Below are 121896 nucleotides of genomic sequence, written 5' to 3'. Positions count from 1 at the left end.
TTTAATTATGACCATTCATATAATAAATGGATGTCATGTGTCCATGCAACCAAACAAACTGCATATGATGATAGATACGAATAGTCATTGACTGTATAATGTATTACCTGTGTAGTGGAAATCTCTTCCGCTTTCCTGCATCTTACATTGTGGCTTTCTTTCCTTGGCCATGAAATTCTCACTAGAATTGACTACTGTACATTGCTCCTCTTTCTGCCCTACCACGGTGTGTGTATGTATGTACAGTGTGTATGTGTGTGTGTGTGTGTGTGTGTGTATGTATATGTATGTGTATATATATATATATATATATTACTGTACAAACATGGTGTGCTACAGGGGTAAATTTTATACTGTGTACCTCTTTAATCTAACAAAACAGCCATCGGATTGGGACAAATTTTATTGTATCATCAGTGGGGTGTACAGACATCATTTATCTGACAATGCTATGGTATTCACATATTTCACTAATGCAAATTTAAAAAAAATAATTACTATATACTTGTAATCGTTCTGAAAAAAAAAGTGTTGACTTTTTCAAGACTGAGCCAATGGCAGAAAATGATATAAAATAGCCAAAGAAGAAATACTCCTGTACCCAATCCCACCATCCCAGTGCCACCAATGTGGAAGATCTCTTCAACTGGAAAGAACAATAAACTATAACTTTGTCTGGGCGTCTATTCATGTAGATCTGGAATTTTGACATGAACGACTTTTTAACTACTGTAACCAAAAAACATTTCCGCCTTCAGTCACGCTCTTATGTGTCACAAATAGTAAGCCGAAAATGGTCTAACTCTGCCCTAGTTGGAATTTTACCCAATAAATCCGTGTACTTTAGTCCATTTTTGTATCTGAGGTTTAGATGCCCAAACTGCCACTTCAGAAGAACAAGGCTGATCCAACTCCTCTATTGATGGATTTTGTTCAAAAGTCCATATTCTTTTAACAGAAAACCATTGTCTCAAGCCAGGCCTAATTGGTGCCATTAGACACCGGCTTAAATACCATACATCACAGTATTGGATCTCTAAACTGTACTTTTTTTTTTTTTTTGTGTGTTTTTTTTGTTATTTTAAGGCAAAGCTGAAAATAAGAAACGGTTTTAGAAAAGGGAACAGAACAAAGTAGAACTTCCCTGAGCGAAGCGTTGATGTTGTCTTTAGGACAACTCACATCCAAGTACAGTAGTTATCATTGAGACCAAGCGTCAGGAAAGGAGGCACTGTGCAGACTCCGCTCTGTGAATACAATATTGCCATGTACATGAGAAATTATAATATCCACCTTTTAATTATCTTGTAGTTTTAGGTCCAAAATCCTTATGTGGTTTATTATATATCCTTATAGCAGCTGGATCTCCTTTTTCTGATACTGAGCTCAAAATCCATTTCATAGACAGATCTGAAATATGACAATGCTGCTGCCTGCATACTGTTCCTAAAGGGGTATTCCCATCTCCAAGATCCCATCACCATATGTAGTAGGTGTAATAATAGCAAATGCCTCCAATTAGAAATGTATAGTTTTTCTGATACGTTGTGTCTTTCCTCATGTGCAGGGCATTGCAGTAGCTTAGGTATCCATGGTTATGACCACTGACATAGTGATAGGTAGCTAGTTGCTAGTGGTCGTAACCATGGATACCTAAGGTCCTGCAATGTTTGCACATGAGATAAACGACATAGCGAATCAGAAAAACTATACTACATTTCTAATTGGATGTATTTGCTAATATTATTATTATTACACCTACTACATATTGGGATAGGATTTTGGAGATGGGACTACCCCTTTAAGGATCCAGGACAGAAGCTCAAGTGGTCCTCCCAGTCTTTGTGTACCTGTGGCTGATATGTGACCAATGAAACCAATTAGTGGCCTCTGATGTCCTATGCCAAACTACTGGCATGACCATAATGCCACTGATAATACATGTGACTGCTAAGGCCATCAAATTGCCGCCCTGGTTAGGTGGTGGTCACTTTCAAACAAAGAGCGGTAGTACTGCCTGACTTTTCTGCATTTGATCTCGGGGAAATAAGACATTATAATTTCTTTTATTATATTATCACATCTGTGTTTTGGTTTTTTTTTTCTTTCAAATGTTAGATAACGCCTATAATAACAGTATGTGGTGTCTAGTGGTGTCAGCAGCATGTTTCTTTAATATTATGTCTGCAGTGCCCTTGGAGCACAGAAAAAGGAGCTTTAATCACTATAAAGTGTATATGTAATCAGTGCAGAATTTGGGATTTTTTTTTTTCCAATTATGGTATTTTCGTGTGGACATTCGCTTTGCACACTTTAGCAGCTGTTGCTCCATGGCATCTTGATATCACAGAATTTATTCATCTCCCATAGGGAGTTGATCAATTTTGGACACATGAGGTTGTTATAGGGCAATAATTGATGGACTAGAACTCATTTCAGAAGAGCTCACAAATTAATAATAGATATCCAGAACCTATTATTCTATAAACTATTATTCTCTAGCCAGGTTTTAACTATGTCAAAGTTTTTCTCCATCCATCTAATATTTTCCTCCATAGTTTCTTTTGCTTGTTGGACACAGCGGAGCTGGGAGCCGGTTTCTTTCAATGATTCAAAAAAATCTGTTGCCTAAAAAGAAATTAGGAAGAAATTACATAATTTGCCTTCACATTGTCGGTATTTATACTGTATTATAAAATCTAGGCACAAGGCTGTACACTGTATGCTCAAGACTGCACGTGAGAGGAGTTTATCCTCAGTAGCAACATAAAAACGAGATATTTTTTCTTACTGGGATAATGTGCATGTTGTTCACCGCTGTTTAATATCCCACCATAGTGGAGCCTTATTGGAGGTGTGGTAGGGAATAGGAAACAAAAAATAATTTCTGGTGTGGAAGCCCCCCAAGTACCACACAAGTACTCTAAATACAAAAATGTTATTTTTTGTGCATTTCTTTTAAATGTCCGGTCGCTTATATTATGTACTGAAATACCACATGAAAATCAGTCTGCTTTGAAGCTCTCCATATAGCTGAGCTATACGAAGACAGCAGAGTTAAGAGCCTATAGCAGTCCCCCGGCTGTCGTAGCCTGTCAGCGCCCCGCAATCGCATCACGGGGATCTGATGGGAACCAGTGCATGTGCACGGTCTGTGATGTCATTTACATACCACTGTCAGTGGCAAATGTGTCACCAGGTTTTTGCCACCTAAACTGAGAGAAACATAATGTAGAGGCAGAGACCCTGATTGCTGCAATATGTCGCTTACTGTGGATTTGATACATCAGTGATTTTATCACTAGAGGATTAGCAGGTAGTCAAGCATATTCATGAGCTCTCTATAACCCCGCCCCCACCACTGATTGGCAGATTTCTGTGTACACTACATGGACAGAGACCTGCCAATCAGTAGTGTGGGCGGGGTTATACAGAGCTCAGCATTCAGAGAATTGGTGGATATGTAGAAAATAACGGTGATTTTATCAAAATGACAACAAGAAGCCCTGTAAGTGACACATTGCTGGAATCAGGTTCTTTGCCCCTACATCATGCTGCTCTCAGATGAGGTAGCGAAACCCTGGTGACAGATTCCCTTTAACAGCCTCGGTCAGAATACAGTTCTGGCCACAACTGTTAGAGACAGATGTCGGTATCTGACTTGTGACTAGAGCTCAGCACCTAAGCCCCCTACACACCCGGCCCCCCAGAGCATATGCACCAAGGGCCGGAGCACTTCAGTGAAACGCATACCTAGCTGCACTCATGCAGAGGATTCATACTTACCATAGTTTGGGCAGCATGAATTGAATGACAGGTTCCCCTTTAAACACCAGGTTTAAGAACACCAACTTTCTCAAGCCTTCAAGGTTATTTATACTTAAGTTATTTTCTTTGACAAAATCATGAGGGAGGCTATTCCACAGATTAATAGTTTTTATGGTAAAGAAGCCTTGTCTACTCTGGATATTGAATCTTTTTTTCTCCAGGCGGAGTGAATACCCTGTTGTCTTTTGAAGGGGGGTTTACAGTAGTGTTCAAAATAATAGCAGTGTGTTCAAAAAAAGTTAAGCACAAAATCTTTATACTAGTGTTTATTTCCATGCATTGGGAACATTGCACACTGTTTTCTAATTCAAAACCTGAAGAGAAATGTATATAATTTTATAATTTTTAATTCTTTACAGAAAATAAAAAATGAACATTGGGCTGTTCTAAAAAATAGCAGTGTCTGCAGTTGTCTTTACAAACTTACAATATCTACTTTTTTTTTTTTTTTTTTTTTGAGGATTTAGCATTCCTGTGAATCACTAACCTAATATTTAGTTGTATACCCAGAGATTTTTAGAACTGCTTCACATCTATGTTGCATAGAGTCAACCAACTTCTGGCACCTGTCAACTGTTATTCCAGACCAGGATGTTTTGACTACATACCACAATTTTTTTCTGGCATTTGTTGGCTTTGCCTCAGAAACGGCATTTTTGATGTCGCCCCACAAGTGCTCTATTGGATTAAGGTCCAGGTATTGGGCTGGCCACTCCATAACCTCAATTTTGTTGGACTGGTACCATTATTTTGCTTTTTTTACTGGTATGTTTAGGGTCGTTGTCTTGTTGAAACACCCATTTCCAATGCATATCCTCTTTAGCGTAAGGCAACATGACCTCTAGTATTTTTATATATGCAAACTGGTCCATGATCCCTGGTATGCGGAAAATTGGTCCGACACCATAGTAAGATAAACATGCTGTTATGCACACGCCCGGACTGACTGGCGTGTGCGGGAGAAGTGGTTCCACTGGACCATGAACCGGAGAGTGCCTGGAGGGGCGTGACTAAGTATCTGGCCGATCCGACCAAGATGGCACGACGGCATACGACGCCAGTGCACCAGGGAGAAACCGGGCAGAGGGACCAGGTGCTACTCCAGGTCAAACTCCGGACACGGGGGTTGACCCACACAGGGATTACTGGAACAGGCAGGTTAGGCTGGCACAGACTGGTGGATATAAGCGAACACGGCAGGTATGCAGACGGGTGGATACAGGCGAATATGCAGGCAGGGAGGTACTGGCCGAAAGGACGGGCTGGAGCACAGAGAGGACAAGACCCAGTACAGACTGGGTCACAGAAACAGAACCGCAGATGCGGTAGCCAAACACAGCAGAGAGGGAACGCCCGAAGCGGTGGGCAAGAGCAGAGCAGGACGGGACTGCCGGAGCAGCGAGCACAAGCAGAGCAGGACAGGACTGCCGGAGCAGCGAGCAGATGCAGAGCAGGACAGGGCTGCCGGAGCAGCGAGCAGAAGCAGAGCAGGACAGGACTGCCGGAGCAGCGAGCAGATGCAGAGCAGAAACCGCAGGAGCGGCAAGCAAGGCAAGAGCAGAGTGGAAACCGCAAGAGCGGTAAACAAGGCAGGAGCAGAGCGGAAACCGCAGAGCGGCTAAGAAGGCCGCAGCAGAGCGTAAACCGCAGAGCAGCAAACAAGGCAGGAGCAGAGCGGAAACCGCAGAGCGGTAAACAAGGCAGGAGCAGAGCGGAAACCGCAGAGCGGCTAAGAAGGCCGCAGCAGAGCGGAAACCGCAGAGCGGCAAACAAGGCAGGAGCAGAGCGGTAAACAAGGCAGGAGCAGAGCGGAAACCGCAGAGCGGTAAACAAGGCAGGAGCAGAGCGGAAACCGCAGAGCGGTAAACAAGGCAGGAGCAGAGCGGAAACCGCAGGAGCGGCAAGCAAGGCAAGAGCAGAGCAGAAACCGCAAGAGTGGCAAGCTAAGCAGGAGCAGAGCGGAAACCGCAGAGCGGCTAAGAAGGCAGGAGCAGAGCGGAAACCGCAGAGCGGCAAACAAGGCAGGAGCAGAGCGGCGAACAAGGCAGGAGCAGAACGGAAACCGCAGAGCAGCAGACAAGGCAGGAGCAGAGCGGAAACCGCAGAGCGGCAGACAAGGCAGGGGGATAGGACTCTGTTCACAAAGAACAGACGGAGAAGGAAAGGCAGAACCAGAAGCACACACAGTACTTACAAAGAAGTAGCGAGCGTACACTAAATTCACAACAGAGGTACAGAGACGACGAGAAGGAATTTAGGAGCAAGTTCAGACTCTGCAGAAAGACGCAGAAAACAGACAAAGAGGGAAAAGGGAGAAAAGGCAAAAGTAGAAACGAGGCACAGACAACTAGGAACCGAGGAACGGGAACAAATACAGCAAGGCTGGGACACAAACAGGACTCTGTTCAGACGGGAACAGATACCGCAAGGCACAGACAACTGGAAACAGAGAAACGGGAACAAATACAGCAAGGCTGGGACACAAACAGGACTCTGTTCAGACGGGAACAGATACCGCAAGGCACAGACAGGCAGATCTAGGAATACAGCCCCTAGAAGGCGAAAGAACAGGCTAGAAGCGTGTTCACAAGAACAGACCACAGTTCAGACACAGAACTGGAGAACAGGCAGGAAAACAGGATAGGACCTGGCACGTCAGAGACAAAAAGCCAACTGACAGGACACAATGCTCAGGCGCCATCTTGAGGAAGAAGGTGGTATAAATACCCAAAGATGGACAGTAATAGGCTGAAGGTGCAACAGGGGCGTGTCCGCAGCAGGTACAAGAAACAGGAAGTTCAGCGGGCGTCGCCCTATGCAGCCAAAACAGACAAACAGACAGCAAGGAGGGAAGCCAGAGAGACATTCTGGACTGGAGATCAAGTGCGCGCTCTTGCACAGTGGGAGATGGACCACCATGCAAGGACGCCGCCAGGTATGTTACACATGATCATATCATAATGCTTGCACCACCATGCTCCACTGTATTCAGAGTGTACTGTGGCTTGAATGCAGAGTTTTGGAGTCGTCTGACCAATTGTCTGCGGCCCTTGGATCCAAAAAGAACAATTTTACTTTCATCAGGCCACAGAATGTTTCTCCATTTCTCTTTAGGCCAGTTGATGTGTTCTTTGGTAAATTGTATCCGCTTCAGTACATGTTTTTGTTTTTTTTTAACAGTGGGACTTTGCGGGGACTTCTTGCTAATAGTGAGGAGCGAGTATGCCTCATTAACCCTTTCGGCGAGTACACTCGGGTGCTCGCCAAGTATTTTGGCATGCTTGGCGTTTCAAGTGTCACGGCTGTTAGACAGCTGTGACACATGTAGAGATAGCCTGGTCGCCAGGCTATCTCTGCATGTATACACCCGAGCGTGCTCGCCGAAAGGATTAATGAGGCATACTCGCTGTCACGCAAGGTGTGGGAAAGACTTAGTTCAACACAATGGGAAGGGGGGAAGTGGAGACCTCCTAGGTTGATCTATCGTCACCCTGTCTCCCCTAACGTCCCTGTATTGGCTCTTCATCAAACGCCGCACACGCGTACCTCGCCCTGTCTTTCTCTCGCGTTTGGCTCAGGCTAGGGAAGGGAGGAGATAAGCACTAGTCGATCTCCACTAAACACTATAGACAACAAGGAAGGACAAAAGGGAGGTATAGCTCAGCTTTAGATGACTCCAGACAAATGCGCACATGGCCTCAAGCTTCAGAGAGGACAAAGTACTGCTCTTGCTAAAGCCTTCACAGGTAGTAATGAATATCGCTGGCACCTCCGCCTAGAACACACCAGGTATTTATACACCCAGGCCAGGGAGTTAATTAGCCAGAGGGAGGTAGCCGCTGGGTCCTTAAGAAAGCCTCTAAGAAGATGCCTGTAATGCCAAACGTAGAGATCTCCTCCAACCAACTGCAGGGCGACTTTCTGTCACTTCTGACACACCCGTGACACTCGCTCATCACTACTTGCTAAGAGATTAGCTTCACACAGGCATCTTCTAATTGTCACAGTACTCACAAGTAACTTGAGACTGTCTTTGATCATCCTGGAACTGATCATTGGCTGAGCCTTTGCCATTCTGGCTATGCTTCGATCCATTCAAATGGTAGTCTTCTGTTTTCTTCCACGTTTCTCTGGTTTTGCTTTCCATTTTAAAGCACTGGAGATAATTTTAGCTGAACAGCCTATCATTGTTTGCACTTCTTTATAATTTTTACCCTCTCCAATCAACTTTTTAATCAAAGTACGCTGTTCTGAAAAATGTCTCGAATGACCCATATTTCTCAGGCTTTCAAGGAGAAATGCATGTATAACATGTGCTGGCTTCACCCTTAAATAGGGGCCACCTGATTCACACCTGTTTCTTCACAGAATGATTGACCTCACTAATTGAACTCCACACTGCTATTATTTTGAACACACCCCCTTTCAATTAATTATTCAAATACACAGACTCAAAAACATGCAGATCATGAATGCGGAGTCTGTTGGTTTTCTTAGAATCTACTGCAACAACTGGTAAATTGTTTGACATGTGGTAATATAATTTATACCAAATACAGTGATTAATCTGGTTAGTCATATTGGACTGCTATTATTTTGAACACTACTATACATGAAACAACTTTTCACCATCTTTCTTTGTATGGACCATTGTGTACTTTTTACAAGATCATCATGTCCTCCCTTGGACATCTCTTCTCTAAACTAAATAAATGTAATTATTCTAATCTTTCATCATAACTGACATCCTCCATGCCTCTGACCAGTTTTGTGGCTCATCTTTGTACCTTTTCTAACTCCAGGGCATCCTTTCAATGAAATGGTGCACAGAACTGATCTGCAAATTCCAGAATGAGGTCGCACTAACACTTTGTAAAGTGGAAATATTATATCCCTATCCTGAGAGTCCATGACCCTTGGAATATATGTCAATATCTTGCTGGCCTTAAAACAAAACTGTACTTTCAACAAACTTTGCATAGATCAATAGTACAGATGTTTAGAGGAAAGGTTGTAATGTATCTGATTAGAGAAATCAGCTTCCTTCCCCACTTTATTAGACACTTCTTCCTCTCCCCGTCTCCTAAACTCACCATTCATTGTGAAAAAGCAGCTCAAGTCCGTCTTGCTCAGAGGATGTGACACAATCCATTATCCTCTATGGGGAAGGGGAGGAGGGGACAACAGCAGGGAAGGGGACAGACTGAAAACCATTGTGCAGAGCTCTATAACAAGTGTTTTACCTCAAATCAGAGGTTGATTCAGATCAACACCACTGAGCTTTGCAGTAAAATGGCCTCCAAGATGCTGCAGCTTGTCCCAGTGAGCTAAAAAAGTGAATGAAGAGCAGGTATTTCCCTCTCTGTGCTGTGTTGTATATGGAAGAAATCTCTGCAGCTCATCTCCTCCCCTAGCTATCAGTGGATTGCAAGGTTACAGAAAAAGCATGAAGGGTATAAGTCACATAATGGCCAGAAATGGTATATATTCCTCATGTACACACACAGGGCACCTTATTCTGAAAAGTTACTTAAAAGCACAGTTACCCTTTAACAGCATGCAATGTCTATCAGCTGCTTCTATGTAGTCTGTAATCTACAAGCAAGTACACCCAGAACCTTCGCTACAGGTGACTCTGGTTTCTCTCCCTCTAGAACATATGATGCCTGCAGACTATTAGTACTCATAAGAACAATAAAAAAACGTATTTAACAGTAAAAATGTAATCAAATAAAGTTTAATTTATAAAAAAATATCTATATTTTTTTTACCTCTTCCAGCCACTCTCTTGTAGAAAACAGTTTTGTTACACCGACAACCATGTCACCAATTGTACGAGATCCCAACTCAAACCTAGAACATACGTAAATCTCAGTTAGGAGAACACACCGGGTATATGAATGACAAACGAACATGAAGAACTTGCATACTTTTGAGTGAGTTGACGCCAGTTAGTCTTTAGAAACTTCCACGCCAACATGTGACCAACTTGGTTTCTGCTCACAGACACAACAATATGCGGAAGTTCTTGAGTTTTTACAAGATCTCCTTTCAAAGCCTCCTCCATGAGCCTAGGCAAGATGGATAATCATTCATGTTTACAAAATACAGAACAGGCAACACTAATCCCATTATAATCCAAGCCAAAAGGGATTTCCCAAAAAGCCTTTTATGTCATGTTGGTGGGACAGGTTATAGAACAGTTTTATGCCATGATTTACTGATATCCCTGAAGTGAAAATATAATTATGCAATACATAAATATTTGAAGGGGTATTAACGAATACATATATTTATACTAATTTGGCCTATCAGTAATGTTCTGCTGGTGGTCTGATCGCTGATTGTTCGCTGATCAGGAAACTAGATACAATATTCATGGGAAATACCATTTACAAGTAAATGTAAAATATAAACTGATGTATCATTATCTAACAATACAAAATGTATTATTACCACTGCAGCTTGTCGCGATCCTGAGTCATAGTCAGCGCATATTCAATCAGATGCATTTCACCAGTTGCAGCCGTTTTATATTTTTCAAACAAATAGTCCCAACCTTCCGATGTCTGAGCGCCCACAGCGTACACAGCCAAGACGACGTCACGCGGCAAACTGGGAAAATATAAAATGGGACAGGTTACCTGCGCAAGTATCACTGTAAGGTCACGGCCCCACTATCAGTATTTGGTCAGTATTCAGTCAGTATTTTTTCTCAGGAGTGGGAGCCAAAACCGGGTGAGGAACAATCAGAGAAAAGGTAGAATAGAAACTAGTCACCAATTCTGCATTTATCACCCACTCCTGAGAAAAAATACTGACTGAATACTGATAGTGGGACCATGGCCTAATACAAGTATTTGTAGACTGGTCTATATCCCTATTATACTGGCAGCATCTAATGCAATACAGCCCGTAAGAGAATTAATATAATGAATGCTCAATTTTCATATGTCTCAGCATACTATAATGTGGATTATTCCCTTAAACACCACGTGTCATGTCCACCATGTAAAAGCAATTTTTAAAACCTTAATTTTAAACTTGTTTGTCAATTTTTTAATAAGCACAAGGTTCTGTGACAGAAAGATTTCACTTTTTACTGACTGACTGTCACCTCTGCAGTGGGGCATCACTTAAAGGGGTTTTCCCACAAACCAAAGTTGACTTTAATCAATACATCTTGGAATAATAATAAGTTCCACAATTGGATGTGAATCACGTGAAGTCATTATCGCACTTTACTCCTCTTTGGTCAGACCTCATCTGGAATACTGCATCCAGTTTTGGGCACCACATTTTAACCCCTTCAGGACCCAGCCTATTTTGACCCTAAAGACCTTGGCATTTTTGTCAATTCTGACCAGTGTCCCTTTACGAAGTAAAAACTCTGGAACACTTCAACGGATCCTAGCGATTCTGAGATTGTCATTTCGTGACATATTGGGCTTCATGTTAGTATTAAATTTAGGTCGATAATATTTGCGTTTATTTGTGAAAAAATCAATAATATGGGAAAAATTTTGAAAATTTCAAATTTTCAAATTTTGAATTTTTATTCAGCTAAACCAGAGAGTGATGTGACACAAAATAGTTAATAAATAACATTTCCCACATGTCTACTTTACATCAGCACAATTTTGGAAAAAAAAAATTTTTTGGTAGGAAGTTTGAAGGGTTCAAAGTTCATCAGCAATTTATCTTTTTTCCAGCAAAAATTTTTTTTAGTGACCACATCACATTTGAAGTCCCTTTGAGGGGTGTACATGACAGAAAACACCCAAAAGTGACACCATTCCAAAAACTGCACCCCTCAAGCTACTCAAAACTACATTCAAGAAGATTATTAACCCTTCAGGTGCATCACAGGAACTAAAGCAACATGGAAGAAAAAAATGAACATTTTAATTTTTCTAACAAAAATTTTCTTTTAGCCTAAATTTTTTAATTTTCACATGGGTAACAGGATAAAATGCATCCTAAAATTTGTTGGGCAATTTCTCCTGAGTACACTCATACCTCATATGTGGTCATAAACCACTGTTTGGGCGCACGGCAGGGCTCAGAAGGGAAGGAGCGACATTTCACTTTTTGAATGGAAAATTAGCTCCAAAAGTCAAATTGCGCTCCTTCCGTTCTGAGCCCTGCCATGCGCCCAAACAGTGGTTTATGACCACATATGAGGTATCGGTGTACTCAGGAGAAATTGCCCAACAAATTTTAGGATGCATTTTATCCTGTTACCCATGTGAAAATTAAAAAATTTAGGCTAAAAGAAAATTTTTGTGAAAAAAAAAGTACTTTTTTGTTTTCACAGATCAATTTGTGAAGCACCTGGGGGTTTAAAGTGCTGACTATGCATCTAGATAAGTTCCCTAGGGGGTCTAGTTTCCAAAATGGGGTCACTTGTGGGGGAGCTCCAATGTTTAGGCACATCAGGGGCTCTCCAAACGCAACATGGTGTCCGCTAACAATTTGAGCCGATTTTCCATTCAATTTGTTAGCGGACACCATGTCGCGTTTGGAGAGCCCCTGATGTGCCTAAACAGTGGAGCTCCCTCACAAGTGACCCCATTTTGGAAACTAGACCCCCCAAGGCACCTATCTAGATGCATAGTGAGCAGTTGGAACCCCCAGGTGCTTCACAAATTAATCCGTAAAAATAAAAAAGTGTGTTTTTTTTCCACTTTTTCATTTTTACGAATCAATTTGTGAAGCACCTGGGGGTTCCAAGTGCTCACTATGCATCTAGATAGGTGCCTTGGGGGGTCTAGTTTCCAAAATGGGGTCACTTGTGGGGGAGCTCCACTGTTTAGGCACATCAGGGGCTCTCCAAACGCAACATGGCTCCAATTTGTTAGTGGACACCATGTCGTGTTTGGAGAGCCCGTGTGCCTAAACATTGGAGCTCCCCCACAAGTGACCCCATTTTGGAAACTAGACCCCCCAGGGAACTTATCTAGATGCATAGTGAGCACCCCCAGGTGCTTCACAAATTGTGTAGTGTATGTCAGGTTGGTGTGCGGTGTGGTATAGTGTAGTGTATACACCACACACACACAACCTCACATACACTACAACACACACACCAACCTGACAGCCTCCTCAGCTGAGTATGCCCTAGACTGGGATGAGCGGGACGGGCGGGACATTTTGTGTGCTGTGTGTGTGTGTAAAAAAAATAAATCGAAACTTTATTATAGTGTGAGTGTACGTGTGTGAGAGTGCTTGGTGTAACCTTCTGCAGTCACGTGTGGGGACTGTCAGGCGTAGGGGGCGCACTCAGGCACACGGGGTGCAGGAGGGGGCGCACTCAGGCACACGGGGCGCAGGAGGGGGCGCACTCAGGCACACGGGGCGCACTCAGGCACACGGGGCGCACTCAGGCACACGGGGCGCAGGAGGGGGCGCGCTGAGGCGCAGGAGGGGGTGGGCTGAGGCGTAGGAGGGGGCAGAAAGGGGGGGCAGGAAGTCGGCAGTAGCAGCAGCAGGGGGGGTGATCACTGGGGCAGAAGGGGGCAGGAGCCGACAGCAGCAAAGGGGGTAGGAGGCCGGCAGCAGCAGGGGGGGTGATCACTGGGGACGGTAGGGGTGATCACTGGGGACGGGGGGGTGATCACTGGGGACGGGGGGGGTGATCACTGGGGACTGGGGGGGTGATTACTGGGGACTGGGGGGTGATCACTGAGGACGGGGGGGTGATCACTGGGACAGGGGGATGATCACTGGGACAGGGGGGATGATCGGTGATCACAGGCGCAGGGGATTTACACTGAGCCTGCTGCTGCCTGTGATCACCGTACACCGGCTGTCAGAAGGAGAGCAGCAGCCGGTGAAGATGTGGGAGAGGGAGCGGAGGGAGCGGTAGGAAATTGGACTGGGGTGGAGGGGGGGGTGGTAGGGGATGGAGGGGAGGTGGTAGGGGAAGGAGGGGGGGTCGGGGGCTAAGTGGGGGCTGAAATCGGACAAGGGGGGAAATAATTACCGGCGGTGACAGCGGCGGCGGGGGTCGCTGGTGGCGGTGGATCGCTGGCGGGTCTGGGATCGACGTTGGATGTGGGTAATCAAACTCCTCAGCTTCCACGGAGGGGAAAGCTGGGCAGTTTGATTAGCCATAGTGAACATCCTCCTCCACATTTGATTGGAGGGCTAGCGTCACATGGACACTAGCCCTAATCAGATCTGGGGGGGGACAGAGGTGACACTCCCCCCAGCCAATGGCTGATGCTATAAGCATCAGGCCATGCCCAGATTTAAATATTTCACCAATTTTCATTGGTGAAATATTTAATTCATTCCGATTGGCAGTTTCACTAAAAGTGAAAATGAAACTGCCAATCGGAGGGGTCCCAGGCACGGGGGGGGGGTTAATCCACCCCCCCTGGGGTCAACTACAGGATGTCCAGTTGCAGTAGCAACTGTGACACCTGAGCGACCCCGCTCGCAGGCGCTGCAGGGGCGCGATCCCTCCATGTCACAGACGCTGTGACATGGGTGGGGAACGCACCGATTTCCATGTCACAGACGCTGTGACACGGGTCGGGAAGGGCATTTTAAAAAAGACATCGACAAACTGAAGCAAGTTCAGAGAAGAGCGACCAGAATGGTGACCGGTCTGCAAACCATGTCCTATGAAGAACGGTTACAGGATTTGGGAATGTTTAGCTTGCAAAAAAGAAGACTGAGAGGAGACTTATATCTGTCTACAAATATCTCAAGGGCTGTCACATTGTAGAAGGATCATCTTTATTCTCATTTGCACAAGGAAAGACTAGAAGCAATGGGATGAAACTGAATGGGAGGAGACAGATTAGATATTAGAAAAAACTTTTTGACAGTGAGGGTGATCAATGAGTGGAACAGGCTGCCACGAGAGGTGGTGAGTTCCCCTTCAATGGATGTCTTCAAACAGAGGCTGGACAAGGGGTTGGACCAGATGACTCAGGAGGTCCCTTCCAACTCTACCATTCTATGATTCTATGTGTTTAAATAAAATATCCTGGGCATTTCCCTGCCTCTTTTTATAACAATGTTTTACTTCAAAGAAAGAATCATTTGTGATCCCATGCTGTAATCTCTGTATACTTTTTCTCTCCCCTGCCCAGGAGATGTGGTATGATCAGACCATGTCCCTGTACGGTCAGACACAGCCATTACACAGGACACAGCAGGGGCACATTTATAAGATTATCTCAGCACAGGAACATTTTAAACACATCTAATTGCGGAACTTATGATTTCAAAATCTATTGATTAAAATGAACTTTTGTTTGTGGGAAAATCCCTTTCAGCCCTCTATGTGTAGTGCGGGATCTGTCACTCTCTACCTGTCCTCCATGTGTAGTGCGGGATCTGTCACTCTCTACCTGTCCTCCATGTGTAGTGTGGGGTCTATCTCTCTCTACCTGTCCTCCATGTGTAGTGCGGGGTCTGTCACACGCTACCTGTCCTCCATGTGTAGTGTGGGATCTGTCACTCTCTAGCTGCCCTCCATGTTTAGTGCGGGGTCTGTCACTATCTACCTGTTCTCCATGTGTAGTGTGGGGTCTATCTCTCTCTACCTGTCCTCCATGTGTAGTGGGGGGGTCTGTCACTCTCTACCTGTCCTCCATGTGTAGTGCGGGGTCTGTCACTATCTATTTGCTCTCCATCTGTAATGTAGGGATCTGTCACTCTCTACCTGCCCTCCATGTGTAGTGCGGGGTCTGTCACCATCTACCTGCCCTCCATGTGTAGTGTGGGGTCTGTTACTCTCTACCTGCCCTCCATGTGTAGTGTGGGGTCTGTCACACTCTACCTGCCCTCCATGTGTAGTGTGGGGTCTATCTCTCTCTACCTGTCCTCCATGTGTAGTGGGGGGGTGTAGCATCGGCGTCTCTGCCCCGTTCTAGGCAGAGACGCCGTCCCTCTCTCCTCCCCGCTCCTGGCGCGGCGTCCTCCAGCGCTGCTCTCCCCGCTGCTTCCGGCACGCACTCCTTCCCCGGCAGTGTGCTTAGGGCGCGCGCGCGCGTGCTCCCCCTCTCTTAAAGGGACCGCGCGCGCCGTCCTAAGGAGTCCCCGGCCAATTGCCGGAGGACCTCCCATATAAAAGGCACCTCCTCCAAAATGGAGGTGCCCGAGCAATGTTGTAGCACTGTTCACTACTCTGCTTCAGCCCTCAGGTCCCGTTGCCAGTTACCTGCCAGATACCTGCCAGATTCCTGACAGTCTGCTGTCTAATTCCTGCCTGATATCCTGCTACCTGCCTGCTAGCCTGAGGTCCGACGGTCTGCCTTCCAACTTCTGTCAGTCTGTCTAAGGACCAGCTTGCCCGCTCACCTGGGAGCGCACATCTTCTACCTGCCTGCTTGCCTGAGGTCCGACGGTCTGCCTTCCAACTCCTGTCAGTCTGTCTAAGGACCAGCTTGCCGGCTCACCTGGGAGCGCTCATCTGCTGCCTGTCTGCTAGCCTACCAGGAGGCTCTGCCGTCACGTGCTGTGACCACCCGCCTGTCCAGAGACTCCTGCCCGCTCACCTGGGAGCGCTCATCTGCTACCTGTCTGTTGGTCTTCCTGGAGGCTCCACCGTCACATGCTGTGACCACCCGATTATCCAGAGACTCTCGCCTGCTCACCTGGGAGCTCCCGTCTATCATCTGCCGCCACAGGTCGTACCAATCCTTTACCCAGAGACTGCCCCGGTCACTTGCCGTGACCTCCTGCCCGTTCATCCAGAGACTGCCCCGGTCACTTGCTGTGACTGCCTGCCCGTCTACCCTGGTCGCCACCCGCTCCCTTACAAGGACCGCCCCCTTGTATAGTAGCTCAGAGGTTCCGCCTCCCAGACCCGTTACAGTTTGCTCGGGCCATGGAACCCGGTGGCACCCAAGCTCCCTCGCTCTCGGACCTGTGTCATGAACTGTCCCGTCAGAGGTCCCAACAGGAGTCCATCCTGGGTCACCTGCGGAATGTCAATTCTCGCCTGGACACTCTGACTGCTCTGCCTGCAACCACCGCCAGTGCCATGACTCGCAATCCGGCAGCTCCACTGCCCACTAATAACATGGTATCCTACCCCGGACCCCGGCTTTCTGCACCTCCTCGTTTCGGAGGCGACTCCGCCCAGGCTCGGGGCTTCATAAATCAGTGCACCCTGCACTTTGAACTCCTGTCTCACCAGTTTAACTCCGACCGGGCCAAAATTGCCTTCATCATGTCCCATCTCACCGGAGAGGCCCTGGCCTGGCTAAATCCTCTATGGGAGAGAGGAGACCCCCTGGTGTCCGACTTGCCTGCCTTTCTCACGGCTTTCCGGAAAGTCTTCGACGAACCCGGACGGAAGACCTCATCCGCATCATCTCTGCTACGCCTCCGTCAGGGAAGTCTCACCGTGGGCCAATATGCCATACGGTTCCGTACCCTTGCCTCGGAGCTGGCCTGGGATAATGACGCTCTGGTTTCCGTCTTCTGGGAGGGTCTGTCCGGCCGTATTAAAGATGAACTTGCCGGTCGGGACATTCCTACCACTCTCGATGACCTAATAACTCTTGCCACCCGGATTGACCTGCGGTTCCAGGAGCGTGCCAAAGAGGTCACCCGTGAGAGGAGGTTTCCACGTCTAGCTCCTACTTTTCAGAAACCCGTCACTCCCTCCGTCTCTCCTCAGCTACACTCTCCTGAGCCTATGCAGGTCGACCAGACCAAGATGGTCGGTTCTCGCCAAGAATCTCGCCGAGCCGAGGGAAGCTGTTTCTATTGTGGCAGTATGAAGCACTTCATCCGTGCCTGCCCGGAAAAGCCGGGAAACGCCAGTGTCTAGGACCACTCGGAGAGGTCGTCCTAGACAAAAGTAAGCCCTCTCCGTCTCTGACCTTACCGGTCTCTATTGCTTGGGGAGAAAACCGTCTCTTTGAACTCGCCCATCTGGATTCTGGAGCTGCTGGAAACCTCATCTCCCAGTCTCTGGTAGAGAGATACCATATTCCCACCAAGTCCCTGGCTGAACCATTGTCAGTCGCCTCCGTGGATGGAAGACTTCTCTCGGAGACCATCCTGCTCGTCACTGAACCGATAACCCTGCAGGTGGGAATGCTGCACTCTGAGGAGATCTCATTCCATGTGCTGTCCGGACTTTCTCACTCCCTGTTGCTAGGTCTACCTTGGCTCCAGACACATGAACCCGTATTGAACTGGCGGTCCGGTGAAGTACTCCGATGGGGTCCTGACTGCCATAGGACCTGCCTGGTCCCGGTCCGTCCACTTCGCCCTCTGCCTACTCCAGCTAACTTACCTGGTCTCCCGGCTCCCTACTGGCCCTATGCGGACGTCTTCGGTAAGAAGGAAGCTGAGACGTTGCCACCCCATAGGCCATACGATTGCCCGATCGACCTGGTACCTGGCACCACTCCTCCCCGTGGGCGTATCTACCCGTTGTCTGCAGCCGAGACCCGAGCCATGTCTGAGTACATTGAAGAGAATCTGGCTAGGGGATTTATCCGAAAATCTACCTCCCCGGCTGGAGCCGGATTCTTCTTTGTCAAAAAGAAAGACGGCTCGCTACGTCCCTGTATTGACTACAGAGGACTCAATCTCATCACAGTAAAAAACAAATATCCCCTGCCACTCATCTCCGAATTGTTTGACCGTCTCAAGGGCGCCAGGATCTTCTCCAAGCTGGATCTACGAGGAGCGTATAATCTGGTCCGTATCCGTCAAGGAGACGAGTGGAAGACGGCATTCAATACCCGGGACGGTCACTACGAGTACCTTGTGATGCCCTTCGGTCTCTGTAATGCTCCCGCAGTCTTTCAGGAACTAGTCAACGACATCTTCCGTGACCTCCTGTACTCCTGCGTAGTGGTATACCTGGACGATATCTTGGTCTTCTCTCCGGATCTCCCCACACACCGGAGGGATGTTCGTCAGGTCCTGCTTAGGCTTCGGCAGAACCACCTTTACGCCAAATACGAGAAGTGCCTCTTCGATCAGACCTCCCTTCCGTTCTTGGGCTATGTCATCTCCCAAACAGGTCTGCAAATGGATCCCGAGAAGCTCTCTTCCGTTCTAAAATGGCCTCGTCTTGAAGGTTTGAAGGCGATACAGCGATTCCTGGGCTTCGCTAATTATTATCGTCTTTTCATCCCACACTTCTCGTCTCGGACTGCTCCCATATCTGCACTTACCCGTAAGGGGGCTAACCCCAGGACATGGTCGCCTGAAGCCGAGGAGGCCTTCCTTTCCCTAAAGAAAGCCTTCGCCTCTGCTCCCGTCCTGCACCGTCCGGACTGTAATAAACAATTCTACCTGGAGGTTGATGCCTCCTCCTCCGGAGCCGGAGCGGTGCTCACCCAGAAGTCTTCTTCCGGGAGAATGGTAACGTGCGGCTTCTTCTCCAAAATCTTCTCCTCGTCGGAGCGCAACTACTCCATTGGAGACCGGGAATTGCTAGCCATCAAATTGGCACTGGGAGAGTGGCGCTATCCGCTTGAAGGGGCTCTCTACCCGGTAATTATCTACACGGATCACAAAAACCTGGCATATCTCCAAAATGCCCAGAGACTCAATCCTCGCCAGGCCCGGTGGTTGTTGTTTTTTGCCCGCTTCGACTTCATTCTTCATTTCCGTCCGGCGGACAAGAACGTCAAAGCTAATGCCTTGTCCCGGTCCTTCCTGTCCTCCGATCAAGAGGAGGAACCTACGCACATCATCGACTCCTCCAAGGTGATGAATGTGGCCCCCTTGGATCTGACTCGTCTTCCACCCGGTAAGACGTTCGTAGCTGTGCCAGATCGGGAGAGGGTTCTTCGCTGGGGACATTCTTCTAAACTAGCTGGCCATGCTGGCCAAAAGAAGACCTTCCAACTTATTACCCGGCATTACTGGTGGCCTACCCTGCGTAAGGACGTGGTAGACTTCGTCGCGGCATGTTCATCCTGTGCCCGTAACAAAGTTCCCCGACATCTACCTGCCGGCCATCTCCTGCCCCTTCCCGTACCTGCTGCTCCTTGGCAACACATCGCTATGGACTTTATCACCGACCTTCCAGTTTCTGCCGGTTGTACTGTCATTTGGGTTGTCGCTGACCGTTTTTCTAAGATGGCCCACTTCATTCCCCTGCCTGGTCTTCCGTCTGCACCCGAGCTGGCTAAAGACTTTATCCGCCACATCTTCCGTCTCCATGGTCTGCCCCTCCACATTGTGTCGGATCGTGGGGTTCAGTTCACCTCTCGCTTCTGGAGAGCCACATGTAAGCTGCTGGATATTATCCTGGATTTCTCCTCCGCTTACCACCCTCAGTCCAATGGTCAAGTGGAGCGGATCAATCAGATCTTGTCCAGCTACCTCCGGCACTTCGTTGATGCTCACCACTCTGACTGGGTGGATCTCCTACCATGGGCCGAGTTCTCTTATAACAACCATGAGAGCGAGTCCTCTTCTAAATCCCCGTTTTTTATAGTCGGTGGCCAACATCCCCAGATTCCACTTCCTGTCTCCGTTTCTGTGGACAACCCTGCTGCGGAGTCTCTTGTCAGCGAATTTTCTACTATTTGGGAGAGCACCAGGTCCGCTCTTCTTCTCTCCTCTGAGCGGATGAAGAGATATGCTGATAAGAGACGTCTGGATCCGCCCCAATTCCGTCCGGGAGACAAGGTTTGGCTCTCATCCAAACATGTGCGGCTCAAAGTACCCTCCTACAAGTTGGGTCCTCGATTCATCGGCCCCTTCGAAGTCCTCAGGCAAATTAACCCTGTGGCCTACAAATTAAAACTCCCGGCCACCCTACGGATCCCCAACTCCTTCCACGTATCTCTCCTCAAACCCGTTGTCTTTAACTTTTTTTCCAAAAATCCAGGTGCCCCTCCTGCTCCGGTTTCCGCTGATGACATCTTTGAGGTAGAGAGTATTCTGGCCTCCAAGAGGGTAAGAGGAAAAACCTTTTTTCTGGTAGATTGGAAGGGGTTTGGTCCTGAGGAGAGAACTTGGGAACCCAGGGAGAACATCAACGCCCCGCTTCTCCTTGAGAAATTTCTTTCTGGACAAAAAAAGAGGGGGCCTAAAGGGGGGGGTACTGTAGCATCGGCGTCTCTGCCCCGTTCTAGGCAGAGACGCCGTCCCTCTCTCCTCCCCGCTCCTGGCGCGGCGTCCTCCAGCGCTGCTCTCCCCGCTGCTTCCGGCACGCGCTCCTTACCCGGCAGTGTGCTTAGGGCGCGCGCGCGCGCGCGCTCCCCCTCTCTTAAAGGGACCGCGCGCGCCGTCCTAAGGAGTCCCCGGCCAATTGCCGGAGGACCTCCCATATAAAAGGCACCTCCTCCAAAATGGAGGTGCCCGAGCAATGTTGTAGCACTGTTCACTACTCTGCTTCAGCCCTCAGGTCCCGTTGCCAGTTACCTGCCAGATACCTGCCAGATTCCTGCCAGTCTGCTGTCTAATTCCTGCCTGATATCCTGCTACCTGCCTGCTAGCCTGAGGTCCGACGGTCTGCCTTCCAACTTCTGTCAGTCTGTCTAAGGACCAGCTTGCCCGCTCACCTGGGAGCGCACATCTTCTACCTGCCTGCTTGCCTGAGGTTCGACGGTCTGCCTTCCAACTTCTGTCAGTCTGTCTAAGGACCAGCTTGCCCGCTCACCTGGGAGCGCTCATCTGCTGCCTGTCTGCTAGCCTACCAGGAGGCTCTGCCGTCACGTGCTGTGACCACCCGCCTGTCCAGAGACTCCTGCCCGCTCACCTGGGAGCGCTCATCTGCTACCTGTCTGTTGGTCTTCCTGGAGGCTCCACCGTCACATGCTGTGACCACCCGATTATCCAGAGACTCTCGCCTGCTCACCTGGGAGCTCCCGTCTATCATCTGCCGCCACAGGTCGTACCAATCCTTTACCCAGAGACTGCCCCGGTCACTTGCCGTGACCTCCTGCCCGTTCATCCAGAGACTGCCCCGGTCACTTGCCGTGACCTCCTGCCCGTTCATCCAGAGACTGCCCCGGTCACTTGCTGTGACTGCCTGCCCGTCTACCCTGGTCGCCACCCGCTCCCTTACAAGGACCGCCCCCTTGTATAGTAGCTCAGAGGTTCCGCCTCCCAGACCCGTTACAGGGGGTCTGTCACTCTCTACCTGTCCTCCATGTGTAGTGTGGGGTCTGTGACTCTCTACCTGCTCTCCATGTGTAGTGTGGGGTCTATCTCTCTCTACCTGCTCTCCATGTGTAGTTTGGGGTCTGTCACTCTCTACCTGCCCTCCATGTGTAGTGTGGGGTCTCTCATTATCTACCTGTCCTCCATGTGTAGTGTGGGGTCTGTCACTCTCTACCTGCCCTCCATGTGTAGTGTGGGGTCTGACACTCTCTACCTGCTCTCCATGTGTATTGTGGGGTCTGTCACTCTCTACCTGCTCTCCATGTGTAGTTTGGGGTCTGTCACTCTCTACCTGCCCTCCATGTGTAGTGTGGGGTCTCTCATTATCTACCTGTCCTCCATGTGTAGTGCGGGGTCTGTCACTATCTACCTGTCCTCCATGTGTAGTGTGGGGTCTATCTCTCTCTACCTGTCCTCCATGTGTAGTGGGGGGTCTGTCACACTCTACCTGTCCTCCATGTTTAGTGTGGGATCTGTCACTCTCTAGCTGCCCTCCATGTGTAGTGCGGGGTCTGTCACTATCTACCTGTCCTCTATGTGTAGTGCGGGATCTGTCACACTCTACCTGTCCTCCATGTGTAGTGCAGGGTTTGTCACTCTCTACCTGTCCTCCATGTGTAGTGTGGCGTCTATCTCACTCTACCTGTCCTCCATGTGTAGTGCGGGGTCTGTCACACTCTACCTGTCCTCCATGTGTAGTGTGGCGTCTATCTCACTCTACCTGTCCTCCATGTGTAGTGCGGGGTCTGTCACACTCTACCTGTCCTCCATGTGTAGTATGGGGTCTGTCACACTCTACCTGTCCTCCATGTGTAGTGTGGCGTCTATCTCACTCTACCTGTCCTCCATGTGTAGTGCGGGGTCTGTCACACTCTACCTGTCCTCCATGTGTAGTGTGGGGTCTGTCACACTCTACCTGTCCTCCATGTGTAGTGCGGGGTCTGTCACTATCTACCTGTCCTCAATGTGTAGTGTGGGGTCTGTCACGCTCTACCTGCTCTCCATGTGTAGTGTGGGGTCTGTCACACTCTACCTGTCCTCCAAGTGTAGTGCGGGGTCTGTCACTATCTACCTGCCCTCCATGTGTAGTTGAGGAGCTGAGCTCTGTGATCAGTTGCAGCCAGTATACAGATCCCAGTGCAGATACAGAGAACCTGCTCTGGACCTTGGAAAAGTAAATACCATGTAATTGTAATATTTGAACGCACTGCTGGCTGTGGTCTGGCGGCATCAGAGAAGTTCCGGCTGCTGCAGTTTAATGCTGATCAGGGGGGTGCTGGGTGTCCTTAGGATAGCCCATCAATAAAAAAAAATAAAGCCCAGTCCCTTTAATATATGATGTGTTTATATACCATTAGTAAAAACTTCTGTATTCCGTATTTGAGGCCATTTTTAGTACTCAAATCTTTGGCCCTGGAGAGTTGCTGCAAAGGCGATGTAGGGGCAATGAGTGACCTTTGCAAATCACTTGCATGTTAAATGTCATCTAAGTGATTAAATGACTGGTATTGGCCTTTTCTTAGATTCTGGCAGTCAGAGCAGAGCGGCAGCTGTATAATACAGATGGCACCAAGGTGATGGTACCAGCAGGTGATGGCACTAGCACAGCTCCTATGCTTGTGCCATCTGCGCAGATGATTTGGAACTCAAAATCCAGAGCCCTGACTGATAAATACTGCTGATATGAGGTGAGGATTCACTTTAAGTACATTACTTTGAGCTTGCGAGTACTTATTATCCATTTCCTAAAGTAAGGAATAGAGTAATAAATACATACTATGTCCAGACATGGTAATACAAAGGTTACTTAGTCTTTTACTCTGTTCCTTACAGCTATAATCTAAGGATCACAACGTCTAGAAACCCATCTGTATAAAGTGGTTTAAATGATCTTAAACACTGCAGAAACCTCAGGGATCCATTAGACTCCTTCCAGTTGTTAAAGTACTCCTGGGCCTTCTGAACACATGGCTGGTATTTACGGAAACAAGCAAACACAAGAAGAGAACTGCGGAGCATCCGCTCAGACACCGTGCCGTCATCCGTCCATGACTGGGCATCTATAAGATTGCGGAGAAGATTTACAATATAAGCCTGTGGACAAGAAAGGGTACAATGTAGCAAGGTACAGCAGACATGTCACTGCTCAATGTAAATGATTTATCTAGAATTACTTTCATCTTGTCTTCAATCTCTTTCATATCTCTCTTTTCCATTAATTTGTATATAGGGACCAGTTCATCCATTCCTTGGAAAACTGGCATGATGCGATCTTCCTTTGTCAGGTACATTGTTAAGCTAAGAGCTTTGTCAATGGGCAGACGACCAATGCTGAGAAGAAGAAAAAGAAATCATGTAATCATATTTATATATATATATATATATATATATATATATATATATACACTGCTCAAAAAAATAAAGGGAACACTCAAATAACACATTCTAGATCTGAATGAATGAAATATTCTCATTGAATACTTTGTTCTGTACAAAGTTGAATGTGCTGACAACAAAATCACACAAAAATCATCAATGGAAATCAAATTTATTAACCAATGGAGGCCTGGATTTGAAGTCACCAACAAAGTTAAAGTGGAAAAACACACTACAGGCTGAACCAACTTTGATGTAATGTCAATATATATATACACACACACACACACACATTATACATATAATTTATATACACTGGCACTATACAGCGTATATTACTATTATATGATACATTTTATCATTGTGTTGTGTAACTTGTAAAACTCAATTTATGTGTAACCCGATAATACATCATTATTCTTCTGAACACCAAGATGGTCAAAGTGGTATATTAGGTTTATTATTCACTGCACTGAATATATATCACAGAATCATAGAATGTTAGAGTTGGAAGGTACCTCTCGGACTGATGTCTGTCCAGCCTCTGTTTGAAGACTTCCATTGAAGGAGAACTCACCACCTCTCGTGGCCGCCTGTTACACTAGTTAATATCACTCTCACTGTCAAAAAGTTTTTTAGAATACCTAATCTGTATCTTCTCCCTTTCAGTTTCATTCCATTGCTTCTCATGTTTCCATGTGTAAATGAGAATAAGGGTGATCCCTCTACAGTATGACATCCCTTCAGATATTTGTAGACAGCTATAAAGTCTCCTCTTAGCCTTCTTTTTTGCAAGCTAAACATTCCCAGATCCTATAACCATTCCTTGTAGGACATAGTTTGCAGTCTGCTCACTATCTTGGTAGCTCTTCTCTGAACTTGCTCCAGTTTTTGCTCCAATTAGCTAAATGTTCCCTCACCGTCTCTCTGTTTATACATAGTGTGGATTCTTTTATTCCTTCGATAGCACAGTACAGATCAGTTGATGTTACATTTGCTTTCTTAGAGAACACAGATACAAAATAGGAATTTAAAAGTTTGGCCTTCTCAACATCATTTTTGACCACTTCATCCTTTTCATCCTATAAAAATCCTATAGCATCTTTGACTTTTCATTTGCTTTTGACATACCCCCAAAGTACTTTTTTATTGCTTTTTTAATGCAAGCTTCACTTCATTACTGGCTTTTTATATATATACCGTAACTTAAAGTATAGTAATATTGTTTTTCACAATGGTTCTTGTTTTAAGAAGACACCTCCTGCATGGAGATGGTGAAATATCCTGCCCATCTGCAGTAGACGCCAGAGCCGCTGCTATAGGGATCAGTAATTTGGTAGAAAGTTCAGAGGAGGTCCTGTTTTCTCTCAGAGACCTGCTTACCTCACAAGTAGGAAGGCATTGTTAATGAGACTGGCCCGGTCATTGCTGCTAATTGCAGTGTGATTCTCCTTCAAAAGTTTTATCAGCGGATCCCAGCCGCCATCTTCATAGTGAACGATGTAGTAACCATTCATTCCCACATTGAACTTGATCCACTTCACTTCTTCTGGCAGGACCAGCATATCTAGAAGCAAACAGTCTAATTATCAGGATAAACCTTTGTATCCTTTATGTGTGCTATCAAAGGGCTATATATACAGTACAGACCAAAAGTTTGGACACACCTTCTCATTTTAAAGATTTTTCTGTATTTTCATGACTATGAAAATTGTACATTCACACTGAAGGCATCAAAACTATGAATTAACACATGTGGAATTATATACTTAACAAAAAAGTGTGAAACACTGAAAATATGTCTTATATTCTAGGTTCTTCAAAGTAGCCACCTTTTGCTTTGATGACTGCTTTGCACACTCTTGGCATTCTCTTGATGAGCTTCAAGAGGTAGTCACCGGAAATGGTTTTCACTTCACAGGTGTGCCCTGTCAGGTTTAATAAGTGGGATTTCTTGCCTTATAAATGGGGTTGGGACCATCAGTTGAGTTGTGCAGAAGTCTGATGGATACACAGCTGATAGTCCCACTGAATAGACTGTTAGAATTTGTATTATGGCAAGAAAAAAGCAGCTAAGTAAAGTAAAACGAGTGGCCATCATTACTTTAAGAAATGAAGGTCCGTCAGTCCGAAAAACTGGGAAAACTTTGAAAGTGTCCCCAAGTGCAGTTGCAAAAACCATCAAGCGCTACAAAGAAACTGTCTTACATGAGGACCGCCCCAGGAAAGGAACACCAAGAGTCACCTCTGCTTCTGAGGATAAGTTTATCCGAGTCACCAGCCTCAGAAATCGCAGGTTAACAGCAGCTCAGATTAGAGACCGGGTCAATGCCACACAGAGTTCTAGCAGCAGACACATCTCTACAACAACTGTTAAGAGGAGACTTTGTGCAGCAAGCCTTCATGGTAAAATAGCTGCTAGGAAACCACTGCTAAGGACAGGCAACAAGCAGAAGAGACTTGTTTGGGCTAAAGAACACAAGGAATGGACATTAGACCAGTGGAAATCTGTGCTTTGGTCTGATGAGTCCAAATTTGAGATCTTTGGTTCCAACCACCGTGTTTTTGTGAGACGCAGAAAAGGTGAACGGATGGACTCTACATGCCTGGTTCCCACCGTGAAGCATGGAGGAGGAGGTGTGATGGTGTGGGGGTGCTTTGCTGGTGACACTGTTGGGGATTTATTCAAAATCGAAGGCATACTGAACCAGCATGGCTACCACAGCATCTTGCAGCGGCATGCTATTCCATCCGGTTTGCGTTTAGTTGGACCATCATTTATTTTTCAACAGGACAATGACCCCAAACACACCTCCAGGCTGTGTAAGGGCTATTTGACCAAGGAGGAGAGTGTTGGGGTGCTACGCCAGATGACCTGGCCTCCACAGTCACCAGACATGAACCCAATCGAGATGGTTTGGGGTGAGCTGGACCGCAGAGTGAAGGCAAAAGGGCCAACAAGTGGTAAACATCTCTGGGAACTCCTTCAAGATTGTTGGAAGACCATTTCCGGTGACTACCTCTTGAAGTTCATCAAGAGAATGGCAAGAGTGTGCAAAGCAGTCATCAAAGCAAAAGGTGGCTACTTTGAAGAACCTAGAATATAAGACATATTTTCAGTTGTTTCACACTTTTTTGTTACGTATATAATTCCACATGTGTTAATTCATAGTTTTGATGCCTTCAGTGTGAATGTACAATTTTCATAGTCATGAAAATACAGAAAAATCTTTAAATGAGGTGTGTCCAAACTTTTGGTCTGTACTGTATATATATATTTTTTTTGCTGTATTATGCTTCATAAATCTCTACAATTGACTGTATATTCCAATCTGTTACTGTACATACCTTTCTTAGTTTTTAGCAAAAATCTTTGGACTGAATTAGATTTACTGGTGATGTAGGTCAAAGGGATATGCCATAACAACCTATAATAATATAGAAATAATATTCAGTAAGGATGAAAAAGTATATTAAAAACTGAAATAGCCTAATTATATATGGTAACTTTGTAACAATGGACGTCAGGAAGGTGTAAACATGGCTCAAAAATTGTCAGTGATCGGACAAACTTAGTGCAGCAGATGAAAGATACATCTTGATTACTTCCCTTCATAATTGGAAGATGTCCAGCAGTGCCATCAGCTCAGAAGGGACCGACCTACACCAATCTACTGTTTTGAGAAGTCTGGCCAGAGGTGGTCTACATGAAACAAAAATGCATCCAAAAAGCTATAACTTTGACATGGAAACAAGGCCAAGGGACTCAACTATGCACACAAAAATAGGAAATAGGGTGCAGAAAAATGACAGCAGGTGATCTGGACTGTCAAGTCAAAATGTGAAAAATGTGTCAGTTTGTCTGCTGAAGGGCTAGAGAGCGGTACAATAATGAGTGTCTGCAGGAAATAGTGAAGCTTGGTGGAGGTTCTTTGCAAGTTTGCACTTCAGCCAATAAAGTTGGGAATTTGTTCAGGATTAATGGTGTCACCAATGCTGAGAAATACAGACAGCTACTACAATTATTCTGAGGGAGACTGGCCCCAAATATACAGCCAATGTCATTAAGAACTATCTTTAGGCTATGTGCCCATGATGCAGAAATGCTCAGGATGTTTTCCTGAGCGTTTCTGCATCTCCCTGGCAGAAAAAAATGCATGCGGATTGTACATGCAGATTGTACATGCGTTTTCCTGCCAGGGACATGCGGAAATGGAGCGTTATTCACTGACATTTCCGCATGCTGATTGACAAGCGCTTTCCAAGCAATTAGCATCACTTGGAAAGTGCTTGTGACAACTAGGTCACACTGTATAAATCCATGCAAACGGCATGGATTTATATAGTGTGACCCGAGAGAGTGGTTAAAAATAAAAAAATAAATGTATACTTACCCTCCGATGGCTCCCGGTGTCCAGCTTTACACTCCATTCTCCCTTGCCGACAGCGGTGGATTGAAAGACCTGCCGACGTCAGCGTCGCGTGACCCGTCACATGACTCTGACGTCAGCACAGGTCCTTTTTTTACAGATTTTTTAATGGTACCTGGGTGTGGATAAGACTCTCCTCTCCTCTACACCCGGGTACCATCCGCACATTAGAACGCGCCAATTATGCAAGTACAGATGCAGTCTTGTGGAATTGGCACGTTCTAATGCAAGTCAATGGCGGCGAAGACGCAGCACTTCCGCAAAATAATTGGTAGCGCTGCGTTTTTTCCGCAATGATAATCCGCAGCGGAAATTTCCGCAGCATGTGCACAGCAGATGCGGATTATCATTGGGGAACATGGCAGACCTTCTACCATGCGTTTTTAATGCGTTTCCGCAGCGTTTCCGCAGCTGCAAAAACGCATTAAAAACGCATCATGGGCACACAGCCTTAAAGTAAAGAACAAGGAGTCCTGACAGTGATGATACGGCCCCACAGAGCTCTGATCTGAACATCATTGATTCTGTCCCGGATTAAATTTAGAGACAGAAGGATTTGAATAAGCGACATTCACAGAAGATCTGTGGTTAGATTCCAAAGATGTTTGGAACAACTTCCTTGCCGAGGTCCTTCAAGTATGCTTAGAAGAGCTGACGTTGTTTTGAAGGCAAAGGGTGGTAACACCAATTGTTGATTTTTTTAAAATTCCTCTTTTGTTCATTCACTTTGCATTTTTTTATTTAATAAAAAGAAACCATTAAAGGGAAACTGTCAGTAAGCTCTTGCTATTTAATTTGAGAACAGCAAGAAGTAAGGGCATAGACCATGATTCCAGTGATGTGTGTCTTATTAGGCTGCTGTTGTTTCAATAAAATCAGTGTTTTATCACCACGAGATTATTCCTAGAGAATTAATTGTCTAATATCATGTTGTCCTCCTGCTCTATGTATCTTGCCCCGCACACACCACTGATTGGCAGCTTTTTGCAGTGTGCACAGAAAGCTGCCAGTCAGTGGTGTGGGCGGGGTTATACAGAGCTCAGCATTCAGAGCACTGCTAGATCTGCAGCAGGGAAAACAGTGATTTTATCAAAACTGCACAAAGCACCCTAGTAAGTGACACATCGCTGGAATCAGGGTCTCTGTTCTTACACTATGCTGCTCTCAAATAAAGAAAAAACCTGTTAACAGATTTCCTCTAACACGTCTATTTTTGAAAGCATTCTTACTTTGCAGTATTTCCACACCTGCCTAAGGCTGTGTGTTTATGATGAGTTTTTGATGCTGTGTATTTTTCCTGTGTGAACAGTTCTAACAAAGTGGATGGGATTTATAGAGATCTCCTGCCCACTGTGCTTCCATTTTACTCAGCATAAACTGAGCTGCGGTGCGTGTTTTAAATCCACTACATGTTAATTTCTCTTGCAGGTACACTGAGTTTTCTGTGCTAATTTTTCCCATAGACTTGCATTAGATGCGGAAAATTCACAGGTAAAAAATGCACATGCAGCAGAGACGCATCAAACACGCCTGTCATCATCACATGACTATATCAATACAGTGCTGTCAAAGCCAAATACCTGGACTTAACAAAAACAAAGGAGCTTTATTTTAAACATGACAGACCAACAAGAGACAAAAAACACAGCGTCAAAAATGCGATAAAAGCACATGTAAAAAAAAGCATTGAAAAACGCAATAAAAAAAAAAGCAAGTAATCTAATTTACTTAATAGGTGCAGACAATATGCAACATCAAAAACTCATCAAAAGCTCATTGTGGGAACGTAGCCTAAAACTTTTGCACAGTACAGCATGCATGGACAGTTCAGCCGAGTAGACATGTATCGGGTCACCAGGAAGCCCCAATGCACATAGGAAAGTTGGCGATCTAGAGTATACTGCCATATTCCACTCTAGAAGGTATTTGCACTTTACAGCTTTTAAAGCATATTTTACATTGGATTAGACAATTCAGGCCCGAGGTGTCCTACTGATATTCTATGGTACTACTTACCCAGCGGATTCGGCATCTCTAGCGCCTTTCTGATAATGCTCTTGTTGTACATAGACATACTTTCCTTTTACAGTCACAGTGACTAATGGGAATCCTTTCTGTAGTGTCCACGTATTCATCATGGACCTCACATCAATGATATTATCATCGGTCCAGTGCTGCCAGAAACAAACAGAAGATTATCAGAAAATTCACAACATCTACCAGGCATCCTAAAATTAGGAAATGTGCAGTGTTGTGGTTTGTGCACATTTGTTGTCAGCCGGCAGTGGGTTACACAGTACACTACTGCTTCAGTATGAACCATATATATCCATGCCATTTCATTGTCATCACTTAGAATAATTATATGGTTTACAGTACATACAGACTTTTCTTGGCCTTTCCTGCAGAATCCACTCTTCTCCTTATTACCACTTGCAGAGTCTTCTGAAGGACAAGTCTGATGGATGCAAGCAAAAATAATACTAATTTTAATATTCCGCTAACAACATCTTTATTCACCAAGCTATACTTTCTGTGACAAGATTGTGAACTCACATCCGTCATGCTGTCCCATAAATCCTCGTTCTTCGCATTGCGAAAGCTAAAACGACGTAAGTAATGGATAATGCCGGCTTCAAAACTGTCAGAACCCATGTAGTCTTGCAACATGTTCAAAATGCAAGCACCCTGCAAAATACACAATGGAAGAAAGGCTTAGGAAATCCCGTGGTGCCTCATCACAATAGGGTTGCTCGGCATGATTCGCCATGATTTGTCTTTGGTCATGGCGGTGGACCATACATGAGTGCAGAAGGCAGGTCAACTTGTGGCTTTACTTGTAGTCTAGACTAAACTGACGACCTTACAATGGAAATATCACAAGATGATAAAGGTGGTAGAGGAAAGTACATAAGTTATATAACTGTGGAGCCAGCTTGCCTATTCTCACAGTCACATGTTCTGTTTATTCTACTCATTAGTAAAATGATTATTAGTGATACATATAGGGATATGATATTAGGCAGTACCAGTGCTATTATTTGGTACTGGTCCAAATACTCCATGTCAGCTTGTATACATTGGGGAAAAGTACAGGAGCAACATGGACATGTGTGAAGAACATGGAGCCAGCACAAAAATAACTAAATGTGGATGCTAGGGCTTTTATTAGGAACTGGGGCTTCTAAAAGGTCATCCAGAAAAGTCGCCTTCATACATATTGGTCTCGGTGAGATCATCTAATTTAGGTTTCCAAAAAGTGGATCTTATAATAAAAAGTTTGTCCCTTCTTGTGTAAGATACAGTCCAATGATTAAAAACGATACTATTAATATGTTACCTTGTCATAGGAGACCTCATCAAACATCTCTTGTATCTGTTCAGGATTCTCCACAGGGGTGGACACAGCATGGGACGAGTTCAATGAGTCTACTTCCATGGCACTAAAACATTTGTCTAAAAATTTGTCATCCTGCAGAGAAAGAAGAGCTCAGTAGCAACGTACATCTATGTAGCTGAAATCCTCCAGTAAGGAGAACACATTATTTTACTCTTAAAGGGATTATCCCATAAACAACATATATCACCTATCCACATGAGAGGTAAGACATGTATGATCACTGGAGGGCAGACTCCTGGGCCACGAAAACTGTGATCATAAAGTCTCCTGTGTGAATGGAGCAGCCAGCCGTGAACATGTGCAACCACTACAACCACTGCTTTATTCACTGTCTATACGAGTAGTGATTGTTACCGCCCCATTTGTACCGGGAGCTTTGGACCATCATTTTTTGTATCATGGATCGTCTAAGCAGCTAGATCCCAGTAGTCATTTATTGTATCATCTTTCCGTGCCTTGACCTTCCGGACGCTACTCTTCGCACGGTAAGCCATATGGCAAGCATCAGCATCATTAATTAATTGGGTATCTGATATGAGTATAAATAAAACAGACCTTGGATACCTTACATCAAAACGCCCCTGAGGAAGCCACGTCCTGTGGGGATATGCGTGGGGTCCATCCTCCGTGCATTTTGCCGCAGACAGGTGTCACAATTCTTTGATTATGAGGGAGTCAGATATTTGATCTTCTCCTTGCATGTCTTACTGTAGATATTGCACCTAGGACCCATATCTTGTGGGAACTATTTCTTCTTCTTGCATATTTATGCACTGCCTTTTTTGCTCAGATTACAGCATATATCTAATTATATTGGGATATGTAGTATGTTGACTTATTTGGGTTCTTGGTTGCCACTGAGCATATCATTTACCATTAGATTGCATATTTGCACATTGTTGTCTATTATCTTTTAGGCACACATGTTTTGTATGGTCAATTGAAGGGCGGCACCTCTATTTTTATATTGCATTTTATATGCATTTTCAAGATTGTTCCTTATGTTTTTCATGCTTATAAGTGCATACATAAGGTTTTTCTAGTTGCATTCCAGGATATTGGATCTTTTTATTTATTTCTGACACATCATCTATACATTTTTGTGCATCCTTCCAGGCGAGCACAGCAGAAGAGGTTCATTTTTTTCTTATATGGATTTTTTGGGTGTTTACTCAGCCTTTTGGGCTTTTTAATTGTTTTTATTTACCTTGTTGTTTGTAAAATGATCAATAAAATATATTAATTTTGTATAATTGGAGATCCTGAGTACTCTATATACACCCTTCTTTTTGTTGTTACTATCCTATGAGAGAACCGTTATATTATTTTTTTATTACATAAATTAATAGTACAAATAAGAATAAGAAACTTTGTAATAAATCTCATCAGAGAAATCTGCTTTCTTCTCCTTCTAGACTGACAAATCATTCTCAATTCACTGGTAAAATCTGTATTCAGTGAAGACATATTTTTAAATGTCTGAGATAGAATGTTATCAGTGGCAACTGCCGTCACCTATCTCAGTAATGTAACAATCTATCTTCACTAAATACAGATTTTACCAGAGAATTGAGAATTTTGAGAATGATTTGTCAGTCCAGAAGGAGAAGAAAGCAGATTTCTCTGATAAGATATATTACAACGTTTCGTATTTTCACTTTCGTTATTCCTTAAGAAACTGGGTAAACTAACAAGAAACTTGCATATTTTTATTTTTGTCCTACAAGGGGCATTTTATAACCATTTTTCTATTCTTCCAACTCTCTAGTTATAACAGTCATGTAGCCACAATTCTGGTGTACCCAATATATTTTACATTTTTCTAACATTATTAGACATAGTTATCTTATTAGGAAAAATTTGAAAGCAAACATGAATACGGTATGTTCCTCTCACCCACAATCTCCCACTTTGGCCTATAGGGAGTCTCATCTATATTAAAATTTACAATTCTAACCTATATCACTTTAAATAGCAGACAGAACAACTAAGAACATAATATTATTTTCAACAATAATTACTCAACATCAATCCTTCAGGGTGCTACTTACATGAAAAGAGGTTTAGGGCTTGTATATTGGATATAAATTATTAAAAGGAATCTGTCAGCAGGATTTCACCCTTCTCCCCCCAAACTATTTATATGTTCATTTAGCTCTTTTACAGACAGGTCCAGCAATACCTTTACATGGCCAGTCTGTTCCTCTGTTGCTGAGAAATCAGCATTTGATATGCAAATGAGGCTTAAGGACTACATTAGATCTGAAGCCTCTGGCACTCCACCTCTATTCCCACCTAGCACCACCTCCTCCTGCATGACTGACAGCCTCTATGCTGTGTGACTTCAGACAAAAAAGTCATCAGTCAAGCAGAAGGAGGCGAGGAATAGAGCTGGAGTGACAGAGGCTTCAGATCTACCATTGTGCTTCAGCCTCATTTACATATCAATTAAAATGCTGATTTCTCAGTAACGGAGGAACGGACTGGCCAAGTAAACGTATTGCTGGACTTGTCCTTGATAGAGCTACATGAGCATATACAAAGTTTGGGGGAGAGAGTGAAATCCTGCTGACAGATTGCCTGTAATTAACATTGGTCATTTTACACACTTCCAGAACAGTCTGATCACAGATCCGCTTTATATAAGTTTTAAGAAATAAACTTACAACTTGCAGCTCTGGATAAGTAATATTGACAGAAATATACTCCATGAACTTTGCAAATCCTTCATTCAGCCACAGATCATTCCACCACTCCATTGTTACCAGGTTTCCAAACCACTACCAAAAAAATAAAAGAACTGCAGTTACCATTCACAGCTACAGTATCTATAGTCTCCTACATTATCATATTAAATAGATAATAAATAATTGGGACGATTTACTGTTAAGCAATGTGTCACTACTGTTTGGGGTTGAAATCCTTCTGCTCTGGGGTACAGAACAAGGGCAGCACCAAGGTCTTGTCTAGGCCGGGTTCCATCAAGAACAAAAGAGCCAGATATTGTCTGATTGGCATTAGTGGACGACACCTCTACCAAGGCCCACCATTTGCTGTCTACCGACCTAGCTATTACTGCAGCACACAAAGGATCTAAGTAAGCGCTCTAGTAGGATGGCCTATCTCAATAAAGGTAGGAAACTCCACATACTATATACTGCTACACTATACATTAATAGGCAACAAGAGCTTTAATTCCATTAGAAAGGTATGACCATCATCATATCCATTTTGCTTTGCTCTAATGCATCTAAAATTAAAAAAAGCCACTTTGTAAAAAGTCCTGAAAATGTGCAAAAAATGCTGCAATTAAAAATGTCATTCCGTTTTCTGTCTACAGCTCCTATGCTGACCCATGCGTCCCCATAGTTGCAGACTACAAAACAAACCCTGTGTAGGCTTCCCGCTATCTTTTCAGTACATCTTGATAACCTTCTGAATATGGATGCATGTATGGCTGTATTCAATGTTTCTGTCTCCAATAACTACAGGGGATGAATGCCAGAAAAGCCCCAAAAGGCAACATATAAGGGAACAAGAGCTATAATTTAAGGGGGTATTCTCAAGTTTGGAAGTTAACCCGCATCAATGGGGTAGGAGTTAACTTGCTGATTGCTGGGTGTCCAACTGCTAGGACCCTCAAGAACCTGGGATTTGAAAAGTCCCGTGTGAATGTATTGGTGGTCGATCATACGGGCAGCGCACTGCTGCTCCATTCATTCTTAATGGGACCCTTGGAGATCCCTGAGCGCAGCTATCTGCTAGTCTTCGGCAATCCCATCAAAATTAATGGAGCGGCAGTGCATATGATTGACCATTTCTCCATTTACATGGGGCTCTTTTGAGCCCCGGTTTTGAGGAACAGTGGAAGTCTCAATGATCGGACCCCCAGTTATCAGGAAGTTATTCTCTATTATATTTATAGGGAATAACCTCCAAATTTAAGAATATCCTGTTAAGTTTGATTATTGGGGGATCTTTACAGATTTAAGCACTGGCACCCTGGATCTTTGAATGTGAACTCTGGGAGAGTTCTGCAGGGCAAGGCTGCCATGAGCAGGTCTGCATAGTCACTATTTTCCAGTGTAACTGTGAATTACAATTCAAAATAAGCTAAATATTGGCATACATAACACGCTTTGCATTTACTCAGAATACATAGATTATCACTATGGCAGGTCATGATAACATTGGGGTATTAGAAAGCAATCAATGATGGAAAGCCGACATCAAACTGTACACTCAAACTAATCCCAACTGACCTGGTGAGCCAGCTCGTGAGCAATAACCATTGTAATCCAGAGTTTATTGGAGGCTGTTGAGGTCTTAGGATCATACAACAATGCGGACTCTCTGTAAGTCGTTAGCCCCCAGTTTTCCATTGCACCAGACTGAAAGTCAGGAATTGCCGCAAGATCTAAATAAATTTGATGAAATCATCAGAAACGCAAAAAATAATCACACATCCTGAAACGCCTCTGCCAGTCAATGATACGTACCCTGCTTTGGCAAAGGGTACGGTATATGGAAATATTCCTCATAAAAGTCCAGAAGTTTTACTGCTGCATCTAAGGCGTACACAGCCTGATCTATCTTGTGTGGGACAGTATAGACTGATATCTAGGATGAAAGCAAAGTAGCCATAATTATATTACCAGGCATGTGTTACCAATAAGGATCAGCGGATCACTTTGCGCAATCCCGGCCCACGGTCCGGGTCACTGCTCTCTGGCCGTGGACATGAGCTGCGTGAATTTCCTTTCCCTCTGGGATCCCAGGCTCTGCTTATGGTTAGCCAGTACTGGCAAGGCGTCACCTGTGCGCCGCACGTAGCCCAGATGACATCACACCAGGCCGACTAATCAAACGCCGCACCGAGGAACCTAGAAGCTCAGGAAAATTGCACAGCTCCTGTCTACAGAGAAAGAGCACTGACCTGGACTGTCAAACGGGCTTGCGCTAAACGATCCTCTCATCTCTAGCTACCATCTATAAAAAAAAAAAACACTAACGTTAACTGTAAGGAACTCTCCACGCAAAGAATACATGCATGCTGCACCACCTCATTATGTTGGACTTCGAGCTGTAATACCATACACTACCTGAAGAGATGAGGCACTGTTTTTGCCTATCTTGCAAACGTTACCTTGACGCCATGATTTGTGGTCTGACTGATTGATTTGAAGTCTGAAACAATAAAAGCCACGAGATAGGTGCTCATCTTCACCGTGACATCAAAGCAGTCTTCCAGGAGCCCATTATCTAAGTGTACAGTCTTTACCTAGGAAAGGAAATGACCACAGAGTGAACTGGATGCAGGGCGGATGTGTTTTTTCCACGTGTTTCCCAATGATAATTCCCAGTAGGCAGTGGATTTACAGTTGTGCTCAAAAGTTTACATACCCCGGCAGAATTTTTCCTTTCTTGGCCTTGTTTCAGAGAATATGAATGATAACGAAAAAACTTTTTCTCCACTCATGGTTATTGGTTGGGTGAAGCCATTTATTGTCAGACTGCTGTGTTTTCTCTTTTTAAATCTTAATGACAACCAAAAACATCCAAATGACCCTGATCAAAAGTTCACATACCCCAGTTCTTAATACCATGTATTGCCCCCTCTAACATCAATTATAGCTTGAAGTCTTTTGTGGTAGTTGTGGATGAGGTTCTTTATTTTCTCAGATGGTAAAGCAGTAGCCAATGACAGGTCGACTTGGCCTTGTGTTTTAAATTGTTGTCATGTTGGAACGTCCAAGTACGTCCCATGCGCACCTTCCGGGCTGATGAGTGCAAATTTATCGCCAGTATTTGCTGTATTCATCTTTGCTTCAACTTTTACCAAGTTTCCTGTGTCTTTGTAGCTCACACATCTCCAAAACATCAGCGATCCAGCTCCATGCTTTACTGTAGGAATGGTGCTCCTTTTATCATAGGCCTTGTTGACCTCTCTCCAAATGTAACATTTATGGTTGTGGCCAAAAAGTTAAATTTTGGTCTCATCACTCCAAATTACCTTGTTCCAGAAGTTTTGAGGCTTGCCTCTGTGCTGTTTGGTGCATTGTAGGTGAGATACTTTGTGGCATTTGCGCAGTAATGGCTTTCTTCTGGCGACTCGATCATGCAGCCCATTTTTCTTCAAGTGCCTACTTATTCTGCAACTTGAAACAGCCACACCGCTAGTTTTCAGAGAGTCCTGAATTTCAGCTGATGTTATTTGTGGGTTTTTCTTTGCATCCCGAACAATTTTCCTGGCACTTGTGGCCGAAATTTTTGTTGGTCTACCTGACCGTGGTTTGGTTTTTACAGAGCCCCTAATTTTCCACTTGTTAATCACAGTTTGAATGCTGCTGACTGGCATTATCAATTCCTTGAATATTTTTTTGTACCCCTTTCCTGTGTTATACACTTCAACTACCTTTTCCCATAGATCCGTTGACAATTCTTTTGGTTTCCCCATGACTCTCAATGCAGAAACGTCTGTGGCTGGATGAATGATGCAAGAGTCTGTCTGGATCCCAGAAACTCACTCAGCTTTTATGCACACACACTGATTACAAACAAACAGGTCACAGGTGAGGATGTTACCTTTAGTAGCCATTCACACCCATTTGTGTCAAATTCTGTGCATGTTATCAGGCCAAAATCACCAGGGTATGTGAACTTTTGATCAGGGTCATTTGGATGTTTTTGGTTGTCATTAAGATTTAAAAAGAGAAAACACAGTAGTCTGACAATAAATGGCTTCACCGAACCAATAACCATGAATGGAGAAAAAGTTTTTTTGGTCATCATTCATATTCTCTGAAACAAGGCCAAGAAAGGAAAAATTCTGCCGGGGTATGTAAACTTTTGAGCACAACTGTATATGTACAATATAGACAGAAAAAATTACATTAAAAACAGCTAAAATTGCCATGTAGAAAAGGGTACTGAACACCCATCTCACGAGCTACAGGACTGTGTGGCTATCAAGAGCATTATCATTATTCCTTCAACATTTCCATTTTATTTCTGTTTCCTCTTCATCATTCAGTATTTGCTTTTATGAAGTGTAGACATTAACCACATGGTCATACTTACTATAGGCATATTGGACACGGCACTGTGTTTTGCATCCCTTCGGATATTAATGGAAAAAGTGGCTTTAAAGGCGGGTTCATCAAAACATGGGAAGGCCATACGGGCTGCTGTAGGCTCAAACTGGGTTGATGCAAGCACCCTGACAAAAAAAAGATATCATAATCTTGTGATTCTAGGACATGTGTTTAAATGTAATTATATAACCAAATAAATGTGCCATTTATTCTATAGATATATACATGATGGCTTGGTCTGGCCCACAGGAGAACAGGAGAATCCTCCGATGGGCCCTTGTGCAGGAGTGGCCACTACCCTCTTATATGAGCAGTACTTGCCACAATATACTACGTACAGACGAAGGTTGGCATCTTATTCATTTATCAATCTACCCAGCTCATTGTTACATTTGTGATTGATGATAATGTCACATTTGCATGTAGTTGAAAACTTGGAGTTGGCTACTGGTGGACCCTTGGCACCTCAGTCCGACACTATATACATATATTAACAACTAGATGTTACCCCATCTTTTGTCAAAGGGGTGTGTCCTACAGCGTTTGCACTGATTGGACAGTGTTAGATTATACAAGTACACAACCATAACTAGTAGCAAACAGACATCACTTTATACATTCATTTCCAGTAGGAATAACAAAGGAGCATTACAATGTAGAATTATAAGAAAAGATGCCCCAAATTATTATATTTGCATACAATCATTTACTAAAAGAGAGAGAGAAGACTTTAAAGAGGACCTGTCACTTCAGATAAATATTTCATTTATTTTAATTTGTTTCACCTGTAAAAAAAAAACTGCCGCTGTTCTCCCGATTGTGGAATTGTTTTTCTTTTCTTTCTTTTTGGATTTTTTTTTCCTGTGCCTCTCCATTCATGAGATATGGCCCCACCTCCTCGTATGTAAATTTAATTGTTAGCCAAGTGGGCGTGACCCCTCAACCTCTTTTTATGGACATCTTCTTGGGTTCCATGCCCAATTAGCTAAAAAAAAAGACGATTTATATACAAGGAATAAGGGACCATATCTCAGGGGCAGAGAGGCAAAGGAACCAAAAACAAAAAATGCCAAATTCAGTAGAACAGCGGCATTTACACCAGGTGAAAAAAATCTAATATTTATGGTTAGTAACGGGTGCTCTTTACGTTTGGATCTTCTCTGGGAATCAATCATCATATGTAATAAATATATTAGAAAGCAGGTTTACCTGATCTCACCATCCGGGGCTCTATATGAGCCTTTATAAAACCCATGGAAACTGTCAGAGAGGTTGGCATTGTAGGCAATATACAGAGTATAGTTTTCTCCCGGGCTCAGTGGGTCAGCAGCTTGAAGTGCAATTTGTTCACCTGCCGGACGTTCCAGGAGGAGCAAATCTTGGTGGACAAGATCATTCCCCTTTTTTCTTTCCACACTTGTCTTGGTTATGGTTAGGTGCTTGCTATGCAGAACGACAGAATTCGTCTGCTGTAGTACAACAATTGTGATCTTAGCAAGGCCAGCAAATGTGAGAGTAGTTAGGTTTGGGTGTAAAGAGAGTTCGTAGTGCAGGGGGATCACATATTTGGGCAACCTAAGATCTTTCCAGGGAAAGACGTCATTAGAATTGTCCGTGCTGTCAGCCGCCAAAGCCACAGAGCACAATGTCCAGAAAAGGCATAAAGCTCCCGGACAGAATAAAAAATTCATCATTACTTTCTCCTCATGAATGATTTCCCAACCTCAGAATAATAAAGATGTTATTCTGGATCCTGAAAAAAAAAAAAAAAAAAACAGCGCAGTTTACAGAAAAATTCCAACATTATCTGCATGAGTTAAAAGGGTATTCCCATCTCCAATATCCTATCCCAATATGTAGTAGGTGTAATAATAATAATAATATTAGCAAATAACTCCAATTTGAAATGTAGTATAGTTTTTCTTATTCGTTATGTCTCTTTCCTCATGTGCAGGCATTGCAGGACTTTAGGTATCCATGGTTACGACCACTAGCAACTAGCTGTCACTATATCAGTGGTCATAACCATGGATACCTAAGGTCCTGCAAAGCCGGCACATGAGGAAAGAGACATAGTGAATCAGAGAAACTGTACTACATTTCTAATTGGAGGTATTTGTAATTATTATTATTATTATTATTACACCTACTACATATTGGGATAGGATTTTGGAGATGGATACCCCTTTAAGTGTCAGTTTCTATTCTAACTTATCATTTTGACAGCTAAACATAAAAAGGGGAAAAAAACTTTCTATAGACAATGAACCACAATTTCATATATATATATACAGTACAGACCAAAAGTTTGGACACACCTTCTCATTTAAAGATTTTTATGTATTTTCATGACTATGAAAATTGTACATTCACACTGAAGGCATCAAAACTATGAATTAACACATGTGGAATTATATACTTAACAAAAAAGTGTGAAACAACTGAAAATATGTCTTATATTCTAGGTTCTTCAAAGTAGCCACCTTTTGCTTTGATGACTGCTTTGCACACTCTTGGCATTCTCTTGATGAGCTTCAAGAGGTAGTCACCAGAAATGGTTTTCACTTCACAGGTGTGCCCTGTCAGGTTTAATAAGTGGGATTTCTTGCCAATTGTGTTGGGCAGAAGTCTGGTGGATACACAGCTGACAGTCCTACTGAATAGACTGTTAGAATTTATATTATGGCAAGAAAAAAGCAGCTAAGTAAAGAAAAACGAGAGGCCATCATTACTTTAAGAAATGAAGGTCAGTCAGTCCGAAAAATTGGGAAAACTTTGAAAGTGTCCCCAAGTGCAGTTGCAAAAACCATCAAGCGCTACAAAGAAACTGGCTCACATGAGGACCGCCCCAGGAAAGGAAGACCAAGAGTCAACTCTGCTTCTGAGGGTAAGTTTATCCGAGTCACCAGCCTCAGAAATCACAGGTTAACAGCAGCTCAGATTAGAGACCAGGTCAATGCCACACAGAGTTCTAGCAGCAGACCCATCTCTACAACAACTGTTAAGAGGAGACTTTGTGCAGCAGGCATTCATGGTAATATAGCTGCTAAGAAACCACTGCTAAGGACAGGCAACAAGCAGAAGAGACTTGTTTGGGCTAAAGAACACAAGGAATGGACATTAGACTAGTGGAAATCTGTGCTTTGGTCTGATGAGTCCAAATTTGAGATCTTTGGTTCCAACCACCGTGTCTTTGTGCGACGCAGAAAAGGTGAACGGATGGACTCTACATGCCTGGTTGCCACCATGAAGCATGGAGGGGGAGGTGTGATGGTGTGGGGGTGCTTTGCTGGTGATGCCTTCAGTGTGAATGTACAATTTTCATAGTCATGAAAATACAGAAAAATATTTAAATGAGAAGGTGTGTCCAAACTTTTGGTCTGTACTGTATATATAGCACTTATCGCCAATAAAGGATTTGTAGTGAAGCTCAAAACTGAAAAGGCAAAGCAAAAGTTCCTACAAAGAAGATTTGCTGGACATATAGTGTGACTTCCAGAACCTAGGAGGATTACAAAGTGAGCAAATACCCTGAAATTTAAAGAATAATTAAATAGTACTAGTACATGTAAATGACTTAGTGTACTTAGTTGACTCTATTTTGACCAAAAGAGTGTAAAAGCCATCCCACCACGACAAGGTGAACCCAATCAGGATGGTCTCTAACTCTTGTAGTTCACCTTACTATGTGTCAGCAAACCTCAAAATAGATGGGGGCACAGCAGGGTCCAGAGCTGACTGTTTTGTACCTGCCCAAAAACCTGGAAAGCTATCTAGACAAGATACCCAACCTAAAAGGGGGAACCGTGTCCCTGTATGTTCAAAGTACACACCTAAAAAAAAAGTCCCAGGGAAGCATTGAGAATGGTCTGGGCCCTTAGGAGATAATGGTTATGGGCTCTTAAACAACCACCATATTGAAGATACACTTGCAAGATTACCTAAAATCTAGGGGCTCATGCACACCATAAGATTACAGCTCAATAATATGGCAACCATAGAGGTACATGGGATCTCAATTGTACCCCCATTTGCATCTCATGTCATACAGAAGCACTCAATGGTTTTGTTTCAAATTGAAGCCATATTTATAGGGTATAAGGACTCATTACTTCTTAGGAAGAATATCTCTCACACACAGTGGCATGTAAAAGTTTGGGCACCCCTAGTCAATATTAATGTTATTGTGAACAGTTAAGCAAGCTGAAGATGAAATTATCTCTAAAAGGCCTAAAGTTAAAGCTGACACATTTACTTTGTATTTTAGGCAAAAAATATGTATATATGTTTTAATTTTTTACATTTTAAAAATTACAAAAATTAAAATGGGCCGATGCAAAAGTTTGGGCACCCTTGGAGATTTGTGTGCTCAGATAACTTTGACCAAGGTTTCAGACCTTAATTTGCCTGTTAGGGTTATGGGGTGTTCACTATCATTGTTAGGAAAAGCCAGGCAATGCTAATTTCCCAGCTTTCTAAAAACCCAGCCTCCTCTAACCTTGTGCCAAAAAACAGCAGCCTTGGGTTCTTCTAAGCAGCTGCCTAGCTCTCTGAAAATGGTGGAGGCCCACAAAGCAGGAGAAGGCTATAAGAAGAAGAAAGCATACGTTTTAAAGTTGCCCTTTCCTCAGTTTAAAATGTAAGAAATGGGATTTAACAGGTAAAGGTAAAATATAACTCTTTGGCCACAATGATCAAAGGTCTGTGTGGAGAAAAAAGGGCACAGAATTTCAGGAAAAGAACATCTCACCAACCATTAAGCATGGGGGTGGATCAGGCCCGGCATCAGCACTCGGCGCACCCGGGCAAATGCCGGTGCCCTGAGCAGGCAGGGGGGCCCACTCGCCGACGGGCACCCAAGTCGTGCTATGGAACCCGTGAACGGAGGAGAGCGGAGCCAGCGCCCGCCCCCCCTGATTGCTCAGGGCTACGGCACAATACTTAGTTGACTCTATTTTGATCAAAAGAGTGTAAAAGCCATCTCACCACGAAAAGGTGAACCCAATCAGGATGGTCCCTAACTTTTGTAGTTCACCGCACTATGTGTCAGCAAACCTCAAAATAGATGGGGGCACAGCAGGGTCCAGAGCAGACTTTTGTACCTGCCCAAAAACCTGGAAAGCTATCTAGACAAGATACCCAACTCAAGAGGGGGAACCATGCCCCTGTATGTTGAAAGTACACACCTAAAAAAATGCCCCAGGGAAGCTTTGAGAATGGTCTGGGCCCTTAGAAGATAATGGTTATGGGCTCTTAAATAACCACCATATTGAAGATACACTTGCAAGATTACCGTACCTAAAATCTAAGGGCTCATGCACACCATAAGATTACAGGTCAATAATACGGCAACCATAGATGTACATGGGATCTCAATTGTACCCCCATTTGCATCTCATGTCATACAGAAGCACTCAATGGTTTTGTCTCAAATTAAAGCCATATTTAGGCGGTGTGCCCACGATGTGTTTTTTAAGCGTTTCCGCAGCGGCAAAAACGCTTCAGAAACGCTTAAAAAACGCTTGGTAGAAGGCCTGCCATGTTCCCCAATGATAATCCTCATGTGCTGTGCCCATGCTGCGGAAATTTCCGCTGCGGATTATCATTGTGGAAAAAAACGCAGCACAACCAATTATTTTGCGGAAGTGCTGCATTTTCGCCGCCATTGACTTGCATTAGAACGCGCCAATTCCGCAAGACTGCATCTGTACTTGCGTAATTGGCGCGTTGTAATGAGTGGATGGTACCCGGGTATGGAGGACAGGAGACTCTCCTCCACACCCAGGTACCATTAAAAGCTGTAAAAAAAAAGAATAAAATAAAAAATAAATATTATATTCACCTTCCAACGGCCCCCGGACTCCTTCCCTGTGCTTACCTACAGATCGCGCAGGACTGAAGGACCTGCGGTGACGTCACAGTCATGTGACGGCAGATCTTTCAGTACAGCGTACCGCGATCTGCCGGCAGCCATCAGAAGGTAAGTATAAGTTTATTTTTTATTTTTTGACATTCTCTCGGGTCACACTATATAAATCCATGCCGTTTGCATGAATTTATATAGTGTGACCAAGTTGACAAGCACTTTCCAAGTGATGCTAAAATCGCTTGGAAAACGCTTGTCAACCCGCATGCGGAAATGCAAGTGAAGAACGCTTCACTTCCGCATGTCCCTGGCAGGAAAACGCATGTACAATCCGCATGTATTACGCAGGAAAACCGTATGTACAATCCGCATGCGTTTTTTCTGCCAGGGAGATGCAGAAACGCTCAGGAAAAATCCAGAGCATTTCTGCATCATGGGCACATCCATAGCCTAATAGGGTATAAGGACTCATTGCTTCTTAGGAAGAATATTTCTCACACATATACAGTGGCATGTAAAAGTTTGGGCACCCCTGGTCAATACTAATGTTATTGTGTACAGTTAAGCAAGTTGAAGATGAAATGATTTCTAAAAGGCCTAAAGTTAAAGCTGACACATTTTCTGTGTATTTAAGGCAAAAAATATGTATATATGTTTTCACGTCCTATGGGACCCGTGAGCGGAGGAGAGCGGTGCCAGCACCAGCCCCCCCCCCCCACTTGCTCAGGGCCCCGGCACAAATACCTCTTCCCGTGCCTCCGCAGCAGGTCATGTATCTTCCACGGCTGCTGCACTGTGACTTCTCAGGTCAGAGGGCGCAATGATGTCTTTCCACCGTGCCCTCTACTGAGCAGTCACAGCGCAGAGCGGGAAGACAGTGACGCGGCTGAGGAGTCCGTAGCAGCGGCAGTGGCAGCGATGAGAGCAGCGGCAGCAGATGAGGTGAGGTGAGTATTTGAGGTTTTTTTTATGTATAGAGGTATGTGGCATTATATGGGGCACCTGCATAGGGCATTATATGGGGGCCCAGGAGGCATGGCACGTTATATGGGGGCCCAGGAGGCATGAGGCATTATATGGGGGCCCAGCCTGAATGTGGCATTATATGGGGCACCTGCATAGGGCATTATATGGGGGCCCAGGAGGCATGGCACGTTATATGGGGGCCCAGGAGGCATGAGGCATTATATGGGGGCCCAGCCTGAATGGGGCATTATATGGGGGCCCAGCCTGAATGGGGCATTATATGGGGGCCCAGCCTGCATGGGGCATTATATGGGGGCACAGCCTGCATGGGGCATTATATGGGGGCCCAGCCTGCATGGGGCATTATATGGGGGCCCAGCCTGCATGGGGCATTATATGGGGGCACAGCCTGCATGGGGCATTATATGGGGGCCCAGCCTGCATGGGGCATTATATGGGGGCCCAGCCTGCATGGGGCATTATATGGGGGCCCAGCCTGCATGGGGCATTATATGGGGGCCCAGCCTGCATGGGGCATTATATGGGGGCCCAGCCTGCATGGGGCATTATATGGGGGCCCAGCCTGCATGGGGCATTATATGGGGGCCCAGCCTGCATGGGGCATTATATGGGGGCACAGCCTGCATGGGGCATTATATGGGGGCACAGCCTGCATGGGGCATTATATGGAGGTACAGCCTGCATGGGGCATTATATGGGGGCACAGCCTGCATAGGGCATTATATGGGGGCCCAGCCTGCATAGGGCATTAAATGGGGGCCCAGCCTGCATGGGGCATTATATGGGAGCCCAGCCCGCATGGGGTATTATAGGGGGGCACAGCCTGCATGGAGCATTATATGGGGGCCAGTACTCTGTATGGAGCATTATATGGGGGCCAGTATTCTGTATGAAGTACACTGTGTGCAGAATTATTAGGCAAGTTGTGTTTTAGAGGATTATTTTTATTATTGATCAACAACTATGTTCTCAATCAACCCAAAAGACTCAAATATCCAAACTTAATATTTTTGGAAGTTGGAGTGGGGTTTTTTGTAGATTTGGCTATCTTAGGAGGATATCTGTTTGTGCAGGTAACTATTACTGTGCAGAATTATTAGGTAACTTAATAAAAACCAAATATAATCTCATCTCACTTGTTTGTTTTCACCAGGTAAACCAATATCAGTGCACAAAATGTAGAAATAAACATTTCTGGCATGCAAAAACAAAAACCCAAAAAATTAGTGATCAGTATAGCCACCTTTCTTTATAATAACAGCCTTCCATCCATAGATTCTGTCAGTTGCTTGATCTGTTTTCGATCAACATTGCGTGCAGCAGCCGCCACAGCCTCCCAGACACTGTTCCGAGAGGTGTACTTTTTTCCCTCCCTGTAGATCTCACATTTTATGATGGACTACAGGTTCTCTATGGGGTTCAGATCAGGTGAACAAGGGGGCCATGTCATTATTTTTTCTTCTTTTAGACCTTTACTGGCCAGCCACGCTGTGGAGTAGTTGGATGCATGTGATGAAGCATTGTCCTGCATGAAAATCATGTTTTTCTTGAACGATACCGACTTCTTCCTGTACCACTGCTTGAAGAAGTTGTCTTCCAGAAACGGGCAGTAGGTCTTGGAGTTGAGCTTCACTCCATCCTCAACCCGAAAAGGTCCCACAAGTTCATCTTTGATGATACCAGCCCATACCAGTACCCCACCTCCACCTTGCTGGCGTCTGAATGGGAGTGGAGCTCTCTGCCCTTGATTGATCCAGTCTCTGGCCCATCCATCTGGCCCATCAAGAGCCACTCTCATTTCATCAGTCCATAAAACCTTTGAAAAATCAGTCTTAAGATATTTCTTGGCCCATTCTTGACGTTTTATCTTATGTTTCTTGTTCAAAGGTGGTCGTTTTTCAGCCTTCCTTACCTTGGCCATGTCCCTGAGTATCACACACCTTGTGCTTTTTGATACTCCAGTAATGATGCAGCTCTGATATATGGCAAAACTGGTGGCGAATGACATCTTGGCAGCTTCACGCTTGATTTTCCTCAATTCATGGGCAGTTATTTTGCGCCTTTTTTGGCCAACACGCTTCTTGCGACCCTGTTGGCTATTTGCCATGAAACGCTTGATTGTTCGGTGATCACGCTTCAAAAGTTTGGAAATTTCAAGACTGCTGCATCCCTCTGCAAGACATCTCACAATTTTGGACTTTTCAGAGCCCGTCAAATCTCTCTTCTGACCCATTTTGCCAAAGGAAAGGAAGTTGCCTAATAATTAAGCACACCTTAAATAGGGTGTTGATGTCATTAGACAACACCCCTCCTCATTACAGAGATGCACATCACCAGATTTACTTAATTGGTAGTCGGCTCTCAAGCCTATGCAGCTTGGAGTAGGACAACATGTATAAAAAGTATCGAAGTGATCAAAATACGCATTTGCCTAATAATTCTGCACGCGGTGTATTATAAGGGGCCCAGTATTGTGTATGGAGCGTTATATGGGGGCCAGTATTCTGTACGGAGCGTTATATGGGGGGCAGTATTCTGCATAGAGCATTTTATGGGGGCCAGTATCCTGTATGGAACATTATATGGGGTCAATTATTCTGTATGGAGCATTATATGGAGTCCATTATTCTGTATGGAGCAATATATGGGGCACATAATTCTGTATGGAGGACTTAGTGGTGTCATAATACTGTATGGAGGACTTTGTGGTGCCATAATACTGTATGGAGGACTATACTGTCCGGTCTGCACGGTGCGCTGCGAGGATTCGCCGGTTTCTGAGCTATTGTAGAATTTACAATAGATATCACTCAAGTAATGTAAGAAGTAAGTCAAATCTTTGGCCTTGTACTATATCTATGTTTCTCTGTTTCTATGTTTCTTTCTATGTTTCAACAAACTCTTAATGCAAACATAACACCATCTGTAAAAAAGCTGAAGTTGAAAAGAGGATGGCTTCTACAAATGGATAATTATCCTAAACACACATCAAAATCCACAATACACTACTTCAAAAGGCGCAAGCTGAAGGTTTTACAATGGCCCTCACAGTCCCCTCCTCTGAACATCATTGAAAATCTGTGGCTAGACCTCAAAATAGTGGTGCATGCAAGACCAGGGCTGTGGGGGCGGTAAGCCAAACCTCCAACTCCTCAATTTCCATGACATCGATTCCAGCTCCGACTCCACGACTCCGACTCCCTCATACATGGCTCATGTTTAAGTGATAAATTTACTGTAGCACAGATTCATCTCAGCTAAAAGTCCAGACCCTTAGATCAGGAATAGGACATTTCATAACTTTCCCAAATTGTTATGAAAAAATATTCCCCACAAACTGCATTGAACTACTCTACCCAATTTATTATATATTTTTGGAGTCGGTATAAAATGTACCAACTCCGACTCCACCAAAATGGGCACCGACTCCGACTCCACAGCCCTGTGCAAGACGACCCAGGAATCTCACAGAACTGGAAGAATTTTCCAAGGAAGACTGGATGAAAATCCCTCAAACAAGAATTGAAAGACTCTTGTCTAACTACAAAAAGCGTTTACAAGCTGTGCTACTTTCAAAAGGAGGTGCTACTAGGTACTAACCATGCAGGGTGTCCAAACTTTTGCATCAGCCCATTTTCCTTTTTGTAATTTTTAAAATGTAAAAACTGAAAATATATATATATTTTTTGCCTAAAATACAAGGGAAATGTGTCATCTTTAAATTAAGGCCTTTCAGAGATCATTTTATCTCCAACTTGCTTAACTGTTCACAATAACAGTAATTTTGACCAGGGGTGCCCAAACTTTTACATCCACTGCACGGCAGTGTACAGAGGCCATTCAGCACTGTACTAGAGTCGTACTGTCCGTAAGCAATGCTAGATAGTATATATGTATGACCCCATAAACATTAGATAATAGTTGTCAGGAGCCCTTAATTTCGGCAAGATCAGCTTACCATCTGATCTGTACGGGGACCATCCAATTCTCCCATAACAGATTAGGAGGTCTTTAGGAAGAGAAGGATCATGTAAGTAGGAATTTCAACAGGTGAGATAAACCACTGGCAGAGGATCCTGGCGGAGGCTTGCTCCTTTTTTCCCGCTATATACACATGAGCGCTTGGCCGAGGGAAGCACTTACGTGTATGGGGGAGTTGGGAGAGATAACTGTCTGCCAAACGAACATTTGGCCGACTTGTATCTCACATGTATAGCCTGCTTTATTCACGACAGTTTTTCTCGTCTATTTTAAAAACTGACAGCAAATGGAAAAGGACCCATCCAGTCAGCGAGGTTATACTTTACATCTCCTTGCGCGTGTCCTATTCTGAAATGTTTTGTCATCCATTTTTCATGGATCCATCTTTACTGACGCTTAGTGGACAAGGCTGTGTGATAAATGCCTGAGTATGATCTGTTTCCATAATTTGTGGGTTACATATATTTGGGGGGAGGAGAGTTCCCTATTGTAAATGTTTAAACCATATTTATTAATGTTTTATGCCGTTTATGACACCATAATTTTTAATACCTATGCCAAAACTTAAAATGTCAAGGAAAAGCTACCTGGTAACATTTTGGAGTGAAGTATAACACATTAAAGACTCAATTTGCAAAAACAAATTTATCAACATGCGACACCTGACTCTTATCTAACAGCCGGCGCTGGATTAGGGGAGGGGAAGCACCATCTGTGGGGGGGGATTTTACTAGTATCCAAACATTTGGGGACCACTTTTATGAAAGTGGAAAACCCCTTTAAATATCAGCATGTAAATAATATCCATGATCCAGATGAGTGGCACCCTGTGCTCTCTGGTGCTACAGTGAAGGGCACCTATAGTGTATGTAGGTGCTACTTCGAGATCCCCTACCCAATGTGTTACCCACAATCTGCATCTCATGGTGCTAAGAAACTGCATGACCGTGGCACGTACCCGCCACGTGTGCATGGAGATATTCTCTTCTAGAAGCAATGCTCTTAGTGAGAATACCTCCATATGAACAGAGTCTGATGGAGTAGGCTGCCATTTTGTTTTCTATTACATTTGTATGAAATCTGACAGAAAAAAAAGTATGTATAAAGCACAGAAATATAGCTGCAGGCTCATGTATGTCTATGGGAGCCTGCAGAGCCTAAAGAGGGTTGTCAGCTTTGTTTTTACAAATGTATTGGGAACATGATTTTGTCACCTACCTAATATATAAGTATTATATGTTCTCCTCCTACACATGCTAGTACACCCATCCTCACAGACTGCACAGCTTTCCTGTCCACAAAATGGCTGCTGGTGGAGGAGCATGTGACCAGACCTGTCTACAAAATGGCTGCTGGTGGAGGAGCATGTCACCAGACCTGTCCACAAAATGGCTGCTGGTGGAGGAGCATGTGACCAGACCTGTCCACAAAATGGCTGCTGGTGGAGTAGCATGTGACCAGACCTGTCCACAAAATGGCTGCTTGTGGAGGAGCATGTGACCAGACCTGTCCACAAAATGGCTGCTTGTGGAGGAGAATGTGACCAGACCTGTCTACAAAATGGCAGCTGGTGGAGGAGCATGTCACCAGACCTGTCCACAAAATGGCTGCTTGTGGAGGAGCATGTGACCAGAGCTGTCCACAAAATGGCTGCCGGTGGAGGAGCATGTGACCAGACCTGTCCACAAAATCACTGCTTGTGGAGGAGCATGTGCGGTATCCCAGGGAATAGGGCAAGCTAGGGTGCCCCTTCGTGTTAGGGACAGGGTAGGAGCCCCTGGTCCCTGGTCACCAGGCAGCTGTGTAGTGACACCAATTCTACGCATAAAAGCGCACCGTGTGCACATAGCCTTATTCTATGCAATCCAGAAAAATACCATCGTAGTGCAGAGACCCAAGCTTCAGAGCCTCCTTCAGTGCATCTGTGACTGCATCCCACCACTAGATTGAAGTACATTAAAGAGGTTGTCCACTACAATGTGTAGTGGGCAGACCGATTTAAGCCTTGGAAATAAGTTTTTCTTCATATATTTTGCATTTCCTAATGTGCCTGTGAGAGGCGCTATCGCTGTCCGCCCATCCCCATCCAGGGGTGGATTAAGAGTAGCAAGGGCCCCGGGCAGTTTGGAAGGCGTGGGTCCTCCTCCCCCCCACACACACACCTGATGTATCACGTGACATGTCACATGATCCCCTGTGATAGATCATGTGATAGGCCGCACAGTGCCATCTATTCACAGCGGGAGGCCGCACGTAGCCATCTATACACAGCGAGAGGCCGCACGTAGCCATCTATACACAGCGAGAGGAAGCACGCAGCCATCTATACACAGCGGGAGACCATACGTAGCCATCTATACACAGCGGGAGGCCGCACGTAGCCATCTATACACAGCTGGAGGCCGCACGTAGCCATCTATACACAGCGGGAGGCCGCACGTAGCCATCTATACACAGCGGGAGGCCGCACGTAGCCATCTATACACAGCGGGAGGCCGCACGTAGCCATCTATACACAGCGGGAGGCCGCACGTAGCCATCTATACACAGCGGGAGGCCGCACGTAGCCATCTATACACAGCGGGAGGCCGCACGTAGCCATCTATACACAGCGGGAGGCCGCACGTAGCCATCTATACACAGCGGGAGGCCGCACGTAGCCATCTATACACAGCGGGAGGCCGCACGTAGCCATCTATACACAGCGGGAGGCCGCACGTAGCCATCTATACACAGCGGGAGGCCGCACGTAGCCATCTATACACAGCGGGAGGCCGCACGTAGCCATCTATACACAGCGGGAGGCCGCACGTAGCCATCTATACACAGCGGGAGGCCGCACGTAGCCATCTATACACAGCGGGAGGCCGCACGTAGCCATCTATACAAAGCAGGAGGCCGCACGTAGCCATCTATACACAGCGGGTGGCCGCACGGCACCCTCCCAGATACAGTGGGAGGCTGCACGGTGCCCCCCCAGAGACAGCGAGAGGCCACACGGCGCCCCCCAGAGACAGCGGGAGGCCGCACGGCACCCCCCTAGAGACAGCGGGAGGCCGCAGGCAGTCACGCACACACACAAACATATACAGACATATACATACACGCAGAAACACATTTGAAACACAAAAATACATATAAACAGACATCACACAATGATATCTGCCTGCACACACAAACACACACACACACACACACACTCACTCACCATCCCCCGGCTCGGCTCCGTCGTCCAGCTCCTCTCCAGTGCAGCAGTGCAGGGCGCACACTGCGTGACGTCACACTAGCAGACACGGCCGCGCACAGGGCCGTGTCTCCTAGCTGAAGAAGAAGCAGCGGCCCAGCGCAGCTGCTGGGGGAGCGGTCCGGGGCTCCCCACCTCTGCCTGCCGGTATGTTCCGCATTGGCGCCGGCACCGCACAAATTATAATGAGGGCAATCTGGCCATGGGCCCCCCGGAGCCCCAGGCGGTAGCCCAGATTGCCCTCATTATAATCCGCCTATGTCCCCATCACATCGCACGCACTCTCTTCTGCACTGCTTCATTTACCCCTTTACCCCCGAAGGTGGTTTGCACGTTAATGACATAGCCAATTTTTACAATTCTGACCACTGTCACTTCATGAGGTAATAACTCTGGAAAGCTTCAACGAATCCCACTAATTCTGAGAATGTTTTTTCGTGACATTGTACTTCATGATAGTGGTAAAATTTCTTCAATATGACTTGCAATTTTCAAACTTTGAATTTTCATGCCCTTAAATCAGAGAGATAAATCAGAGAGATATGTCACACAATTTGTTGTGCAATTTCTCCTGAGTTCGCCAATACCCCATATGTGTGGTAAAAACACTGTTTGGGCGCATGGCAGGGCTCGGAAAGGAAGGAGCGCCATTTGACTTTTTGAATGTAAAATTTGCTTGAATAATTAGCGGACGCCATGTCGTGTTTGGGGAGTCCCTGATGTGCCTAAACAGTGGAAACCCTCCACAATTGACTCCATTTTGGAAACTAGACCCCTCAAGAATTTTATCAAGGGGTATAAGGCTATGTGGCCACGATGCAGAAATGCTGTATATTTTTTCTGCTTCTACCTGGCAGGAAAAATGCATGCGGATTTTATATGCGTTTTTCCCGCCAGGTAGAAGTGTTTGTCAAGCGTTTTTACATGCATTTCTGCATGCGGGTTATAAAGCGCTTTTCCAAGCGATTTTAGCATCACTTGGAAAAGTGCTTGACAACTTGGTCACACTATATAAATCCATGCAACCGGCATGGATTTATGTAGTGTGACCAAGTAATAGTTAAAAAAAAAAGTGTAAGAATGGTGAAAAATAAAAAATAAAGATTATACTTACCTTCCGATGGTCCCCGGTCTCCTTCTCCGCTCCGTCCGGTCTCCCCGGTGTCTCGCGGTGGTGTGAAGGACCTGCGATGACGTCATTGAGTCATGTGACAGGTCATGCGACCGCCGACGTCAGCAGTCGCGTGTCCTGTCACATGACTCAATGACGTCATGTCAGGTCCTCACACCACCGCGAGCCGCCCAACACACCGCACGCATCGCTATGGAGACTTTTTTACAGTTTCTATGGTACCCAGGTCTGGATGAGAGTCTCCTCTCCTCCAGACCTGGGTACCATCCGCATATTGAATTGCTTCTTATCCGCATGTGCACATGTAGTGATGTGGATATCAAGCGTTTCAATGCAAGTCAATGGCGGCAATTACGCTGCGTGTCCGCAAAATTAATGGACATACTGCGTATTTTTCCGCAATGATAATCCGCAGCGGAAATTTTCACAGCATATGCGGAGTATCATTGGGGACCATGGGGCACGTATTACCAAGCGTTTTTTAAGCGTTTTCGCTGCGGAAATTCCGCGGCAAAAATGCTTAAAAAACGCATAGTGGGCACACAGCCTAAAGAACATTTTGAACCCAGATGTACGACACAGAATTTGATAACATTAGGTCATCATATTGAATAAATTGTCATTAGTCTTGAGCGTAAGTGCTCGCAACTTGAGATTACATCGGGTACTCAGGTATGCACCATGTATCGCGGGTGCTCAAGTGACATGCTCGAGTCCCTGCCCGCATGTTTCACGGCTATTAGACGCCCAAAAAAAACATATGGGGATTGCTCATGCATGGCAGGCAATCACTGCATGTTTTTTTTGGCTGTATGACAGCCGCGAAACATATGGGGTGGAAACTCGAGCATGTCACTCGAGCACCCGCGATACTCAGTGCATACCCGAGCACCCGATGCAAACTCAAGTAGCGGCACTAGCGCTCAACACTAGTCACCATATCGTCATCTTTTTTTTTTCTTTACTTTTGAAAAAATCCCAACCCTAATACAACCCTAACCCTAGAGGTTATTTTTTACGCCGTTCCTCGTGCGGTATCAGTGATTAGATGACTTTATTCTTCGGGTCGGTGCGATTACAGCGATACCAGATTCATATCGGGTTTTATGTATGGCAGATGTCACACACTAAAAGACGTTTTTTTTGTGCAAAAAATAGTTTTTGCAATAATTTTTCCATATTTCGGCCGACAGAGTCATGTAAGGGCTTGTTTTTTGCGGGACAAGTTGACATTTTTATTGGTACCATTTTCGGGCAAGTGACATTTTTTGATCGCTTTCTATTCCGATTTTTCGGAGGCAGAATAAACAAAAACCAACAATTCAGGAATTGTTTTTTTTATGCCGTTCCGCATGTGGTAAAATTGATAAGGCAGCTTTTCTTCGGGTCAGTACGTTTACAGTGATACTACTTTTTATTGTTTTTTTTAAGTTTTGGCACTTTTACACAATAAAAACTATTTTCTAGAATTTTTTTTTTTTTTTTTTTGCATCGCTTTATTCTGAAAGCTATAACTTTATTATTTTTTGGCTGACGGAGCTGTATGGCAGCTTGTTTTTTGCAGGCCAAAAAGATGACGTTTTCAGCCGTATCATTTTTATTTACATTTGTCTTTTTGATTGCGTTTTATTCCATTTTTTGTTTGGTGATATGATGATAAAGCACCGTTTTTTGGTTCGTTTTTTTTTTTTCTTTTTTATACCATGTTCACTAAAGGGGTCAACTAGTGGGACAGTTTTATAGGCCAGGTCGCTCTGGATGCGGCTATACCAAAAACGTGTACACTTTCTTTCACTTTTATACTTTGTCCCACTATGGGACTTTCATTTTTTGCAGGCTGATTGTTTGCATAGCATAGAGATGCAGCAGCATCCTTATGCTATGCAGGCTGTCAGCTCTGCACTGGCACAAGTTAGATGGATCGTGCACTGCGCACGATCTAACTTCCTGATGCCTGGTGACCCGGATGTCATCATAACTGACAGCGCAGGGTCTCCGATGCAAGGTAAGAGGGGCGCTCTTACCTCTGCCTGCTCCCGCAATGCTGCGATCGACTTCGATTGCAGCATTTCGGGGGTTAATGTGCCCGGAGCGGTGCGGGACTGCTCCTTGCACATAGCTGACACCCGGTACTGTCAAAATCAGCTGACACCCGGCGGCGATCGCGCCCAAACAGCCTCTGTGCGGGGGCGATCGCCGGGGTGTAATAATATGTACCTGGTCAATAAGGCCCAAGGAGCAGGTACGTATTATTACGCCCCACGTCAGAATGGGGTTAACAGAGTGCTGCAAGCCCGCGCGATGCTGGGCTGTGACGTGCTTTGAAACTCCGTCCACAGCCCAGTCACTCAGGGAAACTGGGTCCAGCCTCAGTGATGCCAGGTTAGCTTCCAATTCCGGGAGTTTACATGACATCACCGGACATCAGAGGCAGCTACAGCCAGGGGTCATGTGATGGGGATGAGAGGACAGCGATAGCGCCTCTCACAGGCACATTTGGAAATGCAAAATATTTGAAGAAAGCTTTATTTCCAAGGTTTAAATCGATATGCCCACTACACATTGCAGTGGACAACCTCTTTAACTGAGGCAGTTTTACACGTGGAATTGAGAAATATATACAAATAATCACAAAATGTTCAAGAGAAAAACTGATGCAGTAGAAAGGCAATAGTATGAAAGCTAGGAAAGTGAATAAGTGTTTGTGCTGCAAGGAGAAAAGCAGGTAAGTCTTTTGTAAATTAAAACTATAATAAAATGTATTTCAACCAAAAAATCTTGTTGAATGACATTTTTACCATACATGTGAATGGCTGTGCTTGCATTTTGCTTTGTGTTTGTTATTTTGATAAATGGCTGCTAATGAATAGTTACATTTATACAGCCGGACAATTACAACCATAATGCTGATGAGGCCCTCGGTGAAAATGAATTTGGCACCAATGCTAGTGTATCCATGCACAGACAAGTAATGGATCTGTGTATCAGGTGCAGAGCACACGAGGCCATAAAGTGACAGCGTGACAGACCTGGGGATTTCCAGGAGCCACAATGTGATCTGAAGCAGCGACAACAGCCCGGTAACTGTAAGAGATGACGGGTGGCCATAACCTTTCAATGACAGGCGGAGTCAGCCATTTTGTTTCCTGTTACTATTAAATATATCAATTAATACCTCCATAATTAAAAAGGGAAATTTTCATGTTCACACCCTGCAACAGCTCTGAACAAGTCTATCAATCCTATCACTTATCTGTGATTCATGTAAGATGTAAGGAAGTAGAATCACAAACAGAAGCAATGTAATGGAGGGCCGCATACACAATCCCTAATCTAGATGCGGCAGGGCTGTGTAAATCAGAGGCAGCAGAGCTGTGTAAGTCAGAGGCAGCAGAGCTGGGTAAGTCAGAGGCAGCAGAGCTGGGTAAGTCAGAGGCAGCAGAGCTGGGTAAGTCAGAGGCAGCAGAGCTGGATAAGTCAGAGGCAGCAGAGCTGGGTAAGTCAGAGGCAGCAGAGCTGGGTAAGTCAGAGGCAGCAGAGCTGGGTAAGTCAGAGGCAGCAGAGCTGGGTAAGTCAGAGGCAGCAGAGCTGGGTAAGTCAGAGGCAGCAGAGCTGTGTAAGTCAGAGGCAGCAGAGCTGGGTAAGTCAGAGGCAGCAGAGCTGGGTAAGTCAGAGGCAGCAGAGCTGGGTAAGTCAGAGGCAGCAGAGCTGGGTAAGTCAGAGGCAGCAGAGCTGGGTAAGTCAGAGGCAGCAGAGCTGTGTAAGTAAGAGGCAGCAGAGCTGGGTAAGTCAGAGGCAGCAGAGCTGGGTAAGTCAGAGGCAGCAGAGCTGGGTAAGTCACACATAACAAGTTATCAGGATTGATTGTAAAGAGAATTGCAGGTAAAACAAATGCGAAATATCAAGACTGATGCACGCAGGTAAATCAGCTACATCATAAATAAGGTGCTTTCTTTATGGACGATTATAATAATAAAGCCAAACAAATCAGACGATGAAGAAACAAAAGTAACAGCAAAGCAATCAGGACAGAGAAGCACCGAGGTAACAGCTGCTGGTGGTAGTACAGACAGACGCCAGCCATAGATACACAGCTGCTGGTGGTAGTACAGACAGACGCCAGCCATAGATACACAGCTGCACGACGGCGCGTCTAGCGAAGAGCTCACCGACTGTAGGGGATAGAAGGCCGGTACAATGTAATCTTCAGCCTCTATACATGAAGACGACCAGAATGGCTCCTCCACGGCCCAGCGTTTCCAGCCAGCTGCGAGTACTTTCACTTTCATTCTCCTGCTGCTGATTCCACAAGAACTGGGGGATGGGCTGCAGCGTGAACCTGCCGTGTATAGGAGCACTGCACAATGAGTTATCTATTGTACACCGCCGTCACAAGCCAGCATCAGGGGCCACATGTAAACTGCGCAAAAAAATAAAGGGAACACTCAAATAACACATCCTAGATCTGAATGAATGAAATATTCTCATTGAATACTTTGTTCTGTTCAAAGTTGAATGTGCTGACAACAAAATCACACAAAAATCATCAATGGAAATCAAATTTATTAACCAATGGAGGCCTGGATTTGGAGTCACCCCCAAAATTAAAGTGGAAAAACACACTACAGGCTGATCCAACTTTGATGTAATGTCCTTAAAACAAGTCAAAATGAGGCTCAGTATTGTGTGTGGTCTCCACGTGCCTGTATGACCTCCCTACAATGCCTGGGCATGCTCCTGATGAGGTTGCGGATAGTCTCCTGTGGGATCTCCTCCCAGACCTGGACTAAAGCATCCGCCAACTCCTGGACAGTCTGTGGTGCAACGTGACGTTGGTGGATGGAGCGAGACATGATGTCCCAGATGTGCTTGTGGCACCCCAGGGGTCTGGTTGCCACAGTGATAGAAATATCACGTCTGGGAGCAAGTGGGAAGTCCCCTGGTCAGGAGCCCTTGAACATGCAACACCTCCTGTCCCAGACCAGATAGGGGAGGAATCTGCCCTATATAAACTGGATCTGGGGCGGGGTTGAGAAGTGAAGCTCCAGAGAAGAAAGAGAACAAGCAGACACAGGGAAAGCAAGAGCTAGGAGCTCTGTAGGACCAGGAGCTGAGTGCCAGGGACTGGAAGCAGATATTGCTCGTCCTGGCTGAAGACACTACGACCGGACACAGGAGTCCGAGGCTGTGAGGACTTATATATCCAGCAGCAGAAACCAGCCGGCAGGGGATTTCAGATCCTCTGGCCATAGGAAGCCCAGAGGCTCAGTCACAGACAAGGGACCGGTACCGCCATCGAGGAGCGGAAGCTACCAGAGGGTCCAAGTCACCAGCCATACGGGTGAGCACCACACGGTATACTCAGGGACGTGGGCTACTTCCACTCGCTTACAGCAAGGTAGCCAGGAAGAGTGCAGACAGACGGGGAGGCCTACAACTCCACCTGGCCAGGGGAACTCCTGTTTGTTCACAGACTGACCAGGCCTCTTATGCTAGCCAGTACTCCTGGGAGGGTCTGCCTTATCATCATCAGTAAAGACCCTGAACTGCACTGCAAAGACTCTGAGTCGTTCCTGCTTCACCCTTGCACCATCACTCCCATCATCCACACTTACTGCCCTGAGGCTATACTCCTCCCGTGTTGTCCCATCCTCTGCTGTGCACACAACACCAGCCTCAGTGGTCTGCCTCGCAGCGGCGGTACACCCTGACCGCAATCCACGGGTGGCGTAGTCGGACATTAAATCATAAAAACCCTATAAAAGACGGCCACTGGTCTGACCACCCTGATCCACGGACCGGGTCACCGCCACGGAGACTACAACCCCCAGAGACCCGGCTCCGGGTAACCCACACACGTGCACACACGGCCCAGGGGGCGCGTCATGCTCAATCGGATTCAGGTCTGGGGAACAGGCGGGCCAGTCCATAGCTTCAATGCCTTCATCTTGCAGGAACTGCTGACACACTCCAGCAACATGAGGTCTGGCATTGTCCTGCATTAGGAGGAACCTAGGGCCAACCACACCAGCATATGGTGTCACAAGGGGTCTGAGGATCTCATCTCGGTACCTAATGGCAGTCAGGCTACCTCTGGCGAGCACATGGAGGGCTGTGAGGCCCTCCAAAGAAATGCTGGAGTGTGTCAGCAGTTCCTGCAAGATGAAGGCATTTAAGCTATGGACTGGCCCACCCGTTCCTCAGACCTGAGTCCGATTGAGCACATCTGGGACATCATGTCTCGCCCCATCCACCAAAGTCATGTTGCACCACAGACTGTCCAGGAGTTGGCGGATGCTTTAGTCCAGGTCTGGGAGGAGATCCCACAGGAGACCATCCACAACCTCATCAGGAGCATGCCCAGGCGTTGTAGGGAGGTCATACAGGCACGTGGAGGCCACATGCAATACTGAGACTCATTTTGACTTGTTTTAAGGACGTTACATCAAAGTTGGATCAGCCTGTAGTGTGTTTTTCCACTTTCATTTTGGGGGTGATTCCAAATCCAGGGCTCCATTGGTTAAGAAATTTGATTTCTATTGATGATTTTTGTGTGATTTTGTTGTCAGCACATTCAACTTTGAACAGAACAAAGTATTCAATGAGAATATTTCACTCATTCAGATCTAGGATGTGTTATTTGAGTGTTCCCTTTATTTTTTTGAGCAGTGTATATTCAAAGCCATCCTGGACACCGAGATAGGGCCGGCTGCATGTAGTGTCAGTCTAAGGGCTCGTTCACACTGTCGTATGTTCTCTCATCCGAGAGCATCGGGCCGATTGTGCTATTGATACTCTGATCAATGAGAAGTTCTGGAGAGGGACAGAAGCGCACACAAAATAGGGCAATACCATCTGGTAGGGAATAGGAATAATGGATAGTAGCACTCACCTAAAGGTGTTGTGTGCAGGCACAATACGTAAGAAGGTGTGGAAAGCTGCCGCTGCCCCGTGGCTGGAGAAAAGGGTTCTTCAAGAGGTATAATGGCAAAAATAGAAGCTGGCATGTTTAAGCGGGCTGCGCTATGGGAATGAAGAACGTTGGGATTCCAAAACGTTTTTCATTAATACCAACGCGTTTTTGAGCCGGACCGGCGTCTTTCTCAAGATATAAAAACCAAGTGGTGTCCAGACCAGCAATTATCAGCTGATTTTCAAGATCTCTGCTTGTTGTGATAATATTAGTAATAGCACAATAATAATATTGCAATATATGGTTATGTTCCCACAATGAGGTTTTGGTTAGTTCTTAATTCTATGGAATTTTGCTGCATAAAAAAACACAGCATCTTACAGTTCCAGCAAAGTGGATCGTATTTACAGAAATCTCCTGCGCACGGTGCGTTTTTTTTCTTCTGCAGCATAAACTGACCTGCGGGGCGTGTTTCAATTCCATAACATGTTCATTTCTCTTGTGAGTTTTATGTGCGAAAAACTCGTATGTGCTTTTGGTGCATTTCTGCTGCGGAAACGGACTAAAAATATATGTAATGCTCACATGATTTTATCAAAAAAGATTTGCCAAAGCCAAATACTAGGAAGTATCAAAAGCAAAGCAGCTTTATTAAAAACATGACATATCGAAAGGAGACAGAAACTCAGTAAGTATAAAACGCACTCAAAAACACAATGAAAAAATGCAAGTTACCTAATTGGTATAAAAATGCTACAAAAAAACTGCAACATGAAAAACTCACCAAAATACTTATTGTGGGAATATAGCCTAACAAACAAATACCACCACACCATAACCAAATATTACCAGCATATACTGTACTAAGTGACCATATAATGGTAATATCAGCTCAACACCAGTGTGCTGCCGACTATATATTTGTATAAGGTACAGGTTCTCACCAGAACCAGGTTCTCAATGGTCATTAATTTTCCCTTTTCTTTTCCATTTAGCCCATGGAATGACCTCTTCTTCCATCCATAATGATAACACATCCCTGCAAAATGTAACACAAAGACATGAATAGCTTAATGCTTTTCAAGGACCCTCCTTGCATTCCTCCACCTCTACACAAACCATATAGTGCTATAACCAGCGATCTAGACCAGGGGTCCTCAAACTTTTTAAACACGGGGCCAGTTCACTGTCCCTCAGACCATTGGAGGGCCGGAATATAGTTTTTTTTAAAAAACTATGAACAAATTCCTATACACACTGCACATATCTTATTTTGATGTAAAAAAAAAACAATACAGGAACAAATACAATATTTAAAATGAAGAACAAGTAAAGTTAGATAAACCGGTATTTCAATAGGCAGGTAAATGTCCCCAATAGGCAGCATAGGTCCCCAATAGGCAGGTAAATATCCCCAATAGGCAGCATAGGTCCCCAATAGGCAGGTAAATATCCCCAATAGGATGCATAGGTCCCCAATAGGCAGGTAAATATCCCCAATAGGCAGGTAAATGTCCCCAATAGGCAGGTAAATATCCCCAATAGGCAGGTAAATGTCCCCAATAGGCAGCATAGGTCCCCAATAGGCAGGTAAATGTCCCCAATAGGCAGGTAAATATCCCCAATAGGCAGGTAAATGTCCCCAATAGGCAGGTAAATGTCCCCAATAGGCAGCATAGGTCCTCAATGGGGAGGTAAATGTCCAGAATAGGCAGGTAAATGTCCCCAATAGGCAGGTAAATATCCCCAATAGGCAGGTAAATGTCCCCAGTAGGCAGTTAAATGTCCCCAATAGGCAGCATAGGTCCTCAATGGGGAGGTAAATGTCCCCAATAGGCAGCATAGGTCCTCAATGGGCAGGTAAATGTCCCCAATAGGCAGCATAGGTCCTCAATGGGCAGGTAAATGTCCCCAATAGGCAGCATAGGTCCTCAATGGGCAGGTAAATGTCCCCAATAGGCAGCATAGGTCCTCAATAGGCAGGCTATTTCCCCCTTATAATGCCACATGCAGGCTCTTCCCCCCTTATAATGCCCCATGCAGGATGTCACACCCCATATAATGCCACATGTAGGATGTCCCTTTCTCCCACCATATAATGCCCCATTCAAGATATCACTCCCCTGTCTTTATAATGCCCCATGCAGGATGTCACCCCCCATATAATGCCCCATGCAGTATGTCACTCCCCTGTCGTTATAATGCCCCATTCAGGATGTCACCCCCCCATATAATGCGCCACGCAGGATATCACTCCCCTGTCGTTATAATGCCCCTTTCAGGATGTCACCCCCCATATAATGCCCCATGCAGGATGTCACCCCCCCCCATATAATGCCCCATGCAGGATGTCACTCCCCTGTCGTTATAATGCCCCATTCAGGATGTCACCCCCCCATATAATGCACCACGCAGGATATCACTCCCCTGTCGTTATAATGCCCCTTTCAGGATGTCACCCCCCCATATAATACCCCATGCAGCATGTCACTCCCCCATATAATGCCCCATGCAGGCTGTCATCCCCCCCATATAATGCCCCATGCAGCATGTCACCCCCCCATATAATGCCCCATGCAGGATATCACTCCCCTGTCGTTATAATGCCCCATTCAGGATGTCACCCCCCCTCCATATAATGCCCCATGCAGCATGTCACCCTCCCCATATAATGCCCCATGCAGGATGTCACCCCTAATATTATGTCCCATGCCTCCATACATTAAAAAAAAAAAATGCAATACTCACCTCCCTCCTCCTCACCTGCTGCCGCTGCTCAGGTCTGTACTCCAGCGTCGCCCCGCTCTGCGCTGCCTGTGACGACTCAGGGGAGGGCGCGGTGTAAAGATGTCACCGCACCCTCTGACCTGACACGTCACAGGGAGTGTGCACCAGGAAGACAGCGGATCTGCGGAGGCACGGGGAGAGGTAAGTATCCGGCTGCCGGGGCCCTGAGCGAGCGGGGGGGAGGGCGGGCGCTGGCACAGCTCTCCTCTGCCCACAGCTCGGCGTGCCGGATAAAAATCCTCCGCGGGCCGCATGTGGCCCGCGGGCCGTAGTTTGAGGACCCCTGATCTAGACAGTAATAATATCCCTCAGTGTCCTGTATAGTAATAGTGCCCTCCTTTTGTGACCCACACAATAACACTGTAGGGCACAAAAGTAGGGTGCCCTTACACAGTAATAAGGTGCCCCTATCCAGTAATAATGTTCTGTCTGTACTTCCGTGTAATTAATAATGATTCCCTGTGCCTCTTGACAATTATATAGCACCATATAGTAACAAATCCCCCTGTACCTCCTTATAGCAATGTGTTTTCCCTATAATGATATTGGTATCACTTCTCACATCTCTCCATGAAGCCATTTGCAGGCATAAATATAAAAACTGAGTAGTATATCGTCCACTAGAGGGCATATCAAGGCTACTTTTAGACTTTCCCACTGTAAATTTCATCACAACTATAATATATATATGCATAATGTGTATTATGCGTTTTGTGCTTCAATGCAGCAAAATGTGGGCGTGCTGCCCTCAATTAACATGGTTGCCCAAGCCTTGAGTCTGTTTGTGACCGCATAGTGGGACATGTCTGCGCCTTCTCGCGCACGCGCGGTCGGTCTTATTAGGATTCCTGTCACGGCGCCGCCCTTTCCGGTCTTTGGAACGCAATTGCGCTCCAGAATCATTATATTCCTTCCGGACATGCGTAATAGAGATAGCGGGGACGCCGAGATTTCGGCGTTTCTCATGTTTACATTATGGGGTGAGTCATGTGGCCTTTTAAATATGTACAGCTGGTGATTATGATCAAACACTAACAGAAATGGTCTTTATAATGATGATTTGAATCTTTTTTGTCTCTTCAGCACTTTTGCACTTTATATGCTGTATAGATTGTATGAATCATGATAAATAATATATTGATTGTATCTGTATCATGTTTAAAATATATATGTCACATTAATTACTGCTAATCAATGTGTGTGATTAAGCAGGCTTAAATATTTTGCACATTGCACTTTCACATTGCTTGAAAAAGGTCCATATCTTGGGACCGAAACGTTGCACAGCCACATGGGCTATTAAAAGACAAATTTTTCATCATCAGTTTGAGTGCTGCCTCCATTCTTTTTCTTGGATATTTAAAGGACTGGTGTGTACCTGGGGGGCTTTGCACCTTTTTTAAAAAATATATTTTTCTTGTGCTGCTTTTGATCTATCTTTTATATATATACAGTGCCTACAAGTAGCATTCAACCCCCTGCAGATTTAGCTGGTTTGATAAGATGCAAATAAGTTAGAGCCTTCAAACTGCAAACGAGAGTAGGTTTTATGAACAGAAGCATAAATCTTACAAACCAAAAAGTTATGTTGCTCAGTTGAATTTTATTAAATTTTAAACATAAAAGTGTGGGTCAATTATTATACAACCCCTATGTTTAATATTTTGTGGAATAACCCTTGTTTGCAATTACAGCTAATAATCGTCTTTTATAAGACCTGATCAGGCCGGCACAGGTCTGTGGAGTTATCTTGGCCCACTCCTCCATGCAGATCTTCTCCAAGTTATCTAGGTTCTTTGGGTGTCTCATGTGGACTTTATTCTTGAGCTCCTTCCACAAGTTTTCAATTGGGTTAAGGTCAGGAGACTGACTAGGCCACTCCAACACCTTGACTTTTTCCCTCTTGAACCAGGCCTTGGTTTTCTTGGCTGTGTGCTTTGGGTCGTTGTCTTGTTGGAAGATGAAATTACGACCCATCTTAAGATCCTTGATGGAGGAGCGGAGGTTCTTGGCCAAAATCTCCAGGTAGGCCGTGCTATCCATCTTCCCATGGATGCGGACCAGATGGCCAGGCCCCTTGGCAGAGAAACAGCCCCACAGCATGATGCTGCCACCACCATGCTTGACTGTAGGGATGGTATTCTTGGGGTCGTATGCAGTGCCATCCAGTCTCCAAACGTCACGTGTGTGGTTGGCACCAAAGATCTCGATCTTGGTCTCATCAGACCATAGAACCTTGAACCAGTCTGCCTCAGAGTCCTCCAAGTGATCATGAGCAAACTGTAGACGAGCCTTGACATGACGCTTTGAAAGTAAAGGTACCTTACGGACTCGTCTGGAACGGAGACCATTGCGGTGGAGTACGTTACTTATGGTATGGACTGAAACCAATGTCCCCACTGCCATGAGATCTTCCCGGAGCTCCTTCCTTGTTGTCCTTGGGTTAGCCTTGACTCTTCGGACAAGCCTGGCCTCGGCACAGGAGGACACTTTCAAAGGCTGTCCTGGCCGTGGAAGGCTAACAGTAGTTCCATAAGCCTTCCACTTACGGATGATGCTCCCAACAGTGGAGACAGGTAGGCCCAACTCCTTGGAAAGGGTTTTGTACCCCTTGCCAGCCTTGTGACCCTCCACGATCTTGTCTCTGATGGCCTTGGAATGCTCCTTTGTCTTTCCCATGTTGACCATGTCTGAGTGCTGTTCACAAGTTTGGGGAGGGTCTTAAATAGTCAGAAAAGGCTGGCAAAAGAGATCTTTAATCCACACATGTGAAGCTCATTATTCTTGGTGCCTGAACTACTTCTTAATACTTTTGGGGGACCAAACAGAATTCTTGTGGTTTGAGGGGTTGAATAATAAATGACACTCTGAATTAACTTTTAACGTTTTTAAAAAAAACAAACAAAAAAAACAAAAACAAAATTTGCTGCAGTGCATTTCCCACTTCCAGGCTGATCTACAGTACAAATGTCACAATGCCAAGTTAATTCCGCATGTGTCAACCAGCTAAATCTGCAGGGGGTTGAATACTACTTGTAGGCACTGTATATATATATATATATATATATATATATATATATATATATATATATATATATTGTAAGGCAGCGCGCTATTCATCATGCTGAGGGGCACTCGCTTCACAGGGTCAATTAAAGCAGACATGCAACGTCTTTCCAGTATTTCACAATCCAGCAGTTTATTACTTATTATAAACCACTCATAACATAGTCCATCTCAGTGGCTCGCCGACATATTACACATATAATGTCCAAGAGCCTTTCCAGTGACAGATATGTCCACTTGGCTCCAGATACAGTCTTCAGCAAGGTAACAATATCAATGTCCACATCAAGCAGTGTTTTTACCTTTGCCGGGTCGTAGCTGCTTCAGTCAGTTTGGTTCTGCCACAGCTGTGGCTTTAAGGCTTCCCAGATGGGCCTCCGGGCCTCGTACCTTCCAAGGCTACTGGGATGTTTACACACATAACATCCAGCCTCTGCCTTCCAGGACTCTTGCCTTCCAAGCCTCTTGCCTTCCAAGGCTACTGGGATCCTCCACACACCCAGGGATCCAGCCTCTGCCTTTCAGGCTTCACCAGGCCTCTCTAGACCTCACTCTCTCTCTAGCCTCTCCAGGCTAACGGTGTCCCACACACAGGGAACAGGCCTCACGCCTTTTACACCCTGTTTCAAAACAACCAGGATTTATATATCCTTTAGTGCACACAGGACCTGTGATGGTGTCACAGTCATGTGATCAGTCCTTCTGTGCGCACAGGACCTGTGATGATGTCACAGTCATGTGATCATTCACCTGAGGGAGAGGTAAATGGTCAGCCAGAACACACCCCCTGGACCATTACAGTAATGCCGCAAGCCGCTGCATTACAATATATATATAATGTATACACAATATATATATAATGTAATTTATGCAAACAGTCTATATGCAGAAGCTATTTTCAGGAAGGCTGGACTTGTCAAAGAAGAAGGAATCAAAATGTAAGGAATCTTAAATACGCAGACAATACAACATTGATAGCAACAAGTGTAGAAGGGACTTATTACAAAGTGTCAAGATGAAAAGCTCAACCATGGGACTCCTACTCAATACAAAGAAGACAACATTATTGACTACTATCAGGTACAACCGGGTCACATTTGAGATGGACAGCAATGATCGGGAACTTGTAAAGGACTTCAACCTACTCGGATCAATGATCACTCAAAATGCAGCAACAACATCGGAAGTCAATAAAAGAATAACTATGGGCAAATCAACCATGAAGTCACTGGACAAGGTCTTCAAATCAAGGAACATTTCATAGGCGGCGAAGACATGGCTCGTATATAGTTTGGTCTTTTCTGTAGTAACATATGGATGCGAAACCTGGACGATAAAGAAACAAGACAGAAGAACAATCAATGCTTTAGAAATGTGGTGCTGGAGAAGGATGCTATCAATACCATGGATGGAAAGAACTAACAAATCAACTTTGGAACAAATCAAGCTAAACATATCACTCGAAGCAAGGATCGCCAAGCTATGACTTGAAATTTTTGAAGGATCTTGGTAGGTTGTTCCGAACATCTTAGAGAACTAACCACAGCTCTTCTTGTGCAAATCCTTTTGTCTCTTCATGTATTTCCATACATAGTAACGTAGGTTGAATAAAGACCTAGGTCCATCAAGTTCAACCTTTCTCCCCGAATTGTACTCCCTACACTAACACTACACTAACTTAATGGGACTAGGCCTCACAAATGTATGACTTGATGATGTTGACATCTGGGCTCTGTGCTCCTAGAAGTGATGATATGGCCCACACAAAGACCTTAACATCACAGGAGATACGTCATTAGTTCTCCAAGATGTTTGGAACAACCTTTCCAATGAGATCCTTCAAAAACTGTGTGCAAGTGTACCTAGAGGAATCAATGCTGTTTTGAAGGCAAATGGAGGTCAAACCAAATATTTATTTGATTTACATTTCTCTTTTGTTCATTCACTTGCATTTCTTAACTAATAAAAAAATATTTTTATTACGATATTTTTGGGAACATTATTACTGTAAGTAGATATTTTGTATTTTTTATTTTTTTCTGGACTACTTTTTAAAAAAGCACAGATAAAAAATGCTTTAGGATTTTAAGTTATAGATACAGTGTGGAAAAAAGTATTTAGTCAGCCACCAATTGTGCAAGTTCTCCCACTTAAAAAGACGAGAGAGGCCTGTAATTGACACCATAGGTAGACCTCAACTATGAGAGATAAAATGAGAAAACAAATCATGAAAATCACATTGTCTGATTTGGAAAAAAAATTTTTTTCAAATTTTGGTGGAAAATAAGTATTTAGTCAATTACAAAAGTTCATCTCAATACTTTGTTATATATTTTTTGTTGGCAATGACAGAGGTGAAACATTTTCTGTAAGTCTTCAAAAGGTTGGCACACACTGTTGCTGGTTTGTTGGCCCATTCCTCCATGCAGATCTCCTCTAGAGCAGTGATGTTTTGGGGCTGTCGCTGGGCAACATGGACTTTCAACTCCCTCCAAATTTTTTCTATAGGGTTTAGATCTGGACACTGACTAGGCTACTCCAGTACCTTGAAATGCTTCTTACGAAGCCACTCCTTCGTTGCCCTGGCAGTGTGCTTGGGATCACTGTCATGCCGAAAGACCCAGCCACGCTTCATCTTCAATGCCCTTGCTGATGGAAGAAGGTTTGCACTCAAAATCTCACGATACATGGCCCCATTCATTCTTTCATGTACACGGATCAGTCGTCCTGGTCCCTTGGCAGAGAAACAGCCCCAAAGCATGATGTTGCCACCCCCATGCTTCACAGTAGGTATGGTGTTCTTTGGATGCAACTCAGCATTCTTTCTCCTCCAAACACGACGAGTTGTGTTTCTACCAAACCGTTCTACTTTGGTTTCATCGGACCATATGACATTCTCCCAATACTCTTCTGGATCATCCAAATGCTCTCTAGCAAACTTCAGACGGCCCGGACATGTAATGGCTTAAGCAGGGGGACACATCTGGCACTGCAGGATCTGAGTCCATGGCGGTGTAGTGTGCAAGAAAGAGTTTCCAGTTTGTCAGGGAGTGCTTCCAGGTGATTCATTACTTACTCCAAATCTTTCAGGAATAATCCAGTTTATTTTTATATACAAACAACGCGTTTCGGCTATACATAAAATTAGCCTTCATCAGGTAAAATCATAGCTGTCTTTTAAGGATACATTTATATAGAATAAAAAGAGGAGGAGGAACTAATCTAACCCCTCGATCAATTTTCATCAATTTAAAACACGTGCACTTCTAGAAGGTATTAAGCAGTTAGTTAAAAGTGAACTCTATATTGATTTAGAAAGGAAAAAAAAAAAAAACATCACTATATATTGTTCTTTCCTATTCAATAAAAAAAAAATTCTCTAAAAAATTAATAAAATTATTTGTGATATGACTCCATTTACTATCCTATTTACTACTTCACTGGTAAGGGAAAAATATTTCTCCCGATTCTAGAATATAACGATGTCATCGATATTAAGAACTCCATTTTTTATCTTATCTACTACATCACAAATAAGGGAAAAATATTTCTCCCAATTCTAAGGTATAACAAATTTATCACCAATAGATGAACCAGTATCTGCCGGGATTAGAACTCATACATTTAGATTCCCCATATCTACAATACTTGCGCATTTACTCCATTGAGCCACTTGCAGTTATAGTCTCTGGGTGCTTAATTTTTCTTTTTATTCTCTTTAGCTTTTCTCCCTCTACCTCATTTACGAGGTTTGCAGACTTCGATTTTTAACCCCAAAAATTTAGGGGTATTATATGTTTTCTAATTTATCATTGAGGCCGTCTGAGTACAGAGTCCTCAATCTGTATATCCAGAAGGCCTCTTTTTTATTTAACTGTTGTATCCTATTGGAAACATCTCTAGGGATCTGTTCAATCGGTGTCAAAGTAACATTGAATTCTTTTTTATGTGTTAGCAAAAAGGTGTCTTGATAGACTATGGATAAGGAGACCAACTCTAGCATTGTGTCTGTGGCCATTCAGTCGGGTTCGGACCATATGCGTGGTCCTCCCCACATACTGGAGGCCACAGTCACAATTTATAACAAAGTCACTTGTACATGTCCAATGTTGCTCTATCTGAAATATTTCACCTGTACTCTTGGAAACTATTTGTTGTTGTTTATCTGCTATGTTATGGCAGCACTGACGTTTTTTCTGGTTGCATTTATATACTCCAGGTTTATTCACCTTTTTTGAGCAATTGTGGTTTTTCATGAAGTTTTTCAATCTGCTGGGAGCTACCATGTCCTTCTAAATGTCATATTGGGGACTTGTGGTAATACATTTCCTAGTAAGGGATCTTGTTTTCAGATATACCAGTATTTTTTCAAGATTCCACAATTTTTTTCGTTATCTTTATTATAGGTTGTAATGAAATTGAACTGCCATTTCTCATCATTAGATTTCAGGTGAGATTTAGTTATATCCATGACAGCATTTTCTCTCACAGTTTTTTCAGTGCTTTTTTCTCTAGTATTTAAGCGTTTTTTTTTTTTCAAACATTCACCCTGAGTTTTTTCTAAGTTTACCTTATAAGCTGTAATGCACACGCCCGGGCTGAGCGGCGTGTGCGTGTGATTCCACTGGACCGTGCCGGAGAGTGAATGCCTGGAGGGGCGTAACTAGGTATTCACCCGATCCGACCAGGGTCGCACGACGGCATACGACACCAGTGCACCAAGGAGGAACCGAGTAGAGGGACCAGGTGCTACTCCAGGACAGACCCCGGACACGGCTGTTGACCCACGCAGGGGAATACAGGAACAGACTGGTTAGGCTGGCACACAGACTGGTGGGAATAGGCAGGCACGACTGGTATGCAGGCAGGCGGGTATGCAGGCAGGGGGGTACAGGCAAGCACGGCTAGAGTGCAGACAGGAAGGCACTAGCAGGTAGGAACACAGGCGGGATAGGACCCAGTACACACTGGGACTCTGGAACAGAACCACAGATGTGGCGGACAAACACAGCAGAGTGAGGCCGCCCAGAGAGGTGAGCAAGAGCAGGGCAGGGCAGGACGAGACCGCCCGGAGCGGTGAGCAAGAGCAGGGCAGGACGAGACTGCCAGGAGCGGTGAGCAAGAGCAGGGCAGGACGAGACCGCCCGGAGCGGTGAGCAAGAGCAGGGCAGGACGAGACCGCCCGGAGCGGTGAGCAAGAGCAGAGCAGGACGAGACCGCCCGGAGCGGTGAGCAAGAGCAGGGCAGGACGAGACCACCCGGAGCGGTGAGCAAGAGCAGAGCAGGACGAGACCGCCCGGAGCGGTGAGCAAGAGCAGAGCAGGACGAGACCGCCCGGAGCGGTGAGCAAGAGCAGAGCAGGACGAGACCGCCCGGAGCGGTGAGCAAGAGCAGAGCAGGACGAGACCGCCCGGAGCGGTGAGCAAGAGCAGAGCAGGACGAGACCGCCCGGAGCGGTGAGCAAGAGCAGAGCAGGACGAGACCGCCCGGAGCGGTGAGCAAGAGCAGAGCAGGACGAGACCGCCCGGAGCGGTGAGCAAGGGCAGAGCAGGACGAGACCGCCCGCAGCGGTGAGCAAGGGCAGAGCAGGACGAGACCGCCCGCAGCGGTGAGCAAGAGCAGAGCAGGACGAGACCGCCCGGAGCGGTGAGCAAGAGCAGAGCAGGACGAGACCGCCCGGAGCGGTGAGCAAGAGCAGAGCAGGACGAGACCGCCCGGAGCGGTGAGCAAGGGCAGAGCAGGACGAGACCGCCCGCAGCGGTGAGCAAGGGCAGAGCAGGACGAGACCGCCCGCAGCGGTGAGCAAGGGCAGAGCAGGACGAGACCGCCTGCAGCGGTGAGCAAGGGCAGAGCAGGACGAGACCGCCTGCAGCGGTGAGCAAGGGCAGAGCAGGACGAGACTGCCTGCAGCGGTGAGCAAGGGCAGAGCAGGACGAGACTGCCTGCAGCGGTGAGCAAGGGCAGAGCAGGACGAGACCGCCTGGAGCGGTGAGCAAGAGCAGAGCAGGACGAGACCGCCCGGAGCGGTGAGCAAAGGGTCAGAGCTGAGCGAGACTGCCGGAGCAGTGAGCAAGGAGTCAGAGCAGGACGAGGCCGCCTGGAGCAGTGAGCAAGAGTATAGCAAGACTGCCGGAGCAGTGAGCAAAAGGATAAGAGCGAAGCGAGACTGCCGGAGCAGTGGGAAAAAGGGTCAGAGCGGAGCAAGGCTGCCGGAGCAGTGAGCAAAACGGTCAGAGCGGAGCAAGGCTGCCAAAGCAGTGAGCAAAAGGGTCAGAGCGGAGCAAGGCTGCCGGAGCAGTGAGCAAGGAGTCAGAGCAGGACGGACAGGGCTCTGTTCACACGGAACAGACAGGAAGGGAAAGGCAGAGCCAGATACCCACAGAGTACTTGCAGTGAAGTAGCGAGTGGACCACAAACGGGAGTACAGAGACAACAAGCAGGAGTTAGGTACGAGTTCAGACTCTGCAGAAAAAGGAAAGGAACGGACATAGAGAAAAAACAGGTAAAAGATAGGAGAGAGTACAGACTGGAACTGAGTGTACGGAGGAGACCGACACTGCAGCGGGATACAGGAGCGGGTCTGGGAATACGGCCCCCAGAGAGGCGGGACTAACAGGCAAGGAGCGTGTTCAGACAGGACAGACAAGATACAGGAGCGGGTCTAGGTAATCGGCCCCTAGAAGGCGGGAGGAACAGGCTAGGAGCGTGTTCAGACAGGCCTGGAAATACAGCCTCCAGGATAGGCAGACAAGAGAACACAGAACGGGACCCGGCACCTTCAGAGTGAAAGCACACACTGAATGAAACACAATGCTCAGGCAGGGATTGATTGGGGCAGCTGGGTTAAATACCAGGTGACAGACAGCAATAGGCTGAGGACGCACAAGGGGTGTGACCCACAGCAGGTACAAAAAGCAGGAAGTGATCGGGCGCCGCCCTTAAGCAGCAGAAACAGACACAAACAGACAACATGGAGGGAAGCCAGAGAGACATTCTGGACTGGAGATCAAGTGCGCGCTCTTGCACAGTGGGAGATGGACCACTATGCAAGGACGCCGCCAGGTATGTTACAGTACCCCCCCCTTACGCCCCCTCTTCTTCAGGCCTGCCAGAATCTTCCGCAGGGAATTCGAGGGCCAATCCTTCACTTCAAGGAGATCACTTCCACTGTCCACAGGAAAAACTGGTCTCATCTGGTTAGCTAGGATGCTACCTCCTATCCAGCCATCCTCAGCAACAGACGAAACGGGTGGAGTACCAGGAACAGCACACAAGGAAGTCTCTCTCCACATATTTTCAGGTGGCACCCCAGAGGGTACAGGAGACAACTGGAAGTCCTCCACCAGGTTGGAGGGGAGCAGAGACTTGGGGGTAATCTCTGCTTCGTGGTACATCTTGTCAAACTCACAGGAAGACATAGACGGGTTATCAGGTACAGGGTGAGAAAAAGTCACTGTCTCTTTGTTATCTGGTGGTACCCCGGAGGAGTCAGGAAACAACTGGAGGTCCTCTGCCGGGTCAGAAGAGTGCAGACGCTCGGGGAAAACATCTGCTTCAGAGTACACTAGGTCGGACTCACTGGACGAAGCAGGCGAGGTATCGGGTACCGAGTATTGGAAAGTCTCTGTCCATTCACCACCAGGTGGCACCCCGAAGGGTTCTGGAGACAACTGGAGGTCCTCCGCCTGGTCAGAGGGGTGTAGAGACTCATGGGTAACCTCTGCTTCAGAGTACACTAGGTCGGACTCACTGGACGAAGCAAGCGAGGTATCAGATCCAGGATATAGGAAAGTCTCTGTCCATTCACCACCAGGTGGCACCCCGAAGGGTTTTGGAGACAACTGGAGGTCCTCCGCCTGGTCGGAGGGGTGTAGAGACTTGGGAGTAACCTCTGCTTCGGAGTACACTAGGTGGGACTCACTGGACGAAGCGAGCAAGGTATCAGGTACAGAGTATAGGAGCGTCTCTGTCCTTTCGCTACCAGGTAGCACCCCGAAGGGCTCAGGAGACAACTGGAGGTCCTCCGCCAGGTCGGAGGAGTGAAGAGACTCAGGGGTAACCTCTGCTTTGGAGAACACTAGGTCGGACTCACTGGACGAAGCGGGCGAGGTATCAGGTGCAGGGTATAGGGAAGTCTCTCTCCAATTGTCCTCAAGTGGTATCCCGGGGGATTCAGGAGGCAACAGGGGGTCCTCCGGTGTGAATTCTGGGTGGGCAGCAGTCTCTTCGGGCAGGAGAACTGGTGCACTACCCATGCACATTACCCGTTGGGGCTTCTCCGGGATACAGGGAGATGAAGCTTCAGTAGGGACTTCAAGGTTGGGGTCAGGAGGTCTCAGGGAGGACAGACCCTGGCGTGACGGCTTGCCTCTACGTCTAGCACGTCTGGACTGCCTCTTGAGGTTGGGAGAAGTATTCCGGAGAGTGTAGTCACCCTGTGAGGATTCTGGGTGGGCAGTAGTCTCATTGGGCTGGAGGACTATTGCGCTACCCACACACATTACCCATCGGGGCTGCTCCAGGATACTGGGAAGTGAAGCTTCAGCAGGAGCCTCCGGGTTAGGATCATCGAAGACCATTAGAAAGGCCACCAGAAAGGCCATTATGTCTAGGACGATAGGATCCTGTGCGTCCCATAGGGGAATGATCCAATTCAAGGCATCACCCGCTAGGTAAGACATCATGAATCCCACCTTAACCCGATCTGTGGGAAAACATAGAGGGTAGAACTTGAAGTGTAGCATGCATTGCTCCACAAATGCACGACTCTGTCTTGGATCCCCATAGTAACGTGGCGGATCCGCAGGAACGAGAGCTGATAGATCCATCTGGACGGGTGCGTAATTCGCCTGGAACTCAGCTAAGGAAAAAAAAAAATTATTTATTTTTAATTCACGTATTCGCTGGAAAACATCTCAGAGAGCGAAGGCCGTGGGGCTCAATGGGAACCATGGCCTGAGCATGCTGTAATGCACACGCCCGGGCTGAGCGGCGTGTGCGTGTGATTCCACTGGACCGTGCCGGAGAGTGAATGCCTGGAGGGGCGTAACTAGGTATTCACCCGATCCGACCAGGGTCGCACGACGGCATACGACGCCAGTGCACCAAGGAGGAACCGAGCAGAGGGACCAGGTGCTACTCCAGGACAGACCCCGGACACGGCTGTTGACCCACACAGGGGAATACAGGAACAGACTGGTTAGGCTGGCACACAGACTGGTGGGAATAGGCAGGCACGACTGGTATGCAGGCAGGCGGGTATGCAGGCAGGGGGGTACAGGCAAGCACGGCTAGAGTGCAGACAGGAAGGCACTAGCAGGTAGGAACACAGGCGGGATAGGACCCAGTACACACTGGGACTCTGGAACAGAACCACAGATGTGGCGGACAAACACAGCAGAGTGAGGCCGCCCAGAGCGGTGAGCGAGAGCAGGGCAGGACGAGACCGCCCGGAGCGGTGAGCGAGAGCAGGGCAGGACGAGACCGCCCGGAGCGGTGAGCGAGAGCAGGGCAGGGCGAGACCGCCCGGAGCGGTGAGCGAGAGCAGGGCAGGGCGAGACCGCCTGGAGCGGTGAGCGAGAGCAGGGCAGGGCGAGACCGCCCGGAGCGGTGAGCGAGAGCAGGGCAGGGCGAGACCGCCCGGAGCGGTGAGCGAGAGCAGGGCAGGGCGAGACCGCCCGGAGCGGTGAGCGAGAGCAGGGCAGGGCGAGACCGCCTGGAGCGGTGAGCGAGAGCAGGGCAGGGCGAGACCGCCCGGAGCGGTGAGCGAGAGCAGGGCAGGGCGAGACCGCCCGGAGCGGTGAGCGAGAGCAGGGCAGGGCGAGACCGCCCGGAGCGGTGAGCGAGAGCAGGGCAGGACGAGACCGCCTGCAGCGGTGAGCAAAGGGTTAGAGCTGAGCGAGACTGCCGGAGCAGTGAGCAAGGAGTCAGAGCAGGACGGACAGGGCTCTGTTCACACGGAACAGACAGGAAGGGAAAGGCAGAGCCAGATACCCACAGGGTACTTGCAGTGAAGTAGCGAGTGGACCACAAACTCACAAACGGGAGTACAGAGACAACAAGCAGGAGTTAGGTACGAGTTCAGACTCTGCAGAAAAAGGAAAGGAACAGACATAGAGAAAAAACAGGTAAAAGATAGGAGAGAGTACAGACTGGAACTGAGTGTACGGAGGAGACCGACACTGCAGCGGGATACAGGAGCGGGTCTGGGAATACGGCCCCCAGAGAGGCGGGACGAACAGGCAAGGAGCGTGTTCAGACAGGACAGACAAGATACAGGAGCGGGTCTAGGTAATCGGCCCCTAGAAGGCGGGAGGAACAGGCTAGGAGCGTGTTCAGACAGGACAGACAAGATACAGGAGCGGGTCTAGGTAATCGGCCCCTAGAAGGCGGGAGGAACAGGCTAGGAGCGTGTTCAGACAGGCCTGGAAATACAGCCTCCAGGATAGGCAGACAAGAGAACACAAAACGGGACCTGGCACCTTCAGAGTGAAAGCACACACTGAATGAAACACAATGCTCAGGCAGGGATTGATTGGGGCAGCTGGGTTAAATACCAGGTGACAGACAGCAATAGGCTGAGGACGCACAAGGGGTGTGACCCACAGCAGGTACAAAAAGCCGGAAGTGATCGGGCGCCGCCCTTAAGCAGCAGAAACAGACACAAACAGACAGCTTGGAGGGTAGCCAGAGAGACATTCTGGACTGGAGATCAAGTGCGCGCTCTTGCACAGTGGGAGATGGACCACTATGCAAGGACGCCGCCAGGTATGTTACATAAGCTTGTTGTATTAGGGTTTTTGGATACATTTTTTCCCGAAATCTGTTAGTCATGATTTTGCTTTGTGTTATATAATCCTGTTTACTACTATTATTTTTCCTTATTCATAAATATTGACTAAATGGAATATTATTCTTCCATTTAGTATAGTGTGCACTGTTATAATGTAAATATCCATTGATGTCTACTTTTTTAAAATGTGTTTTTGTTACCATTTTCTTTTTCATATGTGAAATCTCTAAATCCAAGTAAACTATTTTTTCAGCGCTGATAGTGAACGTAAAGGAAATACCCCATGTGTTTTGATTCATTTCCCTCACCAGCAAATGGGCTTGTTCTATATCCCCCCTCCAAATGATTAATAAGTCATCTATAAAACGTTTATACATTATTATGTTGTCTTTGTATTTTTCTGAATTAAGTGGGGATAGGGACTCGAATAGCCCCATAGATAAATTTGCAAAACTTGGGGCTACCCGAGTCCCCATCGCGGTACCATGCTGCTGCAGGTACAGTTGTCCATCAAACTCAAAGACGTTATGACGCAAAATGAATTGAAAACCAGTCAGAAGGAATTCTACTTGTTCATCTGGCATGTTTTCATTTTTCTCCAAATAAAATCTGGCAGCTCTTATACCTAAATTATGTTCTATATTTGAATATAATGCTACCACATCTAGGGTTAGAAATAACAAATTCTCCTCCCAATCCATTCCCTCCAAGAGACTAATGAGGTGGTTCGAGTCTTTCAAATATGAGGGTAGTGATTTGACATGTGCTTGTAAATGTAAATCCAGATAGTGTGACAAACAGCTAGTGAGAGAATTAATACCCAAAATAATAGGTCGTCCAGGTGGGTTTACGAGATCCTTATGGACTTTGGGGAGATGGTAAAAAAAAAGCCATAGCCGGTTCTTTGTTAACTAAAAATTTTTTCTCTCTTTTTGTTATAATTCCTTTCTCAGAGGCCTCATTCAGAAATAGGTGATATTCTTTAGAGAAATCACCAGTAGGATCCTTTTCCAATTTTTCGTAGTATTTTCGATTGGAAAGTATTTTAACTGCCTCACTGAGATAATCCTTCCTATCTTGGATAACAGTACCGCCACCTTTAGCAGCCTCTCTAATTATTATTTCGGTGTTCTCTCTTAGATTTTTTAAGGCTTCTCCTTCTTGGGGGGTAATGTTATATTTAGCATTTTTTGGGGCAGTTTTTGATTTCTTACATAGATTTTAGTTTTTTAGTTTTTGTTTCTGTGTTACTGCGCAGTGTGTTACTGATGGTAGCCTGTGTAACGTTGGTCCCAGCTCTCTGCAGGTCATTCACTAGGCCCCCCCGTGTGGTTCTGGGATTTTTGCTCACCATTCTTGAGATCATTTTGACCCCACGGGGTGAGATCTTGTGTGGAGCCCCAGATCGAGGGAGATTATCAGTGGTCTTGTATGTCTTCCATTTTCTAATTATTGCTCCCACAGTTGATTTCTTCACACCAAGCTGCTTGCCTATTGCAGATTCAGTCTTCCCAGCCTGTAGCAGGGCTCCAATTTTGTTTCTGGTGTCCTTCGACAGCTCTTTGGTCTTCTCCATAGTGGAGTTTGGAGTGTGACTGTTTGAGGTTGCGGACAGGTCTCTTTTATACTGATAACAAGTTCAAACAGGTGCCAGTACTACAGGTAATGAGTGGAGGACAGAGGAGCCTCTTAAAGAAGAAGTTACAGGTCTGTGAGAGCCAGAAATCTTTCTTGTTTGTAATTGACCAAATACTTATTTTCCACCAAAATTTGAAAAAAATTTCTTTCATAGTTGAGGTCTACCTATGATGTCAATTACAGGCCTCTCTCATCTTTTCCCCACTGTGTATGCAGCCTATAGCATTAATATGAATGCCCAAACTGCCTAAAACTTTTCTCTAGATATTAAACTATTAACACTTCTATTTTACAGTGTGTGTGTGTGTGTAATTTTATATATATATATATATATATATATATATATATATATATATATATACAGTACAGACCAAAAGTTTGGACACACCTTCTCATTTAAAGATTTTTCTGTATTTTCATGACTATGAAAATTGTACATTCACACTGAAGGCATCAAAGCTATAAATTAACACATGTGGAATTATATAGTTAACAAAAAAGTGTGAAACAACTGAAAATATGTCTTATATTCTAGGTTCTTCAAAGTAGCCGCCTTTTGCTTTGATGACCGCTTTGCACACTCTTGGCATTCTCTTGATGAGCTCCAAGAGGTAGTCACCAGAAATGGTCTTCCACCAATCTTGAAGGAGTTCCCAGAGATGCTTAGCACTTGTTGGCCCTTTTGCCTTCACTCTGCGGTCCAGCTCACCCCAAACCATCTCGATTGGGTTCAGGTCTGGTGACTGTGGAGGCCAGGTCATCTGGTGTAGCACCCCATCACTCTCCCTCCTGGTCAAATAGCGCTTACACAGCCTGGAGGTGTGTTTGGGGTCATTGTCCTGTTGAAAAATAAATGATGGTCCAACTAAATGCAAACCGGATGGAATAGCATGCCGCTGCAAGATGCTGTGGTAGCCATGCTGGTTCAGTATGCCTTCAATTTTGAATAAATCCCCAACAGTGTCACCAGCAAAGCACCCCAACACCATCACACCTCCTCCTCCATGCTTCACGGTGGCAACCAGGCATGTAGAGTCCATCCGTTCACCTTTTCTGCGTCGCACAAAGACACGGTGGTTGGAACCAAAGATCTCAAATTTGGACTCATCAGACCAAAGCACAGATTTCCACTGGTCTAATGTTCATTTCTTATGTTGTTTAGCCCAAACAAGCCTCTTCTGCTTGTTGCCTGTCCTTCGCAGTGGTTTCCTAGCAGCTATTTTAACATGAAGGCCTGCTGCACAAAGTCTCCTCTTAACAGTTGTTGTAGAGATGTGTCTGCTGTTAGAACTCTGTGTGACATTGACCTGGTCTCTAATCTGAGCTGCTGTTAACCTGTGATTTCTGAGGATGGTGACTCGGATAATTTTATCCTCAGAAGCAGAGGTGACTCTTGGTCTTCGTTTCCTGGGGCGGTCCTCATGTGAGCCAGTTTCTTCGTAGCGCTTGATGGTTTTTGCAACTGCACTTGGGGACACTTTCAAAGTTTTCCCAATTTTTCGGACTGACTGACCTTCATTTCTTAAAGTAATGATGGCCACTTGGTTTTCTTTACTTAGAATTTGTATTATGGAAAGAAAAAAGCAGCTAACAGTCTATTCAGTAGGACTATCAGCTGTGTATCCTCCAGACTTCTGCACAACACAACTGATGGTCCCAACCCCATTTATAAGGCAAGAAATCCCACTTATTAAACCTGACAGGGCACACCTGTGAAGTGAAAACCATTTCCGGTGACTACCTCTTGAAAATACAGAAAAATCTTTAAATCAGAAGGTGTGTCCAAACTTTTGGTCTGTACTGTATATACAGTTATATGAAAACGTTTTGGAACCCTATTAATCTTAAGCTTAATGTTTTATAAAATCTGCATTCAAACAAAATTTGACAGGAGCATAAGTATGGGCACCCTTATCATTTTCTTGTTTTAAATACTCCTACCTATATACAGACCAAAAGTTTGGACACGCCTTCTCATTTAAAGATTTTTCTGTATTTTCATGACTATGAAAATTGTACATTCACACTGAAGGCATCAAAACTATGAATTAACACACGTGGAATTATATACTTAACAAAAAAGTGTGAAACAACTGAAAATATGTCTTATATTCTAGGTTCTTCAAAGTAGCCACCTTTTGCTTTGTTGACTGCTTTGCACACTCTTGGCATTCTCTTGATGATCTTCAAGAGGTAGTCACCGGAAATGGTTTTCACTTCACAGGTGTGCCCTGTCAGGTTTAATAAGTGGGATTTCTTGCCTTATAAATGGGGTTGAGACCATCAGTTGTGTTGTGCAGAAGTCTGGTGGATACACAGCTGCTACTCCTACTGAATAGACTGTTAGAATTTGTATTATGGCAAGAAAAAAGCAGCTATGTAAAGAAAAACGAGTGGCCATCATTACTTTAAGAAATGAAGGTCAGTCGGTCCGAAAAATTGGGAAAACTTTGAAAGTGTCCCCAAGTGCAGTTGCAAAAACCATCAAGCGCTACAAAGAAACTGGCTCACATGAGGACCACCCGAGGAAAGGAAGATCAACAGTCACCTCTGCTTTTGAGGATAAGTTTATCCGAGTCACCAGCCTCAGAAATCGCAGGTTAACAGCAGCTCAGATTACAGACCAGGTCAATGCCACACAGAGTTCTAGCAGCAGACACATCTCTTCAATAACTGTTAAGAGGAGACTTTGTGCAGCAGGCCTTCATGGTAAAATAGCTGCTAGGAAACTACTGCTAAGGACAGGCAACAAGCAGAAGAGACTTGTTTGGGCTAAAGAACACAAGGAATGGACATTAGACCAGTGGAAATCTGTGCTTTGGTCTGATGAGTCCAAATTTGAGATCTTTGGATCCAACCACCGTGTCTTTGTGCGACGCAGAAAAGGTGAACGGATGGACTCTACATGCCTGGTTGCCACCGTGAAGCATGGAGGAGGAGGTGTGATGGTGTGGGGGTGCTTTGCTGGTGACACTGTTGGGGATTTATTCAAAATTGAAGGCATACTGAACCAGCATGGCTACCACAGCATCTTGCAGCGGCATGCTATTCCATCCGGTTTGCGTTTAGTTGGACCATCATTTATTTTTCAACAGTACAATTACCCCAAACACACCTCCAGGCTGTGCAAGGGCTATTTGACCAAAAAGGAGAGTGATGGGGTGCTACGCCAGATGACCTGGCCTCCACAGTCACCAGACCTGAACCCAATCGAGATGGTTTGGGGTGAGCTGGAACGCAGAGTGAAGGCAAAAGGGCCAACAAGTGCTAAGCATCTCTGGGAACTCCTTCAAGATTGGTGGAAGACCATTTCCGGTGACTACCTCTTGAAGCTCATCAAGAGAATGCCAAGAATGTGCAAAGCAGTCATCAAAGCAAAAGTTGGTTACTTTGAAGAACCTAGAATATAAGACATATTTTCAGTAGTTTCACACTTTTTTGTTAACTATATAATTCCACATGTGTTAAGTCATAGTTTTGATGCCTTCAGGGTGAATGTACAATTTTTATAGTCATGAAAATACAGAAAAATCTTTAAATGAGAAGGTGTGTCCAAACTTTTGGTCTGTACTGTATATACAGTTATATGAAAACGTTTGGGAACCCTATTAATCTTAAGCTTAATGTTTTATAAAAATTGGTGTTTTTGCAACAGCTATTTTAGTTTGATATATGTAATAACTGTTGGACACAGTAATGTTTCTGCCTTGAAATTAGGTTTATTGTACTAACAGAAAATGTGCAATCTGCATTGAAACAAAATTTGACAGGTGCATAAGTATGGGCACCCTTATCATTTTCTTGTTTTAAATACTCCTACCTACTTTTTACTGACTTACTAAAGCCCTTTTTTGGTTTTGTAACCTCATTGAGCTTTGAACTTCATAGCCAGGTGTATGCAATCATGAGAAAAGCTTCTTAAAGTGGCCACTTGCAAGTTGTTCTCCTGTTTGAATCACCTCTGAAGAGTGGCATCATGGGCTCCTCAAAAGAACAGTCAAATGATCTGAAAACAAAGATTATTCAACATAGTTGTTCAGGGGAAGGATACAAAAAGCTGTCTCAGAGATTTAACCTGTCAGTTTCCACTGTGAGGAACATAGTAAGGAAGTGGAAGAACACAGGGACAGTTCTTGTTAAGGCCAGAAGTGGTAGGCCAAGAAAAACATCAGAAAGGCAGAGAAGAAGAATGGTGAGATCAGTCAAGGACAATCCTCAGACCACCTCCAGAGAGCTGCAGCATCAACTTGTTGCAGATGGTGTCACTGTGCATCGGTCAACTATACAACGCACTTTGCACAAGGAGAAGCTGTATGGGAGAGTGATGCGAAAGAAGCCGTATCTGCAAGCACGCCACAAACAGAGTCGGTTGAGATATGCAAAAGCACATTTGGAGAAGCCAATTTCTTTTTGGAAGAAGGTCCTGTGGACTGATGAAACCAAGATTGAGTTGTTTGGTCAGACAAAAAGGCGTTATGCATGCCGGCAAAAAAAAACAGCATTCCAAGAAAAACACTTGCTACCCACAGTAAAATTTGGTGGAGGTTCCATCATGCTTTGGGGCTGTGTGGCCAATGCCGGCACCGGGAATCTTGTTAAAGTTGAGGGAAGCATGGATTCAGCAGATTCTTGACAATAATGTTCAAGAATCAGTGACAAAGTTGAAGTTACGCAGGGGATGGATCTTTCAGCAAGACAATGATCCAAAACACCGCTCCAAATCTACTCAGGCATTCATGCAGAGGAACAATACAATGTTCTGGAATGGCCATCCCAGTCCCCAGACCTGAATATCATTGAACATCTGTGGGATCATTTGAAGAGGGCTGTCCATGCTCGGCGACCATCAAACTTAACTGAACTGGATTGTTTTGTAAAGAGGAATGGTCAAAAATACCTTCCTCCAGGATCCAGGAAATCATTAAAAGCTACAGGAAGAGACTAGAGGCTGTTATTTTTGCAAAAGGAGGATCTACTAAATATTAATGTCACTTTTCTGGTGAGGTGCCCATACTTATGCACCTGTCAAATTTTGTTTGAATGCAGATTGCACATTTTCTGTTAGTACAATAAACCTCATTTCAAGGCAGAAACATTACTGTGTCCAACAGTTATTACATATATTAAACTGAAATAGCTGTTGCAAAAACACCAATTCTTATAAAACATTAAGCTTAAGATTAATAGGGGTGCCCAAACTTTTTCATATAACTGTATATATATATATATATATATATACACACATACTTACACAGTGGATTGTAAGTATTCATCCTTCTTGGCTTTTTACCTATTTTGTAACATTATAACCTGTGTTTAAATATGTTTGCAATCCGATTTGTGTGTGATGCATCAGCACTGATTAGTCTAAGTTGGTGAAGTGAAGTGAGAAAAATATAGACATTCAATTTATGGGATCAAATAACTAACAATATGCATGTGCATATGTATTCACCCCTTTTGCTATGAAGCCCCTAACAATTTCTAGCACAAGCTAGTCACATACTTAGTAAGAGGAGGTCCACCTATGTGCAATCTAAGTATCACATGGTCTGTCTGTACAGTACAGACCAAAAGTTTGGACACACCTTCTCATTTAAAGATTTTTCTGTATTTTCATGACTATGAAAATTGTACATTCACACTGAAGGCATCAAAACTATGAATTAACACATGTGGAATTATATACTTAACAAAAAAAGTGTGAAACAACTGAAAATATGTCTTATATTCTAAGTTTTTCAAAGTAGCCACCTTTTGCTCTGATGACTGCTTTGCACACTCTTGGCATTCTCTAGATGAGCTTCAAGAGGTAGTCACCGGAAATGGTCTTCCAACAATCTTGAAGGAGTTCCCAGAGATGCTTAGCACTTGTTGGCCCTTTTGCCTTCACTCTGCGGTCCAGCTCACCCCAAACCATCTCGATATGGTTCAGGTCTGGTGACTGTGGAGGCCAGGTCATCTGGCGTAGCACCCCATCACTCTCCTTCTTGTTCAAATAGCCCTTATACAGCCTGGAGGTGTGTTTGAGGTCATTGTCCTGTTGAAAAATAAATGATGGTCCAACTAAACACAAACCGGATGGAATAGCATGCCGCTGCAAGATGCTGTGGTAGCCATGCTGGTTCAGTATGCCTTCAATTTTGAATAAATCCCCAACAGAGTCACCAGCAAAGCACCCCCACACCATCACACCTCCTCCTACATGCTTCATGGTAGGAACCAGGCATGTCGTTTCCATCCGTTCACCTTTTCTGCATCTCACAAAGACACGGTGGTTGGAACCAAAGATCTCAAATTTGGACTCATCAGACTAAAGCACAGATTTCCACTGGTCTAATGTCCATTCCTTGTGTTCTTTAGCCCAAACAAGTCTCTTCTGCTTGTTGCCTGTCCTTAGCAGTGGTTTCCTAGCAGCTATTTTACCATGAAGGCCTGCTGCACAAAGTCTCCTCTTAACAGTTGTTGTAGAGATGTGTCTGCTGCTAGAACTCTGTGCGGCATTGACCCGGTCTCTAATCTGAGCTGCTGTTAACCTGCGATTTCTGAGGCTGGTGACTCGGATAAACTTATCCTCAGAAGCAGAGGTGACTCTTGGTCTTCCTTTCCTGGGGCGGTCCTCATGTGTGCCAGTTTCTTTGTAGCACTTGATGGTTTTTGCAACTGCACTTGGGGACACTTTCAAAGTTTCCCAATTTTTCGGACTGACTGACCTTCATTTCTTAAAGTAATGATGGCCACTCGTTTTTCTTTACTTAGCTGCTTTTTACTTGCCATAATACAAATTCTAACAGTCTATTCAGTAGGACTATTAGCTGTGTATCCACCAGACTTCTGCACAACATAACTGATGGTCCCAACCCCATTTATAATGCAAGAAATCCCACTAATTAAACCTGACAGGGCACACCTGTGAAGTGAAAACCATTTCCGGTGACTACCTCTTGAAGCTCATCAAGAGAATGCCAAGAGTGTGCAAAGCAGTCATCAAAGCAAAAGGTGGCTACTTTGAAGAACCTAGAATATAAGACATATTTTCAGTTGTTTCACACTTTTTTGTTAAGCATATAATTCCACATGTGTTAATTCATAGTTTTGATGTCTTCAGTGTGAATGTACAATTTTCATAGTCATGAAAATACAGAAAAATCTTTAAATGAGAAGGTGTGTCCAAACTTTTGGTCTGTACTGTATATACACACATTTTCTGAAAGGCCACAGAGGCTGCAACGCCATTAAGCAAGAGGCACCACTAACCAAACAATATCATGAAGACCAAGGAGATCTACAAAAAGTCAGGGACAAAGTTGTTGAGAAGTACAAGTCAGGGTTGGGTTATAAAAAAAAAATATCCCAATCTCTGATGATCCCCCAGAGCACCATCAAATTCATTATCATCAAATGGCAAGAACATGGTACCCTCAAAAAACCTGCCAAAAGAGGAATGCCCACCAAAACTCTCAGCCTGGACAAGGAGGGCATTAATCAGAGAGGCGGCACAGAGACTAAAGGCAACCCTAAAGGAGCTGCTGAGTTCCCAAGCAAAGACTGGAGTATCTGTCCATATGAACACAATAAGCCGTACACTCAATAGAGTAGACAGAAGAAAGCTTTTACTTACACACAAAAATTGTAAAGCTTGTTTTCAGTTTGCCAAAAGACATGTTGGAAACTCCCCAAATGTATGGAGGAAGGTGCTGCGGTCAAATGAGACCAAAAATTAACATTCTGGCCACCAAGCTAAACGCTATGTCTGGCGCCAAACTAACACAGGTTAGCACCCCAAAAACACCATCCCCACAGTCAAACATGGTGGTGGCAGCATCATGGTGTGGGGATGTTTTTCGGCAGCAGAGACAGGGAAAATGGTCCGAGTTGATGGGAAGTTGGATGGTGTGAAATACAGGGATATTCTTGAGCAAAACCTGTTTCAGTCTGTCAGTGATTTAAGACTGGGATGGAGGTTCATCTTCCAACAAGACAATGACCCAAAGCCTACTGCTAAAGCAACACTCGAGTGGTTTAAAGGGAAACATGTAAATGTTTTGGAGTGGCCTAGTCAAAGCCCAGACCTTAATCCAATTGAGAATTTTTGGTCAGACTTGAAGATTGCTGTTCACTAGAGGAAACCATCTAACTTGAAAAAACTGGAGCAGTTTTGCCTTGAGGAATAGGCAAAAATCCTAGTGGCAAGATGTGGAAAGCTCATAGAGACTTATCCAAAGTGACTTGCAGCTGCAATTGACACAAAAGGAGGCTCTACAAAGTACTGACTTTAGGGCAGGGGCGGTATTCAAATTTTTAACAATGGGTTCCCTGTTTGTGTTAGGAAACCATGCCTATTTAAAAAGCCACACTCATTTTTGTCAGCCACGGCCTTTTCGCACACATTTCCGTCAACCGCAAAATACAAGTAACGTAACGTTAACTAAAAGTAAAGGTGGTTTACCCTTCTTACCCTAACTTACCCCACCTCATTGCCTCATGTCCAGCACAAATTGTCCCAGTCCCTGTCAGTCACTTCTTAGTATGGTGGATAGTTTTAGGTTAAGTGCACACGTGGCGTTTTTGATGCGTTTTTAGCAGCGTTTTTTCACCACGAAAATGCTTGGTAATGGGTCAGCCAGCTATTGCAATGGCAATTCTGATGTGCTGTGCACATGATGCAGAAATTTTCGCTCAGGATTACCATTGCGGAAAAAAACGCAGCATGTCAATTGTGCGCAGCGTTTCCCACCCATTGACTTTAATTGATTTGCAGCAAATCCGCAGGTATAATATTTATACCTGCGGTTTTGCTGCATTTTAATTAAAGCCAATGGGCGGTGAAACGCTGCAGAAACATTGCGGGTGGTACCCGGGTTGGCAGAGGAGGAGTACTTTTCCCCTCATCCCACTGCCGCTTCCGCTGATAACAGCGAGAGCGGCGTGGCTGAGGGAAGCAGTAGTCTCCTCAGCCGAGCCGGTTACAAAAAGGTGTGAAAAAAAAAGTAAAAAATAAAATAAAAAACACTATTCTCACCTGTCTGGCAATGTCCCCCGGCGATGTCATCCTCCGGCGGCCGGAAGTACACTGCCGGAAGCGCGCTGTATTTATATCTTCAAGTAAGTTTCCAGGCCAGTTAGGCTATGTTAACACAGGGATTTTTTTTATTTTTATCATGAGTGGATCCTCTCTAAAATCCTCTCTAAAATCCTCTTCAAAATCTGTTTAAAAAGACTTGGAAAAGCCTTCTTATTCATTTCCATGGGAGATCCATTTGGCTATTAACATTAAGAATTGTTGGAACTTTTTTTTTCTGAAGAGGTTTTGAAAAACATCTGGTGGAATAAAAAAACTACATATGCCTTTGCTTGAAGCAAACCTTTTCAATCGAAGCACAGTCCAACCAAAAGTTTTCATCAAAGCATTGACGCAAGAATTCTGGCGTAAAAGCTTTTGAAAAGTCTCAAAATTTAGGTGCAACTTCGAGTTGTGCCAACATTTTGTGACATATTGTCGTTTTCACACCAGCTAAAGAATTGCAAAACGTCAGAGAAAAAGAACAGTTTCCTGAAGCATCTACTGCTTTAAAAAAAAACAGAAGTTTTTGATTGCTGGAAAAAGGTGCAATGTGAACATACTCTTAGTCTGCTTCAGGATACTCTTCAAGAAAAGAAAAACGCTTCCTAAAAGAAGCACTTCCTGAAGCTTTTTCAGCTTGAAAATAGCCTCACTGTTAGCAAAGTGCACGGCACCTCCATATTCCTCACTCCCTGCATGTGAGTACACTGGTGTACAACACGAACGCGTGCTATCTGATTGCACTTAGTCCAATGTTATACTATGGGGCAGTGCAGATCTGCGATTATTTTAAAAAACAATCGCAGCTAGCTGCGCATGCCTCTGATTTTCGGATCACATGCACCCATTAAGTCTATGGGTGCGTGTGAAACATCGGACTGCACTTGGATATCATCCGAGTGCAGTCCGATGTACACTCACAGAAATAATGGAGCAATTAAGTTCTCCATCTTCTCCGCAGCTCTGCTGCGATTCTCTCATGCGAGAGAATTGAATCACACTCGGATGACACTCGGATTGAACTCTTGACAGCGTTTGAGTGTCGTTAGCATAATTGGCCCAATTCTCTCTCATGAAAGAATCGACGGTAATGTGAGCGTGCCCTCAGGAAAATATTCTTTATGTTTAGTAACAACTAGGTGAGTGATGCAGACTTATACCTGAACTAGAAATACAGGTTTGTCGGTTATCTCCACATCTTTACAGAACGCACACAGTGTATGCTCAGTATGTGAAATAGTTAACCACAAGGTTGGTTTTCAGTATCTACGGTCCCTATTTAAGGCAAAAGCAGACATTATTTCATGATAACCCGGAAACTTCAGCTACAGAAAAGTGTTATCCAAAAGGGGTGTAAAACTACAACAGAACTGTGATTTGGGGTTTATTTTTTTAACTGTTCCATTTTCACAGGTAAAGCACGTTTATCTTTTTACTGTGTTACACCTGTAAAAAAAAAAAGTGTAACTAGAAACCACAATGAAAAACAAAGTGAGTTGCTGTAAAGGTGTGTTCTCTTTTTTATTTATTTATTTTACTCACTCACAGTGGCTTACGAAAGTATTCACTCCCCACCCCCTTTGCATTTTTCATGCATTGCTACTTTACAACCTGGAATTTCACTATGTTTTTTTTTTTGAGGGTTTGCATCAGTTCATGTAAAGAACATGCCTACAACTGTGAACATTGGTTTTCTTTTTATTGTGAAGCAGACAACAAATAGAACAAAATAACTGAAAATTACAGTGTGCATAACTATTCACTCCCCTAAAGTCAGTACTAAGTAGAGCCTCTTTTTGCGGCAATTACAGCTGCAAGTCGCTTTGGATAAGTCTCTATGAGCTTTCCACATCTTGTCACTGGGGTTTTTGCCCATTCATCAAGGCAAAACTTCTCCAGCTCCTTCAAGTTACATGGTTTTCTCTGGTGAGCAGCAATCTTCAAATCTGACCATAGATTATCAATTGGATTAAGGTCTGGGCTTTCACTAGGTCACTCCAAAACATTTACACGTTTCCCCTTAAACCACTCGAGTGTTGCTTTAGCAGTATGCTTTGGGTCACTGTCTTTTTGGAAGATGAACCTCTGTCCAGGTCTCAAATCACTAACAGACTGAAACAGGTTTTGCTCAAGAATATCCCCATATTTCGCACCATCCATCTTTTTCCTTGTCCCTGCTGCCGAAAAACATCCTCACAGCATGATGCTGCCACCACCATGTTTCACTGTGGGGATGGTGTTTTTGAGGTGATGAGCTATGTTCGTTTGGCGCCAGACATAGCGTTTACTTTGGTGGCCAAAAAGTTCAATTTTGGTCTGACCACAGCGCCACATGTTTTTTGGCAAACTCAAAAAGAGCCTTTTTGTGTGTAAGTGAAGGCTTTTTTCTGCGCACTCTTCCATAAATGCCACCTCTATGGAGTGTATGACTTTTTATGGTCGTATGGACAGATAATCCAGTCTTTGCTTGGGAACTCTGCAGCTCCTTTAGGGTTGCCTTTGTGGCACCCTGCTGCGCACGGGTGCCACAGAACCAATAGGGTGCATGGATGGACTTCTCCACAAGAGGCCCTCACGCATTCACACACCTCCACCCTACCACCTCAGACCACCAGATGGAGCCCCGATAGGGATATATATAGGGAGGGTGAAGCCAGGCAGCTCAGTTAGTTCAGTGAGTAGTCAGTCAGTAGTTAGTTGTGATAGAGTGTGCTGGCACTTAGACCAGCGAAGACGCAGCTTGTCTGCTGCTGCCGTAATGAGGGCCCTGAGTGTGGCCGATGGCAAGGAGGAAAGGAGAGAGGAGTTGAGGGGGCAGAGGAGCGTACCAGGCTCACCCCAAACTATACACTGGACACCGGGTCCGCGCCTACAGGGACCCTTTATACCCAGTAGGGACCACCGGATACCTGGAGGACTACAAGTCCCAGGACAACCAACGCTGACTATTGTACCAGGGCTAGGAGTCACGGAGGCCCCAGCATCCAGGGAGAGTGATCTCCAGGAGAAGGCCCTACCACCAGGTCAGCACGTGCAAGAGAGAAAGAGAGACAATAATAAAGCCAGGCCTAGCTCCATGCAGGTCAGAAGCTTAGCAAGTGGAAGCAACGGATTAGGAGGCCCTATACCCGCTCACTGGGGAGAGTCCAGAAGTGCACCCTGCGTACCGAGTACCCTGGACCATACCTGCATCTCCACCAGTAAAGGTACCGAAGCGAACCCCCGTGTAAGTGTCCGTCATTTCTTCCTGAACCACCCTGGCCGTCTCTCACCCGTACCACCATCTATTTCCACGCTGCCCTGAGGCCCGCTCCACCTGTGGGGAGCCGTTCCATCATAAGCTGCCCTAACATCTGCCTCAGGGGACTGCTCCGCAGCGGCGGCTCCCTTTAGCTGCATTCCACAGGTGGCGTCACGAACACTTTACAAATCCCCTATAAATAATTCCCCTTTTGGGTGACCGCCCTGGGCCACGGACCGGGTCAGCCACCGTGATACCCCCCACCATCATCCAGAGGCCTGGCTGCCGAGTACCCCACGGCTCTGGGGGCGCGTCACCTTTGGTCTCTGTGCTGCCTCTCTGATTAATGCCCTCCTTGCCCCGGCTGAGAATTTTGGTGGATGACCCTCTCTTGGCAGGTTTGTTGCGGTACCATATTCACATTTTTTATAACCCAACCCTGACTTGTACTTCTCAACAATTTTGTCCCTGACTTATTTGGAGATCTCCTTGGTCTTCATGGTGTTGTTTGGTTAGTCGTCCCTCTTGCTTAATGATGTTTCAGCCTCTGTGGCCTTTCAGTAAAGGTGTGTATATACTGACATGTGATACTTAGATTGCACACAGGTGGACTTCCTTTCCCTAAGCATGTGACTTATGAAGGTAACTGCTTGCACCAGAAATTTTTAGGGGCTTCATCGCAAAAGGGGTGAATACATATGCACATGCCAATTTTTAGTTATTTTGATCCCATAAATTTTATTTCTGCCTATATTTTCTCATTTCACCAACTTAGACTATTTAGTGCTGATGCATCATACACAAATCAGATTAAAAAAATATTTAAACACAGATTTTAATGTTACAAAATAGGCAAAAAGCCAAGGGGGGTTGAATACTTTTGCAAACCACTGTATATAGCGCCATTAATTCCAAATCGCTTTACAGACAATATTGGCACTGTTCCCATTGGGGCTCACAATCTAGATTTCTTATCAGTATGTCTTTGGAGTGTGGGAGGAAACCAGAGAACCTGGAGGAAACCCACGTGGTGAGATTTGAACCCAGGACCCAAGCGCTGCAAGGCTGCAGTTCTAACCACTTAGTTACCTAAATAATGTGAATATAAGATTTATACATAGCAACTATTGCACTGCACGATGCTTATCAAGCTCCTATCAGTATGGTTATCGCCACCAGTGTTACAGATGGAGGGGAGAATGAATGCAATTGCTGGTATGGTTTAATTTAATTAAAGAAATCCTACCATAAAGTTTTTTCTTCATTAAATTTGTGTATATGTGCAAATGTGGCGCCCCTGAGGGTTCGACCGCCACAGGGATGCTGCACTTCTTTAATGGAGTGTAGTGTTCCTCCTCTGAGGTAAGAACAGTGTGATAGTCGTGACCCAACCTTTGCATCCAACACCACATTTCTCCACCAGAGGGAGCTGGTATGCACTAGGCGCTGCTCTCCTGGTTACAGGGAGACTGGGGAACCAAGAGTTAGGGGAACCAGTTAGTGGGTGAGGGTGGAGGACTCCCAATTTAGTGACACTGTAAATTTCATATTTAATAAAAAGCCATCTTTGGTCTTGGTCTTTCGCTGGTCCTTGTTAGTCAAGGTCTTTCAGCTGTTCTCTGTGCTGTCATGGACTGTGTGTAAATGTGACCTCCCGTCCGGAGCGCAGATCCTGTGTGGGCCTGCACCGGCAAGGGACACAGCCCTCGTACCTTAGCCTTGGGGCGAGGGGCAGGTTGTAGACCAGGAATGTCTCAACCCGGCCAATGACCAGGACCAAGAAGGCCCGGAGCTCAAGAGTGTGGTTCCACAGCAAATGGATCCCAGGCAGGATGCAGACAGAGCGGAGTACGCCACATGTCCTCGCCATGCTGATATATTCAGAGGGACTCCGGCTGCAAGAGGGGTACCGGTCCCCGACACCCGACCTTGCTACTCTACGTCCTGGTCGGGAAAGCCCGGTAGGCCTAGAGGATCCCACCGGGTATCGGAAGGAGCGGAGCTGCCACCCGTGCCCTTGTTCTGAGAGGAGTTCAGAGGGAGTCCCGGCCTATTTGCACACACACGGACAGGAAAGGATTCGGTCTGTAGTTCAGGAACACTCTGGTGTAGGGTCCCGACTAAATGCTGGACTTACTCGGAGGTTGTCGGACCCCCGTCCCTGGTGACCGCAGGACTCCGCGGGGAGCAGGGAGTCGCCCTTCCTTTTGCCATCTCTAAAGTGAGTAAAGCCTTGGAAGTTCACCCCTATGGCCTCCGGACTGTTTATTCTGCGCTACACCGTAGGACGCGGCGCCCGTCTCCCTCTACTACTACCCCTTCCATCCTGTCCCTCTGCCCTGAGGCCCTGCTCTGCCTGTGGGGAGTAGTAAGAACTCTGGCCGCCATAACACCATGCCTCAGCGGACTGCGGTGGCGCTGGTGGCCTTCACCAGGTGCCACAGGTGGCGTAGTCATTAAATCAGCAACTCAACCCGGATGAGCCCACACCATCTCTTTTAATGTGACGGCCCTGAGCACGGGTCAGGTCCGGGCCACGCCTGCACCCCATCTCTCCATTACAGGACCCGACTCCGAGTCCCCCATCACCCAGGGTAAACGAAAGGGCTTTTTCGAGCATGAGGCGTCACAACCTAGCGTAGTCGGCAGGATCGCGTGCCCGCAGCAAAGGAGGAAGTACCCATTGCTACCGGGTACTGTGTGCCTTACACCTTGAACTGTTGTTTTACACTTAAAATGGCGCCCGCCCAAGAAGAACAGGCGCCATAATGCTGTGAAAAGATTGTCTTTGAACGCCTCCCATCGTGGGCTGGGCTCCCGCTTGGCGCCAAAAATGTGGACTGCCCCTTCCATCAGAGACTGTCCGCGGGGTAATGCCCGTCAAACCGGATGGGCTAAACGAAGGCGAGCCTGTCAGCATTCCGCCCAGGAACCGCCCCGAAAGAGGAGGAAGAAGAAAAGCAACAAGGTGCGGCCATTGCAGTCGGAGCTTGGCATTCGTCAGAGGCAGACATGGACGCTTCTGGGGAGCAAACCCACGCACCTTCTGAACCCGGTTCAGGCCCTTCACCCGGCAGAGAGAGAGGCAGCAGTATCCTCACATCGGGAGATTTTGAATTTCTCCGGCAGGAAGCTCCGGGACTCTTGAGAAGGCAGAGAGAGGCCCAGGAGGCGGCGACGGCTGCGTGGCGGGAGGAGATGCTGCTGCGTATCCGGGACCGCCGCCAAGGAGTTGAGGTCCCAGGACAAGGCGACGCGGTGACAGAGGTCGAGGGCGGCCCAGCGGCGTGTGAGTATGCAACCCCTGCCCCGGCTGCAGAGCCTACCATGACAATCCTGGCCCTCATGACGGAGTATCTAATTCCCCACACGGTCACCTGGGAGCAGGTTTTGGCTCCGGAGCTGCAAGCGGCAGCTATGGGTGGGGACCTGCGATGCAGCCCAAACCCTGAATCGGAGGTGCCTGAAACTGCGGAGGAATCTACCGGCTCCAACCCGGACTGGTCTGCGCCAGTAGAGGACGCGCAGCAACCTGTCTTGACCCCGCTACCCGCACCAGCAGTAGCCTGGCCTGAGGCTGAGGAGTGGGCCTGGGAAAACCAGGGGGGCGACCTGATGGGCTTCCCCCAGGAGACCCGGGCTGAAGCGCGGAGGAGGAGCCAGTGGTGCAGCGACCAGATTTTCCAGCTCGCTCGGGAGCAGCGTCAACGGGAGCAGCGCTGCGAGCGCCTCGAGGTACGGGCCAAAGCTGCCAAATCCCTGGCTCGGCAGGAAGAGGCCACCCATCCCAGTCCCGGAGTTGAAGGCAAAGTCGTCCGCTTCCACCATGAGGCGGGGTGGGGGTTCATCCGCAGTCCCCAGTACCAGGACGACGTGTTCGTCAGCCGGCGGGACGTCGAGCCGCGTCTAAAGAAGGGACACCCTGGCCGGAACCTCTTCCCGGGCGACACAGTAACCTTTTCTTGCCACCAGGGGGTGCGGTGGTGGTACGCCCTGGATGTACACAAAGTGTCCGGGAGCGACGCCACCCTGCGCTCAGCCTCAGGGGACCGGTTAGCCTCCGTAGGGAGGAACGAGCCTTTTCCCAGGAGGGAACCCGAGGTTTAAGGCAGCCCCAGCTGTTGCAGTTTTCGTTTACCAGTTTAATGAGTGTTGACCTTTCTACTTTTGCTTATTTTCAATCCCCGGATTTCTAGAGACATGTGTCCCTGCGGACTGGCAGCAGACAGACTCTTTCCATTGTATATAGTTTGCATCTTTTTAGGTGCTCCATATTGGTTTTATACAAAACCGCAGACATTCTCTACCTCAAGACCTCAGAAGAAAAACCTGTCAGGGTGGCTCTCTGGGAGGTCCAACTCGGGATCTTCATGCCCTGCAGCCACCCCAGGGCCCACGTTGAGGGTTTAGGGCAGGTCCCTCGCACTTCTGAACTGACTCTGCGTCTTTTGCACCTTAACCCGTCTGTTTGCACCAAAATGTCTCTGGAAAAATGCTAGCACTTTTATAATTTTATACTTTTGTAATTTTATATATACCCTGTTATGCAACGTTTAAGGAGATGTGCCTCCCATAAAGGGAAGATAGTTCATGTTAATATTAAAAAGAAAATTTCCTGGGTGTTACCTCTTTGCAGCCTGTGGACGTGCTATGTTTTACCAGGGGGGAATGTGGCGCCCCTGAGGGTTCAACCGCCACAGGGATGCTGCACTTCTTTAATGGAGTGTAGTGTTCCTCCTCTGAGGTAAGAACAGTGTGATAGTCGTGACCCAACCTTTGCATCAAACACCACATTTCTCCACCAGAGGGAGCTGGTATGCACTAGGCGCTGCTCTCCTGGTTACAGGGAGACTGGGGAACCAAGAGTTAGGGGAACCAGTTAGTGGGTGAGGGTGGAGGACTCACAATTTAGTGACACTGTAAATTTCATATTTAATAAAAAGCCATCTTTGGTCTTGGTCTTTCGCTGGTCCTTGTTAGTCAAGGTCTTTCGGCTGTTCCCTGTGCTGTCATGGACTGTGTGTAAATGTGACCTCCCGTCCGGAGCGCAGATCCTGTGTGGGCCTGCACCGGCAAGGGACACAGCCCTCGTACCTTAGCCTTGGGGCAAGGGGCAGGTTGTAGACCAGGAATGTCTCACCCGGCCAATGACCAGGACCAAGAAGGCCCGGAGCTCAAGAGTGTGGCTCCACAGCAAATGGATCCCAGGCAGGATGCAGACGGAGCGGAGTACGCCACCTGTCCTTGCCATGCTGATATATTCAGTGGGACTCCGACTGCAAGAGGGGTACTGGCCCCCGACACCCGACCTTGCTACTCTACGTCCTGGTCGGGAAAGCCCGGTAGGCCTGGAGGATCCCACCGGGTATTGGAAGGAGCGGAGCTGCCACCCGTGCCCTTGTTCTGAGAGGAGTTCAGAGGGAGTCCCGGCCTATTTGCACACACACGGACAGGAAAAGATTCGGTCTGTAGTTCAGGAACACTCTGGTGTAGGGTCCCGACTGAATGCTGGACTTACTCGGAGGTTGTCGGACCCCCGTCCCTGGTGACCGCAGGACTCCGCGGGGAGCAGGGAGTCGCCTTCCTTTTGCCATCTCTAAAGTGAGTAAAGCCTTGGAAGTTCACCCCTATGGCCTCCGGACTGTTTATTCTGTGCTACACCATACGACGCGGCGCCCCCGTCTCCCTCTACTACTACCCCTTCCATCCTGTCCCTCTGCCCTGAGGCCCTGCTCCGCCTGTGGGGAGTAGTAAGAACTCTGGCCGCCATAACACCATGCCTCAGCGGACTGCGGCGGCGCTGGTGGCCTTCATCAGGTGACACAGGTGGCGTAGTCGTTAAATCAGCCACTCAACCCGGATGAGCCCACACCATCTCTTTTAATGTGACGGCCCTCAGCACGGGTCAGGTCCGGGCCACGGCTGCACCCCATCTCTCCATCACAGGACCCGACTCCGAGTCCCCCATCACCCAGGGTAAACTAAAGGGCTTTTTCGAGCATGAGGCGTCACACACATAGTGTGCATGTGTTAATGTACTCATCTACTGCCCTCTCCTCTGGCATCCAGCGCCGTTCCTCTCCACACTGACATCACCATACGTCAGTCTCTCTGGATCTCTCTATGTGTGAGCCCGAAAACTTTATTACAATGTAAGTTTATAGAGCCTTGTGCTGAAGCTCCGTAGGCTTACACTGTAAAAGCCACTTCTGGGTGATGCAGAGCACAGTGTGATCCAGAGAATCTAAAGAGCGGTGAGCAGGGGTGGATTAAGGGTAGCCAGGGCCCCAGGCAGTTTAGGGTGCATGGGCCCCCCCAGCACCCGACGTATCACGTGACATGCCACATGATATTTTTGGGAGGTCATGTGACAGGTCATGTGATGAATTCACAGGTGCTCTGGTGCACATCAGTAGACACCAATTTTTTTCCCTTACGTACAGCGCTAAACATAACAATAGAGGAAAACATGCATATGTGTCTTTTTATATAGTGTATGTAAACTTCTGGTTTCAACTGTATTAACTCAGGCATTTGCTCCAGATGTAGTCGGCAGGGGGATACAATCAGGTCGCTTGATGCAGCAGTCCGAGGTGTCTCCCAGGTGGCTACATTTTGCCACCCAACAGAGTGGGATTCGGCCATTTTCTGAGCAGGCTGTCAAGCTGACAACCAGCTCAGAGAAGGTATAACAGGCTGGCTCCCAGCTTTCAATTCCGCTTGCATCTTTCAGGCGCGAGTACAATTGAAGCCCTGACTGCCGGCACTTACTGGTCAGAACTACATCACTCTCCTGTGTCGTGGGGAGAAATGTATGGTGGGAGAAAAGTGTCAGGGGACAGTATTGTGGGGAATAGTGTGAGAAGCCAGTATGGAAAGAGAAAAGTATGATGGGTCACAGTATAGAGACTGGGAAGTGTAGGGAAGCAGTATATAAAAGGGGTACCATGGGGGGACAGTTTGAGGTGACAACAAGGAGGGGACAGTCTGCCGAGGAGGGGGAGTGGGAGAATGGGGCACTGTATAGAGACTGTGCAGTATGCAGGGGCACAGTATGAGAGGACAATGTGAAAAGGGGACCCAATATGGAAAGGAGAGCCCAGTGTGGAGTTCATGTACCACGATAGGGCCATTATGGGAGTCATTTTGTGCAGGGAGCACAATGAGGTGCACTTAATTAATTCAGGGGAACAGCGTAGGGCAGATATTTTTATTCAGGAGCGTTGTAATCATTATGCTATTTTTAAGGGTATAGTGTTCAGATGTGTCTGGACCAGATGGACAAGAAAATCTATAAAGTATCTGGATGTAAATGTTTATTTGTGACACAGCCTGTGTCTCATCAGTGGTGTAATTGCTCTATAGTCCGCAGTCTGTTAATGACTGATAACTTCCAGCATACCTACCATTGTTAAGGACATACAGTGTACTTGGAATTGTCGATTCATGTGATACAACTGTATATGGGGCTGACCTGACCTTACAATTGATCACTGTAGTAATATTGGTGATGTATTCATGTACTAATGGTGGTTTTGGAGATGCATTCATGTACTGATGGTGGTTTTGGAGATGTATTCATTTACTGATGGTGGTTTTAGTGATGTATTCATGTACTGATGGGGTTCTGATGCTGTATTTTTGTACTTTTGGTGGTTCTGATGATGTATTCCTGTGCTGTTATTGGTTCTGATCCTGTACACATGTAAAAATCCATAACTTGTAATATTACGCGATACATAGACTTGTTTTCTGCAAGATACAGTCATATGAAAAAGTTTGGGCACCCCTATTAATCTTAAGCTTAATGTTTTATAAAAATTGGTGTTTTTGCAACAGCTATTTCAGTTTGATATATGTAATAACTGTTGGACACAGTAATGTTTCTGCCTTGAAATTAGGTTTATTGTGCTAACAGAAAATGTGCAATCTGCATTCAAACAAAATTTGACCGGTGCATAAGTATGGGCACCCTTATCATTTTCTTGTTTTAAATACTCCTGCCTACTTTTTACTGACTTACTAAAGCACTTTTTTTGGTTTTGTAACCTCATTGAGCTTTGAACTTTATAGCCAGGTGTATGCAATCATGAGAAAAGCTACTTAAAGTGGCCACTTGCAAGTTGTTCTCCTGTTTGAATCTCCTCTGAAGAATGGCATCATGGGCTCCTCAAAACAACTGTCAAATGATCTGAAAACAAAGCTTATTCAACATAGTTGTTCAGGGGAAGGATACAAAAAGCTGTCTCAGAGATTTAACCTGTCAGTTTCCACTGTGAGGAACATAGTAAGGAAATGGAAGAACATAGGGACAGTTCTTGTTAAGGCCAGAAGTGTCAGGACAAGAAAAACATCAGAAAGGCAGAGAAGAAGAATGGTGAGATCAGTCAAGGACAATCCTCAGACCACCTCCAGAGAGCTGCAGCATCAACTTGCTGCAGATGGTGTCACTGTGCATCGGTCAACTATACAACGCACTTTGCACAAGGAGAAGCTGTATGGGAGAGTGATGCGAAAGAAGCCGTTTCTGCAAGTACGCACAAACAGAGTCGGCTGAGGTATGCAAAAGCACATTTGAAGAAGCCTATTTCTTTTTGGAAGAAGGTCCTGTGGACTGATGAAACCAAGATTGAGTTGTTTGGTCATACAAAAAGGCGTTATGCATGGTGGCAAAAAAACACAGCATTCCAAGAAAAACACTTGCTACCCACAGTAAAATTTGGTGGAGGTTCCATCATGCTTTGGGGCTGTGTGGTCAATGCCGGCACTGGGAATCTTGTTAAAGTTGAGGGACACATGGATTCCACTCAGTATCAGCAGATTCTTGGCAATAGTGTTCAAGAATCAGTGATAAAGTTGAAGTTACGCAGTGGATGGATCTTTCAGCAAGACAATGATCCAAAACACCGCTCCAAATCTACTCAGGCATTCATGCAGAGGAACAATTACAATGTTCTGGAATGGCCATCCCAGTCCCCAGACCTGAATATCATTGAACATCTGTGGGATCATTTGAAGAGGGCTGTCCATGCTCGGCGACCATCAAACTTAACTGAACTGGAATTGTTTTGTAAAGAGGAATGGTCAAAAATACCTTCATCCAGGATCCAGGAACTCATTAAAAGCTACAGGAAGCGACTAGAGGCTGTTATTTTTGCAAAAGGAGGATCTACTAAATATTAATGTCACTTTTCTGGTGAGGTGCCCATACTTATGCACCTGTCAAATTTTGTTTGAATGCAGATTGCACATTTTCTGTTAGTACAATAAACCTCATTTCAAGGCAGAAACATTACTGTATCCAACAGTTATTACATATATCAAACTGAAATAGCTGTTGCAAAAACACCAATTTTTATAAAACATTAAGCTTAAGATTAATAGGGGTGCCCAAACTTTTTCATATGACTGTACATATTTTTTCGCACTTTTTGGGGTTCAAGTAAATTAAGTTAGAATGTTTTATTTACATTTTACAGTTCTCACATTTTACACTAAATAACTTGATACATTAATTATTTTTGTTAATACAGCTTTGTTATGTATTTGCAATAAAGTGTGTTTTGTACGAAATAATGTCGTGGGCTTTTTTTGGGGGGGGGGCAGGCTTTTGTTATTAAATTCATTACATTTTTTTAAATATTTGGTATATTGTTTTATACTTCAGTTTTTTACTGTAACTAGGGCATCCATTGGAACCACAGTTAAAATGAGAAATATTTTCTGTTTTACCAAACATCACTGGCAGAGCTTACCTGGGTATGCTAAGACCCAGCAGTTTTGCTATACCCAGCAATCATGTGATCGCTGTGTGCCGATGCTTCTATTCACTACATAGTGCTTGTTGAGAACTATGTAGCCTAAAGAAAGCAGAAAAGCCATATGCAGTGATAAACTGCTTCTGTCTTCTCCCCATGGTCCTTTGGTGGCACTCCTGATTGATTGACATTTCATGTCAGCAGCATTATTGTGTGCTCTCAATGCTACACCTTTGCCTCTGCAGCATCAGAAGCTCATTGGGACTGAGGCTGGCTGGAATTAGGCGTAGCAAGTGCTCTCCATTGATCCTCAGTGCAGTGCTTCCAAGTGCAATAGAAAAAGTAAGTAGAACTGAGCAAAAAGATTTGCAAGACCCTGGTCCAGCGGCCACATTGGTAGTCCTTGGTATGGCCCTGCAAACCTCCTACTACCTGAGAAATCTTCAGTGCATCTATTGATTATTAGGTCACTGAGATCTCATGTATGCATGTAATGTTGTGGCAGCCTACTAAGTAGAAGAAGCGCCAGGTATATCACAGGAAAGTAGGACGTACACAGTGCTCTGGTCAGGCAGCCACAGACTATCTACATGGCCGCTGCACAGGGTCTCGAATCTCTTGTACTCTACTTGTAAGTACTACACATGTTCGTCCACCACTGCTAGATAGCAGCGGTAGCTGACTTTTTTGGCGAAGAGCAGTAAACCTAAAAAAAAGTTGGAATAGGAGGAGAACAGAGACGGAAATAGTAAATAAATTACTCACTTGCTTAATTTCTCACTTACTGGTCTCTATTATCTATCTTTTAAAGGGAATCTGTCACCAGTTTTTGCTACCCCATCTTAGAGCAGCATAATGTAGGGACAGAGACCATGATTTCAGCAATCTGTTACTTACTGGGTTGCTTGCTGTCATTTTAATAAAATCAACGTTTTATCTGCTGCAGATCTAGCAGTTCTCTGAATGCTGAGCTCTGTATAACCCCACCCACACCAGTGATTGGCTGGTCTCTGTACAGTCTACACAAAAATCTGACAATCTGTGGTGGGTGCAGGGTTATACCGGGCTCATGAATATGGAGGAGTACATGGCAGCAGGTTTACTACTGTTCTAATGGTAAACTCCTCCTGATAAAACTGTGATTTTATCAAAACTACACTAAGCAGCCCAGTAAGTGACACATCGCTAGAGTCAGAGCCTTTGCCCCTACATCATGCTGCTCTCAGATTAGGTGGCAAAGACCTGTTGACATATTCTCTTTAAACATGAGAATATCCATATAAGCAATAACCAGAAATGAAACCTATAGGGAAACAGTATAATTCAGAACATTGTACTTCTCTTTTTTCTTACCTAGTATATTTTTATTTTTGCTAAACATGTTTGGTAAAGGTTAAAAGCTTTGGGCTCCTTTGGGAAATTTTCTAATTGAAATGTATATATTTTTGCAGAAAAGTAAATTTTGTAATTTGGAATTGTGAGAATCCAGTAGGTTTAAAATGTAACAATACACATAAAAATGCTGTAAAATGCTGTTTACTAGCAATCTACTTATAAAAGATATCAGAGACTAAAATATGCGGAATCCCCCTTAAAGTAATATAGATACCTTAAACTTTGTTGGACAACGTGGTTGACTCGGATGACAAAAAGCAATGCAGCCAGACACCAGTAACAGTTTAAGTGAATTTAACTCATTAGGAGGCAATGATCTTAATGATTATAAAGTCTCTTTAAGAGATTGAAAGTGGGTTTACAACAGCACTTTCCTCGTACTTGTCACAGTCTGCTAGAAAACATTTCAGCACCACTTCCTTCTCACTCAGTCTCTTGATCTCCTTCACAGAGCAGCACCTCTCCAATGCTTGTTATAGCCCCTTCTCATGGTTAACTCTCTTGGCATCAGCATCCTGAAGAAATTCTTGTCTGGCAACCTGCACACATGCAGCCTATTCATCATTAATGCATCACAGTTCCTCACATACACTTGTATTTGACTGTCTCTGATGTTGTAATTCTCTTCACACTCAGACTTCAAACACTTCTGGTTTGTCAGTCCTATGCCTCTTTGCCCCTTTCGGCTGGATATCTATTCTTTTTTTTATGGCGGCTACTTCACCTTGTTGGCAGATACACTTGTGACTTAGAGAAATAAGCCAGTAAACTCTGTGATCGCATTCCTCCCATTTCTGTAGTGGCGGCTCTTTCATCCAGTTGGGATAATCTCTTCCTCCTGGGGCACACTAGATCCACAGCAGTGCAGGACAGAGCTTCTTACCTGCTTGTCTATAGGATTAAATAACTATTGCAATAGCAGAAAAATGGGCAAGTGTTACTCATCCCTTTACTTTCTAGCTTACTATTTGGGCTTCTTCCTTATGCTGGCTTTTCATTTACAATTCCCTTCTGAGATCAAACAATACAACACACACTTTAAACATCTAGGGGACATAGCAGCCTTGCTAATGCTAACTCCATACTCCCAATGTCTCAGGAATTCACTCAGCAAGCTCAGTGTGTTAACTTTTTATGCTCCATATGCAGCAATTCAGACATCACTCCTGATACTCAATGGTCAGTTATCTGGGCATGTTAGTCCCAGGCATTTCTCCTATAAAATGAATTGATACACACAACACCAATCTCTAGCATCACACACAGAAGTTCACTGGATCTGTTGAAAAGTTTGGGTCAAGATGCCCGTTTTGATGGAGAGTGCACTGGAGTAAAGTGAGGCAAACTCATTTGGAGCGTGCTTGTTAATGAATCTGGGACATCATTTAACTGCAGTGTACCGCCGCAAAAAATGCACTCCAGTCATTACTTTTGTGGCATAAATTATGATAAATTAGTAAGCCATGCTTAGTCATGCCCCACTGGCTAACCTCTGCTTACTTTCCAAAAAGTTGGCGGAGCAGTAAAGGAGTGGCGTAAAAAGGCCAGAAGTCACAAAAAGTTTTATGCAAGAATTCTGGAGAAAATAGTTTGATGAATCGGGGTCTCTATGAGGTTTGTAACATTGACTAGTTTTTTGAAAAAGGCTCAATTGAGAGACGAAACTCTGTGAGTTCCCATGTGGTAAATAAAGCCAGGAGCAGGTTTTATTACTTTTGAATGAAGTCTGGGTGCTGCTGCCTCTTTTGGATTTCTTTGAAAATTATTTTTGTCTGAATGGGGTAGTTTCAGAGTCAAGGACATGGATTTCTGCTAGGCCCATTTAGATAAATGGGACAGTTGAAGAAATTTCAGCAACAAATTTACTCCATGTAAGGCTATGTGGCCATGATGCATGTAGCGTCGGCGTCCCTGCCTCCTGCTAGGCAGGGACGCTGTTCCCCTCACCTCTCCGCTCTGTGCCCAGCGTCTTCCTTCCGCTCTGCTGGCAGCGCGCGCTGCTTCCCGGCCACGGTGCTTAGGGCGCGCGCGCGCGCTCCCCCTCTCTTAAAGGGGCCGCGCGCGCCATCCTAAGGAGTCCCCGGCCAATGGCCGGAGGACTTCACCATATATAAGGCACCTCCTCCAAAATGGAGGTGCCCGAGCAATGTTGTTGCAAAGCCTTCACTCTGCTTCAGCCCTCAGGTCCCGTTTCCAGTTACCTGCCAGATTCCTGCTTGATACCTGCCAGATATCCGTTTACCTGCTTGCAAGCCTGCGGTCCGACGGTCTGCCTTCCGACACCTGTCAGTCTGTCTATGGATTTTTTCCTGAGCGTTTCTGCATCTCCCTGGCAGAAAAAACGCTTGCGGATTGTACATGCGGATTGTACATGCGTTTTCCTGCCAGGGACATGCGGAAATGAAGCGTTTTTCACATGCATTTCCGCATGCGGATTGTCAAGCGCTTTCCAAGCTATTTTAGCATCACTTGGAAAGTGCTTGACAACATCCTAAGGCTGTGTGCCCACTATGCGTTTTTTAAGCGTTTCCGCAGCGGCAATTCCGCTGCAGAAATGCTTAAAAAATGCTTGGTAGAAGGCCTGCCATGTTCCCCCATGATAATCCGCATGTGCTGTGCACATGCTGCGGAAATTTCCGCTGCGGATTATCATTGCGTAAAAATACGCAGCACTACCAATTATTTTGCGGAAGCGCTGCGTTTTTGCCGCCATTGACTTGCATTGGAACACATGGAATCCGCATCACTGGATATGTACATGCGGATTCCATGCGTTTCAATGTGTGGATGGTACCTGGGTTTGAAGAAGATGAGACTCTCCTCCGGACCCGGGTACCATAGTACCTGTAAAAAAAACGAATAAAATAAAAAATATACATTATACTCACTTTCTGATGGCCCCTGGTGTCCTTGTCTCTGCTGGCTGGCAGCTCGCGGTAGACTAAAGGACCTGCGCTGACGCCATTTAGTCATGTGACAGGTCACACGACCGCTGACGTCGGCAGGTCCTTAAATCTACCGCGAGCTGCTGGCAAGCCAAGACGAGGACTCCGGGTGCCATCAGAAGGTAAGTATATATTTATTTTTTACCATTCTTTCGGTCACACTATATAAATCCATGCCGGTTGTATGGATTTATATAGTGTGACCAAGTTGTCAAGCACTTTCCAAGTGATGCTAAAATCGCTTGGAAAGTGCTTGACAACCCGCATGCGGAAATGCATGTGAAGAACGCTTCACATCCGCATGTCCCTGGCAGGAAAAACCTATGTACAATCCGTATGTACAATCCGCATGTACAATCCGCATGCGTTTTTTCTGCCAGGGGGATGCAGAAACGCTCAGGAAAAAATCCTGAGCATTTCTGCACCGTGGGCACAGAGCCTAAATATAGCCTCATCCCTCTCCCTTCTTTTCTACCGAGTTGCTTCCTGTTGCAGATTTCACAGCTCTGGACTGATTAGCTGCTGAGGTTAACGACTTTACTTCCTTCTTGCACTCATTCTGATATATCCACATTACACATTAAGAAGTCTTTTCTGTATATATCTTCAGCCTAAACAAAAGTACACTCCTTCTTATTTTGGCTCCTGTGGTATTACTACACAAACAGATGCCACATTTTAGTCTAACAAATCAGTCTTCTAGAAAACTGACTAAATACTGAAGAATGGACACATAAAGCCATTACAAAACTGCAGCTTCTGTTGTTAAAGTGAATCTGTCATCAGGTTTTTGCTATGTAATCTGAGAGCAACATGATGCCGGGCCAGAGATCCTGATTGCAACAATGTGTCACTTGCTATGTTGCTTGCTCTAGTTTTCATAAATTCATTTTATCAGCAAGAGATTATTACTAGAGGACTACTTGGCCTACAGATGGTTAGTCTAACCCTGCCCCCACCACTGATTGGCAGATTTCTGCCTATGCACAGTGTACACCAAAAGCTGACAATCAGTGGTGGGAGCGGGGTTATACAGAGCTCAGCGTTCAGAGAACTGCTAGATCTGTAGCAAATAAAACAGTTTTTAATAAAGTGACCCTTTGCTGGAATCAGAGTCTCTGCCTCTATATCATGTTGCTCTCATGTGGTGTAGCAAAAATTTGGTGACAGATTCCCTTTAACTACATCTCCGGTGTATGAGACATGTTGGGACACACATCTAGGTGTGTGTGTATGTGTATACAGCACCCTGTATCTAATAATTGACCCATCCAAGTTTCAATCTAGTAGCTGTGTATGATAATTCCTCTTCAATAGATGTGACCTTCTCACTGCTGTAACTTCCTAAAGTGATTCTCCGATTGTCACATCATCCCAGGCTATTTGTCTCTTTTATAGATAAAGCTCTTCTTACTTGTAGTATTAAAGAGGTTTGCCTACTACTTTTACATTGATGACTTATACTTAGGATAGAGCAGACTATCAATCTCTGATCGGTTGGGGTCTTACACCCGGCACCCTGCCAATCAGCTTTTATTATTGCTGGCGGCGGCGACCACCAGCCAGAAGTACTTACTTGCCAAGCTTGGCCGTCTACTTGTAGTGGCTGCAGCAGGGTACTGCCTCCTATAGGACGACTTGGCAAGTGAGCATTTCTGGCCGCCGCCACCGATAGCAGCTGATCGGCGGGGGTGCCGGGTGTCGGACCACGGCTAATCAGACATTGATGGTCTTTCCTAAGGATAAGCCATCAATGAAAAAGTAGTGGACAACCTTTTTAATACTCCTTCAGTTCAGTAGTTTTCCACCCTGCCTCATAGTCGTGGAAGGAGATATAGAAAGCTGCTACATGTCCAGATTCCAATTCACATATGAATGAGCACTGCATATTACAGAAGAGTATTATCTACACAGTACAGAGCATGCTCCCAGAGTGGAGATCCTGAGGATGGCGGTAGTGTGCGGATGATATATATGGCTTAGGCTGTGTGCCCACGATGCGTTTTTCAAGCATTTTTGATGCGGAATTTCTGCAGCGGAAACGCTTTTAAAACGCTTGGTAATCTGTGCCCCATGGTCCCCAATGACAATCTGCATGTTCTGTGCACATGCTGCGGATTTTTCCGTAGTGGATTTTCTGTGCGGAAAAATCCTCAGCATGTCCATTATTTGTGCGTTTCCGCATGCGGATTTGCCTACTCAATGCATTTGAAAAACGCATGACAAATCCGCATGTACAAAACGCTTCAAAAACAAGTGTTAAAATCCGCATGCGTTTTTACTGGCAAGGACGTGCATAAATGCTGCGGAAATTTTCTGCTTCAATTCTGCATCGTGGGCGCATAGCCTTACACGTCTCAGTGCTGCGTACTTTGAAGTCTATTTACACAGTGCAATGTAATGTCATTATAGGAAGTGCTTGGCTGCCATTACCGCTTACTAATAAGCTTCTAGATTCTTTCTGGTATGGAAGATGTAATTTTAGAAATCACATGACCGTGTGAAGGATCGGTGCTGTCACATTTAAACAAAGTGACTCTGTGATCCTGTCCCTAGTGTGTCTCATTTGGCACAATTCTAATCATCCAGTGGTGCATTCTGCATTTTTTTCCACAAGAACAGGGCCAATTTACAATTGATGAACTTTTAGCGCTCACCCCCTATTGGAGAGTCGGGCAGGTGCCCATACACATTAGATAGCTGCCGCTCAAACGCTCGTTAGGGCAGAAGCTTTCTCGCCTGACTTACACACGCACAGGCTGAGAGTAAGGCTGTGTTCACACTAGGCATTTTTTCAGCATTTTTTTTATGCTTTTTTTATGCAAATTTTCAGCTGCGTTTTACAGTACCAGCAAAGTCTATGAGATTCCAGAAATCTCATGCACACACCTTGGTTTTTGTGTCATCAGTATTTAGTGCTTTGCATGTTTTTTTGGCACAATAGAGCACGTCACTTCTTTCAGGTATAAACTTTGGCTGCGATTTTTGTGCCAAAACCTGATGAAGTTGAATAGATAATTTTTTTTTGTCACTGAACTTTATCAGCATGCATAAAGAGACAAATAGTGAAAAACATGAAGCAAAAATGCAGCAAAAAAACAAACAAACAAAAAACAAGCAAAACCTGCTTTTTGGAGGCAGAAACTTTACTGGCTAGAGATCAGGTTTTGCGGCAGAAAAAAAAAAAGCTGAAAAAACACCTAGTGTGAACATAGCCTAAGTGTTTTTTTTTGGATGTGCTCATCACTTCTCCATGCTGTGAAGTGCACTACAGAGAGGCTTTTTGGGCGATTGATGAGGGTCTCTGGAACCAGAATCCACAATGATCTGCTTCTCATGGTAGTAACTATTTAAAAAAATTAGAGGTAGTCTTTAATAAAGTAAAAGTAATGGGGAAAAAAGTTTGTTTTAGGTGTTTTTTTGTTTCTTAATTTAGTTTTAGCAATATATTCCATATTTTTTCACATTAATTTAAAATCGCACTCGGGGACTTAATCATGTAATTGCTCAATAACTGATATAATAGAATGCAATAACTTTGTATTGCAGTATATTATGTCACTGGTATGACCTCAGAGGAATGCCAATATGCCACACCTGAAAGTTTTTATTAGCTTCCTATAAAAACCATGACAACCTCCTTCTATGTAAGGCCTCATTCTGACGGCCATTTTGCTCTTACTGGTACATAAGAAAAACAGACAGATTTTCATCAGTGTTTGAAGAGTGTGTCAGTTTTTACATTCTGTGATTTTCTCGTATGCAAAAATATATACTTTTATGGAGGATTTTGATTCTGTGACTTAGGACATGTCTCTGGAATTTTTTAGGAGATATACCTACATTTACATAGTGTAGGTGTTTGCCAGGTGCCACCAGGTGGGTTAAAACGTATTCCATTTTGCGGTCTTAGTAGAGTGATGAAATATTTATATGGGTTGTCCGCTACTTGAACAACCTCTTCCGAATCCCTATATTTCCCTCCAGTAAAATAATAAGCTTATACTCACCTTCGGTACTGGTGCTGTTCCAGCAGTATGGGCACTCGCTCTCCCAGGGCTCCCGTAACATTGTTATGTCATGCCATTCCTGAGGCCAATCAGGTCCGGATGCACTCTCCCTTCCTACGAACATAATTGACATCCAGAGGCAGTGATAGAACCGCAGCAGCTCTCACTTCCTCTGGATGTGTTGATGTGTCCGAAGGAGAGGAGAGTGAAAGCAGCACTGATAACAATGTCACATGAGGCCGGGAAGAGCAAGGGACAACACCAGGGGTCAGTTTAGTGTTGTTATTTTACTGTGGGCAAACATAGGAATTCAGAGGGGGCTGTCTGAGTAATGGACAAGCCTTTTAATTTGCAAAATGGGTGGACATAACCTCATATAATATGGGACAAAGGACCCTAAAGCCTCATTCAGATGTCATTTTTTTTCCCATCTAAAAGAAAAACAAGGTGGTCAGTCCCACCAAATGAGAAAAAAAAAATAGTTTTTTTCAACCTTCTCATACCTATCAGTTAGTAACGGACACCACCCAGATTGCATCCAAATGCTTTCAGATTTTTTTTTACATACCCATAGACTTGCATTGCAGAGTGTGATCCAACAATTGGATCAATAGGACGTCTCCGTGATGTTGCATGGACCATTCGGTAAATAAATTAGAGACACAATCTGACCATGTCTTTTACATCTTCCTCCTGGCTTGGAATAACCATTGGCTTCTGTGAATAATACAATAAGTCATGTTCGGGAGTCATTGTCCCACATGTAAAACTAGGTTCACTTTTAGCCCTCATTTAGGCGTCTGTGATTTTTCATGCATTCAATAAAACAGGGAGAACTAATGGTCCAAGTCTCGTTTGTAAAAGTTTATTGTAGAGAAGTTGCAATCAAGAAACACTAAATTGTCATGTGATTTTCCTGAGCCCATGACAGCACCACAACGAGAGAGGGAATCCGCCCTTCAAGGACAGGAAACCTACAGAATAAAAGGGCGACGCCTCTCCACCACCTCAGTTGTTTACAGAGCATGAGAGGACACTACTTAATAGTTATATACCCCATGATTTTTCCTTCTACACACAGCGTAAATCAAACACCACGAAGGAAATGAAGTCATCACCCTTTACTAGTAACGGGAGGGAATATAAGGGTGCTGTAATGGGTTCAGGAAAATCACATTACTGGTAAGTAATTTAGTGTTTTCCTATCACCCATGACAGCACCACACGAGAGATTTACAGAGAAACTTTAAAGTTAGGGTGTGACCAGAGCCTGTAGAACCCTTTTCTTAATGGAAAGGACAGCAGAAGATCCCAGATCAAGACTATAGTGTCTATAGAAGGTGCAAGGTGAAGACTGAATCGCAACCTTACATAATGTTTGATGAGGACATCCGCTTTCTTATTGTCCTGCCTTGGATTCCCCGGATTAGCACAGAAAGAAGGGTGCCCTCAAGGACAGGAAACCAACTGAGGTGGTGGAGCGGCGCAGCCCTTTTATTCTGTAGGTTTCCTGTAATTGAAGGGCGGATCCCCTCTCTCGTTTGGTGCTGTCATGGGTGATAGGAAAATAAAGATATTTTTGACACCCTTCTGATGTACTGTTGCACCTTCTGAACTATTGCTTAGGTGGCTTCCATTTCCTGCACTCTGGGTATATTTTTAAAAATCCCTCTAAAGGGTGCAGTCAGGTGACCATGTAAATAGGACCGAGATCAGACTGCAATACACGGACTGGCCAGCGGATCTCATTTTCATCTGTGTTTGGTCAATGCTTTGGGTTTTACGATCAGTTTCCTCAATGATTTTTACATATAAAAAAAATAAAAATAAATGGCAAAGCTCCTATACACTACAATATTAATCATGGAAAATACATGGGTTACACACTGTATAGGCAATTTTGATCAGAGATGTGGATCAAAAACGGACATGTCTCCGTAATTTTTTTTTCTTTGGACATATGTGAACAGCTGCATAAATTATAATGGGTATGTGACCTATCCATGAAAAACAGAACACATATGTGAAAAATGGATGTCTGAATGAGACCTAATGCCTTACTTATGGGAAGTTGTAGTTAATTGTTCGGCCCCGCCGTTCTGCACCAAGCGCCTGTACTGGGTTTACAGTCATTCTGTGCTGACAGAGGCCCTTTAATGGTGGATTTTATCAACACAGATATAGACAAAAGAGGCACCTAATCTTACTGAAAGCTTACACAAGCCTGGATTACAATAAGTGCTTTTTAAGTGAAATACAGTTCTCATCCACATGTGGGAACAAGGTGATAATGTAATGACTCACTACTTGATCTGCTCTTACACCTTGCAATGCAGAAATCATAATTACAGCGGTACGAAGATTTCTATTATCCAGCCATCCTTATAATTTAGCATTAGAAATGAATGCAGCGCCCAGATTATTACCTTTGTAAGTAACTTCATGTGAACGTGGGGAGCACACTATGCTAACCGTGATCCGATTGTCATACCACGCATGAACATTAGATATTACAAGGTGTACTAAAGTCATAGGACACTGCGGCTCGCTGGGAGGGATGCATTAGCGCTCACACGCTCCAAGGAAACACTGATTCTTTATCAGAAAATCTCTGATTACTGATTTATTTATAAATAACTGCGTTTCCTATTATCAGGCAACAGTATGAGAAACACAAGCCAAGAAAGACAGAACTGTCAGAGATGCCAAGACCAAGACACTCTTTTTCCCTATAAGGGCTCCTGCACATAGTTGCACTAAGGATCCATTTTGCCATAATAGGGTTGACATAGAGGTGCATGAGCCAGCTATGTACTATTTCATACAAAAGCACCGAAAGTTGCTTTTCTGTATAAATTAGCTGTTCTCCCGGCTCCTATCCTGTACACACTTATCTTTTTCATTTTCCTTCTATCCCTTTAATATTTTCTTTTTTCCCGTTTTCCTTAATAAACCATATTCCCCCCACTTCTCATCCTTAACTCTTTCTACAATTTATTTTGCCTATATCTTTCATCCCTTTAAATTTCGCTTTTTTGCTTTTATTTTGTTCTTGTTTGCTTCCATATTAGTGTGTATTTATAATGTCTCCCCCCTTCTTCCATATTAGTGTGTATTTATAATATGTCTCCCCCCTTCTTCCATATTACTGTGTATTTATATGTCTCCCTCCTTCTTCCATATTACTGTGTATTTATATGTTTCCCCCCTTCTTCTATATTACTGTGTATTTATATTACGTCTCCCCCTATTTTTCTTTACCCCATTAAAAAGCCCTAATAAAAACTACTTTAACATAAAAGGTGCCCGCTGTGTGTCCAAGGACGCGGCTGAACTGTGCGGTTTTGGTGCTTCTTTTTCTCTAGATGCTTCTGACGCGCCCAGGGGATGGGGACGACTCGGCGCCCGGGCCTTGTTGTTGCCTGATCTTGGGGGATGTCGCGGTGGTCGGCTCCCGGGCCCGTACCCTGGGGTCACTCTTTAAAAGAAGGGGGGAAGTTATATGGGATAGGGGAATGTTCGTGACGCCACCCGTGGTGTCTGGTGAGGATCACCAGCGCTGCAACAGTCCTCTGAGTCCGGTGTTTAGGCAGCTTAGTTGGTACGACTTCCCACAGGTGGAGCGGGGCCTCAGGGCAGCGTAAATGCAGGGATGCAGGACAAAGGGGACCCAGCCGGGTCAGAGGAGAAATAGGCACACACACACACACGACAGTTCACTTCAGTACCTTTACTAGTGGTGTTTCTGGCACGGTCCAGGGTACTTCAGCGTGAAGGGTGCATATCAGGACTCTCCCCAGTGAGCAGGTGTGGGGCCTCCTGTTTCTTGCCTTTCTTTGATAAGTTTTTGACCTGCCTGGAGCTAGGCCTAACTTGGTCTCTGTCTTGCACCTGCTGACCTGGTGGTAGGGCCTTCTATTGGAGATCACACTCCCTGGTCTCTTGGGCCTCCGTGACTCCTGACCCTGGTATAACAGTCAGCTTTTTGATGTTCCTGGGACATATAGTTAGCCAGGGGTTCCGGTTATTCCTGCTGGGGATATAGGCCACCTGTAGGCGCGGACCCGGTGTCCGGTAAATGGTTTTGGGGTGAGCTGGTTAAGCTCCTCTGCCCCCTATGTTGCTCTCATTCCACTCGCCTTCGGCCACGCTCGGGGCCCTCACTAGGCTTCACACTGCAACAGGCACACTGTGCTTCGCCGCTCTTTTGCCGTCGGCACGACCTAAGCTCACTAATCTGAGCTCACTGAGTCTGAACTGACCTGACAACCTCTCTGGCTGCAGCAGACTTCACGCAGACTTCACTCTCTGTGGACTCCAGACTTCAGACTAGACTGCGCTGCCTAGCTCCACCTTCCCTTTTTATATCCCTAACGGGCTCCCTCTGCTGGTCTGAGGTGGAAGGTGGAGGTGTGTGAATGCTATGAGGGCCTCTTGTGGAGGAATCCGTCCATGCACCCCTCTGGGATCTGTGGCACCAATGCGCAGCAGGGCGCCACACTTCTATGTGGAGCTTAAAAAAGACACATGTAAAAAATTTCAGTTAGTTACTTTTTTAAGTGCAGAATCAAAGCTTTTCTGTACTATAAAAAGCACATTAAGAACGTGGCTTCACATCTGCACCAAAAAAAGGGGAGAAGATTGTTATTGTGTAGTTTGGTGCAGACAATCTACAGAAAACAAACAACACAGTATTTCTGCAATGTGTGAACACGGCCTTACAGACACCAGATGTCATATAGTGAAGGTACAGAAAGATGAGAAAGTTCTGGCGGCTCCAACTGTGAATGAAGAAACAAAAAATAATCCACAACTAGAGATGAGCAGGACGCACAGATGACGTCGCGCTGCCCTGGGTGATCAAAAGCCACCGGTGATGCCGGATGGTAAGAGATTCACGGCCTCCCATCCAGCCGCCAGGTAGCACTGACCTGGACACTGGACTGGAGTCACAGGAATCCATCCGCTCATCTCTAGTCCTAACCGTCCCGGATACAGCGGACAGTCCTGGATTTGGGTCTGCACCCTGCCGTCTCGTGCGTCTGCTGAATGCCCCTCATTACCAGCTCCCTTCCGACACCTCCTCCTGCCAGGGGAGAAAGAAATGGTAAATGGGTGTGGATTGGGCTGTGGCCAAAATTTGCCACGGTGCACTACATGACCAGTCCCTCTTTCTTTTCTTCAAAAGTTGGGAGGTATACAAATACTGATCTGCGCTAATGGCCTCATACTGATCAACCCTTTTAAAGGGAATCTGTCACCAGGTTTTCCTATGTAATCTAAGAGTAGTATGATATACAGCCAGTGATGTAGAAGAATTATGAAAGGTGTCAGTAATTCCGCACTCCTCCGTTAAATTAGATTATACAGGATCCAGTCCTTTTGTGATAGATTTATTCCTTTGACAAGCTAAAAACAGACGCGTTTCGTGGACGTCCCGTCCACTTCTTCAAGTGTATACAGCCAGTGATGTGACATTTACTGGCCTGTTTGGTGCAGTTTTGATAAATCACTGCTTTCGGTTAACACTGTGCATAGGCAGAAAGCTGTTAATCAGTGGTGGGGGTGTGGTTATACAGAGCGGGAAACAGGAAGACTTTATAGCACCAGACAACTAGTCCTATATTGATAATCTCCTGCTGATGAAACTATTTTATTGAAGCTGTATTGTATTGAATCTGTGATTTTATCAAAACTAAACTAAGCAGACCAGTAAGTGACACATCACTGGAATCAGGATCTCGGTCCCTACCTCATACAGCTCTCAGATTAAAAAATATAAACCTGCTTACAAATTCCATTTAATGTTACCATATCTTCTTTATGCAGCAACTAAAACATTGCAAACTGTTTTTAAAGGGGCATAACTGTGAGGGTGTGCCAGCCCAGACTGACAAGGTGTGTGTAACTCCCAAAGAAGTGACTAGAGTTACGGAGACAGTGCAGCAGAGCCGACTCATAAATTTGGGTAATCCCAACCCCTCTGGCCCGTTCATATTGACAGGTATTCTATCACTGGGTGGTCATAAATGTACAAAGCTCAAGAACATATCAGAAAGTTGCAAACAAGTCACTGCCACGTAAACCCCTGAAAAGAGGAGAGGGTTTGCAGAAAAGTTCAGAAACCTCTAAAAACATAAGAACCTAACAATGTTGTTATTCTCGGAAATCTTTTGCTGCAAAATTTCTACAAAGTCACTAAAAAGAAATGTGAGGTCAGACTCCCACAGCAATATCTAGACAGGAAGTCATTTAGTTATGTGTGTGATAAACAATAATACAGGAAACAGCAGATAACAGGATACTGTATGTGAGCTTATAGGAGAACACCGAATTATCTGAGATTTTACAGAACAGCTGTACCTGCAGTGCTAACCTGTGCAAGGTATGGCGGCACAAATTATCCTAAGGTCACCAGCGTTCCTTGCCATGTCTACCCTGGTGATAGGCTCCTAGTACTTCTTTATGTGTCAAAATAGAGAGCATCTCTGTAGGAGCAGCTCCTGTGCCGGCACACCCTGCGCATCTGTGTCACCCCAGGCCTGGATGCCACAAATATTAAAGGCTGTGTCTGAGAGCAGGAGGGAGGTTCCCTGGTCAGGGACCATTAGCATGCAGCACCTCCTGTCCCAGGCCAGTAGGGGGAGCTGGCTGCCCCTATAAAAGCTGGAACTGGGGCAGGGTTAGAGAGACCAGAACCCACTTCTGAAGTGTCCAGAAGGGTTCCCAGAGGAGAGGGACAGGTCAGCAGCAGCTGAGGAGTCCGTGAGGCAGAGGAGAAACTGCAAGCCAGGGACAGAGGCGCCGAGAGCCGGTCCTGGCCGAGAACCAATCCACCGGACATTGGGGTCCGAGGCTGTCAGGGTTGTAAGCCCAGCAGCAGAGAACCAGCCCGCGAGGGATTTCAGGTCCCTTGGCCTAAGAAGCCTGGAGGCTCCGCCACACAGAGGGACCAGTACAGCGAGGAGCAAGCAAAAGGTACCCAAGGCCCGAGTCGCAAGCCATACAGGCGAGAAGTACACGCCCAGCTCAGGGACGTGGGCTATTACCCCACGAAGAGGGGGATAGTCAGAAAGAGCATAGAGAGAACGGTAGGCCTACACACTCACCCTGACCAGTGGGGCTCGCCCGAATGCTCTCAGACACCCAGGCCCATTCCTAACCGGTACTATTGTTGGGTCATTAATAATACCTACAATAAAGACCCTGGACTGTTTGAAGCGGACTCTGAACTCTTACTATTGCGGCCTGCACTATCACCCCCAGCATCCACCTACACTGCCCTGAGGCCACACTCTTCCCGTGGGGAGTTATCCTACCCCTGTGCTGCACACCAACACCAGCCTCAGCGGTCTGCCTCGCAGCGGTGTTTATCCCTGACCGCAATCCACGGGTGGCGTAGTCAGACATTCAAAACACTGATAAATAGACTGCCACCATTTGGTCTGACCACCCTGAGCCACGGGATCGGGTTGCCACTACTATCCCCATCAGCACTGTACACTAGAAGGCCCAGTTCCGGGTACCCTACGGCCCAGGGGGCGAGTCACATCCAATGGTCGGCATGTAGAGTGCGGCTACACACAGCTTCAATCAAAGATGAGAGCAAATCGCCAGACTGCTAATTATTAAAGGGAATCTGTCACTAGGTTTTTGTCACCTAATCAGAGAGCAGCATAATGTAGAGAAAGAGACCCTGCTTCAAGTGATGTGTCACTTACTGAGCTGCTTGCTGCAGTTTTGATAAAACCACCGTTTTATCATCAGGACATAATTAGACGAATAGTAAACCGGCTGCCAGGTCGTCCTTCATATTCATGAGCTCTCTATAACAATGCCCCCACAGCTGATTGTGTTTTCTGTATACACTGTGCATAGGCAGAAAGCTGCCAATCAGTGGTGTGGGCAGGGTCATACAGAGCTCAGCGTTTAGAGAACTGCTAGATCTGTAGCAGAGAAAAAATTATTTGATCAAAATGACAGCAAGGGTCTCTGCCTCTACATTATGCTGCTCTCCGATGGGGTAGAAAAACCTGGTGACAGATTCCCTTTAAAAAGTAAACTGTATAATTTTTTTGTATGTTTTAGGCCATTTAATTCTGAGCACATATGTAGGGGTCCAGGTCCTGAAGCCCCCATCGATCGATAAAATAACATTCTAGAAGTTGGCAGGTTATGAGAGAGCTTGCTCAGAGCGGAGCACAGATGCAGTAGAAAATATTATCTACTGAATAGACTATCTACTGAATCTGTACTCCGCTGTGAGCTCAGGCATGTGCTGTGCGCTCCTGCATCTTAAGCTGCGCATTATTAAGAGGTCTTACAGGTGATCGGAGGGGGTCTTAAAACATAATTATACAAAAGTTTACTTACGCGGCAAGGGTACAGTGGTTCGCAAAAGTATTCACCCCCCAGCATTTTTCGTGTTTTGCTACCTCACAACCTGGAAGTTCACGTTTTTGTTTTTTTTTGAAGGGGGATGAGGGGGGGAGGATTTGCATCAGTTAATGTAAAGGACACGACTACAACTGTGAACAATTGGTTTTGTTTTTATTGTGAGGTAAACAACAAATACGATAAAATAACTGAAAACTTCACTGTGCATAACTAGTCACCCCCCTAAAATCAGTACTTTGTAGAGCTTCCTTTTGTGTCAATTACAGCTGTAAGTCGCTTTGGATAAATCTCTATGAGCTTTCCACATCTTGCCACTGGGATTTTTGCCCATTCCTCAAGGCAAAACTATTCCAGCTCCTTCAAGTTAGATGGTTTCCTCTGGTAACAGTTAGTGTTGCTTTAGAAGTATGCTTTGAGTCATTGTCTTGTTGGAAGGTGAACCTCCGTCCCAGTCTCAAATCACTGACAGACTGAAACAGGTTTTGCTAAAAAATATCCCTGTATTTTGCACCATCCATCTTCCCCTTCACTCGGACCATTTTCCCTGTCCCTGCTGACGAAAAACATCCTCACAGCATGATGCTGCCACCATGTTTCACTGTGGGGATGGTGTTCTTGGGGTGAGGAGTTGTGTTGGTTTGGCGCCAGACAAAGTGTTTACCTTGGTGGCCAGAAAGTTACATTTTGGTCCCCTCTGACCACAGCACCTTCCTCCATACATTTGGGGAGTCTCCTTCATGTCTTTTGGCAAACTCAAAACGAGCAATACAATTTTTGTGTGTCAGCAAAGGCTTTTTTCTGCCCACTCCTCCATAAAGGCCACTTCTATGGAGTGTACGGCTTATTGTGGTCGTATGGACAGATACTCCAGTCTCTGCTGGGAACTCTGAAGCTTCTTCAGGGTTACCTTTGTTCTCTGTGCCGCCTCTCTGATTAATACCTCCCTTGCCTGGGCTGAGAGTATTGGTGAGCGGCCCTTTCTTGTCAGGTTTGTTGTGGTACCATGTTCCTTCTATTTGATGATAATGGATTTGAAGGTGCTCCAGGGGCTCATCAGAGACTGGGTTTTTTTTTTATTTTCTTTTATAAACCAACCCTGACTTTTATTTCTCAACAACTTTGTCCCTGACTTGTTTGGAGATCTCCTTGGTCTTCATGGTGATGTTTGGTCAGTTGATGCCTCTTGATTAATGGTGCTTGCAGCCTCTGTGGCCTTTCAGTAAAGGAGTGTATATACTGACAGACCATGTGCACAGATTGCACACAGGTGGATTTCCTTTCACTAAGCATGTGACTTATAAAGGTAATTGCTTGCACCAGAATTTTTTAGGTACTTCATTGCAAAAGAGGTTAATACATACAGTTATATGAAAAAGTTTGGGCACCCCTATTAATCTTAAGCTTAATGTTTTATAAAAATTGGTGTTTTTACAACAGCTATTTCAGTTTGATATATGTAATAACTGTTGGACACAGTAATGTTTCTGCCTTGAAATGAGGTTTATTGTACTAACAGAAAATGTGCAATCTGCATTCAAACAAAATTTGACAGGTGCATAAGTATGGGCACCTCACCAGAAAAGTGACATTAATTTTTAGTAGATCCTCCTTTTGCAAAAATAACAGCCTCTAGTCGCTTCCTGTAGCTTTTAATGAGTTCCTGGATCCTGGATGAAGGTATTTTTGACCATTCCTCTTTACAAAACAATTCCAGTTCAGTTAAGTTTGATGGTCGCCGAGCATGGACAGCCCTCTTCAAATGATCCCACAGATGTTCAATGATATCCAAGTCTGGGGACTGGGATGGCCATTCCAGAACATTGTAATTGTCCCTCTGCATGAATGCCTGAGTAGATTTGGAGCCGTGTTTTGGATCATTGTCTTGCTGAAAGATCCATCCCCTGCGTAACTTCAACTTGTCACTGATTCTTGAACATTATTGTCAAGAATCTGCTGATACTGAGAGGAATCCATGCGTCCCTCAACTTTAACAAGATTCCCGGTGCCGGCATTGGCCACACAGCCCCAAAGCATGATGGAACCTCCACCAAACTTTACTGTGGGTAGCAAGTGTTTTTCTTGGAATGCTGTGTTTTTTTGCCACCATGCATAACGCCTTTTTGTATGACCAAACAACTCAATCTTGGTTTCATCAGTCCACAGGACCTTCTTCCAAAAAGAAACTGGCTTCTCCAAATGTGCTTTTGCATACCTCAGCCGACTCTGTTTCTGGCGTGCTTGCAGAAACGGCTTCTTTCGCATCACTCTCCCATACAGCTTCTCCTTGTGCAAAGTGCGTTGTATAGTTGACTGATGCACAGTGACCCCATCTGCAGCAAGTTGATGCTGCAGCTCTCTGGAGGTGGTCTGAGGATTGTCCTTGACTGATCTCACCATTCTTCTTCTCTGCCTTTCTGATGTTTTTCTTGGCCTGCCACTTCTGGCCTTAACAAGAACTGTCCCTGTGTTCTTCCACTTCCTTACTATGTTCCTCACAGTGGAAACTGACAGGTTAAATCTCTGAGACAGCTTTTTGTATCCTTCCCCTGAACAACTATGTTGAATAATCTTTGTTTTCAGATCATTTGACAGTTGTTTTGAGGAGCCCATGATGCCACTCTTCAGAGGAGATTCAAACAGGGGAACAACTTGCAAGTGGCCACTTTAAGTAGCTTTTCTCATGATTGCATACACCTGGCTATGAAGTTCAAAGCTCAATGAGGTTACAAAACCAAAAAAAGTGCTTTAGTAAGTCAGTAAAAAGTAGGTAGGAGTATTTAAAACAAGAAAATGATAAGGGTGCCCATACTTATGCACCTGTCAAATTTTGTTTGAATGCAGATTGCACATTTTCTGTTAGTACAATAAACCTCATTTCAAGGCAGAAACATTATTGTGTCCAACAGTTATTACATATATCAAACTTAAATAGCTGTTGCAAAAACACCAATTTTTATAAAACATTAAGCTTAAGATTAATAGGGGTGCCCAAACTTTTTCATATAACTGTATGTATTAACCTCTTTTGCAATGAAGTACCTAAAAAATTCTGGTGCAAGCAATTACCTTTATAAGTCACATGCTTAGTGAAAGGAAATCCACCTGTGTGCAATCTGTGCACATGGTCTGTCAGTATATACACTCCTTTACTGAAAGGCCACAGAGGCTGCAAGCACCATTAATCAAGAGGCATCAACTGACCAAACATCACCATGAAGACCAAGGAGATCTCCAAACAAGTCAGGGACAAAGTTGTTGAGAAATAAAAGTCAGGGTTGGTTTATAAAAGAAAATAAAAAAAAAACCCAGTCTCTGATGATCCCCTGGAGCACCTTCAAATCCATTATCATCAAATAGAAGGAACATGGTACCACAACAAACCTGACAAGAAAGGGCCGCTCACCAATACTCTCAGCCCAGGCAAGGGAGGTATTAATCAGAGAG

The 121896-nt window shown here is 45.3% G+C and overlaps 1 protein-coding gene across 1 annotated transcript; it reads right to left on the bottom strand.

Annotated features, from left to right (window-relative positions):
• Positions 1–390: 390 nt before the first annotated feature.
• Positions 391–58771, bottom strand: ERAP1 (endoplasmic reticulum aminopeptidase 1). Its single transcript, XM_073678195.1, has 19 exons — positions 58616–58771; positions 40446–40989; positions 39223–39361; positions 37289–37423; positions 36642–36762; positions 36405–36559; positions 34809–34922; positions 32083–32214; positions 31299–31430; positions 31126–31200; positions 30759–30916; positions 27661–27740; positions 25696–25879; positions 24111–24267; positions 23846–24030; positions 10285–10443; positions 9759–9899; positions 9600–9681; positions 391–2628 (listed from the first exon to the last, which is right to left on the bottom strand). Exons 2-19 carry the CDS (start codon positions 40928–40930, stop codon positions 2482–2484), a joined length of 2781 nt encoding a protein of 926 aa, XP_073534296.1. The 5' UTR covers positions 40931–40989; positions 58616–58771; the 3' UTR covers positions 391–2481.
• Positions 58772–121896: the final 63125 nt, after the last annotated feature.

The sequence above is a fragment of the Phyllobates terribilis genome, unplaced genomic scaffold, assembly GCF_046119375.1.
Source record: "Phyllobates terribilis strain yellow unplaced genomic scaffold, ASM4611937v1 Scaffold_1__5_contigs__length_1240528914, whole genome shotgun sequence".
Lineage (NCBI taxonomy): Eukaryota > Metazoa > Chordata > Amphibia > Anura > Dendrobatidae > Phyllobates > Phyllobates terribilis.
The sequence above is the reverse complement of the archived record's forward strand: the minus strand, read 5'-3'. Positions and strand labels throughout refer to the sequence as shown.

What these genes read in the sequence shown, in the direction of transcription:
- ERAP1 (XM_073678195.1), bottom strand. Translation starts at nt 40,930, where the DNA reads ATGATGAATTTTTTATTCTGTCCGGGAGCTTTATGCCTTTTCTGGACA. An exon ending in CTCACGAGCTGGCTCACCAG is followed by an intron (nt 34,923 to 36,404) that starts GTCAGTTGGGAT and finishes TTTTTTTGGTAG; the next exon opens with TGGTTTGGAAACCTGGTAAC. An exon ending in GGAAAGGCCAAGAAAAGTCT is followed by an intron (nt 30,917 to 31,125) that starts GTATGTACTGTA and finishes TGTTTCTGGCAG; the next exon opens with CACTGGACCGATGATAATAT.